General features: G+C 45.3%; 1 protein-coding gene and 2 long non-coding RNA genes across 9 annotated transcripts in view; 1 reads left to right on the forward strand and 2 right to left on the reverse strand.

Moving 5' to 3' along the window:
- Nucleotides 1-502, reverse strand: part of LOC128351807 (uncharacterized) — an 8310-nt gene extending 7808 nt beyond the window's left edge. The window contains exon 1 of the long non-coding RNA XR_008320051.1: nt 328-502. This is a non-coding gene — a long non-coding RNA (uncharacterized LOC128351807). The remainder of the gene's footprint in view (nt 1-327) is intronic.
- A 25347-nt stretch (nt 503-25849) lies between these two features.
- Nucleotides 25850-46750, reverse strand: LOC128351806 (uncharacterized). 3 transcript variants are annotated; one of them, XR_008320050.1, is made up of 5 exons: nt 45412-45449; nt 41257-41347; nt 29088-30637; nt 27861-28034; nt 25850-26658 (listed from the first exon to the last, which is right to left on the reverse strand). It is a non-coding gene; the product is annotated as an uncharacterized LOC128351806 (long non-coding RNA). The 3 variants fall into 3 exon arrangements; XR_008320048.1 differs by having other exon boundaries at nt 29007-30637; XR_008320049.1 differs by lacking the exons at nt 41257-41347; nt 45412-45449 and adding an exon at nt 46118-46750 and having other exon boundaries at nt 29007-30637.
- On the forward strand, nt 43364-84750 carry CHRND (cholinergic receptor nicotinic delta subunit). Of its 5 annotated transcripts, none has more exons than XM_053311719.1 (12): nt 43364-43504; nt 47604-47749; nt 49789-49833; nt 58782-58891; nt 62276-62431; nt 63306-63421; nt 65120-65320; nt 66225-66336; nt 67531-67645; nt 77975-78185; nt 79644-79762; nt 81652-84750. In XM_053311719.1, the coding sequence occupies exons 1-12, from the start codon at nt 43453-43455 to the stop codon at nt 81832-81834; spliced, it is 1566 nt and encodes a 521-aa protein (XP_053167694.1). In that variant the 5' UTR covers nt 43364-43452; the 3' UTR covers nt 81835-84750. The 5 variants fall into 5 exon arrangements, with proteins under 5 accessions (XP_053167694.1, XP_053167698.1, XP_053167696.1 ...); XM_053311720.1 differs by lacking the exon at nt 43364-43504 and adding an exon at nt 45839-45922; XM_053311723.1 differs by lacking the exon at nt 47604-47749 and having other exon boundaries at nt 43411-43504.
- Nucleotides 84751-103512: the final 18762 nt, after the last annotated feature.

Here is a 103512-nt window from a genome sequence, read left to right on the forward strand (position 1 = left end):
TGAAAAGGCCAGTGGGAAACAAATGACACCAAGCAGCTACTTCTATAGCAATAAAGGACTTGCTTCTTAAGGGTCTATTTCCATGTTAATGATGTTTCACATGTTCTGAAGCAAAGCAACAATTCTGATGTTCCTTACCTCACATCAGAATTGTTATGAGTTTGTTGCTTTCTTAAGCTTGTAGGAAACCATGAATTGCTTTATGCTTTTCAAGCCAAGCCATTTCCTGCAAATAAAGATTGCCCACCCACCCCCAGCCCGTTATCTGCACAAGTGTGTTTCCATGCAAGACAAAGGTCTGTGTTTGTTTGTTTTTACTTTACTTACCTTGGAGAAGTATCTCTTTTTGTCTTGCGAGAACAGGTAGAATGCAGTTCCTTGTAAACTAGGAATGATACAAACTATACTCATTTGCACAACTGCTTTGCCATGATCATCCCATCTATTCTTGGGAGAGGGAGAGGAGAATCCAGTTGCCTCTGAGAAATGCTGTTGCTTCTACTGCATCCTCCACACTTTGTTGGCTAAAGCTTAGTGATGGAGCTTTAACCATCACCAAGGAGTCAATGAGAACATCATCATAGATAAACCACAGGACGTGTCATAATTGCCACTTGCAGAGGTGGGAGCAAGTGTCATCCTTCAACACTGAAGAGAGATATAGCTGGAGGGCACCTATCTACACTGCAAACATGTATGTCTTTTATAACAGTCTTATCCTGGGAGTTCTGGTTTGAAGAGAATGCTGATCAAGGGCGGAGCCACCATGGAGCAGATGGGACCCCTCTTCGCATTCCAGACATGCCCCCCGCATCTGACGTCAGACTTGGGGGGCATTTAGCTCTGGCGCGGCCCTATTTGGGAGCTAAACCACACCCCTGCATCTGATGTCAGATGCGGGGGAAGTGGCTAAATGCTCCCTGTGTCTGATGTCAGACGCAGGGGCTGGGGAGGGGGGCGCGGCTGATAATTCTCAGAGTGATTAATCTTTTTGTGTTTCCCATTATTCTCTATGGGGAAATTATCTGATGGGGCCCATGTTCAACCCTTTGTACACAGACATAACCTTCAGAGCTTGTTACACCCCTGGAAACATTGGAAAGTTGTTAGGTGAAAAGTCGCTCTTCTGTCTTTCATCCTTAATCATCCTGTTTGATTGGATATAAGAGTGGAGTGGCAAGCTTCTGCCCCAATGAGACTGCTCTGTATGGCCGAGAAAGGCATGCAGGTCCCTCTTCAAAAATTAACTAACAGAGCTGAAACCATATTTTAATATGTTTTATGTTTACCTTCTGCATGGATTCCCCCTGCTCCGCTCCCCACTTTTTATGTCTCCCCTATTCTTGAATTACTGTGCTCATAGTTTTAGAACAACATAGGAACATAGAACATAGGAAGCTGCCATATACTGAGTCAGACCACTGGTCTATCTAGCTCAGTATTGTCTTCACAGACTGGCAGAAGCTTCTCCAAGGTTGCAGGCAGGAATCTCTCTCAGCCCTATCTTGGAGAAGCCAGGGAGGGAACGTGAAACCTTCTGCTCTTCTCAGAGCGGCTCCATCCCCTGAGGAGAATATCTTACAGAGCTCACACTTCTAGTCTCCCATTCATATGCAACCAGGGCAGACCCTGCTTAGCTAAGGGAACAAGTCATGCTTGCTCCCACAAGACCAGCTCTGCTCTCCACCAATGAACTTCAGCATTGCTTTCTCTCAAAAATATTTTTCCCCATTTATCTCTGGAGGAGGAGCACCCCCCACACAGTTCAAGAGTTTTGGTCCTAAAGCAATAAACTAAGTTCACCATTGAATTCTTCCCAATCTCCACAGACAAGTACAAAACAAAACAAATAAAGGAAATGTATAATTGTAGTCTGAAATTAAAGAGTTTCATACAGCTCTTAAGCCATTACACTCTGTTCAATCAAAACAGTAAGGGTCGGACTATGTAGTGCCAACAGTAGCTTACCTCTCAAGGCAAATAGCAGAAATGGGGGGAGGGACCATGATAGGTGCAAAGGGTTAAATCCCCATGCCACAGTTCTGTTCTTGGTTGACCTTCCTTCACAGCTGCTATTTATTTTATTTTATTTTATTTTATTTTATTTTATTTTACACCCAAAACTAACCTCTCTAGGCTAAGAAACAAAAAGCAAACACTCAAAGGCCAATGGTGTATTTAAATTCACATGTAGTTGGATTATAGCCTTGGCCCAATCAGCACTCACCTGGGACTAAGCCCCATTGAACAGAGTGAGATTTATTTTGATTCCATCTGCAAAAGGTTGTTCTGGAAGAGTACTCACCCTACACACTTACTTGATAGTAAGTGTCATTGAACTTTGTGGCTTAGTGAACTTGGTGAGTAAACCTTCAAGGGAAATGAGTTGACTGTCAGACTACAATCATGTGCACACTTACTTGGAAGTAAGTCCCATTGAATTTAGTGGTACTTACTTCTGAGTAAACACAGAAATGCACTGTACTAAAATCAGATTTCATTTTCTTAAGGTGTTCAGAACTGATGTACTTAATATTAGTCAGCTTTGATAACCTATATTTGAAAGTGAGATTAAGTCATTCAAATATATACGGATCTGATTTCAAATATTATGCCATATTATTTAATGCTTTAGATTTTGGCACTTTATATGGGGAAACAGAAAGGGAAACAGAAAGAACAATTTAGTTTGTAAAATGTGTTAGCCTTGATCAGCCAATCCCTTTTAAAGATAAAACAAATTCTAATTGTCTGATCAAATAAAATAAAAGAGAACCAAACATCTTCAAAAATATGTAAGAAAACAACAGCACGTCTGCAAACAATAAAAAACTATTATGTTGCCTAATTCCATCCCATATACAGTGGTCCCTCGACCTACAAACTACTCGACTTACGCTGTTTTCGAGGTACGAATGACAAAAAAGACCGGAAGTCGTTGCCGTTTTAGATGCGGCTTACTCGACCTACGAATTTTTAGATGCGGCTTCCTCGACTTACGAATGTTTTCAGACCTCCGTGGATGCGCTCTTCGACTTACGAAAATTTCGACCTCCGATCATGCGTTCGGAACGGATTAACATCGTAAGTCGAGGGACCACTGTATTCATTATACAGCCCACTTGAATTTTATTTTATTCTTTATCTATTTCTGCCCATTATTCAATTTTAATGTTACTTTTAAATATATAGATAAATGTACTATTTATTGTCCAAAAAGGACTTCCTATTCGGTGGCACAACTATTTTTTAAAAATGAACAAAATTGAATTGTTTCCATTGAACTCAAAAACACTTTGTCTGAGAAAAGGAAACACTGGAAGCCAGCTTCACAGACAAAACACATCTATGCCTAAGTGAAGGGAGTTTTCCCATAAGATGCCAAAATCAGATTTACGTTTCATGTTTAAGCCATTATCAAACATCCCTCAAAAGGCCAGTCATTAATGAGAAACAAATATCTTCTCTTTGTTGTAACTTCCTATTCATGTACTCTTGGATTTCTTTCAAAAGAAGAATAATATGTTTTGCCAATTATATACTATAATCTGGAATACTTTGCATGCCTTTAGGGGGGGAAAAACATTTTCCAGAGCTGGACAAGTAGTTCATTAATCCCAGTTTCAGAATATAAAAGATACTCAAGGTAGCTTACAGAATTGGCAAGCTGTATATTTCTTTGCCTTTCTCTTGCCATAGAATCATGAAATCCTAGAGCAGCAGGGGTCTTTGCAAGCCACTAGTGCAATTGCCTGCTTGATACAGGAAATCCAGAGCTGGAACATCCAACAGAAGGCTGACCAGCCTCTGTTTGGAGACCTGCAGCAAAGGAGAACCTACCACCCCCCTCAATAACTGGTTCCATGGACAAACAGCTCTTACCATTGCAAACTTTCTCCTAATGTTCAACCAGTATCTTCTCTCCTGTAACCTGAGCCCATTAGATATAGCACTACCCTTTGAGGTAGCAGAGAACAAGTTTTTGCCCTCGTCTATAGCCTTGCTCACGTGTTATAAAAAGTGGGGTTGCTGCACTGATGGACAGGGTCCCCCAAATGTGCACTCTGAAGTCCTGCTCCTGCTCTGATCCATTCAGAAGCCCCACTCCCTGCTGACCTTAGTTACAGAGTGGATTTCCTATTTCTGGTGGGGGATCACATATTTTAATCTTCCTCTCCATATGATCTCCCGGCAAGCAGAATACTAGCACAGTTGGGAGCAGGTGGACTAGGACTTTTCTCCTTGCTGTGCTGGCTTTTTACTTGCATAAAATTATTTTTAACATGGGGAGCATTCAAAAATGGCACAACCCAACTCTGAACTCTGAACTCCACGACCACAACTCTGAAATAGTGCAGTTCACTCTAACACCTCAGGGTTTGACTATCTTCTCCTAGTTTTGAGGAAATGGAGTTGAGAACAGAAGTATAAGGGTTTTGAACTAACTTCCACATTTTCACACCTGGTCACAGAGTTCTAACTCCAAAGGAGTCCAAATCATCTAACCCCTATTCAGACAATGAGGCGCTTCACGCGACCCATGCACAGAGCCTTACCGGGCTCTGCGGATAGAGCGGGCTTAGCCCACTGTCCCCGCAATCATGCCCGCAGCCCTGGGCGGCTGGATTGGCTGCCCACACGACTACTGGCTCTGTCACGGAGCTGGTGGGGGCTGCAAGGCTCGGGAGCTATGCAGCCCTGGAACTCCCAGGATGCCCCACATGACAGAGAGACCCCCTGGAGAGACCCCCTGGAGAGACCCCCAAGCCTGGGAGGCTGGCTGCAGCCGCCTGGTCAGGGGTCTACTTGTGTGTCACTGTGCACTGCGGCGACACATGACCAAAACAATTAGGTTAATGACGGAGCACTTGTTCCGTTGACCTCATTTAAGGGGAGGGGGAATTAGACGGGCTAGCCGCCTTGGGAGCACCTGGCTCACCAACAAGCCCGGTGGTTCCCACGAACACTGGAAAGCGGGCTAAGCTCCCTTAGCCTGCTTTCCAGTGATGGTGGGAATAGCCTCATTATCTTGTACCTGTGTTCAGATGTCTGTACACTTGTACATGTTTTTGTGTGCCTGACTGTACCTACATTCATTTCACAAGTGAACCTAGATACAGGGCCCTCACATGCATGGTACAGCTAGGAAGTGTACTGCTGGACCTGTGTACAACATAACATGTGAATAACAATTATGTGAATTCACATAACTACCTGCATGTGAACTGTAAACATGTTATATGATTGTTGAAGATAACGAGGCGAGTCTCACGATTGGTGAGACTCATGGAAATGAGGTCAGCAGGGAGAGTGGACTTAGGTCGCTCTCCCCACAGTCGATCACCAGACAGCCCTGGGCAGCCCCATTGGCCACCCACACAACTGCCGGCTCCGTCATGGAGCCGGCAGGGGCTGCAGGGATCGGGGGCTGTGCAGCCCCCGGAAGTTCCAGGATGCCCCACGTGAGCGCATGGGGCATCCTGGAGAGACGCCCAGGGCCAGGCAGCTTGTTTCAGCCTCCCGGTGGGGGTCTCCTCATGTGTTACTGCGGTGCGGAGCCGCACCACGGCAATACACAATCAAATAGGCGGGGTTAGCAGAGCACTCGCTCCGCTAACCTCGGCTACGGGGAGGGGGAATTAGGAGGGTTTGCTGCCAGGAGCTGTGTGGCTCCCGTGGCAGCAGATGATCCTCCAAAAGCGGGCTAGGCTCCCTTAGTGGCTTTTGGATGAGCGTGAGAATCTCCTCAACGTGTGAATAGGATTCTAGGCTCTTCACTATTGCACTGGAGCACACACCATTCTATCTAGCCTAACATCCATCAGGTCCCTGGTACCTAAGTGCATCACCTCACAAGGTCAGGCTGTGAGCATTTCAGCTGCCCTTCTTAAAATTCACTCTTTTTGATCCTGCTTCTCATGGACTGAAAAGCAATGTAGGAAAAACTGAAACCCTTATCAGCTAAAGCCACGATCATTTTACATCTTTAGGCAATAATATTTCTCCATAGGCATGAACGGTCTAGGACATTGATCCATGAGTCTCCTTAAATTATTCTACAGGAAAAGCATACCTTTCATAATGTTTATGCGCAAAAGAAGCAAAGGACTCATTTTTAACTCTACTCCTATCCTTTAAAGGTACTTTCTTCAAAATATTATTTTCATAGCTGCTTTCAAAATATTATTCACACATTTCCTGGCTGCTTTACACATTAGCTCTTCAGCTAAGAGAAACTGCTTAAATGTGAGTGGGAGTGTGGGTCAGTGGTTTGGGCCCTGGGCTCGATGCCAGGAACTCTTCATGCTTCCACCCAATTGACCGCAAACTTGCTGGGTGGCCTCACATATAAGTTGTGTACGACTCCTGACATTACAACCCTATGGCCATATATTGCGGTGGTGCTTTATACATAGTTCTTCAACCATGGTCCTTAAAACCTTTACTTAAAATCCTGGCAAGCTGATACCACTCAGTGTAGACAATATTGAGCAAGATGGACCAATGATCTGACTCCGTATAAGGCAGCTTTCCTATGTTCCTAAGTCCGTGTCTGCTTCTATGCTCTCGGTTTTTTGATATTAATGCTGCTTGAATGCTTTAGTAATCCTTTTAACTTCTGTTGTCAGCCACCTTGTGCCCCTTGTGGAGAAAAATAGGATATGCATTGTTTTAAATAATGCTATAGCTCAGTTATAAGAAAGAAGCCTGCAACATTTGTTGTAGCTGCTGTTGTTCTTGTTCTCATTGCAAATCAGACCAGTCTTTGCTGCTTGTTTTTATCAGGCTCCAATAATTGTACAGCTTGACACTTCTTTTCCTTATTGCATTACCTATTGTTTCCCCCATGTAAGTGGGAAAGCAGCTGGAGGTATGATTTTTAGGGGAGGTTCAGCAGGGCAGCCCGAGCTCCAGGAATACATGTGCCCTGCTTCTAGTCTCAGGAAAGATATCCTGAGAATGGGTGTGTCACACAAACCCTCCATCTTGGCATATTTTGCCCCACTTACAGTACAGAATCTGACATCTGCAGGCGCACAGGGAGGGTTGCCAGCTAGGGACTTTTATATAGGATATTTGACAATTTGGGGGGACAAATGACTTTTTTCATTCAGAGGAATAGAGACTATTTGGGGGACCAGACTTTCTTTTTGCAAGTGTTGTGGTGTCCAAAGTGCTGGGGAGCAGCTGGGACATTTTGTTCACTCAGAACACTTTGCTCTCATGAGCAGCTTCCCTTCCTCTGTCTCTTTCCCTTCCTACTGACCATCCATTCAAAGGGGAAGCCAGACTGGAGGTTCTTCTTCAGCTGCAGTCTGCAGAGCCACTTGATGCAGGAGCACAGATAGGTGCACCTGGCAAGTTCAGCTTGCTTCCTTCGTGTGGTGGTGGTGGTGAGTTAGCAGTTATGAGAACTTAGCAGTGGTGAGAAGTTAGCAGTTAGCTAACTAACTTTACTCAGTTAGCAGCTACCCCTGCTGAGTAAAAAGACACCATTTTAAAACAGTGAATCTCTTCTATTTATCATGGGGAGAGCAACTGGCCCTATCCAACCCCAGCACAGCATTCCTTCAGTGGCTGATGCTGGGGTTACCTTGTGTTTCTTTTAAGATTGTAAGCCCTTTGGAGACAGGGGAGTAACATCTATCTATCTATCTATCTATCTATCTATCTATCTATCTATCTATCTATTCTGTTACTGATTTTAGATGGGCTGAATTCCAAAATTGTAGAATTTAGCTGTAACCTCAAACTAATTCATGGTTTCAGGGTAGGGGTTGTGGTTTAAAAAAAAAAAGACTGCTGAGCTTCTGATATATTCCATCTGCAACAGGAAAATGAAGGGTTAGTGGAGCACCTCCAAAAAGATTGTTCATATAGAATTTAACCTCATACCCATTCTATTTTGGGGCCCTCCTACTTCTCTGTTAGAAATTGCTTAAGATGCAGAATTCCATTCAAAATGTGCATGCTATAGATTTGTTGTTGTTTTGCTTGTGGAAACTGTACCCCAGTGATCAAGTCTGAAAAACAGGATCTCAGTAGAGTGTGGTCCATTCAGCAAAATCCGTGATGCATTAAAAAGAGATGTTGGCATTTGTAAGGGATGAACAATTCATAATTAATATTTCAGAAATGTTTTGCTGCTTCTAGCAAATGTGTTAAAAACGGAAGAGGCTTTAACAAACTAGATCAGAATGCGGCTTCAGTTGCCAGCTGACATTGTTAACTTGCTTGATGCAGATAGCAGCATAGGCAGCAATTATGCCAGCGTGGTGTAGTGGTTAGAGTGCTGGACTAGGACCGGAGAGACCTGAGTTCAAATCCCCATTCAGCCATGATACTTGCTGGGTGACTCTGGGCCAGTCACTTCTCTCTCAGCCTAACCTACTTCACAGGGTTGTTGTGAGAAGAAACTCAAGTATGTAGTGCACCGCTCTGGGCTCCTTGGAGGAAGAGCGGGATATACATGTTGAAATAAATAAATAAATAAATAAATCTATCGATATTTCTCTTAGGCATACCCCTTGCTAATCCCATGCGTGGCAGCTCTCATTAGAATTTGCGAGCAAGCTGGCGGCAGGGAAAGAGGAAAGCAGTGGTACCAGAATCAAGGTGGGAAACAAAACGGCGGGGGGCGGGGTGCAAAACAGCGGCGGCGGAAGGTGAAAACAGTGGCGGGGCAGGTGGGGGAAATGGCGGTGGGGGCAGGCAGGGGGACAAAACGGCAATGGTAGCAGCAGGCAGGGCAAGAAAATGGTGGCAGTGAGAGGGTGGGTGGGGGAAGAAGAAGAAGGTGGGCAGGCTGGGAAGGAAATCAGCGGCAGCAGCCAGCAGGCAGGTGAGGGAAACTAGAGGCACAGATGCTCTGTTCCTGGTCCAGGTAGTATGACTTATTTTTCTTTGAAAACCACTATAAAACCTTCTGTTGAAAAGCATTCTATAAATGTTTGTAGTCGTAGAGAACAAGCGAGTAGGAGGCTGTATAGGCACCAGCGCGCAAAGAGGTTGGCTCGGTAGCTAGCTGGCTACCCTGCCTCGAGCCAAGAGGTGAAGTTGCCAGCCTGGCTGGGGAGAGCAGGCTGTGTGACCCATGGGGGAGGAGGACAGAGGACTGTGTGTGTGGTAAACCTAACCTGGAGATGAATTTACACGGGCCTTGAGAACTCTGCAACTAGACAGCAGAGTACGCAGATATACAGCTCACTTGGTCATCAGCTTCACATTGGTGAGCTGCATTTATTCTCAGATTATCCAATTTTCATCAAATATGCATATATAATACAAATAAACATATGCATATTTTATGCAAATTGCAGCATTTTTGGAGACTTTTTTTGGTAAAAAGCACCCTCTGTTTCCACTTTTTTTGGTGATGGATATCAACTCTTTTCACCATCTGGACCTGGCAACCCTAAGCTAGGTAATTTCAGAGTCTGGACCTTGATGGTGAACATACTGTTTCCTCTGTTAAGAAGTCTTTGCACATTCTCAGAGGCCCTCTCATCCTTGGTATTTTTTCATGCCTTCTGTGTTACTGATTCTCCAAGATGGAGAAAACTTCATCTGATTAACTTGACCTCATTAAACCCCCATTCAACAGTAATGTGTGTTACTTCAGTTGTGAAGCGCACAATAAAGTGTGTGTTGGGGAGGGGACCTTCATGGCTCCTGAATAGTCACATATGAGTTTCCTTGGTGCGTGCAACATGGATATGAAGCAAATATACCAGATGACTTGCATATATGCCTATTCAAGGTAAGAGACATGTGCCTTACCAGATAGTTTTCTTGGGTCATCTTTCACCTCTCTAAAGAGGCAGGGAACTCAAAGTACTAAGCTCCTCTTGAATATGCTGCAAGAGAAAATTATTTTAAAAGAACTGTTTTTAAAATAAACTGTGAAGATTAATAAGCCTCACAGACAAGACCAGCCAGTGTTAAGACTCTGTAAGACTTGCCTTATTCATGACTTAGGCTATGGTTGACCCTGCCCTAGTCAAGGAGAAGATAAAGAGAAAGAAAACAATCAGCACCTCTAAGATGCACGGAGGACAAGCGAGCACCTCTGCAAATTGCTTACAGCCAATAGGCAACTGGCTACTTGTGTAGTTTAATGGGCTTCCTTCATATTCATTGAGAACTTTGATTTTAAACAGCAGACTTCTACCTAAAGAGCCACACTGAACAGCGCCACTGGACAGCTATGATTTGAAGTGTTGGACAAATGTTGGGTTCCATACAAGTACAGCAGAATATGCTGAGACTGGTGGCTTCATACAACGTGCCCAATCTCTGCATATCCTAAGGCAGGAAAGCTGGTCTTGTGATAGCAAGCAAGATTGGTCCCCTTTGCTAAGCAGGGTCTATCCTGGTTGCATATGAATGGGAGACGACATGTGTGAGCACTGTAACATGTTCCCCTTGGGGGATGGAGCTGCTCTGGGAAGAGTAGAAGGTTCCAAGTTCCCTCCCTGACATCTCCAAGATAGGGCTGAGAGAGATTCCTGCCTGCAACCTCAAAGAAGTGGCTGCCAGTCTGTGTAGACTATACTGAACAAGATGGACCAATGGTCTGATTCAGTATATGGCAGCTTCCTATGTTCCTATCCTTCCTGAGTCTGGAAGTGCCCATTCCTGGGCTCCAGCCACACCACTGCACCTCCAGTTTGGCACTACGTATGAACCTGCCCTTAGTGTAAAAATGGCAGAAGGGAAAGGGATTAAACAATCTTTCTCTCTGCCAGTCCTATACTCTAGATTGCCACCTCCCACAGCTGCATTTGTTTTTGTTTTTGTTTTAATGTTGGGGAAAATATGTGGGTGATTGTGTGCCATATCTAGTCACAATTAGTGAGGTGGCCAGGTCAGAGGTGGCCGGTGAGGTCCCTTTAAAAATGCATTACCTGCGATACCACCAGCACCTGAAGGCTGCCGCAAGCAGTGTCACCCCACTAGGGGTGTGCATGGGTGTGCATGCAACCATCCAGGGTTGCATGGAACTCTCAGCGACGGTTCAGTTTGAATTTGAACCAAATACGCACCAAACTGTCAGTCTGTGAACCGGTTAATTAGAACTAGCTAGTGGTTTGCTTCGTACTGTCGAACCAGTTCGAACTGGTTCAGCCCAGGTCAACCCGGTTCGAGTGCCTTGCTTGTAAAGTAGAATCTGGTAAGGATTCCCTTTACCTATAACGAGGTTTGAGGGACAGGAGGGGGGTGATAGCACCTTACTGGTGGTGGCAGCAGCTCTTCAGCAGTTGCAGCAGCTTCATTATGGCAATGGCAGCCCCTCCCGGCCCCCACGGCACTCCCCCCCCCCACCAGTTCCAGGCTCCGTGCATGCATGGAAGCCATTTGCATGACCAACATGTATGTGTGGAGGCCATTTATGTCACCCTGCAAATGTGTGACTCTGGCATCCACCAGGCCTCTGCACATGCTCAGAGGCCAGGTGAGTGCTGAAGTTGCAGCAGCTGCTGCACAGGATGCTGGGCGTGGGCGCCACTGCTCACGGCAGCTTGCTAGTGCTAGTGGTATCACAGGTAATGACTTTTTAAAGGTAGTGCCACCCTCATTGGCCACCTCTAAACCAGTATAAAGTTGCTCCTGCCTTCCCTAAATGATGCCATTGATTTCATTCCTTAAAAAAAAACAAAAAAAAAAACCACCTTGCCACTGTGAGATGAATTTTGAGTGCAGGAAACAGGATAATATTCTCACCTTTGTCGTATCATAGCCTATTTTGACATAGACAGGCAGCCTGATTTATGGGTTTGAATATTGTACTTATGACAGGAAAATTATGTTCAGGTAATAAAGATGCCTCTTTTTCTTTCCTCTTCGCTGCCCCCATGCCAACGCTCACTTTGGGTGTTATTGAATGGCTGTTTTAGGTTGTATGGAAGAAGGTTACATTCAGGTTTGTAAAGCACATCTGGCACTAATTGATAATCTAAGCAGGAAATGTGTAATGAAGCACAGAATTCAAAATACCTGTGGTGAAGACCCCTAAGTCACAGGGGGGAAGAAAAGACAGGAAGGAAGGGGTGGGGAGTTTCCATTCCCATTGCCTGCCTTAATATGGAAGGAAGAGGACTGCTCTTCATAGTGGTCTTATCCCAAGAAGTAACTTACTGCTCTGGTGTGTGTGTATGTATGTATGTGTGTGTGTGTGTGTGTGTGTGTGTGTGTGTGTGTGTATATATATATATATATATGTTATTTATAACTATAATTAGTTGTTAGGTCCTGGCTCATTGCTAGGGTTACCAACTCTGACTGAAAGTATTTCTGGAATTCCCCCCGCCCCCCCAAAAATATTCTTCCTCGATATTTTCCACAATATCAAGCTACTCAGAACTCCAGGATTGCTTTCAGTATTCACTTGGTGACTGATGTCAATTTCTGGAAATTCTAGGCAAGGCCTTCGGGACTAGCAACACCACACATTACTGAAACACTACCAGGCTATCATTTTTGTAGACCGAGATTCAGCCTCTGTTTCAATAGTAGGTTACATAAAGGAGCACAAGAGTGGATAACATGAGGTAAGATTTTTGCTCCTGGTAGTGGCTGACATCCAGATTAATGCAAAGCTTGTGCAACAAACAAAGTTGCACTAGTGCAAGAAGATAACATAGCTACACAAAATGGGGATATTGGGAATTGCATTCTTGCACTTTGCCACATAAATTCAATGCAAAACATAAGAAGGCCGCATTCACACATAACACGGAACCAGAGTTGCAGGGGCCAGAGGTTTCTCTGCCGTTACATCCAAACATGTGCAACTCCAATCCTGCTCATCTAGTGACCTGAGGTTGCATTCTGCAGACTCCAATTTGAACCCTCGGTTTGTAGTGTGTTTTGTTCCATCTGCAGAGCATTATGTGTGAATGCTACACTGGAGGCTGTATTTGCTCCAACCAGAGTTGAGGGAGGAAGCGCCTCCCTCTCTCCAGGCATGATTGTCTGTGCGGGCTGTCCTTCAAGAAAGAAGGAAGCCCACACAGCTAGTTCTCCCTCCTCTCTGCAGTATATTTGAAAACCAAATTTTACAAAGTTACAAAGACACCATAAGTCTCCTAGGATTTTGCTTCCAAGGGAAGTCAGAACCCAAGTAGCACTGCATCCTGGGAGCATCTCGGTTCAGAGAAGTGGAAAGCGAGCATGTAATAATATATTACATCATCTTCCTCTGACTTCACTTTAGATGTGCACACATGGATTCAGCACCATGACACGTCATGCGACCATTCTGTTCTGCAAGACAGAACACAGGTTTATTAAACTTTCAGGACATTAGTTTTGCTTGACAATAGCCTGATCCAGACATTATGCTGTACGAGTGTACAGATGTCTGTACATTCGTACATATGTTTGTGTGAGTGACAGTACCTGTGTGCATTTTAAAAATGGACCTGGATACAGGCCCTTCAAATACAATGGTACAGATGCAATGGTACAGACCATTCAAATACATGGTACAGATAAGAAGAATACTTCAGTACCTGCATGCAGCTGTGCCTGTGTACAGATATGTACCTGCATACACTGTACACCTGTTGGACAAGTGTTGAACATAATGTGTGAATGGGCCTTTGATCTGTTGCTTTTCATTTCTTTTGAACCAGGTTGTGTGAACAGTTACATTCACTAAGCAACATATTTTAAAAGGCTAATGAAAATAAAAACTGTGAGACATTACTGGACTACATATGAAGGCAGCCCCACATGTTAGTTCTTTCGCCTCTTGAAAGGTTTTGTCATAGGACTTGCTTCCAACACATTCTGCGTCCTTCCAAATAACTCCCTCAGTGGTGTAGTCACTTGTGCCAGTCCCAGAGGGAATCTAGCTGAGTAATTCTGCTGAAGTGCCAGTGACCAAATGGGAAGTTCAAAGCTGCCAGTTGCTGATTTACTCATCAAGCTTTCATCACTTGCCAGCAACCTGTTTGTACATCCAGTACAATGCCATACCTGCCAACATGTCTCTATTTCCCCATTGGAATGCAATGTGAGCTTTCCTCCCAGGGTTTATAGCAGAGTTGTGGGCAGGGGGCATTTTTGCTGGGACAGCAATGCAAGGGGAAAGGGTCAAATGCTTCCCTACACACCACATTCATGATCTTGATCAACCCACCCTCATGGTTACATATCATATTTTAATAAAATTTAAATTCTAATCTTAATGTTAGCTTCCCATATATTTTAGTTTTATTTATTTTATTTTATTACATTTATTATTATTTTATTACATTTATTACATTATTATATTTCTAGACTGTCCCATCCAAAGGTGCTGGGCAGTTTTATGCTCACAGTTTCTAACTTCTAAGCCTCTATATATTTACTTTGTCGTATTTTAATTAATTTTAATAGATTTTAGTTTGACAAAAATAAGATTTTAGCTTTAACTTTACAGTTACTGTCTCCACAGGCATAGACTGTTATTAATGCTACTGTTCTGTTCTGTTCTGCCAGGGAATGGAGGCATGGGTTCTGTCCTGTCCCCGGTGGCCCCACCGTGCATGTGCAGCACACACCAATGACACCCCTTGCACATGATGTCACACGCACATGGGCATAGCCTGAGCACCAGACAGCCCCCTGCATGGGCCCTCCAGAGTGCATTCCCAGCCAGCATTTGTGGGCTGGTTGCATTTATTTCCCTTTCTCTTGCACGCTGGAGGGGAAGAAAGGGAATTAAATGCACCCAGCCAGCAAATACTGGCTGGGAATGAGCTCTGGAGGGCTCATGCAGGCCATCTTGAGAGCGGGCCACACCCATATGTGTTGGAAATTCTCTGTGGTGAGAGAATCCCTTTCTCATTATAGCAGAGTGCACAGAGGCCAACACAGCGGTAGTTTAGTTAGGCATGCGTGTATGCTGAGAGTAAAGTAACTTGGAGCCAATTCATAGTTTCAAATCAATATAAAAGGCATTTATTAAGGAACTCCATTCTAGATAGGAAAGTGAGGAGTTAGGATCTCTAATCTATCTATCTAGCTGGATGCAGATGGATTCTGCATCTTCTCTGCACACATGGTGCAGGGAGAGAGGCTTGCCATGTTGCAAGGTATGCGGGCAGGTAGGAAGAGAGAGAGGAAGGAGGAAGTTGAATTCCCTAAGAGTAGCAATCTACATTCCAAAGGGATAGCATCAGAGCAGTGGAGAAGGGATGACCAATGTCTTGACTCTCTAGCCCTCTGACTTACTAGTCTGTCCTCCACTGTCTGAGGCAAAGAGAAAGCGCAAAGTCCTTTAACTTCCAACACCCCCTCTCGATGTCTCGTGACTCAGCACACACGCATGCCTAACTAAATTTCCGCTGTGTTGTGCCTCTGTGCACTCTGCTGTAATGAGAAAGGGATTCTCTCACCACAGAGAATTTCCAACAATATGCACATGACATCACATGCAAAAGGGGTGCCTGGTCTCCAGAGGGCCCAAATGTGAACTCATTCCCACCCACCTGACTGGGTGCATTTATTTCCCTTTCTCTCCCCAGCCAGCCAATGCTTGTCCAGCCATTCTGTGGCTCACGCAGAAGTGCACTTAGGTAATTTTGGAGCCTGGACCTAAAGGCCTTTGGAGGCCCCCCCTATACTGGAGCCCCCCTCCACACTGCAAGTTAAGCATCATCCCCCTACACACACACACAACTCACACGTATTTGAGAATACAAAACAGGTTTATTTATGCAAACATGTATTAGCAGAAACACCTCGACATGCAACTTAACATATTCCCATCCCACATATTTCTTTCCCCACCTCTGTCTCTAAAGCAACCAGCACAGGTCATAATCACATTCGACCGCTTGGTGCAATGCAGGCCAGTGGCGACCACACCACCCAGGACAGACTAAGGAGGATTTGGGGGGGCCCAGGGGGTGTGGAGGCCCTGGACCTTGGCCCCAAATTCCATGGGTAAGAGCGCCACTGGGCTCACGGCCGGGTTCTTTGAATCCGTCCGCTCAGTGGTGGCTCCGCCCCTACTACTGTTGTTATGTTTTCTCTTATGCTAGTCAAAGATCAAAATAAAGAGATTGACTGGTTACATAGCACAGCTGACATGTCTAGTCTGACAAGCCCTTGATAATAGATCTGATGTTATGCGTTTCACTCATGCCATTGCCAGAGCACATAAAATGGCAGAGCTAGCACACCTTTGTGATAGGGCTTGGTTTCTGAAATGTGCCTCTGTCAGCTGGTCTAGTGAATTCCTCTGTCAGTGGAGCAGCTACCTGTAATCAAGTTAAGCTGGATCAGTTTCAGTTTGTGACTCATGAGGATGTGGACAAGCTGCTTGGAGTGATGCGGCCTACCACCTGTTCTCTTGACCCTTGCCCGACCTGGCTTATACTATCTGGCAGGGAGGTTGTCAAAGGCCTGCTAGAGATCATAAATGCTTCTCTGAGGGAGGGCAGGATGCCTCCTTATCTTAAGGAGGCAATTATTAGACCACTTCTGAAGAAGCCTGCCCTGGATTCCTCAGAGTTGAGCAACTATAGGCCTGTCGGCAACCTTCCGTGGCTGGGCAAGGTAATTGAGAGAGTGGTGGGCTCCCAACTCCAGGCAGTCTTGGATGAAACTGATTATCTAGACCAGGGATTCTCAACATTGGGTCCCCAGATGTTATTGGACTTCAACTCCCATAATCCCCAACCAAAAGCCACTGGGCCTGGGGATTATAGGAGTTGAAGTCCAATAACAGCTGGGGACCCAATGTTGAGAATCCCTCATCTAGACCCATTTCAGACCGGCTTTCGGGTGGACTATGGGGTAGAGACTGCCTTGGCCAGCCTGATAGATGATCTCCAACTGGGAATTGACAGAGGAAGTGTGACTCTGTTGGTCCTTTTGGACTTTTCGGCAGCTTTCAGTACTATCAACCATAGTATCCTTCTGGAGCATCTGAGGGGGTTGGGGGTGGGAGGCACTGCTTTGCAGTGGTTCCACTCTTACCTCTCGAACAGATTCTGTTGGAAGTGAAGGACTCTGTGCTGTCTGATTTCTCAATGACAGTGGGGGACAGACTAGTGAGTCAGAGGGCTAGAGGGGTCAAGACATTGGTCATCCCTTCTCTACTGCTCTGACACTATCCTTTTGATATGTAATTGCTACTCTAAGGGACTTCCTTCCTTCCTTCCTTCCACTTCCTCTTCCTCTTTTCTTCTCCCTTGCAACATCCATGCTCCTCTCTCCCTGCACCATGTGTGCAGAGATGCAGAAACCATCCCTCTGCATCCTGCTAGCTAGCTAGATTAGAGATCCTATCTCTCCACTTTACTATCTAGAATGGAGTTCACTAATAAAGACTCGTTATATTGATTTGAAACTATGAACTGGCTCCAAGTTTCTTTTACTCAGCATACATGCATGCCTAGACAGACTCCGCTGTGTTTTGCCTCTACGCACTCTGCTATAATAGAAGGGTATCTCTTACCAGAGAGAATTCCCAACAGATTCCAGATGGTGTTTTTCAAGGACAGTTGTTCTTCAAAAACTGAACTTCGGTATGGTATCCCTCAGGGCTCCATATTGTTTCCGATGTTGTTTAACATCTACATGAAACCGCTAAGAGAGATCATCAGGAGATTTGGTGCAGGGTGTTATCAGTATGCTGATGACACCCAAATCTATTTCTCCATGTCAACGTCATCATGAGAAGGCATAACCTCCCTAAATACCTGACTGGAGGCATCCATGGGTTGGATGAGAGGTAACAAGCTGAGACTGAATCCAGATAAGACAGAGATACTTATTGTGCAAGGTTGGAACTCGGGAGATGATTTTGATCTACCTGTTCTGGATGGAGTCACACTTCCCCTGAAGGAACAGGTACACAGTCTGGGGGTGCTTCTGGACACAAAACTCTTCCTGGTGTCCCAGTTTGAGGCAGTGGCCAGAGGTGCCTTTTATCAGCTTCGGCTGATACGCCAGCTGCGTCCATTTCTTGAGATAAATGACCTCAGAACAGTAGTACATCTGCTGGTCACCTCCAAACTTGACTACTGCAATGCACTCTATGTGGGGATGCCTTCGTACATAGTCCGGAAACTGCAGTTAATCCAGAATGTGGTGGCCAGATTAGTCTCTGGGTCATCTCGGAGAGACCGTATCACTCCTATCTTAAAACATCTACACTGGCTGCCAGTATTTAAGAGAACATCTTCTTTGCTATGAACCCCACCACCCATTGAGAACATCAGGAGAGGTTCGTCTGAAGTTGCCACTGGTTCGTCTGGTGGCTACTTGGGGACGGGCCTTCTCCATTGCTGCCCCAAGGCTTTGGAACACACTTCCTGCTGAAATAAGAGCCTCCCCATCTCTTACAACTTTTAAAAGGGCAGTCAAGATGCATATGTTCACCCAGGCTTTTAATTAGATACTGTTTTAATTGTGTTTTATAGTTTTAACTTTTTAATTTTAATTGTTGGAATATGTTAATCTTTTTATTGGCTGTTTTTATTGTTTTGTAAACCACCCAGAAAACTTGTGTTTTGGGCAGTATAGAAATGTATTAAATAAATAAATAAATAAGAACAGGCCTTGTCTTTACATGCCATTTTCAAGAGTTTGCTCTCTCTCTCTCTCTCTCTCTCTCTCTCTCTCTCTCATTCCCAAAGTGGTTACTGTACTAGTCTGGCTTTTTGTTTTTTTAAAGAGTCTAGTGACACTGTAAGCATGTAACAGATTTATTGTGGCACAAGCTTTCATAGATTTCCTCAAATACTTATACTGCTATTCTTTTCTGACTGCTTTACCAAATACAGTGCTGCTAAGGTGGTTGTGCTCCCCCTGCCCCCCGTTTGTAGGTGTATGCATTGTTTTTATTGGATTCAGTGGTGTTAATGCTTTTAATATGTGGCAAAGAATTTTGAGTCACAAACGATGCAAAAGTGAGTTCATTTTTTAAAAGTATATAAATTTAAAAATAATATAGCAAGGGTAGGAAGATTGCATTAATGCCAATTACTTTTGTTGTGAGTGGTCATCATGTTTATCTTGTATACTTCCAAACTTTATATAAAATTGCTACCGGCTGCACCTTTTGCATTTCATAATTCTGTGTGTATACTATAAAGTAAAGGTAAAGTGTGCTGTCAAGTTGATTTTTACTCCTGGTGCCCACAGAGCCCTGTGGTTTTCTTTGGTAGAATACAGGAGGGGTTTGTCATTGCCTCCTCCCATGCAGTATGAGATGATGCCCTTCAGCATCTTCCTATATCGCTGCTGCCCAATATAGTACCAGCAGGGATTTGAACTAGCAACCTTCTGCTTGTTAGTCAAGCATTTCCTCACAGTGCTACTTAAGGTGGCCAGTGTATATACTATACCCACCAGTATTTTGAAAATGAAAATAGGCATTCCCTTTGTAACATTCCTCTTCCAGTACCAAAGATCACTGACTGAGCCCACACTTATTGCTGTTGCTTTATTGTCTATTTTATGCTGTATTCCAACATACAGCAGCATACAATATAGATTCTGTGCTTTATGTTGTATTCTGCAATTGCCTCTCCTCCACCAAATTAAAATCCAAAACTGTGGCTGTTCTTGGGATTAAAGATATGAAATAGAAAAAGACATTTGTCTGAAATATATTATAATTGTTCTAACTATGGCTCAGCATAGTGTGCAGTGTGTGAAATGGTCAGTTGCTCTACACTGCAAGCTGCCTCAGTGTTCATGCACATGCCTTGATGTACATGTGTTCTAGAGATAAAACACATCTACCCTGCATTCAGAAATGTAACTTCTAGAGACCATGGGGAGGGAGTTGAACCCTGAAGAATGACAATTCTAGCAGTTCATGCTAACAAATTTTTTAATGAGGTATCACCCCAAATAGGGACAAAATAAAGACATTGATTTTCCAAGGCCCAGCTGAAGACACAGTTTCCAGTAATAGCCTCCACCCCAACTCAAATGTGTTGCAGAAAAGCCAAATCTGCACAGGTTAGTCTTTATCACTGATTTCCATGGCAGTGTCAATGCATTGTGAGGTAATACACACTAGAGGGCAGCATAGCACCAAGTTTTACTATCTCAACAAAATCTATGCCTTTTTATAATATTCCAAAATTTGCCTTCTTTGATTTTGTTTAGTGCTAATTATTATTGGGGAGTGGGTTCTGAAATTGTATAATGGACAATATGAGCAGCATCTTCCCGACAACCCACCCTAGCACACCCAAATCCCCACCCAGCTCATATCCTTGAGTTGCACTAGGATGATATCCTGCACAATAAGCACCATCTACTCCAGGGTTTCTTAACCTTGGGCCCCCAGATGTTGTTGGACTACAACTCCCATTATCCCCAAGCAAAAGCCATTGCAGCTGAGGATTCTGGGAGGTGTAGTCCAACAACATCTGGGGGCCCAAGGTTAAGAAACCCTGATCTACTCAGTCACTAAACTGATAGTCTGGTTTTCTTAATGATATGTAAGAAGGCTACTATAACCTTGTGAGTTTTAAGGCAGCAGAGCATCTTTCTATGTTTGTTAAGACCTTTAACTACCTTTATGGTCCAACTGATGACAATAATATTGGCTCATAGATCCTTTGAGAGAAAAGTGTGGGGATGGCATTACAAAAGTCATCAGAATGGTGCAAGTTTGTTTGACCTGACCTGAAAATCTGAACAAGTAGAGAGTGCTGTAGGATGATGGACATGCATGCATTGCAGGGATCCAGAGCTCCCCATATAGAAATGGGGCATAGTGGGGCATCATATACATGAGCATATGTGGTACATGTAATTGGAGTAGGCAGCAACTTTGGTTTGAAATAATGTGGAATATATTAACATGATCATGTAGCAGGTAGAGAAAGCAATTAACAAAAGGATGGAACAGAAAAAGAGAAGTGATTGAGTCCACAGTCCTATCATGCTGGACAGCCACTACATCAAGGTGAACGCCTGTGTGGCAGAGGATCAAACCAGACATTACTTTAAGCACGGGCGTTGCAAGCGTGTTTAATGTTAAATAGCAACCAGATCAGGCCCCCATGGATTGTGGCCATGGAGGAGACTTTTAACCCTAACCTCCCAAAACAAGGAGAAATAGGAGAAATAACAGCCTTGTGGGGTGTCAGAACCATGGAGGGAGTAGGGCAGGAGTTCTCAAACCTGGGTCCCCAGATGTTGTTGGGATGGTGAGAGTTTCAGTTGAACTTCTGGAACCCAAGTTTCAGAACTCCTGCCCTTTGGTCATTATAGCTGGGGATTATGGGAGCTGTAGTACAAAACATCTGTTGAGTCACATTTGAGAGCCCCTGGAGTAGGGTTAAAGTATCCCACCACAGTCCTGATCGGCAGGTGTTCAGTCTGACTACTAAAGTAAAGGAATATGTAGTTGCAGTCCTATGCACTACAAGCAGTAAGTGGCAACAATACTATTTGAAATGGGTCCTCTTTTTCTTTTTGCAAGTGGTAAACTTTGGTGACCTGTGACTCATGCAGTAAAGCTGCAATCATTTGTTTGAATAATATTTTGATAGGAATGTTTGTATGCTTCTGGATCTGAACCTCTTCCTGGTGTCCCAGGTTGAGGCGGTGGCCAGAGGTGGCTTTTATCAGCTTCGGCTGATACACCAGCTGTGTCCATTTCTTGAGATGAACAACCTCAGAACAGTGGTACATATGCTGGCAACCTCCAGGCTGGACTATTGAAATGTGCTTTATGTGGGGCTGCCTTTGTATGTCGTCCAGAAACTGCAGTTGGTATAGAATGCGGTGACCAGATTGGTCTCTGGGTCATCTCGGAGAGACCATATTACTCCTGTGTTTAAAGAGCTACATAGGAAGCTGCCATATACTGAGTCAGACCATAGGTCCACGTAGCTCAGTATTGTCTACACAGACTGGCAGCTGCTTCTCCAAGGTTGCAGGCAGGAGTCACTCTCAGCCCTATCTTGGGAGGGAAGGGAACCTTCCAGGGAAGGAACTTGGGAGGGAGGGAACTTGGAACCTTCTGCTCTTCTCAGAGTGGCTCCATCCCCTGAGGGGAATATCTTACAGTGCTCACACATCAAGTCTCCCATTCATATGCAACCAGGGTGGACCCTGCTTAGCTAAGCGGACAAGTCATGCTTGCTACCAAAAGGCTGCAGATACCAGCAGTTGCAGATAAGTTTCTGGGCAAAATATAAGGAGCTGGGTATTACCTATTGTCGAGATGCCATGTTGCCTGGTCACGTGGGTGGCCCAATGGAGGCTGGAGAAGGACATGGCATCCCTCTTGTGGGGCTTTCGTTCCCTTTAGGAGGCAGTAGAGATGAGAAGGGCCCAGGCTTGTCAGATCCCAGTGGGGTTGAGAGGACAAGGCATGGAGAGCTGCAGGAAACAACTCTAGGGAGACAGCTAGGTTGGGTGTGACAGGAAACAGGAATCAAGGTCAGGAAGGGGGAGGGACTGAAAGTAGTCTTCAAGCCCTGTCAGCTCTGCACTGGGGTATTTAAAAACAAGGCAGCTGATGACGAAGAGCTGCTTCTGAGTAAGGAAGCTAGGAGTTCTCCAGGAGAGGGACCTGGCTGAATGCAGCAAGCCAGGAGGACTCAGGTGACAAGCTAACCTCCTCCCCTGGCTGTTCCTGAGGCTGACCTTTTGGGGGGTGCTCCAGTCATTCTGGAGTTCAAGAAGGGCTAGGAGCCCACCTCGTCCCCCGGGAGTCTGACACCTGTTTATAAAGCCCTAAACAGCTTAGGCCCTAGGTATTTAAGAGAACGTCTTCTTTGCCATGAATCTCATGACCCATTGAAATCATCTGGAGAGGTTTGTCTGCAGTTGCCACTGGCTCATCTGGTGGCTACTCGGAGACAGGCTTTCTCCATTGCTTCCCCTGGGCTTTGGAATGCACTCTCTGTTGAAATAAGGGCCTCCCCATCTCTGGCAACATTTAACAAGTTGTTCTAGTGAGAACTAATCAGCCTATTTTCCTTTCACTGTCTCTACAACTGGACTATATTTGGTGTAAATCGAGGTCCACAAGTTAGGTCTCTTGCACCTCAAATGTTCACATGTCTACCATCTTGAATCAGGGTAGATGACATCATTACAAACTTCACCATTGAGGTGTCCCTGTGTCACTCACTACAACTGTACCAAATTTGGTTCAAATTGGTTAGGCAGTCCTCAAGTTAGTGAACTTGCACCTCAAAAGTTCACACATCCACCATCTTGTATCTGGGTGGATGACATTATCACAAACTACACCATTGGGGCATCCCTATATGTGCATACAGCTTTAGCAAATTGGGTTCAAATTCAAATCCTTTAGACTGTCCACCAGTTAGTACACTTGCACTTCAAAAGTTTATGTGTGCACCATCTTGAACTGGGGTGGATGACATCGTCACAATCTACGGAGTTGAGATGTCCCTATGTGTCCCTACAGCTGTAGCAAATTTGGTTCAAATCGGTTAAGCGCTTCACATTAGCTCACTTGCACCTCAAAAGTTTATGGTTCCACCATCTTGAATCAGGGTGAATGACATCATCGCAAAATACACCACTGAGGTGTCCCTGGGTGTCACTCACAACAACTGTACCTAATTTGGTTCAATTGGGTTAGGGAGTTCACAAGTTAGGCCACTTGTGCCTCAAACGTTCAAGCATCCACCATCTTGGATTTGGGTAGATGACATCGTCACAAAATACACCATTAAGGTGTCCCAATGTGTCCCTACAGATGCAGCAAATTTGGTTCAAATAAGTTAAGAGGTTCACGTTAGCCCACTTGAACCTGAAAAGTTTACTTGTCCGCCATCTTGAATCGGTGTGGATGACATCATCACAAACTATGCAATTGAGGTGTCCCTGTGTGTCACTCACTGCAACTGTACCCAGTTTGTTTCAAATGGGTTAGAGAGACAGTCCACAAATTAGCCCACTTGCGCCTCAGATGTTCATGCAGCCACCATCATGAATTGGAGTTGATGACATCATCACACATCACACCATTTGGACATCCCTATGTGTCCCTACAGCTGTAGCAAATTTGGTTAAAATCAGTTAGGCAGTTCACATGTTGGCCCACTTGCATCTCAAAACTGTATGTGTCCGCCAGCTTGGATTGGAGTGGATGACATCATCACAAACTATGCCATTGAGGTGTCCCTCTGTGTCCCTACAGCTGTACCCGATTTGGTTCATATTGGTCCAGGCGTTGCGAAGTTGATAGTGGGGGGGCACACGGACAGACACGCACACAGAATGCCGGGTGATCTCATAAGCCTAGTGGAAAGTAGGCTAAAAAGGCACTGGTGACATATTTGTTCACCCAGGGTTTTGATTAGATTTATAGTTTTCATTACTTTTAATGCTGGGTTTTAAATTATTTTAATATTAATGATGATTTTAATGTAAAAATGATTTCAACTGTAAACTGTCTGAGGAGACACACAATATCTGGTGGCCGGGGTAAGGGTGCAAGTGCACCCTTAGCCTTGGATAACAGCCGTTTTTCTTAAGAGGGTTAAGTGGGCGGGGAGCGGAGGGACCCGCGAGGATCTTACTGCTTCTCACAACCAGCCTAACCCTGACTGGGCTGCTTCAGGCTAGGTTAAGCTGGTCATGAGAACAGCCTCTATTTGTTCTTCAACATTCCATGGCAACATTCTAGCACTACAGATGTTCTGTCCTGAAATTAAAACCTTGATCCAGTTAGAAGCGTTGAAGTCAAAGAAAACCTTTCCCTCTACCTCCAATTACTTCAATGGACACTTATTAGAATGGTGGGAACCTGAAGAAGAAACCCCAATGGCAATTTTTCCACCTTTCCTTAGTAGCAAAGAGAAACATAAACACTCAGTATCATTCCTACTAGTTAAAAATGTATCAAACGTCAATTGACAATGTGCATTATCATATGCATTCTCATATGCTTTTTCATATATCTAATATTAGAATAGTGCTTATTCCCTGAACCACTTTAAACATCAGGGCGTCTTTTAGTTCTTCTGCTAAAGGAAATGGAAGGTTATGGGAAAATCAGGAGGAGTGTGTGTGTGTGTGTGTGTGTGTGTGTGTGTGTGTGTGTGTGAATCCCCAGCTGCCTGTCTCTGAGTCGCAAACAAAAAATGACATCATTGTGTCTAACTGTCAAGAGCTACTCGCCTGGGAGATATTGGTTTATATTACGATCAGCTGTAGGGAATCCACCAAGGGTGATCTCATCCACAGATGAGTGGGCTTGAACTTTGCACCCTTTCATCACATGAAATCAACCTACCCTGGACTGGGGTATGTCTAGGGAGTCATATTTCCTGTTCTCTTTGAGGTTATGTCCATGAAGACAAAAGGAACTATTTAAAAGTAAAAATATAATTAAACTATCAAAGACAGTTCACAATGTTGATGGATGAAGTAAAGTTCACTATGGTAAAAATAAACAATAATGTTTAAATATTAAATGGATCCCAGTTAGCTGAACCAGGAAAAGACTCCTCTCATGACACAGGTCCATTGCAAATCCAAATTTTGCTAATCAACAAGTAGATTAGAATCTAATTGTAGAATTAGATGGTGTGTGTGTGTGTGTGTGTGTGTGTGTGTGTGTGTGTGTGTGTGTTTTAAAATCTGAATTTTAACACTGCCTGTTCTGTATTTATATACTGGAACTGCATGAAGTAAATGGCACCTGGGACTTGTTCTTTGGGTGTACCAGCAACTCCTGCCAAACATACAGCAACTTCAACTCTCCAATGGGTGATTTCAGATATGGGGCCTGTCTTAGATGATATGTTACTGCTACTTCTAATGCACTGGGAAGATTTCCAGAGAACATACACTGTAGAGACCTTAAGCAGTAGTAAAAACAACAGCAACATCATAGCATCTTTTGATACATTTAATATAGTATACACATTGGTTTCATTATCAGTTCTGAAGCTGGTTGATATACCTGTTGTCAATAGTTTAGTCTTCTTGACATTTAGTCGTAGTCCCATTTTTTCATTGTGCTCCTTGACTTTCATTACTAGAGCTTGCAGATCATCTGCATTCTCAGCTATCAGAGCAGTGTCATCCACGTAGCGCAGATTATTGATGTTTCTTCCTCCAACTTTAAAACCATGCTCATCTTCTTCCAATCCAGCTTCTCAGTATATGTTCAGCACATAAGCTGAATAACTAAGGAGAAAGTATACAGCCTTTGACGATCTGGAACCAGTCTGTTTCACCATGTTCCGTCAGGACTGTGGTTTCCTGTCCTATATATAGGTTTCTCATGAGAACAATGAGATGTTCTGGGGCACCCATTTCCCTAAAGATATTCCATAACTTGACATGGTAGAGGCAATCAAAGGCTTTTCTGTAGTCAATAAAGCACATATTGACTTCTTTTTGGAATTCTTTGGCTTTCTCAATTATCCAGCGTGCTTCAGCAATGATGTCTCTTGTTCCCCAGCCTTTTCTGAAACCAGCTTGAACATCCAGCATTTCCCTTTCCACATAGGGCTCTGATCTGCGTTCGATGATCAGATAATGAAGACACTGAAGTGGTGGATAGCTTCTGCCTTTTAGGATTGACCATCAACAGTAAAGGATCCAGCAGTCAAGAAATACGCCACAGACGAGCACTTGGTAGGGTTGCAATGAAGGCCTTGGAAAGGATATTGAGATGCTGTGACGTGTCTATACCTACAAAGATTAGAATCGTTCGGGCAATGGTTTTCCCCATAATACTCTATGGATGTGAAAGCTGGACTTTGAAGAAGCAAGATAGAAAAAGTATTGACGCTTTTGAACTTTAGTGATGGAGAAGACTTTTGAGGACACCATGGAAAGCCAGGAAAACAAACAAATGGATCATAGAACTAATCAATCCAGAATTTTCACTCAAGGCAAAAATGACCAAGCTTAGACTATCATACTTTGGAAACATTACGCGAAAACCCAGCTCCCTTGAGAAGGCCATAATGCATGGAAACGTTGAAGGAAAGAGAAGAGAATGACCAGCAGCAAGGTGGATCAGGATGGACTCGATTATGAGAGCAATGAATGCACCACTGAGAGACCCTAAAGGCCAAGTTGAAGACAGATCACCCTGTCAAGAATCTATCTATGTGGTCACTAAGAGCTGACACTGGATTGATGGCACTTAATCAATCATCAATCAACACATTGATTTAGAGCAGGGATTCTTAATCTTCTTGCACCTATTGCTCCCCCATATCCTCCAAGATTACCCATGGACACCCACTCCATTTACATAAGGCTCCAGTAAAAAAAAAAGGAAAAGGAAAAAAAAAGTAATAGGGATATGTTCAAGAACTTTATTCTGGGTAACCAGAATAAATGCCCTGCAGCAAAGAATTTGCTAAAGAAGCTCTGGGCCTTTTTATATGCATTACTGAAAAAGGGATGGGAACAGCAGAGGCTGTTACACTCTGGTGTCTCTTGTCAACAATGATGATATTATTAAAATGCAGGAAAAAAAGAATTTGATTATAAATGATGTTTTGGGGAGCTACCTTTAATTGTTTGTTAATTGTTCCCATGGACCTATCCCATGGACCCCAGGTTAAGGACACCTGATTTAGAGATAAGCAACTGGAAGTTCATGTACAAGCCTACTGTATTTTTGTTAGTGATGAGTGATGTTTTTATAGCTGCCCTGGGACAACTTGCTTCATAGGGGTGGAACAGACTTGTTTTAACCTAACCATCAAGAGCAAAAGGGGGAAGTAGAATTGATCCAAAAATGTAAAACAAAAGCCTCCAAAAAATCCAAAAGAACAAATAACTGACTAATAATAAGAATTAGGAATGTATTATAAATTTCAAAAGAGTTCACAAACCCATAAAAATATACAATAGTCAAAATATCTAACCACAGTTACCTTAAAAAGTCATAGTCCAATCCACAGGAATAAGTGTCCAAATCACAAATTGGAGAGGATGAAACAAGCCCCAGAAGCTCGGTGGAAGTTCTTGGAGTTCCAAGTCAAGGCAATATCAATTTCCAGTCATGAAATTAAATGAAGCCAGATGCGTTTCCACCCAAAGAGGGTCTTCTGCAGTGGCAGCAATGAGAACAATGTTTATCTCCTTGTAGTAAGGCATATAAATTGATATCTTGTAAACCACTAGCACTATTAGACCAAAGTGTATAGGTCTTACTTCTCTCCAGAGTCCCTTCTTCTGCTCATGTCTAGCCACCACCTGCCTGTGACAAGCAATGCATGGACACAAGCAGCAAGAAAGAGAGGGAGGGAGGGAGGGAGGGGCAAGCAAGGCAGGAAGTCCACCCACCCCATGAATGGTGTTTGCCATGTCAGGACATCCCCCCAACCTTTTTTTCCCCCATGCTTGGATCTGACTGCATGGTTCTTGTAGTTCCTGGGGAAGGATTTTACTTGAATGGAAGCAGCGGTTGTTGATGCCTCTATAGTTTTTATTTATCAACCAATTATTAATAAATCCTTGTTGTTAAAGAATGTCACTCCTTATTGGGTCCTGCCCTAGTCACACGCTCTTGAAGGCCTAGACTGCTCAAGCCTATCTTGTAGGGAGGGATTTCCCACTTTACTCTCCCAGAATATTCCCTTGGAAGGTTGAATCTGCTCATATAAAAAGTGGATGGTGGCAGCCTACCCGGGACTCCTCACAGCCAGAAGAGGGATTTTGTATCTCCCCCTGCACCCTGCTTATCATTACACAGGACTTTCTCAGTGATTGCCCCAGGCCGCGGAACTCACTTGAGGTTGAGATCTGCATGGGTATCTCTCCCCTAGCTTTTCAGAGGAATCTGAAGACCACCCTTTTTATACAGGTGTTTGGTGAGTGGCCCCCAGCTCTCTTTTTAATGTAGCTGTGTTTTTGTGTTAGCAGTTTCTTTTTATTAAGTTTTATTACTTTTTTCCCTTGTTGTTAACCAGCTTGGGGTCTTCAGAAAAAGGGCAGTACAGTATAAAAATACAATAAATTAATAAATGCATCTCCACTTTGATAATTGATGTTCTAAATACTAATTAAATACTAATTACCATAATATTTGATCTAAATATAAATGCTATTATCCTTGAAAATTAATTATAGTTGAGATCTTGAATCAGCTCTTGCCTGACCTTGCAGGCTACGGCACAAAATCTAGCCACAGTAATGGTTGTTGATGAGTTTCGATCCTCTAGAAGGAAAGAGGTATAACATTCTTCAGACCTGCCTGGCATGTTCAATAAAAGAGAGGCAATAAAAGTGGCATGGATATCCTGATAAAATAAATGGACAATATAAAAGCACATAGATCATAGTTTCAATTTCCTCTATACCACATGGACATATTCACTCAGTAAGTGGGATTTTCCAATATCTACCCTTGAGAATTGCAGAGGGTAGCTAGCCAAGGGGGTTGGCACAAAAGGTATGGTTCTGGCCTCCCTGTAAGCTGAGTACCGAATTGCTCTGTTGGTTATTTGCCCACTCCATCCCAAGAGCTCAGGGTAAGTAACAACTTTTAAAAGCATAAACTTCTAATTGAAACAAAATAAAATTTCAATCAGATGAAAATACTATTATAAATGCTCACTCTTTGATGCTTTCCCTCTAACTACTGGAAGACACCCAGACAGATAAATCTTACTATGCTTTTGATGCTGAGTTCTGAGACTCCAAGCAAAGGGATTTCCATAACTAAAGGAGGGGGCAGCCCATTAAGAATGCCTCTTTGCACAGCCTTGTGCAAAGAGATAATGTTGGAGAAAGTAAAGATAGTAACTCACTATCAAAAGTTTCTCAAGTAAGCCTTGATCTCAACATGCATCAAAGCATGTACAAGAGGTCACTGCACCAAATTTCCATGCTTCCTGTACAACCGGAAGAGTCAAGAGATTAATAAGCAGTCACTTCATGCTCATTAGAAACTTAACTCTGATCTTTACTATAACAGTGACTAAAGAGTCAGACCTATAGATTCATTTGTAACTGGAATGTTGGGAGCCTTCCAATATCATACTGTAATGTGGGATTCTGAAATATGAAAAATATTTGAGTCAGCAATTGAATCTCAGTTCAGTGGTCATTGTGAACTCACCCTAAACCCCAGCCACACTCAGCTATTTCTTTTTCCCCAGAGATTTTATCACATCTGTGATTTCCTGACTATTCTTCTGCAAGATTAATCTCCCATCCTCAACATCTGCAAACTAGGGAGATTGGTATTTTGGTGTTTATCTTAAAGCCATCTGACGTGAGCTGACAAGTTCCCAAGAGGTCTGTTTTTCTGTAAAAGAACTGATAGCCTGGAGCAAATGTTCTCCTACACCAGTTGTGCCTGTGCCTGTGTGTGAATAATGAACATCAACATCTGCCATAGTCTTTTCCTAATGGGAAGTCTGGAATTCCTCTTGCCCACTTCTTATGGCCATGTGTGCCATTACTTGATGAAGCTCTTCTTATCTTACACTTACCAGAGGTGAGCAACCGGTTCTATTCAACTCCAGCAGAGCATCCTCTCCAGTGATTGTTGCTGGTCTATCTTATGTTACTATTTAGACTGTGAGCCCTTTTGGGACAGAAAACCAACCTTCCTTCCTTCCTTCCTTCCTTCCTTCCTTCGTTCCTTCCTTCCTTTCCACATATTTATACCATCCCATATGTAAGTTTCAGGGCCATTCACAATCTGAAAACATAACAGTAAAAACATTAACACAATTGAAAATGCGGATAAAAACTCTAAAATTTAAAACTTTAAAAATATAAACTAAAAGCCTGACTAAACAGGTACGTTCTCAGGCCCTTCTTAAAAACATCCAGAGAAGGGGAGGCTCTAATTTTGTTAGGAAGCATATTTCAAAGTCCAAATATTTATTTATTTATTTATTCTGTGTAAATCGTTTTGAGAACTTTTGTCGAAAAGCATTATATAAATATTTGTAATAGTGGTAGTATCTCTGGAGGCTTCTGCGGCACAAAGAACAGGTAAGGCTGTTTTGCCAGCTGTGACCTTTCTGGACAGAGATAGTTTTGTTATTCACACTCTGGTAACATCCTGTCTGGATTACTTCAGTGCCTTGTCCTTAGGCACTAAATATACAACATTGTGTTCATTTGTGCTTCATTTTTCTTTGCTAAATAACTGTTGTGAGGTGTTGCAGAATAACTGTTGTGAGGTGTTGCAAGATCTAGACTGGGACCATGACAGAAGGAAGGGATGAAGACCTCTCCCACCATGCCATGGCCTTAATCTGGATTTGAGGCCCCGCAGATGTTTATTAGCAAAGAAAAATTAAGCATGTTAGGGCCAAGAACATTATGAACATAATGCGTAGTTTGGTCCTCCTACTGGCAAGCAATTCCCCCCACATTGACTGAAAGTGTGTTATTGTCTTTTGTGAAGAAGACAAAAGCCCTTTCAGACAATACCCAGTGAGAATGCATTCTCTCTCCTCTGTGTGTTCAACTGAACATGTTCATAAGGTCTGTCATTATGACCTGTACCCTGGAGAACTGAACATGTTCATAAGGTCTGTCATTATGACCTGTACCCTGGAGAAATTCCAGGTTGATAAAGAGTTCTGATGAACATAAAAGCTTGCTCACTTTTTCTTTGTGACTCCTAAGATGACACACCATCTCCCTCTCCCTGGCTTACATTTCATGGAGCCAGCTGCACATCCAAGAGGGATGCGAGCTCACTGACTCCATGGTACTCACCAACAGTGGATGCTCCTACCGAGAGTGGGAGAAGGCTCCATGCATCCTTAGCACTGTATCAGAGCACCTGCAACACAGTCTCATTCTTGCCAATGGGAGTATGTTGCAGCTGCTCTGACAAAGTGCTTAGGATGCCTGGAGCCTCCTCCACCATTGGTAGGAGTGTCCACATACTGCTGAGTGCTGTGGAGGTAGCAAGCTTGCATCTCTCTTGGATGGTGGCTAGGTTTGTGGACTGTATGCCCCTAATTTTTTTTCATGATTTTGGTTTGTATTTAGGGCTCTCTTGAAGGCCCACAATGAGCCCAGACTACAGATATCTGCCAGGACTACATTCCATAAACCAGGAGCAGCTACAGAGAAGGCCCGGCTCTGAGTCACCACCAGACATACTGGTGGTAACTGGAGACGGACCTCTCCGTATTACCGCAGCATGTGATGGAGATCATACAGAAGAAGGCACTCTCTTAGGTAACCCGGACCTAGCCATTTAGGGCTTTAAAGATGATAACCAGAACTATTGACTAATCTGGGAATGTTTTGAGGGGGTGGGAGGAGCAGAACTGAATGCTTTGATTCTACCCCCACCCGCCGACCTCCACATGTTGATAGATGCTTCTGCATATCTGAAAGAGCAGGAAAACCACACTGATATAGAAGCCGCATTGGTGGATGGTGGGGAAAGGGTCTCTCAATGAAGGCATATGGATTTCCTACAGGTGGGACAGGGTTGGGTAGAGCACCCCTTTCCTCACTCATTCCATCTCTTGTTGCAGATCCCCCACTCCACATTTCCCTCTTTTGCACCATTGTTCCAGGACACAGGGCCCAGCTTAGGTGACTGGGTATAGGAATTGAAGGCCATGGCTGAGTGTTCAAGAATGGGAACAGGTGGGGAGGAGCAGCTTTTCCTGCAGGTACATGGATTGGGGTGGGGTAGGGTCAAGGCAGACACAGCACTGCAGTTCTGGAAGAGGCTAACCCAGGATGTTGAGGAGAAAAATATGATCCGGCACAGACTATGGATCTAGTGGACCCTGAGAGAAGGCTGACCATTGAAGTGAGACACAATGCCTCTCAGAGGCGCAGTGGAATTTCTAAGTAGCATCTGAATTTTAACAACTTGGGTTAGCCCCAAAGGAATACACATTTCAGTCCAAGAGGAAATATCTTCCTGATTAAATTTTCCCAGAGTCTAATTATTATTCTGAACATGGTTGTTATTGTTTGTTTGTTTGTTTATTTATCAAATTTGTACACCGCTCCAAACTTTCATCTCTGGGTGGTTTACAATAACATAAAACCAGTTAAAAACATATACAAAAACCTAAAAACAATTTAACAATTTAAAAAATAAACCAGAGATAAAAACCCAAAAATATTAGGAAGCTGAGAAAGCTTGGGCGAAAAGATGGGTTTTCAGGTGTTTTTTGAAAATTGCCAGAGATGGGGAGGATCGAATCTCAGCAGGGAGCGCATTCCACAATCTCAGGTCAGAGACCGAGAAGTCCCATCTCTGTGTAGCCAACAAATGAGTTGGCGGTAACTGGAGACGGACCTCCTCAGATGACCTCAATGGGCAGTGATGCCTTAGTGACAATGGTATGGTTGGGTTCCCAAGCCGTCTCCCATCCAGATATTGGTCAGACTCAGACCTGCTTGGCTTCAGAAGTGCAAAATTAGCAGGTGCCTTCAAATAATCTTCTGCACCTCCTGAGAATCTTCTGGATCTGTGTTTCCTAGTGCAAAGGAGGCCAAGAAGAAGCACACTTACTTTGACCAGACCTTGCCTGACTCCAGTCAAGAGCAGGTCAAATCTAGTTTGAGTTTCCAACTCCTGTATGGCAGGTGCCAATTTTACCCTGTTCTGTGGGGGCAAGAGAAGTTGCAACTGGTGAACTTCTCCCCATCATTCATTCATCCATTAAAAACCCAGGAGGACCTTTCAGGGCCTGTCCTACACCTAGCCCAACATAGAATCACAACGTCTTCCCTAAGTAACAAGCATGAATTGTCCCCTTTGCTAAGCAGGGTCTGACTTGGTTTGCAGTTGGAAGGGAGGCTACATGTGAGCACTGTAAGATATTCCTCTTAGAGGATGGGACCATAGCTTAGTGTAAGAGAACATTAAAAAAGCAATGCTGGTTCAGGCCCAAGGCCCAACTAGTCCAGCATCCTGTTTCATACAGTGGCACACCAAAGCTCTGGGAACCTCACAAGCAAGAGATGAAGGCACACCCTTTCACTAATAATAATAATAATAATAATAATAATAATAATAATTATTATTATTATTATTATTATTATTATTATTATTATTATTATTATAACTTTTATACCGCCCTTCCAAAAGGCTCAGGGCGGTTGCTTGTAATGTTGCTCCCCTGCAACTGATAATTCAGAGGCATCCTGCCTCTGAGCCTGGAATTAGTCTATAGCCATCAAGACTAATAGCCATTGATAGACCAAGAATTTGTCTAAACCCCTTTTAAAGCCATCCAAACTGGTGGCCATCACTACATCCCGTGGCAGAGTGTTACACTTTGCATGCAGAAGATCCCAGGTTTATTTCCTGCTAGAATCTCCAGGTAGTGCTGGGTGAGATTCCTGCCTGCACCCTTGATGGACCAGTGGTCTGATTCCATATAAGACAGCTTCCTATGTCATACCATCCCACAACAACCCAACCTCTAGAAACACTTGCCCTCTTGGATTATTCCTACTGCCCCCCTTTCCAGTTGTATCTGAACCCTTCCACTCTTGCCTTGAGAGTTCTTCAACACTTCACATTAGTTTGGAAGAGCCATTTTTCTGTTGTGTAAATCATCATCAGCCTTGAGTCAGATCATGGCTAATTAAGAAGCCTCTGGTTAGAATATGCCAAGTCTGGTTGGCTGGGACATCATGATTGATCATGATTAACCACAATCAGAAGCAGAGTTCTTCTGAGTCTTGCGCAGGCAAGGGAAGGGAGAATGTGTGCTCCAGGGACTTGGGGATGCTGTGAGAAACTAGGACAACAGTGTCACTTGAAGACTGTTGCTCTGCAAAGCATTCTTTGCTGTATGGAGTTCCACAGGGCTCCATACAGTCTTGAGAGCTCTTTAACATCTACATGAAACTGCTGGGAGAGATCATCAGGAGATTTGGTGCAGGGTGTTTTAATATGCTGATGACACCCAAGTCTATTTCTCCCTATCAGCTTCATCAGGCATAACTTCCCTAAATGCCTGCCTGGAGGCAGTAATGGGCTGGGATGAGGAAGAACAAACTGAAGTTGAATCCAAATAAGATGGAGGTCCTGACTGTGGGGCGTCAAATCCTGAGAGATGGTATAGATCTGCCTGTTCTGGATAGAGTTACACTACCACTGAAAGATCGGGTATGGAGCTTGGGAGTGCTCCTGGATCCCAAACTCACTCTGGTTTCTCAGGATGAGGCAGGGGCCAGGCGTACTTTTAATCAGTTTGGCTGATATATCAGCTACGCCCATTTCTGGAGGTAAATGACCTTAAAATGGTACTACTAATGCTGGTCCCCACCAGGCTTGACTACTGTAATGCACTCTACATGAAGCTGCCTTTGTACATCGTTCAGAAACTACAGCTGGAACAGAATGCGGCAGCCAGGTTGGTCTCTGGGACAACACGAAGGGACTATATAACACTTATTCTGAAAGAATTGCACTGGCTGCCGATATGTTTCCAAGCATATGAGAAAGTGCTGGTCACTACCTATAAAGCCCTGAACAGCTTAGGTCACCAGGGTATTTAGGAGACTGCCTTCTTTGTCATAAACCCTGCCACCTATTAAGATCATCTGGGGAGGTCCGGTTGCAGTTAGGGAGGCAACCTGAGGCTGGGCCATCTCTGTAGCTGCCCCAGGGTGTTGGAATGCACTCCCTGTCAAAATAAGAGCTTCTCCATCTCTGATTGTTTTTTAAAAGTCCCTTAAATACACACCTGTTTTCTCAGGCTTTTAATTAAAATTAATTTTAAAATGTTTGTTTCTATCCTGTGAAATTATTTTAACTGTAATTGCTTTGTTTGATTAGTTTTTCTTTCCTGTTTGTCTTACGTATCTTTGTATGTATTATAGATAAATAATAATAATAAAGAAATTATTTTAACTGTTTCACTCTGTGAATTGTTTTTAATTGTTTTTATTCTGAGGTGTTTTTATTGTTTTTGTTTTTATATTGTAATTTGGATTATGTACACCACCTAGAGATGTCTGTATCAGGTGGTATATAAATATGAAAAACAAACAAATAAACAAACTAGCCACCAGGTTGGCTGAAACAGCCCTTTGGCTCACATTTGTGTCTCTGTGGCCAGGCACTCTCATGCGAGAGCAATCCATGGGAGAAGGGCATAAGCATCTATTGTGCATTCTGTCATCACACAGAACTTGCAGACCTGATCCCTTTATCCCATGGGATGGCTCTGCTCATAAGGTATGGCTGAGACGAGACTGAATGTTTTCACCCCTGTGGAAGAGGCTGGGGACCCCTTCAATGTCTTGTGTCACTAGGGTTTCATGTGTTTGTGCATGAATCACTGCAGTCCTGAATTGCTGTCCCCATTTTACCATCCTATCCTTGTAATGCAGGTTGACAAGAGGGGCTCATAAGATGCAGGGGAGAGGAGGCATTTGCCAATATGTTCCCTCCCACCCTTAAAATGCAGGAACTGCAGGGACATGGTGCCAAGTAGTGGCAGGAGGAAAAAGGAGATGGCAGAGGGCAGGGCATCCGTTCCCAGAGGCAGCAGAGAGAAACTCTGCTACTCTGGAACTGATGCATTACTGGGCTGCTCTGAGCCAAACTCTCGATGGTAGTGGGAGGAGCCTGTGCAAAAAACCCAGGTTACAGCAGCAGAATTTAGATGACACAAAGTCACCTTCTAACCTCATGTTTCAGCAGCAGAAGTCACTACAAACCAAAGGTTCAAATTCAGGATTGGGAGCGAAAACAGACCTGTGGTTTGGTGACAAAACCATGGTTTCACACATTCAGATGACCACAGACTCGAACCTCTGGCACATTTGCCTCTGGTTTGAAGCTATGGCCGAACACGGCCTATCTTTCTCCATCTAGACAGTGGGGCTATTCTCACAATCAACAAAAATCGGGCTAGGAGAGCCTAGCCCGATTTTTGTTAATCGTCATGATGTGAATTCGGTTCGTCCCTGGGTCCGCCTTTTAGTCAATCAAACAGACTCAGTGGGAATCATTTAGAGGCTTTTATTGCTACTGCAGTTTTAGCAATAGGTAATCAGTAGGCTTACGCTCTTAAACTGATTACAGTTTGGTTATAGGTGCATCTTACATTTATACAAACAATCTGAATGATGCTGACACCCTAGACATAGTATACGTGGCAATAAAATGGTGGACTAAGTATCTAGTACGCATGCGAATGATTCATTGTTCATCTGGTGATTACTCCTTATTTGGTTAAATCCTGTTTTCTTAACTGTCAGCAAAGAACAGTGAGAACCTTGTGAGAACCAAGTTTCTTAGATACAATTTAGTGGAGAGAGATAATGACATTGATCATGAGAGGCCGTGATATCCCTGAGCTGGGCTGGGGTTACTTTAAGTTAGAATGAGATATTCTGGGCAAACATGGAGTTTCTTTGGTTTTCTAAACACATCAATTCCCCCCTGAAAAACTGGATCATCCTGAATCTTCAGGATGCCTTTATCAAGGCCTGTAAGGGTACAGATGTATATTTAGGCCCTATACTGTGGCGAGGTTTAAAGGTTCTCATAAACATTTGGATTAAAGCTGGAGTGCATTATAAGCAGCAACATGTGATTATCAATACAAAGAAAATACATGCTATAACAAGAATTATCTTCTTTGCCCATAAATCAATAGGCTCTCCATATTAGTTAAATGAAAGCTCTAACTGTTTGGAAATATTAATAATAGCTCTTTCTAACACATACTCCTAATCTTGGAAATATAGTTCTGTGTTTTGTGTAGCTAAAGGAAGGTGTACATATAAAGATCATACAACTTATAGCAAGCAACACTGTTTTAACCCATCTTTATCCCAAATAAAGTATCAATAACAGTCTTGCATTGTGGAACCAGGTGCTTCTGGCGATTAATGGATTATCAGCTTGTGGAAAGCGATAGCAATGACAAGTCACGTATAATCACATTGATTAAATACAGGTGTCTATAAAATTAGCAGGTAAAGCTTGATACTTGGGCTAGCTTAATGTCTTAGAGCACAAAGGGACCAGTAACTTGGGGATAGGTGCAGACTTGCAGGTAAATGCTCTGGGTGAGCAAGCATGTGAGGTCCATGTCCTTACAGCACAGGAGATAGCAGGGTTTTCAACACAATGACAGCACATAGTCACTACAAGAAAGTAATATAAGAAAGTGGTGTAAATCATCAACTCCCACCCCCTTTAGTGTCCTCTAGAGTCTGTCATGGCCAAAAAAGAAGCCATGGAGAGGTTTAGAATAAAAACAAAAACTAAGAGTCCTTGGTAAGAAAAAATATTTTAGTCCTTCAATTGAGAACCAAATGCTCTTGTACGTTGCAGGATTTTGGCTATCCTGGATGTTCTCTGATCCGTGTTGTTTTGGCTTGTTTGGCTAGTGTCCACAGACAAGCTCGAATGTTCATGTGTTTGGGAGCCTTGACTCCCCCCCTTGTGGGCAATCTGAAATAGTGTCTTTGGCAGAATTTGAAATAGTGTCTTTGGCAAGGTATCTTACCCAGGTAGACAGGGATCTGTCCCCCTCTAACCCTGAATCCAGAAGTGTCCCTTCCAACCCCTCTGTGTCTCCATTTTCCTGGCTGCAGGGTGGGGCAGAGAAAGATAGCACATTGCTGTTGCCTAGCAACTACCTAGCATACTCCCAGACTCCCATCAGAGTGAGGAGTGTCTGCTGGTAACTTAAGCCTGGGAGCAGTGTTCTCTGTAACAAGGATTCTCAGATGTTGTTCACTACAACTCCCTTAATCCCCAGCTGCATTTGACTTCCTGGAGATAAAACTGAACTCGAGTTACCCCTGCGAACTGAGCAAAGAGGCACCTTTCAAAGTGGTGGTTCTTTCTTATATTAGGCAAGGGCAGCACAACTGACCCTGTTCAAATCCAGCACAGTGTTGTGTTCAGTTGAAACAGCAAAATGCCTGCCATAACACCATGTTCTGCACAAAACCCATGAACCACACAGTTAAAAACAAATTCTACAAGCGATGCTGATGGATACAATGGGTGCAGAGACACAGCCTGACGTTCTTAATGTCCTGGCTTTGCCTTCTTTGTCTGGGGGAGCTGCCACTAGCCACTTGCAGCTGTGCCATCATGTAAGCTGTTGCCCAAAGATCATTTCTAGCAGGACAGGAAGCAGCTGTCCGGAGAGCTCTGATGGATGAGGCAGGCCGGGCGCCATGCCACCCAGGGTGGATGGGCTGCTCTAAAGACACAGCAGCTGCTCGGCATGACAATGATTCCCTGCACTCAAAGCCCGTGATGGCAGCAGGGGTGACCCTGCTCTCATTCCTCATAGCAGCATTTCAAAGTCAGGACGGCCCTCCTTCTATCTGCTTAACTGGCAGTAGAGCAGCCTAGTGGACAGAAAGACAGTATACGATGTTCATGTTTAAATCATGCCAACTTTATTAAGGTTTTGTCTCCTCTAATCAGCATGTCTCCTATCATGACCTGGAAGGAAGCCTAGAAGAATGATTTCACTATTTTCCATGGGGGCCATAGCCTCCGAGAGGACTCGTTCTGTGGAGGGGGGTGGGTGGGAGGGTGTCAGTGGCCCTGGCTGCAGCAGTGGGAAAGAAAGTGCTCGGGGGGCAGGAGGAGGGGAGCAAGAGAGGGAAAGCACAGGCCAGTGAGCTAGCCACAGCAGTAGCCGAAAGAGAGAGAAAGTGCACACAGAGCTGTTGGAAGTTCTCTGTGGTGAGAGAATCCCTTTCTCATTATAGCAGAGTGCACAGAGGCACGGCACAACGGATTTAGTTAGGCATGCGTGTGTGCTGAGAGTAAAGTAACTTGGAGCCAATTGCTAGTTTCAAATCAATATAAAAGGCATTTATTAAGGAACTCTATTCTAGATAGGAAAGTGAGGATTTAGGATCTCTAATCTATCTATCTAAGTGGATGCAGATGGATTCTCCATCTTCTCTGCACATATGGTGCAGGGCAAGAGACTTGCCATGTTGCAAGGTAGGCAGCCAGGTAGCAAGAGAGAGAGAAGGAGGAAGGAAGTTGAATCCCCTGAGATTAGCAATCTACATTTCAAAGGGATAGCATCAGAGCAGTGGAGAAGGGATGACAAATATCTTGACCCTCTAGCCCTCTGACTTACTAGTCTGTCCTCCACTGTCTGAGGCAAGAGACAGCGCAAAGTCCTTTAACTTTCCAACAAGAGCAAGAGGAGGAGGGGAGCAAGAGAGAGAGAGACACAGAGTGTGCGATGGCCAAAGGGACTAGAAGTGATGGTGGAGAGGCAAGCCAGGGGCTGCCACTGGGGTCTGTGTGGGCTGCCAGTGGCCCGCGGGCCACACAGTGAAGAACAGTGGTCTAGAGTATTTTCATGTCGCATTTGTGAATTCATTCTTCAGTGTGTTGAACAGCTTGATCCTATGGCTGTTTACTAGGAAGTAAATCCCACTATATTCCACTGAAGTAAGAAAGACAACGAACCCCAGAAAGAAAGACAAGGCAGACAGAGTTACTGTAGGTTTAAATCATGTCAGCTTTATCAAACTGTATTGAGATTTGGGGCTGAGACCCTTCTTGAAGGGTAGCCCTTCTGGTTACAAACTACCCACATTTAACACTTTTTGAGCTGCAAACCAAGTGGAGCAGCTCAAGAGGAAGACAGTGCAGAGAAGGCAAAAACAAACAAACAAACAAAAACACCCTGTTGGGAATCAACACAACTCAACAGATAAAAATTCCCTCTCGGCTCTAGTACATGGCAGCCAACTAAACCTGCAATGTCAAGTTAAATAGTGGGATAGGAACATAGGAAGCTGTCCTATACTGAGTCAGACCATTGGTCTATCTAGCTCAGTATTGTCTTCACAGATTGGCAGCGGCTTCTCCAAGGTTGCAGGCAGGAATCTCTCTCAGACCTATCTTGGAGAAGCCAGGGAGGGAACTTGGAGCCTAGATGCTCTTCCCAGAGCAGCTCCATCCCCTAAGGGAATATCTTACATTGCTCACACTTCTAGACTCCCATTCATATGCAACCAGGGCAGCCCCTGCTTAGCTAAGGGGACAAGTCATGCTTGCTACCACAAGACCAGCTCTCTTCTCTAAAAGGGTTGGTTATGATAATTTGGGTTGCTGTGTTGGTCTTAACTACAAAACTAACCTTATCCTATATCTATCTTACTTTATCTCTCATGAACTCATGACCCCCGAGCCTGACTTATTCTCATCCAAGATGGACCCTGAGGAAACAAGATGCCAGGTCCCCCCACTCCAGGTCCTTTATGATGTGAAACTATGCTTGACTTAGAAACTCTGCTAGACTTTCACATTTAAGAGGTGATATTGTGCTAGACTTAAAAATTCTGCTTGACTTTTACCTGTTTGAGGTGTGCTAGACTCCTCTTCTTAGCCCACACAATGATATCTAGCTCTGAATTAAATGCATGGAGGTGGCGGGGAGTGAGATTCCTCAGAGAGATAAAGACAAGAGGCATTAACAAACTTTAGAATAAAACCTATCTACCGACACTATAGCACCTTTACAAGGTGAAACAGACCTTCACCTTTGTGAAGTGAAGCTGTGTTAGACTTAAAAAATTCTGCTCACTGTACTAAACTCCTTTTCTTATCCAAGGCATTGCCCAGCCGGTTAGGATTAGAGTTCTTTGTTACAGGAGCCCGGTTATCAATACAAGTCTCAAAGCAATTTACGTAGAAAAATAAATAAGAAGTAAGAAATTAATAAATAGATACATAAGATGAGAGTGAAGAGGGCATTATCTGGCCAACTAAACTCAAAGTTGTGGCTTAGCATGAATCATCCATTACATTTAATAATGATCAGCCCACCCTGGACACATATGCTAACCTTTATTTTGCAGGTTGTAGCCACAGATATAAGAAAGTTCTGCAGCAGCCTTTTGGGAGCCCAGCCCTTCAAAGCCCCAGAAAGGAGCCTAAGAATTATAGTTCAGAAGGGCAAGAACCGGCACAGCCTCCAACCTGAGGCTCACCCAGTGAACCGCTGACTACTGCCTTTCAGCCTGAACAGATTATCTAGCAAGTGAGTGTAGTGGAGGGGAGAAAGAAGGCACTCTCCATGCTCCTCCAGAGACAAGCCGGGGGCTCCCCCACATATGGATGGGCAGAGGGCTCTGGGGGCTTCTGGACTGAGCTCCATGCACATTGATGGTACTGTAAACAAACACACAAATACTTAATTTCATAAAGGCAATTTGGGCTCAAATGATCTCAGTATTTGAGGATGGTGGCTACCATCCTGTTCCACATGGCCATTTCTGTGAGGTTCCAGCCTTGACATGCCTCCTTATTGACTACAGTGGGATCTTCTTTTTCAGGGCAAATAGCACATGCAGGAAGCTTGATCTAGATCAGGTCTCCTTAATTTAGCCCCCAAGCTGTTTTTGGACTACAGCTCCCATAATCCCCAGCCACAGTGGCCAATAGCCAGGGATTATGGGAGATGTAGGCCAACATCTGTAGGAGGGCCAACGTTGAGCAGCCATGATATACATTAAGACCAGCTGGGGGTAGATTTAAAGTCCCCTTCTTGCCCTGCCAATCAACCCCCTGCTCATGCATGCTATAGAGATGGGAACGTAGCTACAAAGATGGGACCATAGTGGTAGATCATCTACTTTGCATGCAGACGGTTCCAGGTTCAATCACTGGCTTCTTCAGGTAGGGCTGGGATAGGCGTCTGTATTGTCAGTGGAAACAATACTGAGCTAGATGGACCAATGGTATAACTCGGCACAAGGCAGCTTCATATTTTTCTATGGTATATAAAGTGGGGAAATTGAAGCATGTTAGTAGGCACAAGAGATATGCGGGGTCCTGGTGTACCACAGGGCATCACTGTGTTTTGTCTCCTGGCAGAGTCATCATCCCTTTGACAAGTCTCCTTGCCAACTGGGCAAAGAGGTACCCTTGAAAAAGTTATTATTTTCTTATATTTAGCAGGGGCAGAGCAACTGGTCCTATCCAGCCCCAATACAGCATCCTTCCAGTGGCTGAGGCTGGTGTCTACCTTATGTTTCTTTTTAGAATGTGAGTTGTTTGAGGACAGGGAACCATCTTATTTATTTGTCTGTGAAAACTGCTTTGAGAGCTTTGTTGAAAAGCAATGTATTAATATTGGTGATAAACATTCATCATTCTTGTAGTCCCATCAATTCCTGGCCCCCCATTTACATTTTTTTAATTGTAAACCGCCCTGGGCCATTTTGGAAGAGTGGTGTAAAAATCAAATACATACATACATACATACATACATACATACATACATACATACATATACATACATACATACCAGAAGCAAGATTGCTCCTTTCTTGTTTGATTCAGAGGAGGGAGGGAGGAAAAGGATTGCCACCTCTAATCCCTGGCCTGGCTGCTATTTTCTCTCTTCCCCCCTGGCCTCGCAGCTGTCACTGTCCATTCACATTCCAAAGTCACAATCCCAGCTTGGACTTCCGTCCCGCTTCAGCAGAGACACTCTGAGACTGTGGAAAGCTGAGCAGGGACACAGAGCAGAAGACCCAGGTGTCACCATGGACAGGTTGACGCTGCGGCTCACTCTACTTTGGGCCTTTGCCCTCACAGGTAAGAATGCAACTGACCCTCCCACCACCCACTGGGGGAAGCAATCCAGCGGGTGTTGCCTGAAAGGGGCATCTAATTTGGAGGTGGGCAGCAGTGGCTCATTTCAACCAAGTGCCAGCCTACTTGGAAGCCATAACAATCTTCTAACCTGGAAGTGTGTTCACAGACATAGGTGAGGGGGATTTGCATTTGCTCAGAGGCATTCTGTTCTGCTTACCGTGGCGGGGGGGTGGGGGCTAGAGAAGGTATGGGATCATAGATCAGTGGTAGAGCACCCGCTTTGCATGCAGAAGGTCCCGGGTTCAGTCTCAGGCAGCATCTCCAATTAGGGCTGAGAAAGACTCCTGCCTGAAACTGTGGAGAAGCTGCTGCCAGTGAGTGGAGACAATGCTGAACTAAACGGACTACGAGTCTGATACACTGTATAAGGCAGCTTCCTATCTGATGTTCCTGTTCTAGGGTACAGTGGCACCTCAAGATCCCTGTGTGCCTAAGACAGGATGGCAAATGCTGCGTCCCCTTATGTGCACACTCCTCCCCCCCCTTTTTATATAGAGGGCAAGGGGCATTTTGCCACCTCACTGGAACCTGAATAATCTGCTGCCTGAGGTGACCATCGAAATTCGCCTCATGGAAGGCTGCCCCTGTCAGGGCAGAGCTTAGGCACTGCCAAAAAAAAGGCACTGGACTTGAACCTTGTTTAGCTCCAGTGTGTGTGTGTGTGTGTGTGTGTGTGTGTGTGTGTGTGTGTGTGTAGAGAGAGAGAGAGAGATATGTGCATGCACAGCATAGCTTTTTCTGATTGGAGTGGGCACCAAGGAAGCCATATATTCGTTGAATGTCAACCTCCTTTCCCATCCCACAAATAACCCTCACTTATAAGTACTCCTTGGCAAACAGTTGCAGGCCCACAACCCTTTAAGAGGAACCCACATTCCTACAGCCTTGTCACCCAGTTAAAGGGAAGCTCCCTGGTCTCCCAAAGGATAACTAGCATGGTACAATGGCTAAACGACCAAACTAGGAATCAAGGAACTAAGGTTCAGCTCTTACCCTGCAACAGGATGGCCTTTAGGAACCCTCTTTTCCCCAAAGGCCTCCCTTCTGTTAGTTAACTCGCTGCCACCATCTACTTACTTCAGAGGAGAAAGAAAAATGATTCCTTTTTAAACAAAACCCTGGTAAGGAGGCGTGTGTGTGTGTGTCAGGGCTAGGAACAGACAGGCAAAGGCAAAGAGGCGGTTCCCACGATCAGTGGGAGCCACCTGGAGAGGGTTAGCGGGGAGAGCGGGCTTAGCCGCCCACATGAACTGGCCGGCCACACGACGGCTGTCTTCGATACAGAGCCGGTGAGGGCTGGGGGGATTGGGGGCTGCGCGGCCCCCGGAAGCTCCAGCATGCCCAGCGCAAGTGCACAGGGCATGCTGGAGAGACCCCCAAGCCGGGAGGCTGCTTTTAAGCCTCCCAGTTGGGGGGGTCTACTCATGAGTTGCCGCACTGCGGAGCCGCACCGCAGCAACTCACAATCGTAGAGCCCAGGTTAGCGGAGCGCTTGCTCCACTAACCTGGGCTTAGGGGAGGGTTATCTAAGCAGGTGACCCACTTAAGAACCATCGGGCTCTCAGCCGAGCCTGGTGGTTCTCACGATGGGAGAAAATTGGGCTAGCCTCCGCTAGCCCGATTTTCTCCCATCGTGTGAATAGCCTCAAGATATAAACAAGCTCCAAAGTCTTGTGTTCAGAAAGGATTTGCTCATGTTGCTTGCTTGTTACAGTTAAAAAGGAATGAAGTAAGAGTGGACTGGATTCGCTCTTTCCCCAAAACCAATTTCAAAGCCAATTATCCTCAACACTCCATAGCGTTACCTGATAAAATCCTTCTCCTTTTGCCCATTCCCCTATACTTACCTGTAGTGGTGTACACAAAAACGGTCTGCCTGGTTCAGTTTGAGTCTGAACTGGACTTACACCCAACTGGGCATGTTCAGATCCCCCCCTCCCCCCCGGCTCAGCTCAACTTTGAGTTGGTTCAAGGGTTCTAATGGCGGGGGGGGGGGGGTTAAACACCCACGCCCTCTGGGAAGGGCTGCGTGGTGGGGGTGTCTCTGGTTCCCCCTCCCCCCACCAGCCTACCCCAGTCCATTTTCAGCCTGTTCCAGGCCTCTCTGTGCTGGCAGCAGCCATCTTGGAGGCCACCACACATGTGCATTGCCCATCTGTGTGACCGAGTGATGATCACACACATGGCCAGTGCGCATGTGTGGCGGCCTCTAAAATGGCTGCCGTCACTACAGAGAGGCCCGGAATGGCCAGAAAATGGCCCGAACCAGGCCATTTGAGACTGGGTGCTGGGGTCAGGAGGGGGAGGGGGAACTGCCAGAGACCCTTCCCGCAGCTGCTGCAGCACTCCCTGGAGGCAGTGAGTGTTTTATTCAAAGTTGTTTATTTAGTTTTTCTGTTAGAACCCCCAAACCAGCCCCAAGCCAGCTCTGGGGGTTCAGTTTGACCTTGAGTCAAACTAGGCCCAGTCTGGACCAGTTCAATGATGAACTAGCTCAAAGTTGAGCTGCTTCACACATCTCTGCTTACTTAACTCCACTCTGGTTCAACTCACAGAACGTGGAGGGTGCTTCTCTCGCAGCCTCCCTGAGCTTGCACCTTCTCAGGACACAGCTGAAAGGTGGCTTTTCCAGAGCAGGGGGACTCCTCCCCTCCAAGCCCTTCCTCTTGCTGCTCCTCCTGGGCCTTGATCAGGAGGAACATGGCCTTTCCTGGCCTGGGATCCTCTCCTCCCAGCCACCCTCTGCCTCTCCTGACCAGCTGCCACTGTGGCTCTTCCTGTTCTGTCCAGTGGTAGAAGTTCTGGCTGCTTCTGCTTCTCTTCTCCACTGAGGTAATTCTCCCAAGTCTCCCTCTCTTCTATCTTTATCTGAAGATCTTCACCCAGAGACCTTTGCATGACTGGAGGATGGGATCGTGGATCCAGCTGCTGGTTCATCCAGTTTTTCTTCTTTCTCTTCTTCTGCTTCCAGTCCAAATTCACTGCCTTTTGAGGAATCAAATTTGCATATCTTGGTGTTCAAAATTTACCTCAGACAAGTGCCTTCCATAAACCAGTACTTCATCCCCCAGTGATTGACAGCTCCAGCAATGAATCTGCCTCTCACTGCAGGCCTCAGCCTGTCATTTCTCCCTCTTATGAAGACTGGGGTGTGGGGGCGCACATCCTGGATTATAAATAACCAACTAACTCTATAAAGGTCAGGACAAAGTGAATTCGCTGACACAATTATCAGCCAAATCCTGATGAAGCAAGAATGCTGAGTAAATTAATCCCTGAGCAGAAGTCTCCATGCATGTGCCTGTACAGCATAGCATTCTCTGAACAATTGGAGTGGATACCAAGGAAGCCACATGTTCTTTTGACATATATGCAAAGGACAATAGGCTGTACCTTGGATAGTTTTGTAGAAGGAGGAACTGCCAGAGGGCAGAAGGGCAACTTCTCTTTCCCTTGCATTATAAGCCACACCTGCCGAATTTCTACTTTCTGCGAGACAGGGGTGTAGCTATAATTGAGCAAAAGGCTTTAAAGAACACTGGCTCCCAGCTCCTGGGGGCCTTCCAGCTCCACCCCTCCCTATTTTCTTCATTATCTCCCTCATTCGGGGGGGACGGGGGGGACACCAGAGAGAGAGATGAACATGGGGCCCCCTCTCCCCTAGCTACACCTCTGCTACAAGACTTATTAAAGGTACAGGTGATCAACTGTAATGTCCTCCTTTGTGCTGTTATCCCTTGGAGCATTTTAGCACAGGCATTCCTGTAGTTGTTTAGACCAAGGGTTCTCAGACTTGAGTCCCCAGGGGTGGTTGACCTACAACTCCCATCATTCCCAGGTACAGTAGTCGACCATTGCAGCTGGGGATAATTGGAGTTGTAGTCCAACATCCAGGGACTCAAGTTTGAGAACCACTTCTTTGTCTAATCTGATCTGTAGTGTCTAGATCAAGTCATTGCAATGTTTATGATCAACTGGCAGAGATGCTTCCCCCCAAGAATAGGTCAGCTCAACTGCCCTTGTCTCTGTGCCCCTCCAGGCACCCTGGCTGTGAACATGGAGGGGAAGCTCATCAAGCACCTCTTTGAGGAGAGAAACTACAAAAAGGAACTGAGGCCGGTGGCTTCCAAGGATGAGACCGTCTCCATCACCCTGGGGCTCACCCTCTCCAACCTTGTCTCTCTGGTGAGGTCACCCCCAGCCCCTTGGGATTAGTCAGCATGCAATCACCATGGGATAGAACATAGGAAGCTGCCATATACTGAGTCAAGCCATAGGTCCATCTAGCTCAGTATTGTCTACACAGACTGGCAGCTGCTTCTCCAAGGTTGCAGGCAGGAATCTTTCACAGCCCTATCTTGGAGAAGCCAGAGAGGGAACTTGAAACCTTCTGTTCTTCCCAGAGCGGCTCCATTCTCTAAGGGTGCTTACACATCAAGTTTCCCATTCATATGCAACCAGGGTGGACCTTGCTTAGCTAAGGGGACAAGTCATGTTTGCTACCGCAAGACCAGCTCTCCTAGGGGAGAGGCCATTCCAAGCCTTATAAGAACATCCCATATGGAGATGGGGCTATAGCTCTATGCTGGAGCATCTGTTTTCCACGAAGAAAGTCCCAGGTACAGATCTTGGCATCTCTAGATAGGACTGGGGAATATTTGTCTGGAGAGCTGTTGTACTCTAGTACTGAACTAAAGAGACCAAGCATCTGATTCACTATGTGGCAGCTTTCGATGGGGAAGGACTATAGCTCAGTGGTAGAGCCTCTGCTTTGTATGCAAAAGGTCCTAAGCAGCATCTCCAGGTAGCATGGCTGCTGATACTCACAAAATCAGAGCAGACAATACTGAGCTAGATGCAGCTTCCGGAGTAAGTAAAGTCAGACCAAAAGTCCACCTTGTCCAGCTTCCTGCTTCCCAACCAGGTGCTTCCAGGAAATCCACAAGCAGGGTGTGACGGCAATAAGACTGCCCTGTTAATTGTCTGCATCATCCAGTATGAAGAGGTATACTGCATCTGAACCTGGAGGGAGAAAAAAATGGTGGTGGCAGGCCCTTCTGCCTAGTGAGGCTCTGTGTGGGGGAGGAATGGGAGGGGAAGAGGGCCAGAGAGCACGGGGTCAGAGGGAAGGGAAAGAGAGGAGAGACCAGAGCAGGAGGAAGAGGAAGGGGGAAACAGCCGGCCCCAAAGCGCCGCACAGATGCTGTGTGCGGGGTCAGCTAGTTTATTTTATTTATTTATTTATTTATTTAACTTGTATACTGCCCAAACTTTTGTCTCTGGGCGATTAACAATGACATAAAAACAATTAAAACAAATATAGAAGGTTAAAACAGTTTAACAATTTAAAAACAATATAAATTTAAAACCTACAAATTTAAAAAGCTGAAAAAGCTTTGGTGAAGAGATGGGTCTTCAGATGTTTTTTAAAAATAGTCAGAGATGGGGAGGATTGTATCTCAGCAGGGAGCACATTCCACAATCTTGGGGCAGCAATCAAGAAGGCCCGTCTCTGTGTGGCCACCAGACAAGCTGGCGGTAACTGGAGACGGACCTCCTCAAGTGACCTCAATGGGCAGTGGGGCACATAATGAAGAAGACATTCTCTTAAATACCCAGGGCCTAAGCCGTTTAGGGCTTTATAAGTGATAACTAGCACTTTGTATTCTGCCCGGAAACTTATTGGCAGCCAGTGTAGCTCCATCAGCAAGGGAGTAATGTGGTCTCTCCGAGATGCCCCGGAGACCAACCTGGCTGCCGCATTCTGAACCAACTGAAGTCTCTGGACTATGTACAAAGGCAGCCCCACGTAGAGTGCATTACAGAAGTCCAGTCTGGAGGTTACCAACAAATGTACCACCATTTTGAAGTCATTGATCTCGAGGAATGGACGCAGCTGACGTATCAGCCAAAGCTGATAGAAAGCACCCCTGAAAGCACTCTTCCATGAATATATCTAATCCCCATTTAAAGCAATCATTGCTATTAGCTATCCAAACATGCTGTGTTGGAGTGGCTCTTTCCCAACACATCTACTATTAAAGATTTTCTCTCTTCTTTTATACCTAGTTGCCCTAATTTGAAAACTTCACAGCTTCATAAAGCAGCCTGTCACACTCACATCAAACATAATGCATGTACTGCACTGCAGAGACTTAAGCATAGAAATGCCTCTTCTGTCCGAAATTCTGGTTGTGATAGCTTTTGTTTCTATGTTGTTACAGAAAGAGGCTGATGAAACTCTCACGAGCAATGTATGGATTGAGCATGTAAGTAGACTACTTTGTATCCCAGCTTCTCAGGAAGCTAAACTGGTCCAAGGCCCCAATCCTGAGGCACTGAATCCCAGATTGCACCAAGGCATGCTGGGAAAAAGAAGCAATGGCCTCTTTTTCCCTTCTACTTCAGCCATGGTGGTAGGGTTGCCAACTAGGAGCTTTTATAGAGGGCATGCGACTATTTTGGGGACCAACAAACTTTTTTTTGTATGTGTTGTGGTGTCCAAAGTTGGATATCGTCTATTTTCATGATCTGGACCTGGCAGCCCTACATGGTGGGTGGGCAGCAGCCTGGATGTTTAGCTTTCTATCCCCCAGTGATGGGAGTTGAAGTCCTACAGTATCTGGGGTGAAAGCCCTGCCTTAGGCCCTTTTAATACAGTGTTTCTGGTACAGGACTATCTGTACTATCTCACAGTACAGATGAAACGCACAGTCCTTTATTAGGCAGAGAGCAGGGGGGGGGTAATTATATCAACAAATGTAGATATTACTTTTAGATATCATATCAGACACAGAATCAATAGAAGCCAAATTATTTATTTACAAGTATTTTGACCCCAACATTTAATTAAAAAGTTTTGTTGTCCCTTTAGCTAAGCAGGGTCTGCCCTGGTTGCATATGAATGGGAGACTAGAAGTGTGAGCACTGGAAGATATTCCCCTCAGGGGATGGAGCCTCTCTGGGAAGAGCAGAAGGTTTCACGTTCCCTCCCTGGCTTCTCAAAATGGTGCCTGCAGGAGCCTCCCCTGCCCATCCAGCAGACCTTATTTGGCAACCACCATCTGTTTTCCAGCATCATGAAGGCATAACGTTGCTCTGAAATGAATTGGGGTGGGGGGAAGAGGGTGGCTCAACCACCAAGAGAAATGTTAGCACTGCCAATAAGGCCTCCATGTAACTCCCTCCCCAGTTTCTCCTCCCCTGACTGTGAATACTCTTGCCTCTGAATGTGACAGCAAAAAGGTAGTGAATTCCAGCTCCGCCTGAAAAGGCAAAAAAAGCTGGAGCTTCAGCTCTGGCCTTTGGTCATATTTGGGCCTTGCTAGGAGTTGGATGGTATGCTTTTTCTTGAGAGCCTTGTGGTTCTCAGCCGAGTGGAGAACAGCCGGTGGACTGCAGTAGCCAGAGGCTTGAAGAGTCCCAGCAACTTTGCTGGACTACTGAGCAGGAGCACTGATGACAACAGTTCCCCCCTCCCCATACCTCCCTGGCGTGTTGTTCCTTTCTCTATTTTCCTCCTCGTCGTCTTCTTCTTCTTTCCCCCCCACAGCAGCATAAAACCTACCAGACTAACTAAAGCACTGCCCTGTTCTAATAGGAGGGAGTTTTTATAGTTTGTTATAGGGAAGAGGGAACATCTTTGGCAGGGCATTGATTGTGCTTTTTGCCTCTGCCCCACCTTCTCCAGTTGTATATCAACTATGGGGCTGCTTTAAAACTCAGGCTGAACAACAGGCGCCAGCCTCTTGGCGGTCTCTCCTTGTGGCTCGCAGCCTTGGAGCGAGCTGCCTGGAGTCAGAAGTCAGCATAAGTCTGTTTGACCCCTGGTTTTGTTAAGTAGTGGAGCTGTGGTGGTTTGGACTGAGGGATGTGTCTGGGAGAGCAGGAAAGTGGGGTTGGTGTGGGGGCAGCAATATCACTGGTAGTGGGCAGAGGGAGGTATGGCGGTGGGAGTTGGGCAGGCTGTTACAGGGGGAAATGGTCCAGGCAACTGAGGCCTGTTCCTTTGTCCAGCTCTACTCCCAACCCTGAGACCCCTGGGAGCTCTGAGAACACTCCCTCAAAGATTAGGGTGCTGCTGCTGAATGCCAGGTCAGTTAATGCTAAAACATCTCTCATCCACAATTTGATTGTGGATGAGCATGCTGACCTGGTATGTGTGATGGAGACCTGGTTGGATGAGCTGGGTGGGGTTGGTCTCTCTCAGCTCTGTCCTCCAGGTTTCCTGATTGTGCAGCAGCCCCACCTGGAGGGTCGGGGAGGGGGCGTTGCGGTCATCTATCAAGAGACCCTCCTCATTTCCAGGTGCCCAGTCAGTCAATCTCAGAATTTCAAGTGTTTGTCCTTGAGGGTGGGCCTCCGAGATAGGCTGGGGATTCTGCTGGTGTACCGACCACCCTGCTGCACTTCAGTCTCCCTTCCTGAGCTGGCGGGGGTGGTCTCGGAGGTGGCCTTGGGTTCCCCCAAGCTTATTGTTTTGGGAGATTTCAATGTCCATGCTGAGGCCCCCCTAGTGGGTGCGGCTCAGAATTTAATGGCCTCCATGACAACCATCGGCCTGTCTCAATTGGTATCGAGCCTTACCCACGTGGCAGGACATACTCTGGATCCGGGTTTTGCCGACCAGAGAATAAATGATCTGGAGGTGGGGGAGTTTGAGATAACTCCCTTGTCATGGACAGGACATCATCTGGTGGGGTTTAATTTGACTGCTCTGTCTGCCCTCTGCAGGGGTGGTGGACTTATTAGAATGGTCCGCCCCCGGAGGCTTATGGATCCACTTGGATTCCAGAAGGCCCTCGGGGAGTTTCCAGTGTCCAGAGCTGGTGACCCTGTCGAAGCCCTGGTTGATCTCTGGAATGGAGAGACAGTCCAGGCTGTTGACACAGTTGTTCCTAAATGCCCTCTCTGGCTTGGTGAAGCCCGTTCGGCTCCTTAGTTTTCCTCGGTGCTTAGGGCGATGAAACAACTTGGGCAGCAGCTGGAATGATGCTGGAGGAAGACTCGTGACAAGTCCGACCGAACACGGGCTAGAGCCCATTTTAGGGACTATTCCGTGGTGGGGGGGGCAGCAAAGAAATGCTTTTTCTCCGCCTCCATTGCATCTGCTCAGTGCAGACCAGCGGAGCTGTTTCGTGTAGCTAAGACATTGCTGCACACATCCACCCAGGTAATGGGGGAGGAACCATCCACAGCCCACTGTGATCAGTTTGCATGTCACTTTGCGGATAAAGTTGCTCACATCCGTGCTGATTTGGACTCCAGAGTTTTGGCAGTTCTGGCAGACATACCTCTGATACCATCTGGTCCTATTGTGTTGGATATTTTTCGGTTGGTGCAGCCTGAGGATGTGGACAAGATCCTGGGCAGTGTGTGGGCAACATCGTGTGCTCTTGACCCTTGTCCTTCATGGCTAATAAAATTTGCCAGAGAGGGGACAGGTAGATGGTTGGAGGTGATTATTAATGCCTCATTAAGGGAGGGCATGATGCCATCGTGCCTCAAGGAGGCGATGGTAAGACCATTATTTAAAAAGCCCTCCCTTGATTCTTCCAACCCAGATAACTATAGACCAGTCTCTAACCTGCCCTTTTTGGGCAAGGTGATAGAGTGTGTGGTGGTGTCCCAGCTGCAGAGGGTCTTGGATTATGATGCGGATTATCTGGACCCTTTTCAATCTGGCTTCCGCCCCGGATATGGGACTGCCTTGGTCGCTCTAGTGGATGACCTATGCCGGGAACTAGACAGGGGAAGTGCGTCCCTGTTGGTTCTGCTGGACCTCTCGGCGGCATTCGATACCATCGACCATGGTATCCTTCTGGGCCGCCTTTTGAGTATGGGAATCGGAGGTACTGCGTTGCAGTGGTTCTGGTCCTTTCTTGGGGGGAGGGTCCAGAAGGTGGTGCTGGGGGACTACTGCTCGGCTCCGTGGCCGTTGGCCTGTGGTGTCCCGCAGTGTTCGGTCTTATCCCCCATGCTGTTTAACATCTACATGAAACCACTGGGAGAGGTCATCCGGGGACTTGGACTGAGTTGTCAGCAATATGCGGATGACACTCATCTCTATCTCTCCTTGTCACCTGATCCTAGGTAGGCGGTGGATGTCCTGAATAGGGGGCTGGAGGCCATGATGGGTTGGATATGGGCTAATAAACTGAAATTGAATCTGGACAAGACAGAGGTAATGTTGGTCAGTAGGAGAGCCAATAGGGATGAGGAGATTTTACCGGTTCTGGATGGGGTTGCACTCCCCTTGAAGGAGCAAGTACGCAGCTTGGGGGTATTACTGTCCCTGGCTCTGCTTTTGGAAGCTCAGGTGGAGCTGGTGGCCAGGGGTGCCTTTGCACAGCTTCGGCTAGTGCGCCAGCTGCGTCCCTTTCTCGAGAAGGCAGATCTGGCCACAGTTACCCATGCCTAAGTCATGTCACGGCTGGATTACTGTAATGCGCTCTGCATGGGGCTGCCCTTGAAGAATATCCAGAAACTGCAGCTAGTGCAAAATGCAGCAGCTAGGGTTTTATCTGGAGCTGCCCGGTGGGAGCACATCACACCCATTTTGAAAGAGTTGCACTGGCTACCAGTTTGTTTCCGGGTCCAATTCAAGGTTCTGGTTTTGACCTTATGGGTACCGTCAAAGAAGCCATAAAAGGGAAGAAGACTTCCTTCCGAAATTGGAAGGCCTGTCCAAATGAAGAGAACAGAAAAGAACACAAACTCTGGCAAAATAAATGCAAGGTGACAATAAGGGAGGCAAAAAGAGAGATTATTTATTTATTATTATTTATTTATTATTAAAACTTTTATACCGCCCTTCCAAAAGGCTCAGGGCGGTTTACATTAAAACACCATTAAAATCAATTAAAAATAAAACAATAATTAATTAAAAACATCATAAAACAACAATTAAATATTCAGAACTATTTAAAAACAAGTTTTAAAAAGCTGAAAAGGCCTGGTTAAAGAGGTGTGTTTTCAGGTGTTTTCTGAAAATTGCGAGAGATGGGGAGGATCGTATCTCAGCAGGGAGCGCATTCCACAGTCTCGGGGCAGCAGCCGAGAAGGCCCGTCTCTGTGTAGCCACCAAATGAGTTGGTGGCAACTGGAGACAGACCTCCTCAAGTGAGTTTGAGTAACATTTAGCCAAAAGAATCAAGGGGAATAACAAAAACTTCTTTAAGAACATCAGAAGCAGGAAACCTGCCAGGGAGTCGGTTGGGCCATTAGACAATGATGGAGTGAAAGGGATTATTAAGGAGGATATGGAGGTTGCAGAGAAGCTAAATGAGTTCTTTGCATCTGTCTTCATGGCAGAGGATACTGAGCATATACCTGTTCCAGAACCAGGCTTTTTAGGGATGGAGGCTAGAGAGCTGAGTCAGATAGAAGTGACAAGAGATGATGTTCTAAACTGTCTGGAAAAACTGAAAGCTAACAAATTACCAGGGCCAGATGGCATCCATCCAAGAGTCCTCAAAGAACTCAAAACATGAAATTGCCGACCTCCTTGCTAAATTTTTCAACTTATCCCTGAAATCGGGCTCTGTACCACAGGACTGGAGAGTAGCAAATGTAACACCGATTTTCAAAAAGGGATCCAGGGGCGATCCGGAAAATTACAGCCCGGTTAGCCTAACGTCCATTCCAGGCAAATTGATGGAAAGCATCCTCAAGGATAAAACTGTAAAGCACCTAGAAGAACAGGCCCTGCTGGGAGTGAGCCAGCATGGCTTCCGCAAAGGTAAACCTTGCCTCACCAACCTTTTGGACTTCTTTGAGGGTGTCAACGAGTGTGTGGATCAATGTGATCCAGTTGACATAGTCTACCTGGACTTCCAAAAAGCTTTTGACAAAGTTCCTCATCAAAGACTCCTGAGGAAACTTAGCTGTCATGAGATAAGGGGACAGGTACATGTGTGGATTGCTAACTGGCTGAAAGACAGGAAACAGAGGGAAGGCATAAATGGAGAGTTTTCACAACGGAGGGAAGTAAGAAGTGGGGTTCCCCAGGGATCTGTACTGGGACCGGTGCTTTTTAATTTATTCATAAATGATCTAGAATCAGGGGTAAGTAGCGAGGTGGCCAAATTCGCAGATGATACCAAACTCTTCCGGGTAGTGAAATCCCAAACGGATTGTGAGCAGCTCCAAAAGGATCTCTCCAAACTGGGGGAGTGGGCGACAAAATGGCAAATGCAGTTCAATGTTAGCAAGTGTAAAGTGATGCACATTGGGATGAAAAACCCCAACTTCAAGTATATGCTGATGGGATCTGAGCTGTTGGTGACTGACTAGGAGAGGGATCTTGGGGTCGTGGTGGACAGCTCGTTGAAAGTGTTGATTCAATGTGCGGCAGCTGTGAAAAAGGCAAATTCCATGCTAGGGATCATTAGAAAGGGGATTGAAAATAAAACGGCTAACATTATAATGCCCTTATACAAAACTATGGTGCGACCACACTTGGAGTACTGCGTACAATTCTGGTCACCACATCTTAAAAAGGACATTGTTGAACTGGAAAAGGTGCAGAAGAGGGCAACCAAGATGATTGAGGGCCTAGAGCACCTTTCTTATGAGGCAAGAGTACGACACCTGGGGCTTTTTAGCTTAGAAGAAAGATGACTGAGGGGAGACCTGATAGGGGTCTATAAAATCATGCATGGTTTGGAGAATTTGGAGAGAGAAATTCTTTTCCCTCTCACACAACACTAGAACCAGGGGTCACTCCATGAAATTGATTGCCAGGAGGTCTAGGACCAACAAACGGAAGTACTTTTTCACACAACACGTGATCCACTTGTGGAACTCTCTGCCACAGGATGTGGTGACAGCCAACAACCTGGATGGCTTTAAGAGGGGCTTGGATAACTTCATGGAGGAGAGGTCCATCAATGGCTACTAGTTGGAGGGCTGTGGGCCACCTCCAGTCTCAAAAGGCAGGATGGCTCTGAGAACCAGTTGCAGGGGAGAAATGGCAGGAGAGAGGGCATGCCCTCAACTCCTGCCTGTGGCTTCCAGCAGCATCTGGTGGGCCACTGTGAGAAACAGGATGCTGGACTAGATGGGCCTTGGGCCCATCATGTTCTTATGACCTTTAAAGCCCTAAACTGTCTGGGCCCGATATACCTGAGGGACCGCCTGCTCCCAAGGGTTACTGCACACTTTTTTTAAATTTAATGTTTTTAAACATTTTATAACATTTTATATTTTGCAACAACATGCCCAAATTGCCCCCATCCTGCCCCCATACCCCCAAAAGAAAGAAAGAAAGAAAGAACAGAAAGAAAGAAAGAACAGAAAGAAAAACAGAAAGAAAAACAGAAGAGGAAAAAAGGAAGAGAAGAAGGGAGAATCACCATTGCACAAGAAAATGTGGATAGGTCAGAAGGATTCTTATTCTAAGAAAAGATTAAGAACGTTATCCCAAATTTCAGACCATTTATCCAATTTATTTACTTTTAAGAGGGCCCATTTTTCATGTGCTGCAAGCTTAAGCAGGTCCTGTACCCAATCCTCGCACCAAGGGGGAATGGGAGATTTCCACAGCCTCAATATCAACCTCTTGGCAACCAGCAGGCTCCACCAAAGCCGTTGCTTAGAGCTGTATTTTAGTCCCCAGCTGGTTGGAATAAACCCCAACACTGCATTTCGATCCTTCAGTGCAAGAGATGAATCCAGCACTAAGTTTATTCGCATAGTGACCTCTCTCCAGAAGCCTTGCACTATGGAACATTCCCAGAACATATGTGTTAAATTGGCCTGTGGATTATTGCATCTCCAACAGTTACTATTTGAGGACATTTTTAATCGCATAAGGTATAGAGGAGTCCAGTAGGCCCTGAAAATAATTTTCTGCTGGATGAGGTGCAATTTAAGATCCAATATACTGCATTGAACACTACTTAAAATATTTTGCCATTGCTCAGGTGACAGTTTATCAGAAAGTTCCATGTTCCATTTGTCCCTAAGTAAATCTAACCCAGGGTCTATGTCTCTATGCACACTGGCATATAGGTACTTATTTAGTTTTGGGAGAGAGGCCATCTTAATGGCAAGCCCAAAGATAGCTGGAGTTAGTGGGGGCGCCAAGGCGTCTGGACCGACTTGAGCCGATATGGTATGTCTCAGTTGTATATATTGCCAGGCACATGCTGGTGGTAGATGGAACTCCTCTTGCAGGAGTGCAAAGGGTGTGTAGCTATCATTAACATTTTTCAGCTGTGATAACCGGTAAATCCCTTTATCAATCCAATGTTTCCACAAAATTGTTTGTTTGCCTATCAATATATGTGGGTTACCCCACAGTGTCATATCCATGTGATCGAAGTTTAGTTGCCTTGCCAGTTCCTTCCAGGTGTGTCAGGCAGTGTGGGGTCAGACAGGGCTGTCCCTTATCTCCATTGCTCTTCGACTTGGCCCTTGAACCTCTGGCTTGCACAGTGAGGCAAAATGCAGGTATTAAGGGGATCGAGGTAGATGGACAAAAACATAAAATTGCATTATATGCAGATGACATCCTCTTGTTTCTTTCCAAACCACAGGAATCCGTCCCTAAACTTATGGAATTACTATACCAATTTGGGGACCTCTCTGGATACAAAATTAATTGGCACAAATCCGAGGCCATGTCCATTGGGAAATTGCCCCTCTCTCATAGGGATATGAGAGGGATTTCCCTTTACTTGGAAAACAGACTCCATGAAATACTTAGGTATTCTAATTACTAAACAACCTAACCTAATTGTTACTGCCCACTTGACAAGGTCATCTGAGGGGGCTCTGCTCCAGGTGCCAACAATGAGGGAGGCTCAGTTGTCGTGCACACGGAACAGAGCCTTCTCTGTTGCTGCCCCCAGATTCTGGAATGCTCTCCCGGTGGCTATTCGCTCCTCGGTCTCCATCACAGCTTTTAGAAAGAGTGTAAAATCTTGGCTTTTTGCCCAGGCATTTATTTGATTCTCTGCTGCTGCTCTTTGTACTCTGAATTGCTTTTATGCTTTTGTTTTAAAATTTTAATCAGATTTGTTTAATATTTTTTACTTAATATTTTAATTGTGCCTTTCTTACCATCTTATTTTTAAATTTTGCTGTAAACCACCTTGGGATTGTTTTAATGGAAGGCGGTATATAAATTTAACAATCAATCAATCAATCAATTTCTGAGAGAAAAAAGCCCTAGGATAGCAGGTCTAAATGGCATATTCTGGACTATCCACAGGGATGGACGGACTACAGACTTCAGTGGAATGAGTCTGAATTTGGTGGCATCAGCTTGCTACGTCTCCCTTCAGACATGCTATGGCTGCCGGAAATTGTCTTGGAGAACAAGTGAGCATCGGTCAGCCCAAGGCACTTCTAGGGTTGCCAGCAGTGTTCTGTGTGCAGAATGAGTTTTGTTCTGGGTGTCAGTATTAAGGCAGTGTGTTCAATTACCCACACATAGACTGGGCAAATTCATGGTCATATTTTCCTGGTCAGTTGGCACTCCTAGTATTCCACAACTTCACCTTGAATTAATGGGAGAATGGCAGAAGTGCGCATATCCACTGACCAGTTTTCCCTCTATTTTTTTTTTCCATCTGTGTGTGGGATAAATTTTGTTTTGAATGGCAGTATCAAGGCAGTGTGCAAGCACTTGCATTCAGACTAGGGCCTTCCTGGGTCAACCTGAGTGGGATCTAAAATTAACTGAGCAAACATTAAAAAAAATGTGTGAGTTTACAGACATGAACATGCCTTAAAGTGAACACTGCTACTGACCTAGGAAAGAAAGAGAACAGGAGGAATGAGTGTGTGTGTGTGTGTGTGTGTGTGTGTGTGTGTGTGTGTGTGTGTGTACATGAGCATAGAAAGCTCACTTCAAGTGATGAGAAATTCCAGAGATTCTGGTCTCCTTTGGAAGAAAAGTCACTACAGACTTATGGTATCTTTATAGTATTTGGTTTATTTACAAAAATACACAGACTGAGCACTGGATGAGGATAAAAATAGTCAGTCATTCCTAACAGTCAGCAATAAGAGTCAGCAACAGGTTCCATCAAAGAGGCCAAACTCTGTATCCTAAGATGCTGCAGCTGTCTGCCTTGGCTATCCCTTTCAAGGCTTTCTCTAGTCTCATTCAGACATTATGCTTAAAGGATGGTCTAACTGTGGACACTGTCCAAAGAAGGAATGTAAGTCCCATCCCACTGGTGCTTTCATCATATTCCTCAGTCCCCTTCTCATGGGGCTCACACTTAAAGCTTTCCTCTGGAGCGGCGAAGGCTATAAGTGTGATGGTAGATGCTTCTGTCAAAGAATTAGATGCATTAAAAAATAGAACCCAAACAGTCCATTCAGCTAAACACAGCTGTCTGTAAAGCAGGTTTCTCTGCTTTGAAATGGCTGCCAGGAGAAGTAACTGCTGGAAATTCTCTATGGTGAGAGAATCCCCTTTTCATTATAGCAGAGTGCACAGAGGCACAACACAGCGGAATTCACTTAGGCATGTGTGTATGCTGAGAGTAAAGTAACTTGGAGAGCCAATTCATAGTTTCAAATCAATATATAAGGAATTTATTAAGGAACGCCATTCTAGATAGGAAAGTGAGGAGTTAGGATCTCTAATCTGTCTAGCTAGCTGGATGCAGATGGATTCTGTATCTTCTCTGCACACATGGTGCAGGGAGAGGAGCTTGCCATGTTGCAAGGTAGAAGGACAGGTAGAGAAAAGAGAGAGGAAGGAAGTTAATCCCTAAGAGTACCAATCTACATTTCAAAGGGATAGTGTCAGAGCAGTGGAGAAGGGGTGACCAATGTCTTGACCCTCTAGCCCTCTGACTCACTAGTCTGTCCTCCACTGTCTGAGACAAGAGACAGCGCAAAGTCCTTTAACTTCCAACAGTAACAGACGATCAATGGCTGCTCTCACCCTCCTCTCTTCCCTTCCTCCTGCCCCCCTCACAATAGGGTTAATGTGGAGCCCAATGACTGCATTTGCAGGAGTCTGGTGGACAAAAGGACTAGATGAGAAAAACTGTTCTGCCCCAATAGCATATTTTGTTATTTGTTATAGTGCCCCTAATTTCTGTTTTTAGAACTGTCAAAATATATTCTACTTGACTCTGTTGTAGGGATGTGCATGAAACAAATTTTGCATTTCGTTTTGAGCTTGAAACGAAAAGCATAATGACTGATATGTTTTGTCGAAACAGTGGTCAAACCGGTCAAACCGGCTGTTTCAACAAAAGAACTCAAAATGTTTTGAGAGTTTCCACCACAGGGAACAATGGGAAAACTCGAAGCACCCTATTGTTCCCAACGGGTAGCTGCTAGGTTCACCAAAGTGGGTTATGTGGTAGGGCATGATGGGTGCTACCTACCACCCAACTCACAAAAGCAGGCAATTTAAAACAAATTTTTAACCTTTCCACAAACCCCATTGAATTTTAGGGGGAATTGCTGGCATGTGAGTAGAAAGAGACAGTAATTTGCAGTTTGGGGACAGACAGAATGAGAGACAGTTGAGAGGGAACTGACGGTACCTTTGAGATGCAGCCATGTCTTTCTGAGATTATGACATGCTTGGTAGGAGAGCACCCATTGCTTGCCTAGGCAAAAGTAAAAGTGTTCAGTGTGTCTATTTGTAAATAAATGAAACTAGATGACCCCGCACAGAGTATCTGTGTGCTCTTTGGGGCCGGTGGTTACCTCTCCCCCGTCTTCTGCCCCAGTCTCCGCTTCCAGGCCCAGCCGCCTCTCCTCCCCACCACCACTTCTTCCCCCCCCCACACACACACACTTTCTTTCCTCCCTCCTGGGCCTTGCCTCCGCAGCCAGGCCGGGCCGCCACCTCCATGGCCGGGCTGCTGCCACGGCAACCAATCCTCCTGGGTGAAACCTCAGCCAATCAGGCACGTCCACCACCCAGCTAATCAGCTGGGCGCTGGGACGCACATTCCAAGGCACACCCAGGAGAATTATATATATATAGATACTGTATTGCCAAGTCTCCAATGATCTCTCTTCCAAAGGAAGCCAAAACTGAGAAACTGAGCTTCTTTGGTAATAATAGGTGTTTTCCAGATGGCAATTTATTGCTACTTCATTATGTTTAGGGTTGCAGGGAATTCAGACAAGGGAGTGTTGTATTCTGTCTAGTAATTATTTAATGTTGTATTGTTGAGAAGTTTATCCCAGTGAGGATCCAGTAGAGAGTGTATGTGGGGTGGAGTCAGAAGGGGAAAGGGAGGGAAAAGAGAAGAAGAAAATGGAATTGTTTCTGGGTAAACTCTTAGTTAAACCTGCATAAAATTACTTTGTGTTTATGAGGGGAAGCAGAATAAAACAGGGAGCCACTTAATATGGTAACAGCAACGAGATGACAACCAATGGCATTTTCTGGCTATTTTGATTATGAATGCCTGATATAAGGGTCTTTTAAAAGTTGTACTCTTCCAGTGTTGAAAACACTAGTGTGGGATTCCCCAGCATTTTTGCAGAGCTGTGTGGTGAGTTGAAGCATGAGGAGGAGGCGTGGCTACCTGTCTAACACTGGGACTACAATTCCCATCACCCTCAGCCTCTATGGCCAAAGGCCTTTGGGAGTTGTAGTCCAACAACTTTAGCCATTGTGGCTAAGGGTGGTGGGAGTTGTAGTCCAACAATATCTGGGGACCCAAATGTTGGGGACCCCTGCCTTAATAAGCAATGTGACTCTTTCTCCCTTCCCAGCAATGACGGTGAATTCCAGATCACCTACAATGCCAACATTCTGCTTTACAATACAGGCTATGTGTACTGGCTACCTCCCGCCATCTTCCGCAGTGCTTGCCCCATCAATGTCAACTTCTTTCCCTTTGACTGGCAGAATTGCACCTTGAAGTTCAGGTGAGGAGTTGCCCGCCCTTTGGCTTGTGTTCTTGGCACCTGTGCATGGTGGTGAAGCTCCAAGTGCTCAGCATTCTTTGCTACTGTCAGCACCTCTTGGGTTTCTAGCAGGACCAACTTAGGTTAGGGAGACTGATACAGTCATGGTCTTCCAGAGGGGAGGCATTTGTACCCCCCAGATGGAGACTGTGCCTATCCCAGCACCCTTTCCCCCAACTACCCAGATGCAATGAAAGGGCGCAGGTGGCGGCAGTGGTGTCTTGGTGCACCAGGAACTCCAGCCAGTAAGCCAGACAGGCAGGAGTGGAGTTCACTTCATCTCCAGGGGGACGGCCTTGAAGAGGAAGGAGGGAGGGAGGAAGCATTGTTTTCCCTCAGCCTTGTTAAGCAGTGACAGCAGTGCAGGGAGAAAGTGAGAGGGAGTCAGAGCACAGCACAGGGCGTGAAGCCCAAGCCTTCCTCCCCTGGAAAAAGTTATTGTAGTCTTTACCCCCACCTAGACAGAGTTCTGTGGACACCTGTGGGTGTAGCTCCTGGGGTCGGGGTGGGGTGTCTCTTAGAGGAAGGGAAGAAAAGCTCTTTCTGCTGTTGAATGACACGTCGGAGGAGGGAGCACAAGAGTTAGCTATGGTGATGTCATTTTAATTAACATATAATTTATTATTGTTTTAAATCTATATATTTAATCCCTGTAAACGTGCCTCAGCCTCTGTGAGAATGCGTCCCGGCAACCCAGCTGATTGGCTGGGCAGCCAATTTTATTACACTAGTAAAAATATATACTTGGGTTTTTAAAAGGTGCTCTCTGAGCCATCTTTGTCAAAGTGATCTCACAGAGGATGCTGCTGACAGGACTTCTGTCTTCCTTTCCCAGCTCACTGATGTACAATGCCAAGGAGATCTCCATGGAGCTCAAAACAGATGAGGACATTTTGACCAAGAAATCTTATCCAGTGGAATGGATCATCATTGACCCAGCAGGCTTCACCGGTATCAGCTTTGGGGGCAGGGAATGGGCACAGCAATATTTTCATTTCGTTTGTTTGTTTGTTTGATTGATTGATTGATATACCACCCTTCCTAAAGTGGCTCAGGGCAGTTTACACTGAAATAAAAAATACATAACAATTAAAATAAAAAACAATTAAAAGCAGATTAAAATTGCAATTAAAACTAAGTGTGATTAAAAGCCAGGCTAAAAAGTTGGGTCTTTACAGCTCTCATGAAGGCCTCCAAGAAAGACAATCCTCTTATATACATGGGGAGCATATTCCACTATTTAGGGGCAACAACAACTGTCCCAGGTCTCCATCAGATGAACCGGTGGCACCTGAAGAAGGACCCCTCCTGATTCTCTTAATGAGTGGTGGGAATCTTGTAGAGAAATATGCTCTCTCAGATAAAATGGACCTAAGCCATTAAGGGCTTTAAAGATAATAACCAGCACTTTGTACTTTGCCCAAAAACATAACAGCAGCCAGTGCAGCTGCTTCAGAACAGGCATAATGTGGTCTCTCTGGGATATCCCAATCTGGCTGCCACATTTTGAACTAAGTGAAGTTTCCGAACTATGTACAAAGGCAGCCCTACATAGAGCACATTGCTGTAGTCCAAGCTGGAGGTTACCAAATGGTGTACTGCTGTTTTCAGGTTATTCTCCTCAAGGAACGGGCAGAGGTGTCGAATCAACCACAGCTGGTAAAAAGTGCTCCTGGACACAACCTCAGCCTGAGGTACCAGAATGAGATCTGGGTCCAAGAGCACCCTCAAGCTCCAAACATGTTCTTTCTGGGGGAATGTAACTTCATCCAGAACAGGATGTTCTTCTATCCCGTCTTGCAGATTATGACCCCCAACAATAAGCACCTCCATCTTGCTTGGATTCAGCTTCAGTTAATTATCCTTCATCCAGCCATTACTGGCTGTAGGCAGGCATTTAAGGGGCTAACACCATTTCCTGATATTGATGACAAGGAGAAATAGACCTGTGAGACCTGTGCATATGTGGAGGTCACTAAAATGGCATCCACACATGCACAGAAGCCCAAACCAGGCCATAAAAGGCCCAAATGGGGCTGCCTTTGGCCCTGCTTACTCTGGGTGAAGCCAGTGGGGGGAAGCCACCACCACAGCAGCCACTGCCAGCAGTACTTATAAGTACTTACTCCCTTCCCACCCACTCTACCATTAAGCAAGCCCCCCTGCTCCTTTACTGGTAAAGGGGAATCCTCAGTGGATCTCCCAGCTGGCTCGGTTTGAACTGCGCCCAGTTCAGTTCGAACTTGGACTGGTCAAGGCCAGTCCAGATTGATCCCAAACCTGTCAAGCTGAACTGTCTCGACATCAAGTCTGGCTCAAACTGAATCAGCTCAGACACCTCTACTTGTAAGTTAGGACAATATTGTTAGCCCCAGATTACAGATAAGGCTGAAAGAGAGTGGCTGATCTAAGACCACCTAGTGTGTTCATTGCAGAGATAGGATTCAACTAGCTTGTGGTCACTTAGGCTCAAACCACGTGTTTATGCAGGATAGCTGTTATTGGACCTCCCAGTGTAAATGCAGCCATTTTCTCAATCATGCACTGCCCCAGACATAACAGCTGGTGGCCTTAGGCCTGGAAAGGCAGCCTACTTGCTCTGTCCAATTGCCTGCTCTCTCTCTCTCTCTCTCTCTCTCTCTCTCCTAGAGAATGGCGAATGGGAGATCATCCACAGACCAGCCCGCAAGAACATTGACCCAAGCGTCTCTCCGGAGAGCAACAGGCACCAGGACATCACTTTCTACCTCATCATCAAGCGCAAGCCTCTCTTCTACATTATCAACATTGTCACCCCTTGTGTCCTCATTGCCTTCATGACCACCCTGGTGTTCTACCTGCCTGCTGACAGTGAGCAAAATCTCCTTCCTGCTCCTCTCTGGGGGTCATGCATTATCCCAAGCTACTCTGCCATCCCACTGATACCCAGTGACACCCAGCTCCCCAGCTCTGCCCCTCCTGCACACTCATACAAATGGCCTTATCCTGAAGTCCCTTGGTGCTTCCACATGAGCAGTTTGCTCTGGAATTCCTTCCTTCCTTCACTCTGTTTTGCTGAAGAATCCAGATTAAGTCACTCTCTGTCCATGGCATTCCAGGGTTTTCAGGGTTGCTTGCCTGTCTTTTTTCAGACCCAATTTGTGGTTATTTATTTTATTATTTAAAATACAATTGCAGCACCAAGCTACCCCATGGGGACAGGTAGAAGTGCTACTGAGGCTTTTCAGAGCTCTTGTACCTTTAATGAGTACTAGCTTCTTCCTGGCAGCTTCTGCCCTTTTTAGGCCTGCAGCATTTGTAACCTCTCAATTGCCTAGTGCAAGAGTTCTCAAACTTGGGTCCCTGTATGTTGTAGGACTACAACTCCCATCATCCTCAGTCACAATGCCTCCATTGTGACTGAGGATGATGGGAGTTGTAGTCCAACAACATATGGGGACACAAGTTTGGGAACCCCTGACCTATAAGTACCCAATTCCTGTTCCCCATGGGCAGCAGGTGTCTACTAAGTTCCTCTTTTTTTCTGCTTCTTTCCATTTTCCATTTTGTTGTGAAAGGAGTGGGAGGGAACGCATTGTTCTGGAGGACCCAGACCTGAAGGCTACTCCTACAGACAGTGAACATGGCAGACTGTCCTATGGTCCTTCCCCACGATGGTGAACTGGACTTGGGGCCTGGAGTTAAGTGGGTGATGGAGTTGGTGCCCACAGCTCTGGGGTGGGTGGCTCAGGGCTCCTCCCTTTGTGCCTTCTAGGTGGGGAGAAGGTGACCTTGGCGATCTCCATCTTGCTGGCTCAGTCCGTCTTCCTGCTCCTGATCTCCCAGCGTCTGCCTGCGACCTCCTTGGCCATCCCTCTCATTGGCAAGTATGTGTTTTTTTCTGGCCAGCCAGTTTCTATTCCCAGGGAGCAAGGGAAGAGATCTATCCAACCCCAGGACAGCATCTGCCCAGCGTTTGTTGCTGATATTACCATATGTTTCTTTTTAGTTTGTGATTCCTTTTGGGACAGGAAGCCATCTATTATTCTACATAGACCACTTTGAGAACTTTTGTTGAAAAGTGGTATAAAAATATTCATAGGAGTAGTAGCAGCTGCCATCTCAGAAGGTAGAAAACAATGGTTGTCTTGCAGGTAGCGCTGCCTGTCCTAAATAGGAAACACATGAGACTGGTAAGGGGAATCTTGAAAGGCACAGAATCAGTAGATAAAGGAGTCCAGCTGGAGGAAGTAGCTAGCTATACAAAACCAGCTGGGCTCCTATTGGCTCTCCAGATCATAACTCTGGCTGGGTTAGTGAGTTGCAGTGCACTTTTCTGGCCATTCTTTGAGCGGTGCTGTAGCTGTAAGAATCAGGCCAACAGTCCAGACAGCTCTGCTGGGTCAGGGAGTATGTCTCCTGGGCCTTGCTAACAGATTTTCCAGTTCAAATCTCCTGACACTTTCCAGTAGGGATGTGCAAATTAGCTTGAGGTCAAGCCAGTTCACCATCAAACCGAGCCTGTTCGATGGCTCGCCCTTGAACCAAACAGAGCCAGGTTCCATTCGGCTTGAGTTTGAGTTGAACCCCCCGGACTGTCTCAGAGGTTCTAAATGTTTTGTTCTTGTTTTTAATTTTAAACTCAGTGCCGGGTCCTGGTCATCTGGTGGCCTCCAAGGGGTGCTGCCGCAGCCATGGGATGATCTCAGAAGCTTCCCTCTCCCTCCCCCCAGTCTTCTTTGGGCCATTAAGGGCCATTTTCAGGACTTTCTGGCCCTCTCCCATCTTGCGGTGGCCATTTTGAAGGCTGCTTATGCACACTGGCCATTTGTGTACCCGGGTCACCAGAGGTTACATTTAGAATCCCCGAGCGGGCTCAAACGCAAGCCAAGCCAGGGAGTTTTTGGGGATGTGCAAAACTGAATATGCCTGGTCCAGGTTGAGTCCAGTCTGTATTCAAACCGAACTAGGCAAACTGGTTTTGTGCACACCCCTACTTTCCAGGATGTCCAAATAGTGAATACTAGACTGAGCACAGCCCTAATGAATGTGTCCTGATGAATGTACTGTCCTCCCGGCAGGTACCTGCTTTTCATCATGCTGCTAGTGGCTATAGTTGGGGTGGCCTGTGTCGTGGAGCTCAACATCCACTTCCGTACACCTAGCACACATATCTTGTCCAACTGGACCACAGAGGTGAGTTATGAGGGCCCCCGAAGAGGGAGCAAATGGAGCAGTTCCATCAATATGGTATCAATGGCTACTAGTCTGAAGGCTATAGACCACCCCCAGCCTCAGAGACATGATACCAGTTGCAGGGGAGCAACAGCAGGAGAGAGGGCATGCCTTCACCTCTTGACTTTGGGCTTCTCAGAGGCATCTGGTGGGCCACTGTGGGAAAGAGGATGCTGGACTAGTTAGGCTTTGGGCCTGATCCAGCAGGGTTCTTCATATGTTCTTAGAAGTCCTCAAGTGGTATGCAGAGGGAAGACTGTTAGTATGGCCCAAGAAACAACCTGCATCAACATAAGAACAGCCCTGATGGATGAAGCCTAAGGATAATCTAGTCCAGCATCCTGTTTCACACAGTGGCCCAACAGATGCCTCTGAGAAGTCCACAGGCAAGAGGTGAGGATATGCCCTCTCTCTTGCTGCTGCTCCCCTGCAACTGATATTTGGAGGAAACTTGCCTCAGGCTGCAGGAGGCCTATAACCACCAGACTAGTAGCCATTGGTAGACCTGTCCTCCTTTTTCTGAGCCCCTTTTAAAGCCATCCAAGCTAGTAACCATCACCACATCCTGTGGCAGAGAATTCCATAGATTAATTATGCATTGTGTGAAAAAGTACTTCCTTTTGTTGGTCCTAAATTTCCTGGCCTTCAGTTTTATGGAATGAGTGCTGGTTCTAGTGTTGTGAGAGAGGGAGAAAAAAATTCTCTCTGTCCACTCTCTCTGCTCTATGCATAATTTAACACACTTCTACCATTTCTCCTCAAGGTTGCCTCTTTTCCAAACTAAAAAGCCCCAGATGTTGTAGCCTTGCCTCATAAGGAAAGTGCTCCAGCCATTGGTCATCTTGGTTGCCTTCTTATACACCTTTTCCAGTTCTACAATGTTCTACTTAAGATATGGTAACCAGAACTGTACACAGTACTCCACATGTGGCTGCACCATAGATTTCTATAAGGGCATTATAATATTAGCATTTTTATTTTCAATCCCCTTCCTAATGATCCATAGCATGGAAGTTGCTTTTTTCACAGCTGCCGCACACTGAGTCAAAACTTTTAGTGACCTCTCTGTCATGTCTCCCCACAGTCATCTTTTTTCTAAACTAAAATGCCCCAGGTGTGTAGCCTTGCATCATAAGGAAGGTGCTCTAGGCCCCTAATCATCTTGGTTGCCCTCTTCAGCACCTTTTCCAGTTCTACAATGTCCATCTTTAGGTGTGGTGAGTGGTGACCAGAAATAAATGCAATACTCCAAGTGTGGCTGCACTATAGTTTTGTATAAGGGCATTATAATATTAGCAATTTTATTTTCATTCCCCTTCCTAGTGATCCCTAGTATGGAACTGGCCTCCTTCACAGCTACCGTACATGGAGTCAGCACTTTCAACGAGCTGTCCACCACAACCCCAAGATCCCTCTACTGGTTAGTCACCAACAGCTCAGATCCCATCAGCGTATATTTGAAGTTCGTGTTTCTTGCCCCAATATGCATCACTTTACACTTGCTTACATTGAACCACATTTGCCATTTCGTTGCCCACTCACTCAGTTTGGAGAGATCCTTTTGGAGCTCCTCACAATTTGTTTTGTGAAGAGTTTGGTATCATCTGCAAATCTGGCCACTTCGCTGGTTACTCCAACTTCTAGATCATTTACGAACAAGTTAAAGAGCACCGGTCCTAGTACAGATCCCTGGGGGAACCCACTTCTTACTTCCCTCCATTGTGAAAACAGTCCATTTGTTCCTACTTGTCCTTCAACTAGTTTCCTGTCCTTCAACCATTTACCAATCCACACATGAACCTGTCCTCTTATCCCATGCCTACTAAGTTTACTCAAGAGCCTTTGGTGGGGAATTTAATGAAAAACCTTTTGGAGGTCCAAGTATACTATGTCAGCCGGATCACCTTTATCCATCACATGCCTGTTGACACTCTCAAAGAACTCCAAAAAGTTAGTGAGGCAAGACTTACCTTTGCTGGTTCTCCTTCAGCATGGCCTGTTCTTCTACAGGTGAAACTCGGAAAATTAGAATATCGTGCAAAAGTCCATTAATTTCAGTAATGCAAATTAAAAGGTGAAACTGATATATGAGACAGACGCATTACATGCAAAGCGAGATAAGTCAAGCCTTAATTTGTTATAATTGTGATGATCATGGCGTATAGCTCATGAAAACCCCAAATCCACAATCTCAGAAAATTAGAATATTACATGGAACCAAGAAGACAAGGATTGAAGAATAGAACAATATCGGACCTCCGAAAAGTATACAGTGTACTGTGCTTGATTGGCCAGCAAACCTGACCCCATAGAGAATCTATGGGGCATTGCCAAGAGAAGGATGAGAGACATGAGACCAAACAATGCAGAATTGCTGAAGGCCGCTAATGAAGCATCCTGGTCTTCCATAATACCTCATCAGTGCCACAGGCTGATAGCATCCATGCCACGCCACATTGAGGCAGTAATTGCTGCAAAAGGGGCCCAAACCAAATACTGAATACATATGCATGCTTATACTTTTCAGAGGTCCGATATTGTTCTATTCTTCAATCCTTGTCTTCTTGGTTCCATGTAATATTCTAATTTTCTGAGATTGTGGATTTGGGGTTTTCATGAGCTGTATGCCATGATCATCACAATTATAACAAATTAAGGCTTGACTTATCTCGCTTTGCATGTAATGCGTCTGTCTCATATATCAGTTTCACCTTTTAATTTGCATTACTGAAATTAATGGACTTTTGCACGATATTCTAATTTTCCGAGTTTCACCTGTATATGTTTAACAACTTTGTCCTTAAGTATGCTTTCCTAATTTACCCAACAGAGAAGTTAAGCTAACTGGCTGTAGTTACCTGGATCTCCCAGGATCCCTTTTGGAAAATCAGAGTTACATCTGCCACTTTTCACTCCTCTGGAACAAAGCCTGACTGTAGGGACAAGTTACATATTTTTGCTAGATCAGCCATTTCACATTTGAGTTTCTTCAGAACTTTTGTATGGATGCCATCTGGGTGCTTTCCAGATTAGCCGCTTAAAAGCAGCTAAATGCCTCTTTCAGGCAAATCGCAGTCAAAACATAAAACCTGCAGGAGGGCAGTCTCACAAAAACTAACAACCCGGACAAACGACACCTTTTTTATGCTGGATAAACAACGTCATAGCACTAAATCGCAGTGATTAAATTTGAAACAAGGCATCTGACATATGAACGGCACCCTGCAGTCAGCGTCGGGACAGCGGTGTCACAACACAGGAAGTATGGAAGCACACATAAGACATATACGTCCTGACCCTGTTTTGGAGTTAAATCTGGAAAGTGCCATGGCCATGGCGCTTTGTTAATCTTTAGTTTTTCAAGACAGTTTAGAACATCCCCTCTCATCACCTCAAATTGCCCCTGTTCTTCAGCTTCTAAGCCTGAGAAGCTCAGTTCCAGAGTAAGTATATGGTCTGTATCCTCCGCCGTGAAGACAGATGCAAAGAACTCATTCAGTTTCTCTGCAGTCTCCTTATCCTCCTTAATAATCCCTTTCATGCACTCATCATCTAATTGCCTAATCTCCTCCCTGGCAGGTTTTCTTCATCTGATATATTAAAAAATATATCAAAAAATATATTTTTAAAATCTATCTATCTATCTATCTATCTATCTATCTATCTATCTATCTATCTATTCTGCTATTCCTCTTGACACTTATATTTGTTCCTCAAACTCTCTTTTTGCATCCCTTATTGATGTCGCCTTTCATTTCTTTTGCCGGAGTTTATGGCAAATAATTAGAGTTGTCAATAAGCCCAGTAGGCCCACATAGGGAGTCTGGTTGCTATGACTCTGCATGAGTCACTTTTAAGGTGTTTCAGTCAACCTCTGCTGGTTGTAGGGCATTGGAGTATTCAACTCCTCCCAATATAGAGATGCAGCACTAATTCCCTGCACTTGGAGAGAGTCGCGGGATGCATCTTTGCCTGTGTCACAGTGCTGGGCTTGCCTCCTTTTTTGCGTACAGTGTGCCTCCAGTCTTAGTTTGGGTAAGGGGGGAGTGTGGTTCAGCTATCAGAAATTTGGGAAACACTGACAGCAGTACATAAATGCTTAAAACTTCCTGCTTGTAAGGTCTAATGGCATGCTTGCTCTTTGTAACTGAGGATCCAGCTAGACAATTTATTCCAGCATGAGCACAAATTACAACAAGAGATTTTAGGCGGCATCTACATGATGGTTACATTCATGATGTAATATCTTAGTGCTGTCTGCTGACAATTCATTAAAAAGCTGTGCCTTTTCAATCCTACTTTTATTGTGACTTGGAAACGTCACAACTTTTCATTGGATTACCAGCAGATGGCACAAAGAAATCTGTTTATTTATCATATCTGTATCCCATTCCTCCAGTACAATTCTGCTCAGATTGGCTCACATACAATAACACTAACTAGCTGACCAGGCACATAGCATCTGCGCCCCTAGTTCTCCCTGACTATTTCCCCCCCACCCCCACCTCAGTCCCTTCTCCCTAACTCTTCCCCTGGGCATCTCTGACGCCCGCCTGGCTCGCTTCTCCCCCTGCTCCTCACTCCCCGCTCATGGTTTCTGGCTGGCTTGCCAGCCCGTTCGCTCCTGCCACTGCCTCCTCCTCTTCCTGGCCACCTCCTGACCCTGGCGGCCGTGCAGGGCCTGCCGCCAACACCTCCTCCTCCTTGCCACTGCCAGTCCTGCCGCCATTTCTCCCAGCAGTGACTCAACAGCCTCCTGAGTCCTGCTGCGTGCGAGCCTCTGCCGCCCAGCCAATCCAGCACCTCCACCGCCCAGCCAATCAGCTGAGTGCCGGGACACATCCCCACACATCCAGGACAGACGCATCTACAAGAATTAATAATAATGATAAAACAATATAAAATTTATGAAATTCAGTTGAAAACAAGGTCAAATTAAAATCAAATTTACAAATTCAAAATCTACTACAAACATATTGGGTTAGCCACCTAATGGCGCAGTGAGGAAATAACTTGCCTAGCGAGCAAGATGGTGCCAGTTCAAATCCCCACTGGTATGTTTCCCAGACTATGGGAAACATCTATACCGGGCAACAGCGATATAGTAGGAAGCTGCTGAAAGGCATCATCTTCTACTGCATGGGAGGAGGCAATGGTAAACCCCTCCTGTATTTTACCAAAGAAAACCATACAGCTTTGTGGTCACCAGGAGTTAACACTGACTCAACGGCACAACTTTACTTTAACAAACATATTAAAATGCCTCTTCTAGTGTTCTTAAAAACCTTTAAGAGAGGGAGCATGGTGAAGCTTGTCCAGTGTCAAGGAGGGCATTCCAAAGCTGGGGGTACACAACCAAAAAGGCCCTGTCTCCGTTCCCTGCCAACTGGGTCTCAGTCAATGGTGGGACTGTGAGTGGAGTCTGAGATGTAAAATGGAGGCTCCTGCCAGTTCATATGGGCAGATTATGCAACATGTTTACATGTCATGTAGATGCCCATAAAATGTCTCATCTTGTGCTGATGTTGGAATAAATTGCTGCCAAGATAGACCTGAAATAGCAGCTCTTGCAGGCTAATCCAAATCAGGGACTTCAAAGTTTTCCTGTCACCATGATTCCAGTTCAGTCCTGTTTCCCCCAGGAAGGAAGCTCCCATTGCCACTACTTATTTATTATTTATTTAATTTATATTTCATCCCTCCAGCACACTGCTGCTTGGGGTGGCTTCCAATAAAAACATAAAATCCATAATAAAAGAATAAAACACAATAAAACACAATGAATAGTCATAAAACACAGTAAAGATAAAAGCCAGTAATATAAGCCATACACAAGATAAAACAGCTGTCAGGAATAAAACTATTGCCACAGGAGTGTCAGCTGCCAATGGCTCATCTGGTAGCTACTCAGGGACGGGCCTTCCTTATTGCTGCCCCAAGGCTTTGGAATGTGCTGCCTGCTGAAATAAGAGCCTCCCCATCTCTGACAACCTTTTAAAAGGCAGTCAAGATACATGTGTTCACCCAGGCTTTTAATTAAATACAAGAGGACCTTGATATTCGCAGGGGTTCCATTCCCAGCTGCAGCCACAGATACGGAAACTGCAAATATCAAGGCATTGGGGGCTATGGGATTGCGAGAGTTAGGTTCCTGGTCAGATGGAAAATAGCCTAAAATTGCTGAAAATCAGCCAAAATGGGAGGGGTGTGTGCAGGGGGAAGCTCCTCACTATGCTTCACTGCTCTCCCTGAGTCACGCTGTGCCCTGGAATGCCCCCACATCAGCTGGAAATCATATCTCTCTCTCTCTTTTTTAGAGGAGCTATTCTGATGAACAAAATGGTGGCCAGAAATTTGTATTATTTTATTGTAAACAGCCCAGAGATATACATTTTGGGCGGTATACAAATTTGTCAAATAAATAAATAAATTACAGCCAATTTTTAAAACCATCTTTTCAAAAGACGGTTTTTAAGTTCTTTTAAAATCTACTCAAGGGGGGAGACTGATGAAACCCTTCTGGGAGGGCATTCTAAAAATGGGGAGGTCACGCTTGAAAAAACCCTATCTCTGGTCCCCACCAAACAGTCCAACAGATAGCCTGGTCCGCAGTAATGTAGAGCTTTAGAAGTAAAGACCAGAACTTTGAATCTAGGCCCAAAGCAAAATGACAACCAGTGAAGCTCCCGCAGGATAAATGCAATACTTGTGTAGTGACTAGTGCCCACAAGCATCCTTGTGGCAGCCTTCTGAACCAGTGAACACTTCTGAACAGTCTTCAAAGGCAGCTCCATGTGGAGCACATTGCGGTTGTCCAATCTGGATATGACCAGTGCATGATGACAGAGTTCAGTTCTGGTTTCTCCAGGTAAGGTCACAGCTGACATACCAGCCAACGTTGGTTAAAGGCACTCCCAGACACTTCCGCCATGTGACCCTTCCTGCTAAAAAGGCCAAGACTGAGGTATCCTTCAAAGGGTGGCTTGCTTCTCTTATACTGAACTAACAGAAAGCATCTGTCCCTGTTCATCCCAGTATAGTGACCCAGTCCTTCTCAGTGGCTGTGGCCCTTGTGTCTCTTTTTTGGAAGCTGAGCCCTTTTGGTAAAGAGAACCATCTTCTCAGTCCTTTTGCTAAACCATTTAATATGGAGGAATTAGGGGAAATCCAGACTGGGACCATGGCAAAAGGGAAAGTCTCTCCCCTCCAACTGCAGGTCTATTCCTGACTCCCCCCCCATCCCCCTTTGCATGGCAGTGGTGGTGGAGGGAGTTGGGGGGAGCAGTCAGGAATCCCCGCAGTGAGGGGGGACCCAAGCACAGAGGGTCAAACTATGCATTTAATATGACATGTAGCTTGGCTGCAGTCTGAGCTTTCGAAACACCTGCCTGGGGCGCTTTCCAGATTACCCACTGCAACAGCGGTAAAATGCTTCGGCTTGGTTGATCACATTCAAAACATAAAGGGTTGAAGATGTTAGTTGCACAAAGCCACTAGCAGGGGAGCAGTCTTTTCTAGCTTGCATAAAACTCCTAAAATGGGGATATTCAGGTGGTATTTTTTTTTTGCCCCGGACATGTGATGTTATAGGACTGTAACGCACCAATAAAACCCGAAATAAGGCATTGGAAATGTGAATGGCACCTTGCTGACAGCGCAGGGACTGTGATGTCGAAACACAGGTAGTACACAAGCACACTTGGAGGACACGTAGTGACTCTGTTGTAGCGAGTAATCTGGAAAGCGCCCAGGTAGCAGAAGTAGTGCTACTTCAAATGAACATTTTCTAGGAGGCAGCCTTACAGGACTGCTCAGGAGTGCGTATTGCAATGCAAGTTATCAGGAGCTCTGATTATCTGTCCTCATTGCCTTCCTTGCCCAACACATCTAGCAGTCCCTGTCCGCCATGTTCTGCCACAGACTGAGCAGAAGTGCCTTTTGAAAACACCATCCGTGTCTAGACAAATGCTGACCAAGCAGCTCTGGTTTGTACAGACTGGCCCGAATTGCATCCTTTTTTAACACTTGCAAGGGATGCTGGGATTAGTGACATTGGCATTGCTCCTTTTAGGGTCAAACTCAATGTGGCATTAAACACATCATCATTCCGCCTGAGGATTTTTTATTTTTTTTTAACAGTATAGCTACACAGTGGCCTGATCCAAAGGTAGGCATGGAGGGAGATGCTGTTTGACCCTTTGTTGTTGTTATTTTTCCTGCCCCAAATAATCTCCCCCTGAGAGACTCTCAAGAGTTTCTGAAGGGTTTTTGTGCCAGTGCGGCAAAGTACCCCAGAGGTCTGCAGGAGCATCAAGTGTGGCAAATTTAGGCAGAAAAGTAGCACAGAATTAAAGGGTTAAAACACCTCTGTGCTATGGGCTTGATCAGAACTTGGTCCCCATAAGACTGCTATATCAAAGTGTTGTTTTTTAAAAAAAACAAAACCCCAAAACCAGGTAATAAAGTGTCTAACACCACTTCTAGTTTAGTATCAATTACAGATGCCTGTCAAAAGTATACCTGCTGATCAGTGCTGCCCCCCAAGTGGTACCAGTGCTTATACACTCCATTAATCAGGCAAGGATAGATATGACATTTTTAGAGCAGGGAGGATTGTTTGGAAGCATCGAATACAAGGAAGTGTACCTTTTTGTGTACCAGAATAAACTCTGAAAAACTAGTCTGCCAGTTTCATGGTTCAGTCTGAAAAAGAGAAAATCCAGCTGATGAAAGTGTGTATTGATTAGTGCCTGTGACCTCACCACCACACCACACTTCCATTCCTGAAGCAGCTGTGCAACTGTGTTTGAATTTTTGTAGGTTTTGGTTTAAATAAAGTGAAGAATAGTTTTTTTAAAAAAAGATAATTAAGATAAGAATACAGATAATATGAAGGATAAACAGATATATTTATATATTCCACTTTGAAACTGACATAGTTAAAAAGGTGGACAGCCTGCCTGAAGCATGCCTGTGGTGGGGCAAAACAGACACAGCACAGCCAGCATCCAACTGGCTGCTGTGTCGTTCCCAAGGCAGTGCTGGAGCTACAATCGCACCATCACAGGTGGAGAATCAACAGGTACTGCTGTTAGAACATAATCTCTGTCTTCTTCACATGGGGCTGCGGGAGCTGTCTGTCCGCCCACCGATCCTTGCTCCCGCAGCCCGTGCGTGCCAGCTCTTTTCCGATACTGGGGACAGAGAAAGGAGAAAGAGGGAGGCATGATGGTTGACTGGTGGCTGGGTGGATGGTGGCCAGGCAATTGGGATGGGGCAGGCAGGCAGGTAGGTATGTGAGGGACCCTCTGTGCTACCCCCCTGCAAGGCACTTTCCAGATTACATGCTACAACAACAGTAGTTTACTTCGGCTTGGCAGGATCGTCTTGAAACCTGAGTGGCTTTTTAAAAAGCCAAATTCTGGCTTACGGCCCATTTGACCCACGAATATACCCCTTAGGTTCTGGCAACCTTGCAAAACCGTAAATAAAGGGTGTTGTGCAAAGCCACTAGCAGGAGGGACAGTCTTTTCTAGCTTGCACGGACCTTCTACAACAGGAAAAGACAGCTATTTTTTTAAAAAAACAATGTCGTAGCGTAGCACTGTAACGCAAAGATAACACCCGAAAGAAGGCAACAGAAATGTGAATGGCAGCTTGCTGACAGTGCAGGGACTGTGATGTCAAAACACAGGCAGTACGGAAGCACACTTAACAGACACTGTTGTACGGTGTAATCTGGAAAGTCCCCAGCACTGGCTGATGTATTGTGCTGACTCACTCTGAAAAGTGGGATGATCCAAAAGTTTAAACTCCCCACTACTGGAGTTGACTCACCTCGTACTGCACTGGGGAGGAAGCACCCCCTTCCAATTGCATAAAGGAGCAAAGCTGCAAAAGCCAAGAGTTCAAGAGCATGTGCTTTGCATACGGAAGGTCCCATGTTTAGTCCCCGGCATTTCCAGGTCGTGCTGGGAAATACTCACCTGAAACCCTAGAGAGTCGCAGTCAGTCAATGTAGGATGAAACAATGATCGGATTCATTATAAGGCAGCTTCATCTCATACTGCGTGGGAGGAGGCAGTGGTAAACCCTTCCTGTAGTCTACCAAAAGAAAACCACAGGGCTCTGTGGGCGCCAGGAGTCAAAATTGACTTGACGGCACACTTTCCCTTTACCTTGCCACTATAACCAGAGCAGACATCCAGCTAGCTTTTTAGAGCCTGCCACTAAGCAATGCCAGCCTTTCTTCACCCATCCCTTCCCCATAACCCTCTCCCTGCCCCACAGCTCTTCCTGGAGACCCTGCCACGCCTCCTGCACATGTCCCAGCCAGCTGACAGTGAGCCAGAGCCACAGGACGGCCTGCAGATCCGGCGCAGCAGCTCCATTGGCTACATTGTCAAGGCCGAGGAGTATTTCACCGTCAAGTCCCGCAGTGAACTCATGTTCGAGAAGCAGTCGGAGAGGCATGGCTTGACCAGCCGGGTCACGCCAGCAAGTGAGCTTTGCCCCTGGTTGGAATAAGGATGGGGATGGGTCATTGGTTGAAAGCTGTGGTTCTCAGGCAGGCTTGGGTCTATAGGTGTTGTTGGACTATAACTTCCATCATCCAGAGCCAGAAGCTGCTCTGGATGATGGGGGTCATAGTCCAACAACACCTGAGGACCCAAGCTTGAGAACCCCTAGTCCAAAGGGGTTAGACAAATTCCTGGAGGAGAAAGAGGTCTAGAGGCAGATATTAACCATTACAGCTAAACAAAAGTTCCATCTGCAGAGTTAGTTTCCCTCCTGAAATAGAAAGGCCTTTAGTCTGATCCAGCAGAGCTGCTCTTATGTTGTTGAACCTAGATTTGTCATACTCTTATGGCTGGCTGCAGCCATTGTAGCTGGAGATGATGGGAGCTGTAGTTCAACAACATCTGGGGAGCGTGGGAAACTACTACCCTAAGGGATTATGCTGGTTTGGATATTTGGGCAAATGTATAACTGAATGCATAGAGAGAGAATTCTGGGTTTACACTCACTGGCCCCATCCTAACCTCCACCTGTGTATACCCAAGGACTTGTGAGGTCTCTGTTCATGATCTGTATCTTGCTAAAATGAAGGGATTCCCTCCTCCTCCTCCTCCTCCGTTGTATGCTCAAGCAGACATCTGCACACAGCTATAGGACATTCACGCAGACTCAGATTTCAAACAGAATGTATACCTACTACCAAAGCATGTTCTCCAAATACAGTATTTCACTGGGAGATTTAATATCTTTATTAGATTGTACATTTGGTTAGTAGACCTAAACATTTGGAATAAGCATTTTTATTATTCTCTCCCAGTGCTATTCTTTGAATGAAACAGCAGCGTAGAAATATCACTCCCAAATGAATAATTTTAAAAGCATAATAATGATTATCCTAAGCTGCATTTTCAAATCACTTTTTCTGTCCAACTTCCCTCACAGGGTTGTTGTGAATCGAGGGGGGGGGGAGGAGGGGAAATCCCATGGACACCAGCCACCCTACTCTCTTTTCTGAAGCCTTAGTTTAGTGACTCCTGTAGCAACACTTTTAAAATACATATTCTGAAAGGGAGATGCCACCAAACTACCGCCTATAATTAACTGACTGATTGATTGATTGAGATCCACCTACTAAGACACTTTTTGTATGACTAAAAAGGCAACTCCAATTAACTGAACAATGTTTATTTTTTAAATGTTAATTATTTTATAATGCAAATTCCTTTTTTAACCCCCCCCCAAAAAAAAACTATAGGTAAGTGGCAGGCACTATTTTACAGTAGCGGGCGGTGAGGCTTACTCAGGATGGGGGTGGGGGCAGTGGGATATAACTTTAACAAAAGTGGAACTTATCTGCCACCAGCACCTGGCGGCTGACCCAGCATCTTCTGTTGCCTGAATGTACCCCACTCACCCCCTTCTCTTTTCTCTGCACCCCCAGGGCCAAAACCTCAAGGTGTGGATGACATGCAGGAGCTACTCTACAACGAGATCAAGCCGGCAATCACTGGGGCCAACTTCATTGTTCAGCACACACGAGACAAGAATAACTTCAATGATGTGGGCATGCCAAGGCGCTTCATGTTCATTGATTGGGGATGAGGCCATAGCTCAGTGATAGGGCACCTGCTTAGCATGCAGAAGTTCCCAGGTTCAATCCCTGGCATCTCTAGACAGGGCAGGGAAAGACTCCTGCCTAAAACCTTGAAGAGCCAGTGCTCCAAGGTAGACAACACTGAGCTAGATGGACCCTTAAGATGGCTTCCTGTGTTCCTGTTTCTCTTAGGTTCCTCCGATCAGGTCAGAAGCCTCAGAGGTCTCAACCTTGGATCCCCAGATGCTGTTGGACAACAACTCCCATTATCTCATTATAAAAGACTATTATGGCTGTGGATGATGGGAGTTGTAGTCTAATAACATCTGGGGACCAAATGTTGAGAACCTCTGCCTTTGCTCTTTCCCAGTTTTAGTTCAGAAATGTTGTTGCCAACCCATTGCTTTCTGTGTTTTTTCAGAGCAGATTTGTGGCTATTTCTAAAAACATAAATTGCAATCGCAGTTCCAACTTGACCAGTGTGGGCTGTCAAAGCACTGCTGAGGCTTTTCAGGGCTTTTGTCTAGAGGCGTATCTAGGGAAAATAGCGCCTAGGGAAAGCACTGAAATTGCACCCCCTGTCCAAACATCTGACACCATCTTTCAGATAACTTTACTATAATATCAGCTGAAAAATACAAGTCAAGCTCGTTAATCTTTTAATATTTCAAAAACGATTTAGTAGTAGATGTACCAGACCAAAAAATGTTCGAAAACTACAAATTTCAGTATGCTGGGGCTCATGAAATACCCAAATACTGTGTGGAGGTGTACTTGGAAAACTAAACAGAAGTGCCTGTCTAATTCTCTACTATGCATTGTAGCATCACTATTACATAAAAATAAATTGAGAATTTGACTTTTCCCAGATACTAGGGCCTTGCAGAGGCCATTTGAGCATATGTGGTGGCCATTTTGTTTTCAGTGGCCATTTTTTTTAAAAAATTCATTTTTAAAAATGGTGCCCCCCTTCAAGTGGCACCCGGGGCACATGTCCTGCCTGCCCCATCCTAGATACACCCCTGCTTTTGTCTCTTCAACTGGAGATGAGAGCTGGTCTTGTGGTTGCAAGCATGACTTGTCTGCTTAGCTAAGCAGGGTCTGCCCTGGTTGCATATGAATGGGAGACTTGATGTGTGAGCACTGTAAGAAACTGTCCTTAGGGGATGGAGCTGCTCTGGGAAGAGCAGAAGGTTCCAAGTTCCCTCCATGGCATCTCCAAGATATGGGCTGAGAGAGATTCCTGCCTGCAACTTTAGAAAAGCTGCTGCCAGACAATACTGAGCAAGATGGACCTATGATCTGACTCAGTATATGGCAACTTCCTATGTTTCTGTTCCTATGTTCCGAATTAGAAACTTCCTCCTTACACTTTTAGAAAACTAATCTGTTGCTTCCTGTTCTCTTGCCTGTATCTGCAGCATTCCTGAATGGACTTCCGTTAATAAGCTCTTGTCCCTGGTGTTGGGTGTTAAGGCTTTAATTTTAGAATCAGAGCAGTTTTGCTTTCCACAAGTCTTTCTTATTTATTTATTTATTTATTTATTTATTTATTTCAAGAGCAATGTTTCCATTTGGCCTCCTTTGCACCTGGTTGTCCTACCCCTGGCAGGCCACAAAAACGGACCAATAGGACTCTGTTCCGCTCATAGGGCTGTGGGAGGGCATTCTGAGACAAGTTGTTTTCTGAGAAAAGCTATGGTCTGGATTGCATGGACTGAACAGGGTCTGGCATGTGGTAGCAGGGTGGTGCTGGGAGGCAAGTAATGTAAGCTGGAACTGCATTGTGGTGCCTGCGGGAGAAAAGGGTCCGGTGGTCTTCTGACCTTTTGCAACCTTGTGTGTCCACCTGCAGGAGAAAGACAGTTGGAGCCGCATTGCCCGCACGGTGGATCGCCTCTGCCTCTTCCTGGTCACACCAGTTCTGAGCCTGGGCACCTTGTGGATCTTCTTGATGGGGATCTACAACCACCCCCCACCCGTTCCCTTTGAGGGGGATCCTTATTTCTACCATGAAGACTACAAGCGCTTCCTCTAGAGCTGGGCACCCTTGCTCCCAGATATGTCCAGGCCTTGACTTCCTACAAATACAATGCATATTTATATACCTACCTGTGGAATGGGAGCGGGGCGGACTCGGGCTCTTGCTTCTGCTTCCCCCAACCTCACCCCACATGGGGGTTGTGTTCTCTTAAGTTATTTCTGCTTTTCTGTCTTATTTCCTCTGGTGTAACACACTGAGGCTGATCACACAAGCAGCACTACCCAGGCTTCAGCAGCCATACCTGGGTAGGGCTCGTGTGAAGCGCCGGGATCATAGCTGATTCTGGCGCTGCCTCTCCGGGCAGCCCAGGGTTATTACCCCAGCTTTTACCCTGGTAGAAGGGCATGAGTGCACCCTTCCGCCCCGGTCCCTGGTTGTGTGTCTGCTTGGGCTGCCTGCAACCCAAGCAGACACAGAGTCCATCACCTTGAGTACCCGGCTGGGGGAGAATCCCTCAATGCACCACACTCCTTGTTTGATATATTTAGGGATATCTGGAGGCTGGCCTGTGTTTTCCCAGCCTCCCGATGGTTGTGGAATAGAGACCATCTGGGGGAAAGGGAGGTGCTATCCTTCCTCCCCCACACCTACCCTCCCTGCCTGACTTGGAGGTCGTGTGAACGACCTTACTGTCTTTTGCAGCTTCGGTCTCCCAGAAAATAAGAGAGAATGTATGGAGGCAGAGGACAATCCTATGCTGCACAAGATACTGTAAATAGTTGTATGATTTATCAGTAGTAGGGCTGATTTGGAAGCACCCTCCCTAATTCAGTACAGAAAGGTATAGTTTTCTATTCTAGGCAAGCTCTGGGAAGACAGTTTTGCAAGTTTTAGGTGTGATTTATTTATGTATTTATTTGATGTATATACCACCTTCCCAAATGTATATACCACCTTCCCAAATTGGCACAGGGTGGTTTACATTAAAATCAAAAACACATAACACAATCAAAAACCATTTAAAAGCATTTAAATTAAAACCAGATATCCTTAAAAGCCAGGCTAAAAATATGGATCTTTAAGGCTCTCCTGAAGGCCTACAAGGAAGGTAATCCCCTCATATCTGGCAGGGAGCACGTTCCACAACTTAGGGGCAACAACTGAGAAGGCCCAATCCCAGATCTCCACCAGATGAACCAGTGGCACCCAAAGACGCCCACACACACCCACACCGATGATCTCAGTGAGCAGTGGGGAGACAATGCACTGTTTGGGGAAAGTATAAACAATTTCTGTCATTGGTCATGGCTGTCCATGGTGTGTCCCGTGTGTTCAGCAGATCAAAGCTTCCTCTTTATAAGTGGGGGAAACTGTGGTGATAGCCATGGTTAGATATTTTTAAAAAGAGGAATGGACCAATTCATGGAGAAGGAGAGATCTATCTAGGTCTACTAGCCGTAATGGCTAATTAGAATCTCAGTGCATAGGGGCAGTATGCCTCTGAATGCCAGTTGCTGAGGAGCAGCTATGGGAGAGCACTATTTCTTTTATGACCTGCCTGAGGGCTTTCTAGAGGCATCGTCTCTTGAGTGTCCCAATCCTAAACCAAGCACAGGGCAGGCAGATCTGCTTGGAGCCCCAGAATGGGATGAACATAAATGGACACAATAAACACATTGATTGGTGTCGCAGACATCTTTTCTAAAATAACCAATTGTACTGTGTCTGTTTCTGGGTGTTGCAATTTAAGAAAGGCATTGATGAACTGGAAGGGGTTCAGAACAGGGAAACCAAGATGAAGAAAGCTCTGGAAACCTAGGTCTTCTAGGAATGATTGAAGGAGCTGAGTGTGCTTAGCTTGAGGAACAGAAGATAAGGGAAGATACATATGCTGGCCATCTCCAAATATGTGGAGGACTACTACAACAACAACAAATATTTATATACCGCTTTTCAACAAAAGTTCCCAAAGCAGTTTACATAGAGAAATAAAAAATAAACAAAGACAGATCCCTGTCCCCAAAGGGCTCACAATCCAAAAATAAACATAAGATAGACACTAGCAACAGCCACTGGAGGGATGCTGTGCTGGGGTTGAATAGGGCCAGTTGCTTTCCCCCTGCTCAATAAAGAGAATCACCACTTTAAAAAGGTTTCTCTTCTTTGCTCAGTTAGCAAGGGCCTAGAAGAAGGAGCAGTCTTGTTCCCTGTTGTTCCTGGGGTCAGGACGAAACAATGAGCAGAAATGACCCCAAAAAAAATAAATAGATGTAGGGAAGACATTAGGAAACCTTCCTAACTGTAAAAGCAGTTTGATAGTGAAACAGTCTGTAGAGGCTTTCCTTTGCTGGAGGTTATCAAAGAGAGGCTGGATGGCCACCTGTCAGGCATGCTGCAGCACAGGGGTTGGCTCGCCAGCTGTTGTTGAACTGCAACGCCCATCTTCCCTGGCCATAATAAATTGTGGCCAGGAATGATGGGAGCTATCGTTCAGCAGTAGCTGGAGAGCCAAGGTTGCCTAACGCTGTATGGCAGATTCCTTCACTGATTAGGAATCAGACTAGAAAGTCTCCAAAATCCCTTCCAGCTCTATGATTCTGCCTCATACCCCACATAGAATTCACCTGGAAGTGTGAACACAGCTTTCATAGAGACAGTGGTCTTGTGTCTTTGGAAAGGAAGTTTATGTAGCAATAGATTCAAAGTACAAAACATATATGCATATTGATCAGAGAACAGTTAGGCTAGGCATGTCAGTATTGCAGATATTCTTCATTGTGAAAGCACAGAATTTGCAGCAGAAACTGGCAATCTTGTGGTTTGGGGGCTTTTTGTATTTTAAGGAAGTTTTTATTCTTTTGTATGTGCCATATTGCTTTTCTTTATAATATTTACATATTGCTAATTGTAGCATAAGCTTTTGTGGACTACATGAAAACTTACACTATAATAAACATGTTAATCTTTAAAGGGCCACAAGATTCTATTTTTGTTTTGCTGCTACAGTCTAACCCTTCTGGAAGCTGTAAAATAATAAGTGGGCAATATTTGGGGAAATCTCAGGGCTGGGAATTCAGAGAGTTCAGAATTCCCTGAGAATTCAGTGCTGTGCAGTATTTTGGGCTATTTATTCAATTTCTTGCCTCCCCATCTGGTAAACATATTGAAAACCTGATTTATGGAAGTTAACATAATGTTCTAACATAAGCAGATAGATGCACACTTGCTTCCTGAAACAATATTTGGGATTTTCTTGACTCAATGCATAGAACTCCTGTAGAACTTGTAAGCAGGCGTGTACAATTTGATTCGACCTCAAATCGATTTGGGTTGAATTGGGGGTAATTCAGATTCTACCCTGAATCAAATCACCCTCAAAATAGAGGGCCCAATTCAGAAACAGAATCTCCCCAATCTTACCCAAATCGACCCAGGTAGACCAGTCCTCCAAGGTGGGCAGACACGCCAATTCTGGAGTGGAGGGCTACACTGTTCCCTCTAAGGCGTGCGCACGTGTGCGCGCTCACAAGTTTTCTGATGGCCGCTCAGTTAATTTTAGATCCCGCTCAGGTTGAATTAGCAAGGCATCTGCACACACAGTGCCTTGATACATCCACCCAGAACAAAACTCATTCTACACAGGGATGAAAAAAAATTATAGAGGGACCACTGGAGGGCTGGTCTACCCACCAACCCCAGTTGGTAAACCAGCTCTCCCTGGGGGGAAAGTGCAATTTTGAAGCCCATTTTTACAGCAAAACAGGCCTCAAAATGGCGCTTGAATCACCCAAATCAGTTTGAGTGATTTGAGGGTGATTTGTCGGGACAGCTGGCTAAGCTGGCCATTTTTGACAAATCAGTATGAAAGCTCTGCAATTCAATTCAACCTCAAATCAAATCACAGAATTTGATTTGTGCACACTGCTACTTGTAAGACTATGTAGGCAATGTGTGCATTTAATAATAAAGCTCACTAGTTATCCATTTGCTAACAAGAAACTCCCTTCTCTATGCAACATTAGGATACTTGTCATGACTACAGGTCTGGAAGTAAAATATAGATTTTGCAGATTTCTCCACAGCCCATAGTTTATGAGAAATGCTGCCAGAAACTCCAGTGAGGTTTAAAATCAGGAGTGGATGCAGCTGTGACACCAGCTCAGCCATCTGTAGTCTTAGAGAGATATGATACACTAGCACCCAGTGCTTTTCCAGAGTGTGAGCTATACTGCAGGAGGGAATGGCTTAATTAGATTAACACAAACGGGGACGAGACTATATGCAGTGCCTTAATGTGCATGTGAGCACAAATAAGCATAAATTGGAGGAAATATGAGCCGTTCACATTGCTGCCACTGCCACCCCGTATGCCTTCTGCTTCTCCCTTCCTCATTCTCCTCCTGCCCCTGCTGCCCAATGCCTGCCCAGCTAGTGGAAACCCACCCAGTCTCTCCACAGCTTGCCAATCCAGGAAGAGCAGCTCTTTGCTTTGGGGCACGAGTAGAAGGAACCTTGTTCAGCCTCCTGCCCGTGAGCCATGAGCTGGGCAATGGGGCAGAACACAGCTTCTTTCTGGAGCAAGAGGAGGAGGAATTTCTGCAGCCCCTCGTCTCACTGTCCTGCCAGCCTGCACGTGTGAGACCAGAAGCTGCAAGGCTTCCTCCGTCTCTTGCTCCAGAGAGATGTTGTTGTGCTCCGTTTATCTTTCTACAAGAGCATCATGGGGCAATTTTTGGCAGAAATGTAGCACAGATGACCAATCCAAAATCAAAGCATACCCTAATAACATCATCTAGGATCACAGAATGCTCAGATTTTCATCTTGCTTGTATGTGCTTTTAAAAGCTTTATCCTGAGGTTTCTATGCTCAGTTTTCATTTCAGTGATGAAGCCTGCACATTTAATGGAGAACCTTTCCCGAGTAATTTCATGGGCTGGAATAAATTTTGTTATCAAGCATTTCAAAAGAATCCTTTGTATTCATCTTGAACCCAAGAACAGCTTTGATAGAGGCTTCCTGTAGAGAGTTCACAATGAACTCTCCATTACAGGATTCTTTTCTGGCAACTACAGGCCAAAGTATCTGTTGAATGATAATACTAGTAACCATTATTCATAGCAAAAGCTGAGCTTATATATTTGAACAATGAATTTAAAATATTACTATTAAAAGCGGCTTTGAGAACATTACAATTTAAGGCGTTCATTTGGTTATCATGTATTCTAACTTGCCTAGAACCCCAGAGGGAGACTCCAGGAGGGCACAAGCCCTTCAGTGACCTATCCAGGATGAGTGTTAAGGAGTAGGCACCGTGCAAATTCTGCTCACAGGTTATGGACATCTCACGCTGCACTGCATGCTTTGTTTCATCAAAAAGCTGAAATAACAGCTTTGATTTATCAAATAAATTTAATAAATAATAATTCTCCTGCTTACAAGGTTGCCAGGCCACACAAGCCAGTTCTACATTTCCCTACCACTCTCAGACCGCAACCCTTTTAAAACACATAATGTTGGCAAATTCTGTGCGGCAACATACAAAAATCATTGGGATCTGACCGCCAGCAAGAATTAACCAGGCTCGACACAGCTCATGCCTACACTGCTACCACTGCCACCCAGTTATACAGTTTTCATTTTCATCATACAGTGGTCCCTCGACTTACGAACTACTCGACATAAGTATTTCTCGAGTTACAAACGGCAGTTTTAGATCCGGTTTTAGATGCGGTTTTTTCGACTTACAAATTTTTAGATGGGGTTTCCTCGACTTACGAATTTTACATGCGGTTTCCTTGACTTGCCTGCCTGTTTACTGCCTGTTTATTCTTGAAAAGAAATGTTCCTGTGCAGTTTGCAAGCCTTACTGGGGCTCTGGGTCTTTTTTCTAGGCTCCGGAACGCATTAATCCGTTCCCAATGCATTCCTATGGGAAACCGCTTTTCGACTTACGAACTTTTCGACTTACAAATGTGCATTCAGAACGGATTAATTTCGTAAGTAGAGGGACCACTGTACTTTAATCAAATTTTAATTCTAAGCTGAACTATTTTATAGTTTCTCGTAGATTTTAGTTTTATGCTCACAGTCTCTAAGGTCTAAGCCTCTATGCATTTACTTTATCATATTTTCATTAATTTTATAACACTTTATCATATTTTCATTAATTTTATAACACTTGTAAGAATAAGATTTTAGCTTTAACTTTACAGTTACTGTTTCCACAGTCATAGACTGTTTTTAATGCAACTATTGTTATGTTTTATCTTACGCTGGTCAAGACTGAAATAAAAATATTGATTGATTGAATAATATTTTATGTATATGTTTATTCAAAAATGGATATCCCACCTTTTTTAATAGACAAGGCAACTAACACAAAAATATTAAAACACAATAATGAAAATCAGACCGAGTAGCACCAGCAGCAGTAAAATATCATAAAAGTAGAGGGGGTGAAAACAAATGAAAATAAATAAAATTAAAATGCGGGTAATAGGAAAGTTTAGGAGAAACCAAAGACCTTGAAGGGAATATGTGTTCTCCTGCAACTAGACACAAGGTGTAGCTTCATCTGAACTTCTTACTTTGGTCGGATGTTGAGAAATGTCAAATTAGAGGCCACTGTAACATCTGTCCTCCAAAACATGATCACAGAAGAGGTTGCTGAATTGGTGGGTATTACCAAGGCCTGGCTAGATGATGCTGGTAGCCCTCCTGCCAGCAGAGCTGAATGGCTCAGGGCCACGGGTAGCAGCTCTGTGCAGGAGCACAGAGAGCCTGTCTCTGTCATTGGTTCAAGTCCCACCAGCGTCACTTATTTGGGCTGGATAGCTGGTCTTGCAGTAGCAAGCATAAATTGTCCCCTGTGGGGACACCTAGGGGTTCACACCAGGGTTAACCTTGGTTTGTAACTACATGTGAGCACTGTCTACTGTTAGATATTCCCCTTAGGGAATAGGGCCAGAGTTCTATGGTGGAGCATCTGCTTGCATGCAGAGGGTCCTGGGTTCAATCTCCAGGTAGGAGTGGGAAAGATGCCTACCTGAAACTTTGGAGAGCTGATGCCAGTCAGGGTAGGAACATAGGGAGCTGCCATATACCGAGTTAGACCATTGATCTATCTAGCTCCATGTTGTTGTTGTTGTTGTTGTTGTTATTTTACATCTTCCTCCAAGGAGCCCAGAGTGGTGTACTACATACTTGAGTTTCTCTTTCACAACAACCCTGTGAAGTAGGTTGGGCTGAGAGAGAAGTGACTGGCCCAGAGTCACCCAGCTAGTTTTCATGGCTGAATGGGGATTTGAACTCGGGTCTCCCCGGTCCTAGTCCAGACCAATGGTCTGACTCAGTGTAAGGCAGCTTCCTATGTTCTTTCTCTGGACCAGCCGAGTCCAGTCAGGTTCACAATGTAATGACACCAGTAACAATAGCATATTATGACATAACCAGGGACAACATTAACCAGGATTCACTATCACATAGTTACATCTTTCAAAGTGTGTTGACTCACTCCTTCAATGTGTTGAAATGTTTGTTTTCAGCTGTGGAAATGCTTGTTAAACAAGATAAGCAAATATTTCCCAACAATAAAATGTCAAATACTACAAATAAAATATCTCAGAAACACAACATTTAGGTGATCTGTAAAAGGGGGGATGTCTAATATCCCTTGGAATACGAACACGATCCTCATCCTAGCTATCCCTCTTGTCCCTGGAGACAGAACTAAGGGAGGAGAGCTGGTCTTATGGTAGCAAGCATGAATTGTCTCCTTTGCTAAGCAGGGTCTGCCCTGGTTTGTATTTGCATGGGTGACTACATGTGAGCACTCTAAGGCAGGGTTTCTTAACCTTGGGCCCCCAGATGTTGTTGGACTACAACTCCCAGAATCCCCAGGGATTCTGGGAGTTGTAGTTCAACAACATCTGGGGGCCCAAGGTTAAGAAACCCAGCTCTAAGATATTACCTTTAAGGGATGGGCTGCTCTGGGAAGAGCATCTGCATGCTTGCATGCAGAAAGTTCCAAGTTCCCTCCCTGGCATCTCCAAGATAGGGTTGATAGAGACTCCTGTGTGCAACCTTGGAGAAGCCGCTGATAGTCTATGTAGACAATACTGAGCAAGATGGACCAGTGGTCTGACTCAGTATATGGCAGCTTCCTAGGTTCCTATGCTCTGCAACCTGGTTGTAGAGAAAAAGAATAAATACAATGTGTTACAGCAAATCAAACTCCCAAATCCTTGAAACAGGTCATATCACTAGATGTTTCCTCACTGCTTCTGGGTCTGTTTGTGCCTGCTTGCAGTTTCTAACTCAAATACTGTTTAGAAACAAAATAATCTACAAAATTCCCAAGGCAGCTGACCTTGTGAATGGCTTCTCAGAGGCATACACATGAAATACTGAATTCAGAAACGAGCCTGGTGAATGAATACTGTCATTTCTTGGTGCCAAATTTACTTATCACTCAAAAACGCCTAATAAAAGAAATTTCCCAGCATATTGAATATCTTGTTTCAGTGTTCAGGGTTATTTTAAAGTGAGGTACAGTGTGGTGAGGATCTTCATGGCATCCTAGCACTCTAGATGGAGCACACAGATGTAAACGTGGGTGGGTCAGAAATGAAGCAGGGACACCAGTGCTTACATACAGTGGCATCCACATTCAGCTTCTGTAAAAGGGACATGACTGAATAGGAAGGGTGAATGTTTACCTCAGGGAATAGCGCAGTGGGGAAATGACTTGACTAACAAGCCAGAGGTTGCCAGTTCGAATCCCCGCTGGTATTTTTATGATATAAGGAAATATCTATATCGGGCAGCAGAGATATAGGAAGATGCTGAAAGGCATCCTCTCATACTGCATGGGAGATGGCAATGGTAAACCCCTCCTGTATTCTACCAAAGACAGCCACAGGGCTCTGTGGTGGCCAGGAGTTGACACCAACTTGACGGCACATTTGACTTTACCTAGCTCACTATGGTGCTTAGAAATTGAAGTGCGGCTCCTCCTGAGCCAGGTGATGGACCAATGTGAGCAGAAGAGTGAGCAAGCAAAAGGGGTACAGGTTGTTCCCCCCTCCTCCCAGTCACATCAGGCCATCGGCTGCCTAAGCTAGCTGGACATGACCAGAAGGAAGGAGCAACCTGCTCTGCCTTGCTTGCTCACTGCTCCCCTGGTCGCATCTACTTGGCTCAGGCTGGCAATGGGCCAACCAGGAAGACGTGGGAGCATCTTGCCCCCACCTTGCTTGCTCACTCCTCCTCTTGGTCATATCTGGCCACTGGCTGCCTGAGTGAGACATGACCAGGAGGAGGCGTGAGCAAGAAGGCAGGAAGTCCCCTGCCTCATGGAGCGGAGTGCCTTGCTGGGGGTGAATGGTTGGTATGTCCCTCCTCATAGAGTAGACGGGAGTCTGCTTCTAAATGTTTGTGCTGGCTCCTAGAGCCAAGGAAGATTTGTTGAGGCCTGCTTTATCTTTCTTGCGTCACACCCATTTCCCAGTGAGAGCCTGAAGGGAGAGAAAGCAAGTAATAATGGGGAGAGATAGCTCCTCCTTTCTGGCAAGGAGGAGCAATAGTTTTTAAAGACTTCGAGCCAAACTAGATGTGACATTAAACACACCATTGCCTAGTCAGGAGTTTAAAGCAGTCATGTGATTCAGGAACACAGTGTGACAGAAGGAGGTTTTAGCCCTTTGGTTCTATACTGTTCTTATGGAAGGGCCCCATGTTCTCTTCAAGGGTCCCATAGCAGCTGGACAGGATCTTCAGCAGGAAAATTGCATTGGTTATACACTCCTACCTCCTTCTGCCAATAGCAGCTACTGGTCATTGAAGCGGGGGTGGGGGGACAGAGGGCAAGAGAGGAGAGATCCTAGTCATAATGTCATGCGGTATTCATCGCTCACAGGCATTGGGCATTCTTGTAATTCATTTTAGTACATCCTAGTCATTTATCCCTTGGGGGCTTTCCTGGGAGAACATAATGCACCCTATTCAGCACCAGTGCAAACTCCTTTCCACAGCCAGCTGACCTGTGCAACTAACTCCTTGTAGCTGAGCTGCTGACAACCCTGAGTCTGAGTGTTTTCTTACTACAAGCTCACAGCTAATCTCCACTCAGAAATACAACCATCCAGGCAAAAGAAGGGGGAAGGGGTTTCTGGGGCTGGAATGAGAGAAGGAAAAAAGGAAAGCCCCACTGGATGAGAAAGGGGGTATCTAGATAGGGGTGTACAAGAAAAAGAAAAACATCTTATTGGGCAAGAGAATGGGAAAGGGGTAGGTGGAGCGAGAGGGTGCAAAGAAAAGAAAAGCCCACTGGGCAGGAACACTCAGTAAGGGCAAGAGGGGAGGAGTCAAGCAAACAAATGCACTGGCTAAGAAGGAATACTTACAGCTTCCTGAAGAACCACAAACAGCCATTTTCTCTGAGACGGGATGGAAGCTTTCTTCAACCCCTCCTTCTTTCTACCCCTGCTAACTTGGCAAAGAGGCACCTTTTAACATGGTGATTCTCTTTATTTAGCAGGGGGAAAGTAACTGGCCCTGTCCACCCCCAGCACAGAACCTCCAGTGACTGTTGCTGGTGTCTATCTTGTGTTTCTTTTTAGATTGTGAGCCCTTCGGGGACAGGGTTCCATCTTTTTGTTTGTTATTTCTCCGTGTAAGCTGCCCTGAGCCATTTTTGGAAGGGCGGTATAGAAATCGAATGAATGAATGTTGCAGCCTTCTGTTTTCCCCGATTGGCCGGAAAAGGAGCCGGAAGCTATCCTGATTGTTTGGGGGCTACAGTAAGCATTGTCCACCCACCCACAAGGGGAAAAAAGTGAAAAAATAATAATGCACAGGCTATGGCAATCAGTCTGTGTATTTTTCCTCCAGGGCTGGGCAATGCTTTGATGAGCCCCCGAACAAACAGAAGAAGCAGGATGGCTTGACTAGCACCTATTCTGGCCAATCATGGGAGAGAGGAGGCTACAATTGCAGGGAGGAGGAGCCAAAGCAAGCTCTCTTCAGAGAAAATCACTCTCTCTCCCATAAGAGCAAAAGAACGGCCCTGCTGGATCAGGCCCAAGGCCTATCTAGTCCAGCATCCTGTTTCACATAGTGGCCCACCAGATGCCTCTGAGAAGCCCACAGGTAAGAGGTAAGGACATGCCCTCTCTCCTACTGCTCCTCCCCTGCAACTAGCATTTGGAGGCATCTTGCCTCTGAGGCTGTAGGTGTCCTATAACCACCAGGTTAGTAGCCATTTAGACCTGTCCTCCATGGATTTGTCTAATCTTTTATAACCATCCAAGCTAGTGGCCATCTCCACATCCTGTGGCAGAGAATTCCATAGATTAATTATGTGCTGTGTGAAAAAGTACTTCCTTTTGTCAGTCCTAAATTTCCTGGCCTTCAGTTTCATGGGATGACATAGGAAGCTGCCTTATACCGTGTCAGCCCATTGGTCCATCTATCTCAGTGTTGTCTACACAGACTAGCAGCAGCTTCTCCAAGGCTGCAAGCAGGAGTCTCTCACAGCCCTACCTTGGAGATGCTGCCAGGGAGAGAATTGGAACCTTCCGCATGCAAGCATGCAGATGCTCTTCCCAGGGTGGCCCCATCCCCTAAGGGGAATGACCATCAGCAGTGTAGGGAGGCTGGCAGCAGCCCATGTGTGGCTGTCGCCGCAGCCCCCTGGCCCCGCCCCCACATCTGACATCAGATGCAAGGGCCCAGCTAGCCACGCCCCCATTTCTGACGTCAGACGTGGGGGACGTGGTCTCCCTCCCAAACGGGGCCTCACAGCCCCATTTGGGAGGGAGATCAATCGGCCCCGCTGCACTGAAAGCGAGACCAGGAGTGGCTCTCCCTGCCTTTAAGGTAGGGCGAGTCACTCTGGCTGCGCTGCCAACGCTGCGTGGGCCGATTTCTGCCCCAAACAGGCCGTGCAGCCCCATTTGGGACCGAAATAACGCCGCTGTGTCTGACGTCTGACGTGGGGGACATGTCTGTGGCCGCGCTTGCGGCCCCTAATTGTTGGCACTGGAAGCCCGGGTTCTTTGAACCCATTCGCCCAATAGTGTCTCCACCTCTGCTTACCATGCTCACACATGTGGACTCCCATGCAAATGCAGACCAGGGCAGACCCTGCTTAGCAAAGGGGACAATTTATGCTTGCTACCTCAAGACCAGCTCTCCTCCCCTGATTCTAGTGTTGTGAGTGAGGAAGAAAGGTTTCTCTCTGTCCACTCTCTCTACACCATGAATAATTTTATACACCTCTGTCATGTGTCCCAGGAACCTGCAGAGGTCATTCCATGAGAGAAATCTCCAGGCTAGCTTTTGACTATGAGAAAGCAAAACTCCATTTGTATCAGCATCCACAGCCCATTTCCGGCTTTACCTCAGGAAGGAGAGGAGCGGAGAAGAGGGAGACCCTTTCAGACAGGGTCAGTGAATTGAGAGCCAGGTGGGGTGGACACTGTGCCCCAGTTCTAGGTGTGGGCCAGGTGTTCACCTCCCTTTGGCATTTGTGTGTGTGTTCTTAATTTCTCAAATTAGGTTAAATGGCACTGGTATCCATATTTACATACTTGAAATGTATCGATCCTGAGCAGGTCTGATGTTGTTCCAAGATTGGCTTATAGGAGTCCTGGTCTCATTTATAAAAATGGAGGTCCAAATGGCAGCAGGCTGGCTGCTATGAAGTTAAGTTCTCATTCTTTCAATCACATAACTTTCCGTCAGGAAAGACAGAAATGGGCTACGGATAGCAGAGCCCATGTGCAGTCAGTCACTGGGGAGGAGGGAAGAGGTGGCACCACCCGCATAACGTCAGCGGGCTATTCACAAGGTACAAAATGGGCACTCTCCCCTCTTTGTCCCCCACCATCTCTGCAGCCAGCCACCACTGCCAAACTTTAGGGGGCAAAAGGGGAAACTTCCACTCACCGGTCACCCCCGCTCCCCTCAGCTACTGCCACTGCTGCAGCTTTCCCCCCTCTCTTCAAGTAAAAGGGCGAATGCTCCTCTCTCTCCCCCTCCTCCCCACTGCTACTGTCGTTCCTCAAATTTTGCTGCCATAGGCAGATGACTCTTCTGCCTATGCCTTTATTTGCCATTGGGTGTTCGGCCTACCACCTGTCCTTTATGCCCAACGTGGTTTATAACATCTAGCAGGGAGATGGCCTAGTTGACATCATAAATGCCTCACTGAGGGAGGGCAGGATGCCTCCATGTTTGAAGGAGGCAATTGTGAGACCTTTGCTTAAGAAGCCTGCCCTGGAGCCCTCCGTGATGGATCATTATAGGCCATTCTCTAACCTACCTTGGGTAGGCAAGGTAATTTAGAGGGTGGTGGCTGATCAGGCAGTTTGGGATTATACTGATTATCTAGATCCATTTCAAACTGGCTTTAGAGCAGGCTATGGAGTGGAGACAGCCTTGGTCAGCCTGATGGATGAACTCTACCAAGGAATGGACAGAGGGAGTGTGACTCTGTTGGTTCTTTTGGACCTTTCTGAGGCTTGAGATACTATTGATCATGGTATCCTTCTGAATCACTTGGAGGATTTGGGAATAGGTGGCACTGCTTTGCTGTGGTTCCGTTCCTATCTCTCTGGTAGATTCCAGATGGTGTCACTTGGAGATAGTTGCTCTCTGAAATGAGAGCTATTATATGGTGTCCCTCAAGGCTCCATCCTATCTCTTTTTAACATCTACATAAAACCACTGGGCAAGACCATCAGGAGATTTGGAGTAAGGTGATCAATATGCTGATGACACCCAAATCTGTTTCTCCATGACATCATCAGGAAATGGCATAGCCCCCCTAAAAGCCTGCCTAGAGGCAGTAAAGGACTGGATGAGGGATAATAAATTTAAGCTGAATCCAACCAAGATGGAGGTACTCATGGTGAGAAGTCATACTTTGAGGGACGTGATAGATCTTCCTGTTCTGGATGGGGTTGCATTCCCCATGAAGAACAGGTATGTAGCTTGAGAGTGCTTCTGGACCCAGGCTTCACTCTGGTTTCTCAGGCTGAGGCTATGGCCAGGAGCGTTTTCTATCAACTTCAGTTGATACAACAGCTGCATCTGTTCCTTGAGGAACTGTGGAGCGCTCTCTGCTAACCTCTAGGCTTGACTACTGCAATGCGCTCTACATGCGGCTGCCTTTGTATGTAGTTCAGAAACTTCAGTTGGTTCAAAATGCAGCAGCTAGTGTGGTCTCCAGGGTGTCTCGGAGAGACCATATTTCACGTGCATTGGCTTCCAATAGGTTTCCTGGCAAAATATAAGTGCTGGTGATTACTTTTAAAGCCCTAAATGGCTTAGAACCGGGTTACTTGGGAGGGTGCCTCCTTCTGTATGATCCCCACTGCACATTAAGATAATTGAGAGAGGTCCATTTCCATATACTGCCAGCTTGTCTGACAGTGATTCAGGAGCGGGCCTTCTCTGTAGTCACTCCTAGGTTGTGAAATGCGCTCCCTATAGACATTTGTGGTTTAACATTTTACTGGCCTTCAAAAGAGCCCTTAAGACACATTTTATTAGCCAGGCTTTTAGTAATTTCTGAGTTTTAATTTTTTAATTGCTGTTTAGATTTTTTTAAATTGCTGTAATTTCTGAATGTTTTAAAATTTGATTTTTTAATTGCTATTATTTCTGAATGTGTTAGATATTTTAATTCTTGTTTTAATAGCTGGCCTTGTTTGTCTTTGTTTTTGTGAACAGCCTGGAACCTCTGAAGTGAGGTAGTATATAAATTAAATAAAAATAAATAAATAAAATTTGAAATATGATTAAATCCATCCAAGGAGTTATGACCTGAACACACTCTATGAAGTATCGGGCAATAGACTGAGCCCTCTCAAATAAGATTGCATTAAAAGGCCCGATTTTAACAAACAATTTACTCTACCAATAAATGTGTCAAAAGTGGAGCGAGGTATGGTCCTGCCCAGATCCATGAGGGATTAGAGTGTCCTGTTCATCAGTGAGAAGCTGTTATTGCTCAAGAGGAAATATTTCACTGTAGATAAGATAGCCTTGGTAGTCTATTGACCCTGATAGCTGCATAACCTATTCATTCTCATGATAGACCATAGCTCTTTGATGGATTTGGCCTATGCAAATTCACAGTCCATTCAATGATGGCATTTAGCACTCTAACCTTACAATTTTACAATACTGCACTGAGCAAGGAAGTTACATATAACACAGACCTTTTCCTTTTAGATGGACATTTATTGAAGAAGACCAGGATGAAAAGGATACAGATTGTCATAACGGGAAGGGTGGATGAGAGATGGTTGGGTGAAGGCCTCCATAGCACACAAAGATTCCAACTGGCCTGGCTGGAGGAAGCCCTATTCAGGCATTATGACAGTGTACACATGAACAGTTATCTACATTTTATGTTGAACACAGGTATAGCAGTATACTTCCTAACTGTACCGTGCATTTTATTTAACTTATTTAACACATTTTTATACCAACCAAAACTCAAGTTCTCTGGGCAGTTTGAAGGGACTGTTTGAGGGGACTGTACCCAGGTTAACCTTTTAAATGAACATAGTCATTCACACAAACATGTACAAGTGTACAGATATCTATACACTCATAAATACAATAGGGCTGCCGATATGAAGCTACAGTAGGGATGTACACAACAGGGCTACAAATATGAATAGGTCTACAGATACAGTATGCCGGCATTGGAGAATGGTGTCTTAGTATACAACCCCTGTAAAGGGGACAAGAATATGAAAGAAGGGGGCTGGCTAGATGAGGAAGGTGGATTTCTATTCTCTGTACTTCATAACTACAACCTGATTAGAGGAGGGATGGAGAGGTACAGCTTACAACCTCTTCTTTCCAGCCAGAGGGAACAGCAGTTTAAAAGAATATACCCCATCTGAGACCACAGCACCTCTCCTGGAAGCTTTTCCCTGCTAGCCTATCTTGAGATTATGTGCAAAGTGAAAACCTTGGCAGCCAAGTCCTGCAAACTAGACCAGGTGCTACCAGAGTTGTGCCCTCATCATATGGACGTTACTCATAATATTTAAGTTTTGGGAGGTGCTTTCCAGACTAAACCCTACAACAGGGTCAGGACATATCTAGAAAGTGTGCTTCCACACTTCCTGTGTTGTGACACCGCAGTCCCTATGCGGACAGCAGGATACTGTTCACATTTCCATTGCCTTGTAGAGAATTTAATTGCTGCTGCCCCTCCCTGCCGCTTGCTCGCCTGCCCCCCCCCGCCGCTTGCTCGCTCGCCCCCCCACCCTGCCGCTTGCTCGCTCGCCCCCCACCCCGCCACTCGCTCGCTCGCCCCCCACCCCGCTGCTCACTCACCCCCTCCCCACTGCTCAGTCACTCGCTCGGTCACTCCTGCCGCTCACTCGCCCCCTCCCTGCTGCTTGCTCACTCACTCACTCACTCGCCCCTCTCCCCGCCACTCGCCCCCTCCCTGCCGTTCGCCCCTTCCCCGCCACTCACTCACTTGCTTGCCCCCTCCCTGCAACTCACTCACTCACTCACCCGCTCACTTGCTCACCTTCTCTCCACTCACTCCCTCTCCCTCTCCCCACCGCATGCTTGATCACTCGCCTCCTCCCTGCAGCTTGCTTGCTCACTTGCCCACTGCACTCCACCGCTCGCTCACTCACTCTCCCTCTTCCCATCGCTCCCCCGCTCCCCTCAGCTTGCTTACTCGCTCCCCCCTCCCCTCCCCGCCCCCTCCCTCCCACTCCTCATTCACTTGCCCCCTACCTGCTCCTCTTCCGTATCAGTCATATGGAATCCCCTCTGCCCAATCGGTGCTTCTGTTCTGTTACCTCTGATTGGTAAAGCACTGTGTGAGCAGGGGTTGCCATGTAGGACTTTAGTGTATTATATATAGATAGCATAAAATGTTCTTCTCCAGCAAAGCCTCTGCTCCCACCTGACCCCAATTTATCCCTCTTCCTTTGCCAATCCAATCCTCTTATCTTCCTCTCCCCCATCCCCTCTTAAATTTTGTTCCTATCCCACCTCTTTCATTATGATGGAACTCAGAGGGGGCCAAAGAGGTTCTCCATCCACCAGACCTAATCTGCTTATCTTCAGTAAGATCATGAGATCAGGTCAACAGTGGATCGTGGTATACTGTTAGTACTAAATAAATGTTAAATACTAACAGGAGTAACTAATCATATCAAAAGTAAAATATAGGCTTGAATATGAAGCAGGACATTTTAGAGATATAACAGTGATTGCACTTGTGAATAAATCATGCTATTTTAAATCATGTCGTTAAACCCTGCCATTAGTTTAATGAGAGCAATTTTCACAGTGCTGCAGTAAATTGTGGTTAAAAGTAGGCAATCTAGTGTTCTGTGGTATATAAAAGGGAAATGTTTGGGAGGATATATGGTTTAAATGTGGCTAAGTCTATAGATAAGCTTTTTGCCTTGTTGCAGTTTCCCCCTAAGATGGCAAATAGAATCTTTGGGAAGGGGAATTCAAGTTTTGAAATGTGTGTAGTGATAAAGAGTTAACTCCTCCCTGCCCTCCCCCGCCCCAACCACTGTAGCTCCAACCCACTTGAAAGAAAGAAAGAAAGACTGGAGGGGTTTTAATCATGGAAGTCTACATAACTGTAGTTTGGTCTAAGCTAAGGCCTTGCAACTGATTCAGGAACTGCTAGTTTGTTCCAGCAAAGTGTTAGCTGGGGGTAAAGAGATGGTAATTTCTTTAGACATCTATGTGCAGACAGGAAGGAACAGAGCTATTGGTAAAATGTTTAAATAGTGTGTCAGTCACATGGAGATCAAAGAAATTTACCATATAAAAACAGTTCAAAGAGGCTATTATGGTTATCTCATGTTGATCTGAGGACTAAGAAGTGAGATTCCTGCATGTGGAAGTTCCATGCAGTCAAGACAAAAGCAAGTGCTGAATTCTGCTTGGAAACTTAAAACTGCCTTTTAATCTTTGTATAAGCTTTTGTGCCTTCCTGCCTTAAGTATTCTGCTTTATACAATATTTTCTTTAAACCAAATAGATTCCTGCAACTGCCTATATTAAATAATCTTCATCCTGGAGAGTCCAAGTCTTTAGGGGAACAGAAAAAACCAAAAACAAAGCCAGCGATGGCCTCTTACAAGGTTTGCTGTTTCATTGTGGCAAGAGGCTTCCCGGCAACAAGCGAAGCTAATTCTACAATAAAGTAGATAGAGTCTCTCCAGACAATCGTTTTATTGCACAAGGAACGTGCAGTCTTTAGTCAGCTGCTATGGGGAATCCAAATGTTAGTTCTTCCATTGCAAGTGGGGAATCCAAGCTGATGCTTTCATTGCAATGGGAATGGGGAAGAGAATCTACAAGTTTTTCTCTCAAGTGATGATTCCATTGTGGGCAAATCACATTTTCCTTTTAAGAAGCCACAATATTGTTGATATTGGGAGAATTCAGTGTTGTGCAATTTCTGATTCCATTGCCTCCCCCCACCTTTTAAGGGGCTGACATCCTGGCTTCAGATGCGTAGCTGTTATTGTTGTAACAAGGTGTGACAAATGTCCTTGGGCCCTGAGACAGGGAGAGTGCTGTGTGGGGAATGTGTGATATGATTTGCATAGGAGCAAGAGAAAGGGCCTGCTGGGAATGTTTTGTTTTTTGGACCTTTTGGACATTCCTCTCACTGAACTCCTTTAACCGGACTCTACCCAAACCCGTAGGGACTTGCGTACAGTGCTGTACTCTCTCTGCCTTTGCAACCACACATTCGTTGGTACACGGCCATGTTTTATCGGGAAACTCTATTCACTATTGCTTTTGTAAACCATGTGTTAAACATTCTCTAATAAAAGTCAACCTGTCCTAACTATTCTTATGGAGCAAAGACATAGGGTGGGAGAGAATGTAACAGGCCGGGGTGGGGTCAGGGACACATCCTTACATAATGTCCTAGGACCCACTCTAACCTTGCTATGTTTACAACAAAACATTAACATTAACACTGTTCAGGCACTTTGATTGATTCTTTGATTGATTGATTAAGTGCCGTCAAGTTGGTGTTGACTCTTAGCGACCACATAGATAGATTCTCTCCAGGATGATCTTTCTTCAACTTGGCCTTTAAGGTCTCTCACTGGTGCATTCATTGCTGTCGTAATTGAGTCCATCCACCTTGCTGCTGGCCATCCTTTTCTTCTCTTTCCTTCAACCTTTCCCAGCATTATGAACTTCTCAAGGGAGCTGGGTTTTCGCATAATGTGTCTGAAGTATAATGTGTCCAAAGTAGGTGCACGCACTAGGGATGTGCAAAGAAGTTCTAATCCAAACCGATTCAGTTCGATGGCTTGATGTCCAGCTGACCCTGCCCCCCCGGTTTGGCTTGACATCGCCCCACCCTCCACCCCACTGTTTGGGGGTGTGTGTTCACGAATATATATAATTTTTTGTGCTTACCCCCTCGGGGGGTGGCTTCTCCAAGGCCGTGGGGGGTTCCAAGACGTTCTCTCCCCCCCCCCAGCCTCCATTATGCCTTAAATCACATGATTCGGGCGGTCTTCGGCCCTTTCTGGGTCTTTCCGCCATCACCGTGCCATTTTGGAGGCTGCTACACATGCATAATGGGCACCTGCATAGCCAGGTCATGACCTCGAACCAGGTGATTTAAGGCATAATGGAGGCCAGTGGGGTGAGGGGGACCCCCCGTGGCCTCGGCAAAGCCCCGCAGAGGTGGTAAGTGTGTGTGTGTGTGTGTGTGTATGTGTATGTGTATATATATATATATATATATATATATATATATATATATATATATATATATAAAAATTCGCAACCCCTCCAAGCCAAACCGAACCAGGGGGGTGAGGGGGGCAAAACCGAACTGGCCCAGCCCCCACAACTGCAAGTTAAGCATTATCCCCTTACACACACATACACAAACACACACACACACCCCGTGACACATGCTGTATTTTTAACACATGGGTTCTTGAGGGCACAAACAGCAACTGAACTCACAAGGATGTAAGAATATAAAACAGGTAAATTTATGCAAATATGTATTCACAGAAACATTTCAACAGACAACTTAACATATTCCCATCCCACATATTTCTTTCCCCACTCCCTCCTCTGCACCAGGCACAGGTCACAATCACACCTGGCATAGGTCACACCTTAGTCACAAGCACCTGGTGCAGGTCACACTCACACTTGGCCACCTGGTGCAGCGCAGGCCAGCAGCGTGGCACAGAGACCACACCATCCAGGACAGACTAAAGAGGAATTGGGGGCCCCCAAGGGGTGTGGAAGCCCTGGCCCTTGGCCCCAAAGTCCAGGGGTAAGAGTGCCTCTGCTTCTAAGGAGAGGGGAGGTCAGTGAAAATTGCATCTCCCCCAACACTCAAGTGTGCAGCTGCAGCAGGCGTGCTTATTTTGGGTCCTGTTTGTGCAGCATTAGTCCAGATGTCTAGATACTAGAGAGTAAGCCCCATTAGAGCAATTGGGGGTTACTTCTGAGTAAACATGCATAAGATTGCGTGGGTGGCTTTCCCTTACTCTTTTAGTGCATGCCTTTGTACAAATTCGATACCATGACTGTGAGTATGTAACTAACTAATCCAAAATGCACATCAGCACATCTTTGTGACAGGAACGTAAGAGAACAGCTGACTGCTGACAAAGATGGAGAGAGTAGAACTGAATCATAATAATTATTTATTATTCTTCAAAACTTAATTTGAGACAGAGCTCACAAGGGAGTCCCAGAGTCAATTTTCAATGCCTGGCCTCTTGCCTTGGGACACGTTTAGTGCCAAATGTGTCTCCCTGAGCCAGCGTGGTGTAGTGGTTAGAGTGCTGGACTAGGACCGGGGAGACCCGAGTTCAAATCCCCATTCAGCCATGAGACTAGCTGGGTGATTCTGGGACAGTCACTTCCCTCTCAGCCTAGCCTAATTCACAGGGTTGTTGTGAAAGAGAAACTTAAGTATGTAGTACACCGCTCTGGGCTCCTTGGAGGAAGAGCATGATATAAATGTAATCAGGGGCGTAACAAGGCTGGAGTGGGCCCAGAGACAAAATTTTAAAATGGGCCCCTCACTGACATACACACACACACACTTACTTCACATGTGACTTGCCTCTGGGGGGCCCCTCGAAGTGTGGGGGCCCCCAGGCACCCGCCTCCCCTTGCCTAATAGTAGTTATGCCCCTGAATGTAATAATAACAATAATAATAATGAAGAGTGCCATTCCATCTTCTTTGGGCAACTATCACCATCTTGCACACAGCTGGGCAAAGGCATTCTGAAAAGAAGGACTCATGGCAGATTTGAGCCCCAGCACTTCTCCTTGCAGAAACTGCCTACTGGCTTTTCTTGACTAAGCTGAGCTCTCTGCACTTTAGCTTAGATAGACACTGAGCCAGCAGCAGAGCTCATTATTATTATTATTATCATTATTATTATTATCATTAATTCGATTTCTATACCACCTTTCCAAAAATGGCTCAGGGCGGTTTACACAGAGAAATAATAAATAAATAAGATGGATCCCTGTCCCCAAAGGGCTCACATTCTAAAAAGAAACACAGGATAGACCCCAGCAACAGTCACAGGAGGTCCTGTGCTGGAGGTGGATAGGGCCAGTTACTCTCCCCCTGCTAAATAAAGAGAATCACCACGGTGAAAGGTGCCGCTTTGCCCAGTTAGCAGGTCCTGCTTTGAGGTC

Source organism: Hemicordylus capensis, chromosome 3, assembly GCF_027244095.1.
Source record: "Hemicordylus capensis ecotype Gifberg chromosome 3, rHemCap1.1.pri, whole genome shotgun sequence".
Classification (NCBI taxonomy): domain Eukaryota; kingdom Metazoa; phylum Chordata; class Lepidosauria; order Squamata; family Cordylidae; genus Hemicordylus; species Hemicordylus capensis.

Bases quoted from the DNA above. Each gene is read 5' to 3' on its own strand.
- CHRND (XM_053311719.1), top strand. From the start codon at position 43,453: ATGGACAGGTTGACGCTGCGGCTCACTCTACTTTGGGCCTTTGCCCTC. The intron at 58,892-62,275 runs GTGAGCATCGGT...CTCCCTTCCCAG, and splicing joins GAAATTGTCTTGGAGAACAA to CAATGACGGTGAATTCCAGA. The intron at 66,337-67,530 runs GTATGTGTTTTT...TCCTCCCGGCAG, and splicing joins GCCATCCCTCTCATTGGCAA to GTACCTGCTTTTCATCATGC.